The sequence below is a fragment of the Chelmon rostratus genome, chromosome 15 (genome assembly GCF_017976325.1).
Source record: "Chelmon rostratus isolate fCheRos1 chromosome 15, fCheRos1.pri, whole genome shotgun sequence".
In the NCBI taxonomy this organism is placed as follows: Eukaryota; Metazoa; Chordata; class Actinopteri; order Chaetodontiformes; family Chaetodontidae; genus Chelmon; species Chelmon rostratus.
The window spans coordinates 24,690,874-24,807,065 of record NC_055672.1 but is presented as its reverse complement, the minus strand read 5'-3'; the positions used below and the strand labels follow the sequence as shown (position 1 = coordinate 24,807,065).

Sequence of the window (116,192 nt, the reverse complement as noted above, 5' to 3'; positions counted from 1 at the left end):
GAAAATCAGAGAAAGCCAGTCCGTGATCATTTTAAACCTTCCTCAGTCATTGGTTGAGTCCTGATTAACATACACGTCTAAGACATTCCAACAATCCCACAGGTTTAAAAACACAGATACGCAAATGAAGCACTTCATTCCTCTGTGGATGAGCTTGTAAGTCTGTGATTTTAAAAAAACTGATCATAATAATTCACAACATGATGGCAATTAAAGTTGCACAAGGTGGAGTGCCTTGGTAGTGGAATGGTTACAGCACATGCGACGTGGTTGCAACCGTCGCTCATTCGATTCTAGCTGGCAGCCTTTGCTGCATGTCAGACCCCTTTCTTTTGTCCTGTTTCCTGTCTGCCTCTTCATCCAACATTATCAAATAAAGTAAAAAATGTCCCCCAAAAATTATTTTTTTAAAGTTGCACAAGGCAACAGGTTTCAGTCCCCCAGAAAAACCCATCTTACCTCATCAATCTCAATTAAGAAATATGGCCATAGCATCCCCACAATATATTCATACTCTATATTCTAGTACCATCACCTTCACTATCAACACACACACACACACACACACACACACACATACACACACACACACACACACATTTAGTTGTCAAAATTCAGTTACCTCTCACTGACCAATTTTAAATTCAAGTGCAAATGGAAAATAGCGCAACTAATTCTGCTCAGGAAATGATTCCCCTGTCAGGCCATGACTTAACTACCTCATATTGTAGCAAGAAATATTATTGTGTAACTGACAATAATTGGTTAACCTGCCACGTTCCGTTTGTCATATTTGACAGCACTGTGCTCTCATTTAAAGGTGCTGCATGTATCATTTTTGACATCAGTAAATGATTACCACATTCATTTTGAGACATTTGTATAACTATTCAACATCGAGACCACTGCTCCGATGACTGGCAGCTCTACCAGCCTCCACACCACATTTTACTTTGTGTGCAACCGGATTTGGAGGGAAATCTTCTGGATTGCTTTGCTTTCAGTGCAAACAGAGCTAAATCTGTCAAATTTTCTCATTGTGACAAACAGTGGTCTCCAACATGTCTTCCTCAGTAAAGCCAAAGATGCCATGGAGACGAAAAGAGACAGGATGCAAAGGAGATTTGGGGAGATGAAGTCTCACTAGCACTAAAATTAAACTTGGTGTGAGACAAAGGCTATCAATCATCTCAGCTATGGTCTCATTGTTTATATAATTGTACCAAGCTACCTGATGATAACTTGATGTTTAAAAATCTTACACATAGAACCTCTAAATGAGTGCAAGACAGCGTTTACAATTAATATTTGGTTATATAGATAAAATCAAACTCAGCTGTTATTATATACATCACTCAGGCAACATTTTCCATATATGAAACATACAATATAGCATGAATCTGTAAGCATATTGCTCAATTATTACATTCACAATTTCCAATCTAATTGATAAATAAAACATTTAAATTAAATAATATTACTAAATCCTTCCATTATTTGTTCATGTTTGCACATTCATCACACTTCATTTATTTCACTTCATAATTATCTTAATGTTCAAAATATATTATTGACACAATGTTAAATACACTATAAAGTTGGATGTGATTATAAAATACATTGTACACTGTAAAGTTTGACCTCAGTTTTTAAAAGTAATTTTTTATAGTACATATATGAAGTAGTAAGGGTAGGTGTTAAATTGAGGCATTATATGGAGAAGGAAGTGTAATTTGATAAAAGGCCTGAGACACATTTACATTGTTAGATCTGTATAAGCCATAATACAATGTTGGAGTCCGACAGAAAATCCTCTAACTCCAATCATTTTTCTGTGTGATTGTAATTGAAATCCAACATTGTTATTATGTTCAAATACAAGCAACCAAGCCAAATTATTGAAGAAATCTGCTATGTGAATTCTGTTTTAGGAAGTATTTTCCTTGTAGGTGTATATGTCCAGTACAGTACATTCAATAGAAAAAAAACACAGGATTATCCACATGTAATATTTGAAAAAGAATAATGTGAGTGTGTAACTTAGAAATGAATCCTGTGTTTCAAAATTTGACTGTTGATAGAAACCCATCAGGAATGACATCCAAGTGCTCTTTTAGTGGCTGTTTTTCCACATAATCTCGACCTGAAGATTTCTGTTTAGCCTGAGTCTCACACTGTCTCATGTTTTAACTGATCATATACGATACCGTGTTGACTATTCTAAGAGAATGCAAGAATTAACTAGTCTTTTATGCAGTTTCTACAAGGTCATAAGAAGGCAATGGCAGCAGCTTGATGCAAGATTTAAAATTTATAGACAAAAAGCTGTAGTTGTTCCAGCCATCAGTTTCACAATCAGAATCGAGAATAATAATCGAAAATCTTTTCTACCTTTCTGAAACCAACCTGGTTTCAGGCAATGAAAGCTCCTCCCGAATTCTCAAACAAAACCCATTTCCTTTACAAATCAGCCAGAAGAGGATGACGATGGTGATGATGATGAAGATGACGAAGATGAAGGGGAGGGTCTATGGGTCTCGCCTCCTCCCAGTTCTGTGAACCTTACCGATGATGATGATGTTACTTCCCTCTCTTTCTCCTTTCTGCTTCCTGTGCAGACTGACCTCTGGGCTGGTTTAAACTGCCATGTCACCTTCTTTGTTGCTGACGACTGCTCTCCTGTTGTCATTAGCTTCATTGGCGTAGTAATAGGCTGAGTTGCCATGGGAATGGCTTGTGTTGCTGCCATGCTTGTGGTAACCTTCTTTGCTTTGCCATTGTTGTTCCGGTCCTGTTCCCTGAAGAGCTCGCTCAGCACTTCAGGTTCGGTGGTTTCTCCAAACAAGTCCCAGCCCAGTTCAGCAGGCACCCGCTTGGGCTGTGCTATGCCAGCAGATTTGTGACCAGCAGCAGAGATTCTGGTGGAGCGACTGGGATCTGAGTCAGACAGGTCTGAGTCCCAATCACTGTCCCCTGCCACCGAGCCACAAACCAGTACAGACAGATCAACAGGGCCAGATCCTGAACTCTCCGAGTCTGACTCCCTAGAAAAAAACAACAGACAAAATATTAAATACTGTACTACAGTAAAATTGAATTGCAGTGACCAGTTATTGGCATCTACACTCTATCAGTAATATTCATTTAAAACAAATTGAAAGCATTTCACAGGTATCTTCATTTTTATGTGTATTTTAAGTTTCAAAAATTCTGCAGAAATCTGAATTCTGTGGCAAGCAACTCTGTGCAGATGCCTCCACAATGGATGTGCCACTTGGATTGTGTCTAACCTTTCCTGAGACGCGGATGCAGAAATCTGTGCAGAAAGGTGCCCCCAATTGGATAGCATAGGATGAGACCCTCAAGAAGGTGTCATTTGTTTGGATAGTATGTGAGCATATGTAGACCCCCTACTGGACTGTCATGGTAATGTCAGAGATGACCCTGAAGGCAATATTCAAATCCTCACTTAAGTTCATGAGCTTTGGGTAGTAACCATACGAAACAAATGACCAGACTGTCAAAGGGTGGAGGGGGTCACCCTTAGAGATAGCTAGAGAAAGAGAGAAAACCTAAGACACCTGGAAGGAATTGAACTGCTGTTCCATTGCGTCAAAAAGAAACCAGTTGAGGTGATATGAGCATCTGATAAGGATGTCTCCTGGATGCTTCCCTCTGAACTTCCCTACTGAAAGTATTCCAGGCACACCCAACTTAGGGGAGACCCTGATATTGGAAGGCCCAGAACACACTGGATAGATCACATCTGGGCTGGAACCTTCTTGGTATCCATCAGGGAGAGCTGGAAGGTATGGCTATGGAGAAAGATGCCTGATCTATCGTACTATGCCACTGCAACCCAGTCCAGGTTAAGCGGAACAGAAAACAGATGGATGGTTGGATGGATGGATCTATAGCTAAAGTAACAAAATAAATGCTGTTAAAAGTTATTTCTCTGAACCCACACTGAATTATACACAATGAAATTCACTAAAGCTACAATGAATACTCATAAATGCACATACCTGCCGCTATAGGGTGTGGTTCCTGCAGGGCCAAGTAAGAGGCATGCTGGAGCAGCCAGGTAGACAAAGCTATCAGTGCACAGAAAGTCTCCTTCCTCTGGTTTTTGTGGGGCAAGGTGAGTTGGCTTGCCATCCCGTTCTGTATTTGAGTGCTGGTCCAAGTGCATTTTCTTGCTCTCCAGATGTACACTGTCTTGTTTTACCCCATGGGTGGGAACCTCCGTTGCTGTGGTGACTTCACCCCGGGAGGCAGGTCTTGCAGACACAGCAAGGTAAACAAAGCTGTCTGACTGGACAAAAGGATCTAAGTCACCACAGTCCAGCCCTGAGCTTCTGATTGGCTTCTGATTAAGATCTAGAAGGTGTTTGATTGGTTGTTTTGAGGGAGACAGAGGAAGTGGCGAGTCACTTCCCATGAGGGCCACCTTTTTTCTGGGTGGTATTTCTTCATTTTGTCGTGCATTTAGAGTCATGGAGTCCTCAATGTCTGTATGGTCAAGTGGGGTCTTAATTGCTGAAACCATTCCTATCATACCAGCTCTCCTTCCATTCTCATCTTTCCCTCTCTCTTCATCTCCCCCTTCCTCTATTTTGCCACCTCCCATGTCTTCATGAAAGGAAGTGTTGAGGAGAGATGGGTAACACCACTGTAGCTCTGCACTCTCCTCCCTCCCCCATTCCTTTAACCCTCCATCGTCCCCGTCTTTCTCCAATGATGTGCTGCTGCTGTCTAGGTCAGAGCCACTGATTGGCTGGTCACTGTCAGAGCCGGCCTCCTCCGGGCTCTGATTGGATAAGGAGAGGAATACGCCACTGGAGTCTGACTCCAATGTAAGGTTGGAGTCTGGAGAGCTGTCCTCCTTAGTGGAGCTAGAAAAAAAGTCACAGCAGTCAAATAACTTCTACATCCCCATGTGTCTGCTGAACTCCTCTGACTCCTCTAATACTCCTCTAATGCTCTATCTCTACTATTTGTTACCACAGTTACCATCAAATTTGTCATGACCTACTTTTTCATATCAAGGCCATTGATTTGTTTTTGTCTCTCACAGAGCACTTTGATTTTTAAATGCCTCTAATGTGAATGTTTACACAGTTGTCTCGGGTGATGGACACCTCATTATGAATATATTAACTCTCGAACTTGGCTGAGGCCATGGCATGGCTTCTTCATTTATTAGCCAGGAACAACAGAAATATTCATGGCAAGCTGATCGTTAAAATGATCTGCAAAAGCCAGATTCATTAAAGGCCAACTTGATAATGTTGCTTTCACATAGACTTAATTTGATGGAAATCAAGCTATCTTACCTCTACACTTCATTCTGATATGTGATGTGCTTCATATGAACAATTGATGTAATGGTCCAGAGTTTTGCAATGGTCCAGACATCAAATGTTACCTAGAACTATTGCAACAACTGTGGAATGCAAAAAACTGTACATAGAAGAAAAGAATACAACGCTCAATGCTATGATTGACAGTTAATTGGGTAAAATGATACTTAGGTTATTAAACCCATATATACTGCATTATATGTCCTACCAGTAAAAGCCCTCAAATCACTAATGTTGAACAGCACCATTTCAACCTTTCATGGTCTACATCTAAAACCAGCCAAGGTTGTAGAGTGAACACAGTCTCTATTTGAATGTAGACCATATACATATATTTGGGCAGAAATGTTGCTGTACACCAATATCTGTTTGGAGCATTCATAAATATGATTGATTATTATATCGGAATTACAATGGCAGCCAGCCTTTCCTGGCTTTTAGTGACTTTTATGGCCAATACACAGAAGAAAACATTCCAGCTGTCCTGAAAAAACACAATTTCAATTGTTGCCTCTCTTCTCTGGCAGCTCATCAACACTGTATTGCTCACATGCACTGAATGTGCCTGTCCTCATTCCATGAGCAGACACTCTGTTGTTCTACCAGTATGAAATGTTCATAATAATGACAGATGAAAAGCAATGGAATTGCAACACAATGCATGTTCTAGTCCATCATAACAAATGTTTGAATGCGCAATCAAAATTCCCACGGAATCACACATGTGTGCACACAAATCACTTAATAAACAAATTGCAGCATTTTAATTCTTGCGGTAGGAAATCAGATGGATGGAACTAAAACAATAGCATGACATTTAATAAAAAATACATGCTGAGGCAGCAAATTCATAATGTGTGAAATCTTTAGGAACGTGATTAATTGATCGCATGTGGTGTGCCTTTGAATTCAAAGATACAAAGGCATTGTCTGATCAGATCCTCATTATAAATTGGCTGATTTGAAACCGATTTTGTTTTTGTCCTTGTGATAAACCTACAGTCTTCAAGATGTACAGTCACTCAACCTCTGGTGGTTCAGAGTCAGTGCTAACAATAACCAAACAATAAAATTACCTTGTGCTGACAGTGGAAGTCCCAGCAGATTTTGTTGACCAGTCAACAGGAGGTCTTTCTGTATCTGTACATGGTGCGGCCATAGAGTTGAGTTCCAAACTGACCTGGGATCGACTCCCCACTCCTGAAAAATGAAGCAGATTCATTCATCACAACTAAACACTAGAAAAATTACAAATAATCATTACTTTACAACATTCCTCTGGTCAAGACTTTGGATATTTTATGACAGTCAGTGGATTAGTGTTTGCCATTGTTAAGTTATGTTGTAGATGATGTGTTGAAAAACACATCATTTTTCTAGCTGAGGCCTTTCTGCTAGATTAGAAAAATTACACCTCAACAAACCTCAATCCAAACTTCTCTTCAAGCCTTGATAATCCGTTGTAGGTGGTACAATGATTCTGTCACTCTTGGTACTATTCATAAAGCATTTCAAAATCCCCACCTTCACCATCCACCTATTGGCTCTGAGCCTACTTTCCTTAGGGGTGTCACTCAAAATAGTGTCACTCCCATCCCCACTCCCTGCTGTGCTGACCTCTGTGTTTCCTTTTGTGGATTGACAAGGTCAGAGCCTGTATGCTAACCATCAACGTTCTGCATTCTGCATTCACATAACAACCCACACCACTTGAGCCGGTTGGTGTTCTAATTACTCATATTTGGTACCGTTCAACCTTGGCACATCTCAGTTGTGTATTTATTCCGTATTTTGGACTTTTTTTGACTTGGGCCTCAAATACTGAAAAGTATCTCAAGTCGAAGATGCTATGAACTGTCAGAGAAAGCAAAGGTGTTGGTATTGAAAAGTATTCTAATGTAACCGCTTAATATTATGTCATATATACATCATAGATATTGTGTATTTATTAGACTTAGATTTTCCTTTTATGATCTATGTATAAAATTATCTACAGATTGAGACTGAACTGTCTGTCCAGAGAGGCAGCAACACTAAAATATAAAATTATATTTAGAAAGACTTGGCTTCTGAGGGAACCAGGAAAGGGAAGACAAAACACGAATTGGATGGCAATAATGAGAAACAATGAGGTGAGGTTTGACCTGTTCTAAAGTCAAGATCACCTGCCTTGTTCTCAGTGTATATTTTTAAATGGACAGTAATAGAATAGTATGTTTATTAAGTTTCAGAGATTCAGCTTCCTGTGATCTTGTAAGAGGTTTTCCCTCACCTGTTTCTTTGATCCTGTCTCAAGTCATATTAAAGCACTTTCCTGAAGAAAATACTGAAAAACAGTCTATGCCTGGCAACTGATTAATATATCAGTTCAGAACAACAAACAGTTGTACTTTGTTGGCACTAATTCACCACATGTTATTTTGGTACATGAACAAGTGAAATAATTCACAGTCAAAATCCCAGCCAAACTCTCTGACAGCCACAAACAATACAGAGCAACTGCTGAAATCAGGGAAGTGTTTAGTATGATAACACTGCTGTTTTAACTGGTCATATAAATATAATAAACATAGACAATAAATGCTAAATTATTAATTAATGGTTGTAACTGCAAAACCTCACATCCATTTTAAAAAGACAGCATCATCTAAAAGGTACAAGATGGCTGCAAGAGTGGCAGCTTGTTACAGCAGCTCCCACTGTTTTTCTTCTTCTTTGCAGTGTGTTTTCCTTGTCTTTCTTTCATTACTCGTCTCTGTCGATCATGCGCATGGATGGATGTACAACTGGTGAGACTACTGATTTGCGTTTTACGATTTCTTGGACTCCTTGCAACAACATCGGAAGATCCATTCAGCCACGGCTCAATTGCTTTCACTCTGTAACAGCTGTTAGCACTGTGCAACACGAAAGTACTCCCAGTGGAAAGACCGGAGATCCTCTCAGAAATAAAGAAAAGAAGGGGATGCAGAGCTGGAGAGAAGTGCTGGGACAAGAAAAGATGGTATAAACCAGTGGTCCCCAACCCCTGATTTGTCGCGACAGGTGATTCCCACACACCAAGCCTACTCTGCATAATATGGGGCGACCGGCTCTCGAATGAGGTAATGAAGCCTTCAAAACTCCTTCACCACTTGCAGACCAAGCACCCTGCATTGAAAGACAATGTTATGAGGAAGCTGCTAATAAAGTTCCATACGAGTACACAGTGGATTTCTGTTATTATTTTATTTACAATATAAACAATCTTGTACACCCCCTCCCCTCCCCTCCCGGGCCGCGGCAAAATTGTCAAGCGTTGACCGGTCTGCGTTGACAAAAAGGGGACAACTGGTATAAACCATCCATATCATCTCTTATTATGACGAACGTGAGATATCTCCCTAATAAGATGAAAGAGCTAACAGCGCTACTGCAGAGGGAGTACCTGGAGAGTAGCATGTGCTTCATGGAGACGTGGCCAAATGAACTCACGCTGGACGCTTATGTTACTTTGGAAAGACACAGAGCTTTCAGCCATGTTATCTCTGAGGCAGTTCACCTACTGTATGTCATCGCGACAATGGTGTACATGCCCTCTCGGACGATGCTGCAGCATCATGCAAGCTCCTACACACTGTAGTTTCACAGCTGCAGACACTGCACGCACAGGTCCTCCTCCTCATCTCTGGAGACTTCAATCATGCAAATGCCACATCAGAGACAGTAGAACACTGGACTCACTGTATGCAATCACTAAGAATGCTTACAGTCCTTCACTCCTCCCCCTGCTGGGCCGCTCTGATCACAACCTGGTTCATCTGCTCCCTGCTGACATACCTTTGGTGAACAAACAACAGCCAACCATAAGGCATGTGAGGAGATGGTCAGAGGAGTCCAGCATGGCACTGAGGGTCTGCTTTGACACCACTGACTGGGAAGTGTTGTGCTGTCCACACTGGGGGGACATTGACAGTTTGACAACCCGCATCATGGCCTACAACATTGTGCCTACCAGAAAGGTGCAGTGTTTCCCAAATAACAAACCCTGGGTGTCCTCAGAAAGCCCTACTGAATGAGAAGAAGAGGAGTTTTTTGATCTGGGCACAACACCAAGCTGAGAAGGGTGCAGAAGGAGCTGAAAAGGCAGATAAGGAGAGGTAAAGGCAGCAGCAGGAGGAAGCTGGAGGAGCACCTTCAGGGGAACAATTCCAGAGAGGTCTGGAGAGGTCTGAAAACCCTGTTTTTCAGCAGGTTTGATTCTACCCTCCGTTACCTCCACCACCCACCAGAGTCCAGACCAAATGGCATTACTTCTCTGCACTACCTCCCTCTCCCCTGGAATATCCCTGACACAAGCACCAACCTCCTCACAACACTTCACCCCCCTCCATTTCACATCACAGACCACATACTCCTCTCCACACCTCACTCAACAGGAGCCATCTCAGAAGAACAGAAGTTCTCTGATGATACAGCCATCATTGGACATGAAGAGGAAGGAAGAGGAATGAACTGAAATACAGGGAAGTAATAACCAACTTTGTCAGCTGGTGTTGACTGAACCACCTGCACATTAACACCAGCAAGACAAAGGGGATGGTGATAGACTGCCACAGGAAGGTGCCATAGACTACACCGGTGAACATCCAGGGTTTGGACATTGAGATTGTGGACGAGTACAAATATCTGGGTGTTCACCTCAGCGTGAAATAACTGTGCATACATTTGTGGTTAAAGATGGATTACCGATCAAGCAAAGTGAACATCCTCCAGTGGCCCCCACAGTCCAAATTCATTGTTTGTCAGTTGGTTTGATTAATTCCAAATTTGTTAAAATTTGCAGGGATTTTTTACCACTGAAGTACAATATCAGTTAATGTGGGTGATGCATTGTTACCTGATTTTGAACTGAACAACAGTGGGAACCCAACAGGTTGATCTATCCGTGATTGGGAGGCTCAAACAAACCCTTTATCGTAATTTTGTAAAGTGCAGCCAAATGCATCTTTTCTCAGGCCATGCCCTCAGTCTGGAAGGCTAGCTTTCTGAGATAAACTTGAAGTCTCAAAGAAAACCCTAATGACATCACTATGATATAATCAGGAGGGATTTTTTTTTTCAAACATGAGATTATACAACCGTTCGGGTAGTAGTCTCCATACCAACAAAACTAACCTTTCTAAGTAATACCAATAGAGAAAAAACAATATACACCTTTAACCCCTTGACGCCTGAATTTATTTAGAATTATATTTAAAAATTAGTTCTTTGTGTTTTTGCTTTCAAATTGATCCTAAATTAAGAGGAGTTTGTTATTTTTTCTGTAGCACATACAATAGATACAAATTTAGGTATGATGCAAATTAGTGACAACAGGCGTTGATGCTTAAATGCAATTAAAATCCTTTTTTTCAAAATTCATAAATGTGCGTCATAAAAGCCATTCAAAATTCATTTATTTCATCAAAACAGCCACAAAATTGGCTTACAACCATTACATTGTAACAACAACACAACGGATGTAGTTTTCACTTTGACCGGTCCAACGAGAAACCAGTGCTTGCAAAAGGTTCATAGGTGTGTGTTGAATATGCACAAACCGGCATTAGAGGAATGCATGCACAATTCGGCTGCAATGTGGATTAAAGCGGTATGATGTGAATTCTCGACAATCGGCGTTAAGGGGTTAACATAATAAGATGTTAATGATGTTAATGGAATTTCCCCAATCCAGTATATTATTGTAGGCATGTGAAAGAAATAATATTGGAAGAATAAAAACAAAAACAAGAAAACACAGAAAATCCAACAAATATCTACCTGTCAAGAAAGCAGCTTTCTCTCTCTGTGGCCCAGGGTGTGTTTGGTACATGTCAGCCCGTTCCCTCTGGGGCTCAAGCAGTGTTTGGTATAAATCCTGTGTGTCCCTATGGGGCTGAGACAGGTCTAGGTGCTCCAGGTCAGAGTCAAGCTCCCTGGCTCTCCTTTCTAGCTCTGTCAGGCTGAGCTCCGAAGCTGCAGAGGAGGGGGGGTGCGAGCCCCCAAAGCCAATCGGGGGGCGGAGAAGCGGCCAACGTTGCAAGGAGCCTGAGAAGGAATCAGTATCACCTCCTCCTCCTTCAGCTCCCCCTTTATCCCAGCCGTCATCCCACAAAGTGGTGACCATCTCAAGGACAGCATCCCAACTCTCCATCCCCCCTTCCTCTCCAAATGTCCCTCGTTCTCCTCCCTCCATCTCACCTTCTTCTGTCTTTAATTTAACCACCACCTCCTCCAACTCTTGTCCATGTCGTTCTTGTAGTCCATCCTTAATCTTCATTCCTCTATCCTCTACCTTTTCACACTTCATTTCTATATCCTTTTCCTTTTTCATATCTTCCTTTTTGTTTCCATTCTCTTGCACTTTTTCTTCATATGTTCTCTCTGACTTTTCTTGTTTGGTTTCTTCCATCAGTCCTTCACTAACAGTTATCCTCTCATTCTCTTTACCCACTTTCTCTTCCCTTTTGTCCTTCTCTTCTCTCCTCTCCTTTTCCCTCTTCTCTTCCCTCCCCATCCGCTTCTCCCTCTCAGTCTTCTCCTTACTCTGCTCTCCTAGTTTCTCCTTGCTTCTAGATTTCATGGGGTCGTCCTGCTCTCTGCAGCCCCTCCAGTGTTCCAAGTTCTGCTCCTTCAGGGAAGCTCTACCAACCAAACTTGCCCCTTGTCCTGGTTCTGGATGGGAGGACTCTTTGAGGGAGCATCGTCCCACGATACTTGTAGTATTCATTACATTTGTTAGCAGGTTTTCTGAGAAGTGGCCTGGACAGGGGTGGAGGTGGGTATGCGGGCGCCTCTTCTCCAATGCTGAGAGGACAGAGGGGAGTGGGGGAAGAATAGGGAGGTTGTGGAGTGCCCCACCCTGCCGAACAGTCCTTTTTCTGACAATAATTCGGCGAGGCCAGGTGGACTCGATGCCCTCAGCAGGGCCTGTTGACTCAAGGTCCCTAAGCCCTCTGCTTAGTCGAGGGCTGACCACGCCTGGTCGGAGCCCTGTGGCTGTGCCAGGTCGAGTCCTGGAGCTGGTCTTGGATGATTTGGACTTCTGGGATCTGACACTTTTCTCTACATGGCTAGATTCAATTCTATTGATGTCCAAAGTCTTTTTCTCAACCTGATCAGCAGGTGCAGTATCAGTTTTATCCCCTGCCACAGTTCTTATCTGAACTTTATCTGTTGTCTGGTTGCTGTTCTGGCTTTCACTGACAGCTTCAGTTTGAGAGTTACTCTTACCTATTGTCTTACTAACCCCAGCTTCTAGTACTGCCTTGGGCTCAGATGTAGGAGCAATCTTAACTTCTGTCTCAACTTTAGCTTCTACACTGGAGTCTGCTCCTGAACCAACCTTGTTATTAACTTTATCTGCACCTCCAGCTTCTGTTCCAGTCATGTTCTCCTTCTGCCTTGAACTAGCTTTAGTTTCAACCTGTGCCTCAATCTCTGGTTTCATCTCCAGACCGGATCCAGTTCCAGTTTCAACTTTATCTCCATGCACAACCTTGTTCTCAGTGTCAGTTACAGCTGAAGCCTCAGCAATATGTTCTGCTTTAGGCACAACCCTTCCTGTTTGTTCTTCACTCTTTGTCCCTCCCTTGTGTCCCTCCCTGCTAACAACTGGAGCCATATTTTCTAACTCCACCCCAGATTGCACTTTTCCCTCCAAATCTCGTCCTCCTGGTCTTGTTTTCACCTGGGAGCCCATTCTTGTTTCAGACCCATTTTTAATGATAGCTCTGTCATATTTGTTCCAACTTTCAGTTCTTTGGTGTTCCTGTATTCCAGCCCGGATTTCAACCTCTGAAAGGTTTCCAGCTCCAACTTCACTTACAGACCTCGGCCCACACCCAGATTTGCTATCGACTAACACCAAACCTCCACTCACTTTGTCAAACTTAGAAACCATTCCCCCACTTTCAGGGCCAACCTTTGACCCGGCTCTATTCCTACCCACAGCACCAGTACCCATTCTGGGGGCAACACTGGGGGAGGGTGAAGGTGAGGGCTGGGGTAGCAACAAGGGCGTTGTGTCTAGAACCTGGTCAGCCTCCAAAAATACAGAGTCTCTGTCTGAACGCAGAGGAACTGGTCGACCATACCCGAAAGTACCAAAAGTTGTTTCTCTCCTCTCCCTTTCTCTTGCCCTCTCCCTCTCCAGCCTCCCCCTTTCCCTCTCTCTTTCCCACTCTCGCTGGGCCCACCCTCTCTCCATCTCCCTTTCTCTCTCCCTCTCCCACTCTCTTTCTCGCTCACTCCGGCCCCATCCGCCGCCTCGATCCCTCAGGTCCTGTTCGAGGTCGTGAGCTGACAGTTGGACAAGTGGGGCACGGTAGGGGGACCGTCTAAGCTCGTGGGGTGGTGACAGCCTGAGGCTCTGGGTTTGCGAGTAATGCCGTGGCTGGATGACATGGGGAGGGGAACAGCGCAAACTCTGAGTTTGACTGGGACGAGGTTTAGCAGGGGAAAAAAAGACTGGAGTATGGTAACCCGAAGAGAGAGGTGAGCCAGAGAAAGGGGAAATCAGGGGGGAGGTAAGAGAGGAGGACTGGCCCCCAGGGGGAGGGTAGTGCCCTGGGTTCAGATATCCGCCTCCTCTGTCCATCATTTCAGTTGTAGTAAGCTCCAGACACTCCAGGTGTTTTGGAGGTGTCAAGACTTTCCAGGAATGCCGACCATCTCTGCTCTTTGTGCTGTCTCCATGGTGATGGTGGTGGTGATGCTTCTTAGATGAGGAAGAAGACACTCCTGGCACTGAAAACGAGGACACAGAGGGAGAAACTGATCGAGTGAAACATCTTGGAGAATGGCAGCCTTCACCATCAGCATCCTGACCTCCAAGCTTCAATGAATCATAGATGGCTCTTTCATCCAGTCTCCGCACAAATGAGGGGTTTGGCGTTAAGGAGCGAGGCTGTGAATCAAACATGTCAGCCACAGGTCTGCTAACCCTCAGGGAGCCACTTGCAGAGTAGCTAAAACTCCCCTCACCTCCACAGTCTCGTCGTATGGACCCTCCAGGGTGATGGTGATGGCTGTCAATCTGTTGATTGATGCACATGGTATCATAGATGGAACGCTGTGGTACATAGCCATCTCCATATCCCCCTTCCACTCCTCCAGTTCGCCCTCCCACTCCCCCATCCCCAGCACCATGTTTCTCCAGGCAGCAAGAGCTCTTCCTGAAGCACCCAGGACGGCTAAGTGGCTTGCCCATGATTGGTCGAATGGCTGATGGTGGGAGGGGTTGGTGGGAGGCACGTTTGAAGTTTGAAGAGTGAATTGTGAACTTCTTAATTTCAATGATTAAGAAAAATTTGGTTTTCAGAATGTATAAGGTGCATGGCAGCTGACTTTGACAGGGCCATGGCAAAATAAAACAAATGGAGAAATGCCAAACTCAAAATGTTGGCCTTTTCTTTCCTAATGAAATATTGAAGCATATTCCTTCTGTTTCAACGACAAGTTAACACAATCTTTCAATCAAAGCATGTCATTGCTGCAAAAAGATCCATCTGTCAAAAGGTCTTTGACATAAAAACAATGCAAACAATATGATGTCCAACTGAAATTTGCAGATGGAATCCTAGTTTGAGAAATATTCCAACCAGATTTTGAAGAAAAACATGAAAATACAATAATGTCCAGTTTTTATGTCCACAGGATAACTGTTCTTTTTCATCTTCTCTCCAACTCTCTTCCCAGCATGACTGTATTTGTATTTATTCTGGTTGTTTATTTTTCTGGCTGCCTGTTCAGAGCCAATTAAGTCTTTATCCAGTGGAGCGTTAGTCAGTCAGACAGAGCGATAGAAAAACTGAGCACATTGGATGGAGGATTGAATCCAGTTAAAGCTTCTCCTTTCTTTCTGGTTGTTTGTTGATTACTGTCATCTGTCTGTGGAAAACAAAGCAAACAACAAAAGATTTTAATTTGGAAGACAGCTCGAAAAAGTCTCTTCATACATACAAAAGTGAGTGGATATTAAGGTACTCAGTATTAAGACATTAGTCAAATATCATTCATATTTATTTTTATTTATATCAACAAAAGATAAAAAACCTCAAACAACTCAGCAAAGCATTCTGAAGCTGGAAAGATGTTAATATGACAGCCTGTACCAAGCAGCTTTAAATTCCCATGCAAATTTGGTGCCTAAAATAAAGTCAGGATGATAAGATGATCAGTTCCTTCAAAGCTGCTCCCTTCATCAAATCTGAAGCTAAATTTTTCAAATTCTTCAACAGTATGAAATTGTCAAATTTTGGTTTGATGTTGATGTCCCTCTTTTTAATATACTAAAACTTGATCATCCACAGCAGCTAGCCTGCTAACTCCAGCTTTGTGGGAGAAAACAACAGGGCTTAGTATGATGACTAGCTCCAAACGTTAGCATACAGGAAGTCACCAACTTCAGCAAAAAAAGGCATTTAAAACAAATTTTGACCACAGAAGGCCACAGAAGTGGGACATTCACCACACATACTGAGAGATCTGGTTACCTCAAGACGACACTGACTTTCACCACATTTGAACCAGTTCAGAGGGGGGAAAAGTTTAAGGAGGAATTAATAATCATTTACTGTTTTGAAAACTCCATATAGACTTATATTTCTCACATAAAGACAAGAACAGATTAACATGCACATATCAAAAAACATCCTTAGAAAGCTTTCCACGGTAGTCCTGAAGTATCCATACAAATATCCATCTTGAATGTAACATTAGGGAGTCAGAACTGTCTAATTTGCATGTATCAGTGATGCCTTCCTCACAAATTAGTTAAGATCCATCAAAGGAGCCTATTGATAGTTGAGAACCATTTGTAGCCTCTATCTCTTTCTCTATCTTTTCTGTGTGCAGTCATTCTTAAACATCCTCTCTCCCTCCCTCTTTCATCACAGCTGCTGCCACCTGCTCTATTTTCTCCCAATCAATAGAAAAGCCAGAACCTTATCAACATGGTCGCAGTCATTAGCAGGCATCGTCCTCCAGTCCGTCGATCTCAATCCCATCCTGGTAATGTCTTGTCATCTGCTTCAAATCAGCATCCTCATTTGTTTTTCTTACCGACATCTCTGCCCCGTCGTTTCTCTCTCTCTCTTTATCTCTGCCGTTTTTCTTTTTCTGTTGCTTGTCTCCCTATCTCCCCCCCTTTCTCTCTCCCCTCTCCTTCTGCCGTGAATCATGCCTTCTGTCAGAGAAAGGTTTTTTTGACAAGTGCTCTCTCTGCCAACCAACACACCAACGCAAAACCTCCTCCTCCTCTCCCTTTCACTCTCTCTCCTTTCTAGCTTTTCTTCTCCTCAGTTCAGCCTCCCTCTACCTCCCGCTCTGTCCTTCTATCTCTCTCTCTTTCTCTCCCTCCCATTTACACTCCATGCAGCTTTGAGGCTTTAAGAGCTTTGGAGCTGCAAAGAGACCAACTTCTCTCCAGCTGCTTCTCTTTTCTCTCTTTCTCCATCTCATCTCTATATTTCTTTCTTATATCTCACTTGTAATCTCTCTGCACTGCTATCTTTCTATCTTACACTCTCCCCCTTCTCTCATGCCCTTCTAGATTTAGTTTGACCTGAGTGGGTTACCCCTTGGGAAATCATCACTGTCAGACATTTTAGAAATGAGGTAATGAGGGAAAAGACGAATGAAGGAAGAACATATCTATCTATCTATCTATCTATCTATCTATCTATCTATCTATCTATCTATCTATCTATCTATCTATCTATCTATGTTTCAGTCTCCCACACATTCTTTTCTTCTCTGGCTCTCTCTCCATCCCTCTTGTAGCCCTCTCAGTTTGCCCTCTACCTCCCACTCTTCACCTCAGTGTTAATGCAACACGCATCACTGTGGAGGCGGCAGGGAAAGTGAGAGGGACAGAGAAAGAAGCAGCAACAATGGATACTCACGCACCGTACAGTGCAATTTGAAAGCGTCGTCATCAGCAACACATTTGACCATTAACAGTTGTTATCGTTATCATTAAGCAAAGTCATGATCAGTAATATTATCATGTACCTTTTTTGCTCCTTCCTATGTGAGTGATTTAACACGTTTTTACATTTTCCTACCAAACACTTCTAGATTTAAATCCCCTGGTGTGCAGACACTGACGTCTTTTTTGTTATCATCATGTGTGGCAGCAACAGAAGCATCAGTCACCATGTTTGGACAAAAAGGGGTGCCACTTAGAGAACCGCAAAAACATCTAAATCAAGAAATCCAAGGAGGAAAATGTTACAGTGCTGTCCACAGTGTTTGATTGACACATTGAGAGATTGATCTTTTGGGAATCCACTGAGCACAGCAGCAAATACCACATAAAAGACTGCATACTCCTACCAAGGCTCAACAATACATTTATTTAATTTTATAATAGTAGACAATATTTAGAAATTTCTAATCATCGTCCACATTTGAAACTGTTCAACCATTACTAGATTGATGAGTCAGATACAAGTATCAATATTTGAGGGTTTAGAAAAATCAGATTATGATACTGAACATCCACATTTCCATGACAACTGGGACAATCCATCTGCTGAGTATGATCGTGTAATAAGAGCTCCAGAACAGTGGCATATCTTTCCTGCAATTTCTTGTCACATATTGGCTGACAGATAATCTGATACCAATATGTCTGTGATTTGCAAGAGGACTGGTTTTGTAAATTTCTAAAACGAAAAAGAACATTTGTTTAGACCAGAATTTGTTTCCATGTTTCTTGGTTTAAGATCCTGCAGCCAAAACAGAAAATGGCCACATGGTGGCTGTCAAAGGATGCAAATTAAAAGAAGCACCACTCCCGGGTGATGTTTCCACATGAAAAATTATTTTACAAAGCACGATGTACACCAGATCTGCCCAACACCTTCCTCCACCACACACAGACCGACTCTTCATATAAGGTGTCTGCTCAAATAATTGTCTGCCATATACCATTTACAGAGTCCAACACAGATATCCACACATAAACACGCACACATACAATAAATACTTACTTAAACCCATTACAGAAAACTTCAAGAATCTTGTTAAATGTTTTCACACCAACAAATCAACCTAATGAATACCAATAAATATCTTACACAAAATAAAAATAATTGAGCAATGCAACCAAACTCCCCTCGCATTTCCCAACCCACGTTCCACTTGTTGTTACCTTCCCCGGATGAATAATAAGTGTCCGAGCCCCCACAGAATTCTTTTGCCTGAACACCCTGGGAGAAGGAGAATGGGAACAGGTAGGTTTGTGCATGACTCAGACAGATTTTAGTTTACCATCCCAATATATTAACATGAGCTTCACTCCTCAATTAAGAAATATTTTGCTGCTGTTCATAACGATTCATAGATCAATGTGCATTATTTGCTTGTTCATAAGCGAATGACAATTTGTTCAATTAACCCATGAACAAATACCTGGGTGTCTACCTCAACAATGAACTGACTGGACTGGACCACTAACACAGGTGCCCTGTACATCTGCTGAGAAGACTGAGGTCCTTTGTAGTGTGCAGGACACCGTTAAAAACTTTTTATGACTCTGTGCTTGCATCTACAATCTTTTACGCAGGGGTCTCTGAGAGGGACAGAAAGAGATTGAACAAACTGGTCAGGAGAGCTGGCTCTGTCCTGGACTTCCCTCTGGACTCCACTGAGGACGTAGCCAGGAGGAGGATGTTAGCCAAGCTAACATCTACTGTTGACAACCCCTCTCACCCCCTGCATGACACTGTGTCGGCCCTCAGCAGCTCCTTCAGCAACAGACTGCTGCATTCACTCTGTAAGAAGGAACGCTACCGCAGGTCCTTCATTCCATCAGCTGTCAGAGCGTTCAACTCAAGCATTGCTCAATGTAGCACTGGGTCCGTTTTTGCACTAATGCATGATTTATGTTTAATTCAGCCTACAATCATGTACATGAAATATCTGTGCAATATTATGTTTTCACTCTGTTTAAGTACTCAACCTATGCATATACACTTTTATCTACTGTGACACATATATATTTATTAACTATCTTCACTACTTATAATATCTATAATTAACTAGAGATCTAGTAAGTAAGTAGTAAGTAGCCTATCTTCTTTATTTATAGGATAGTTGAGAGCATTACAGTGTTGCTTTTCCTTGCAGTTACAGATAGGATCAAATATACAAAATATTCACAGCGTGATTTGATATCTTTCCCTTCTCATTATGCTTTTTTTAAACAATATGCATCCTATAGAATTTTTATAATTTTACTTAATTTTAAAGATTCAATATACATACTTCATTAACCATATCCTTCCATTCCTCTATTGTATATTGTGGGGGAGTCAGGAAGCGGCCAGCGCCTAGAGATGTTTTTTTTTTTTTCAAACAGATATCAGAACACCAAATAAATATTAATTGAGGTGCCCTCTGTGAAATTCAGCTTTCCCTTAAATAAACAATGCAGAACTGGAAAGCTATTTTCACATTAAATATGCCTTCCAATGTTTTGTGTATCTCTAACCAGAAATGTCTTATTACTGAACATTCCCAGAATATATGCCAGTGATTTGCATCCTGGCTCCCACACAGTCTCCAGCACCTTGAATCCTCTCCTGCAAAGTGTGCTTTCTGCTTTGGGGTAATAAAAAATCTAATTAGACACTTGCATCCAAATTCTCTCAATGTATGCGAGTTGGTGCACTTGAGCTGAGCTTGAGCTGAGCAGAAGTAAACTTTGTTGTGTCTTTGTGGTACAGCCATACCTCCTTCCTGGTTTGGTAGTTGTAAAATTTTAAACCTAACTCTGGGTTGTTTCCCTTGCCAAATAAGCCTGGAAATCATTTTATCCCACACAGAGAATTGTTTTGTGGAGATTTCTACAGGGAGAGCCTGAAACAAAAAAGGGGTCATGGGAGAATGTTCATTTTTACTGCTTCTATTCTTTGGGTTGGGCATGAAAGGGTTGGAGTTCCATCTCTGCATATCTGATTTTATTCTGCTCAAAAGGGGATCATAATTAACATTTGCCAATGTGAAAACGTCTTTGGGAATCAGTACACCTAAATATTTCAGTGTGGTCTGGTCTCATTTCACATTAAATTTATCTTTCAGTTGTTTTAGCGGAATATAGCTTAATGTCAAAATCTGGGTTTTCTGTAGCTTATATCCTGCATATTTACCAAAACTATCCAAAACTTTAAACAGTTTAGAAAGTGAGCTTGAGGGTTCACTTAAATATACCAAAACATCGTCTGCGTATAATGCAGTCTTGTGTTGTTCTCCATTCATGATGGTGCCTTTAATGCCCTCTAGAAACATCCAACTCACAGAGTCGAAGGCCTTCTCCCCATCCAGACAGACCAATAAGGCTTGTAATTTATGTTCTCGGATATGACTCAATATGTGTAAGGAATGTCTAACATTATCATGGGTCTGTCTCTGTGAAATGAACCTAGTCTGGTCAGTGTGAATAAGCTGGGGAAGGACCCCCTTGACCCACCTGGCAAGAATTTAGGTGAATAGTTGGTAATAAGCGTTCTGTGGCCCGGATGGCTGGGGTCCGTGGCCTCTTCCTGACCCGGCCTTCATATATAGAGTCTAGGGGGCAGCCCACGATGCCCTGTGCAGTTTTAACCACCCGTGCCAGTTGTTTCCTCTCCTGTGCCGTGCAACTGCCATACCACACTGTCACACTGAGGCAGAGGATGCTTTCAATTGTGGCCCTGTAGAAGTTGACAGGCAACCGAGAGGAGAGTCCAGCCCGTTTCACTGTTCCTGAGAAAGTTTCCTGAGAAAGAAGAGCCTTTGTTGTGACTTCTTCACCAGGCGGGAGGTGTTCATGGACCAGGAGAGATCAGATGTGATGTGGAGGCCCAGGAACATGATGTTGTCCACATGCTCCACCACTTCTCCAGGGGTCCTTCGCCATTTGCTCCATTTGTTTGTTGTTTGTTGTTGTTTGTTTTACTGGTGTTCAAGTAAAACTCATTCCCCTCTGACACACAGCCCACGATAGCAGAGTCATCAGAGAACTTCTGAAGATGGCAGCTGTCCGTGTTGTAGGTGAAGTCCGAGGTGTAGATGGTGAAGAGGAAAGGTGAGAGGACGGTGCCCTGAGGTGCACCCGTGCTACAGACTACCACCTCTGACTCACAGCCACACAGTCGCACGTACTGTGGATGGTCAGTGAGGTAGTTGATGGTTCAGGCAGGAAGATGTCCATCCACTCAAGCGTCCTCCAGCTTCCTCCTCAGCAGTGCTAGTCTTATGGTGTTGAGAGCGCCGGAGAAGTCAAAGAACGTAATCCTCACAGCGCAGCCTGCAGTCTTCAGATGGGTGAGCGCCCGTTGCAGCAGGTAGATGATGGCGTCCTCTACCCCGATGTTGGGCCTGTAGGCAAACTGCAGGGTCCAGGGTGGAGCTCACCACGGAGTGGAGGTAGCTGAGGAGGAGACTCTCCATGATCTTCATGAGGTGGGAGGTCAGGGCAACAGGTCTGTAGTGGGCCAGTTCCTTGGCGTGTGTTGTTTTAGGAACCAGGATCAAACAGGAGGTCCTCCGCAGGACAGGCACCTTCTCCAGCCTGAGGCTCAGGTTAAACAGGTGGCCAAGGACCTCACAGAGTTGGTCCACACAGGTCCTCAGAGGGGGTGGGGAGAGAAACAAATCTGTTGAAGAAGCAGTTTAATTCATCTGCTCAGCACTGGTCTCCATCAGCTGTCCCTCTGCACTGAGTTAAAAGCACTTTTCTTCTGGTTCAGAAGGGCTTTGAGCTCAGGGGTGACCAAGGGGTGGTTGTTTTCGGTCGCAGACATTGTTTTTCTACTTCCTGTAGCAACCCTGTTTTTCATCATGTACAAAAACACACACTTTGAAACTATCTGAAATGTCTTCAGGGTTATTTTACTAAACCATTGGCGAGCACAAAAATCAAGCTGCCATCTTAAGCGTGACCCAGAAGTCAGCCCCAAGGGCTCTTATCTCTATCCTGCTGAAAAGGCTGGAGATGGGACACATCCACTCCAGCTCTGAGATGCTGAGGGGGGACAACTGCTCTCTCTCTTCCTTCCCATCAAGGGTAAGAATGAGGAGCTGTGTGGGTGTGGGGGGGCACTTTTTTGAAAGTGTAATCAAATGTTGCATATGTATTATTGCTCATTTGACCATGGAATGAGAATGGTGTTGTTTTCAGGCAACACAAAATGTGACACAGACAAGGAGGACCAGGGGACAGGTCAGTGTTTTACACGCTTTGGCATCATAGTGGGTTGGCAAGAAACATGAGGCTCACTTGATGTTAAACAGTGGACAGATTTATGTGACAACAAAGATGATAAATGTGATTTATAGTAGCCCCAAAAAAAAAATCGATATACACACAGGCAAATACCATGAAAATTGTATGGGATTTCTAAAACTCTAGGGATTCAATTGCAAGCTGTATCATTCACCACTGTCGTGTTAAATTGGGCCAGTCGTTTCCATGATGTTTGTGTGATTGACAGAGACAAAGACTGACTCACTCTCCCCTTTATTTTTCTTGCTCTCTGTGTGAGCTCAAGTGGTTTTGATTCTGACTGTGTGTGTGTGCGTGCGTGCGTGCGTGGGTTTGTGTGTGTGTGTGTGTGTGTGTGTGTGTTGGAGAGAAATACAGACGAGAGAGAGAGGCAGGCAGAGTCAGGGAGAAAAATCTCAGTCAACACAGGAAGCAAATACATTGTGAAACAGTGACTTTGCTTGAAAGTCTGTGGCTTTTTTTTTTTTTGGCTTCACAACCTTTTGTGGCGACACCGGACAGATGAGCATGTTGTGTTTGAAAAGACTAACATCTTAGAACATGAAACTTGACAATTAACTTAAAGCTTATGTTTATGTTTCGTCCTGTTTCCTGAGGTCTTATTTGCTGATGAGAGTAAAAGTTTGACATTAGTATGAGGCCACAAGCTTTGGATTCTGATCCAAAGATGCAAGCACTGCAAATTTAAGGTACTTGTACTTCACTGAGTATTTCCAGTTTGGCCTACTTTATAATTGTACTTCACAACAGTTCAGAAGGAAATATTGTACTATTTACTCTAAGCTATTTACTTACTGAATTTATTATTGCTTTAACTCATACATACAACTCATACATGCATCTCCCTGCAGCTCTTAACTTGTCATCAGTGTAATCAGTGTAAGTCAAACAGTTTTTTTCCGGTTGACATAGTTTAAAAAGTGCCTTGGTGTTCTTCATATTTTAAGATCTGAGTGCCTGATTAGATACAAAGCTTTTGGATTATTGAACAACAGTAAGGGGAAGGACATTTGCTTTCAGAATTTGTCCTTCAGATGGTGCATCTCCACATGCTTGTGTCATTTTACTGGGGTACCTATATTGTCTGAAAGGAGGCACTGCTTTAAAGTCTTTAAAGTAACACAGATTACATGACTGCCTGCAGTCTTGCTTTGCAAGATGGCACTGATACATGTGTTATTTTTAGGCAGAAATAAAATAAGTTGCCGACTTAGAGGTGTATATAGTCGTATACATGCATACATGCACTACTGCACCTCTGGTTTTATGATTTAATAAGACCTTGGTGCTGAGCTGCAGCACTTTCACCTCAAGCTGTGAATGCTGTGAATCATTGTGAATGATTGCTTTTATTCTTTTAGACTTTAAGACTGCAACTTCAAAGAAACAAAGATTCTCCTGGATGATCCAGAGACCTCAGTATGTTCCTGCAGATATTGTTCCTATGATAGATTACTATGACATCATAGCCTTAGAGTGTTGTGCGAGTTTCTCCAGGGGGACATGATTCGTGGAAACAGATTTCTGCATTTCTGATTGCACTCTAATTAATCCTGTGTGGACTCATGTGTTTCCATGATAAAGTAAGTACAGAACAATTATTCCATTTTCATAGTTTGGTTGATGAAGTGTACTGTTGAAATGCAATTTTGTATTCATGCCCTATGTATGCTGTTTTACCACTTATGCTATTGCTTACCCATGTGGTCTGGGAATATTCTATCTTGTATAATTGTAGAAACTGATGTATGTACATTTCTTAGTATCAACCATTGTTAGTTTGCTAACGTACATGAGATCCATTGTTTAATTAGTGATGGGGCAATTTAGCGTCTGCCTTGGAAAATAGCAGCACTGTAAAACCATGCAGAGGTATGGTAGGTTTCACCAATAGAGGACGCTCTTTACCATTGTAACAGGGTTGTAGGTTGTGGGAATTTGATCCATCTCACTGTGCAGAATCATCAGTGGTACTTTCTCAGACTTAAAATTTTTAAAAATTATATTGGTGTTTTTGTTTGATGGTATATGGTAAATGGACTGTATTTATATAGCGCTTTTCTAGTCTGCTGACCACTCAAACCGATGTTTGATAATGGCTTGTAAATGCATATTAAGTGAAACTGAGTGATTCAGTTGATTTGTTCAGGTCAGTTACATTTTAATCTAGGTGATATATATATATATATATATATCAATGCTTTATATGCCCTATATTCCGTTTGATTTTATATTTACAGAATCACAGGTTCACAAATCAAGTCTAACTGAGTTATATATATATATTATAACACTGGGGTCCTGTCAAATGCATTCTGACTGATGCAGCAGGCGAATGTCCATGTTAGAAGATCTTTCCTTTTCTTCATCTTTCCCTCACTTCCAGTTGTTGATGTGTACTCCCAACCAGCCACCCCTACCTCCACCCACCCTCATAACATCACACTTCTTTCAGTTTTGCTTTTCATTCACAAAAGTCATGAAAAATGTCTAAAGTTGTCAGCAGTTGTGTCAGCAGTGGAGACCCTAAAATATGAACAGATGAATCTGAAACTACCTACAATGATTTGACTGGTCTGTACAAAGTAGCTCCATACAAGTTTCTGGTTACTGCAGTTTTTTTTTGTTTTTTTTTTTACCGTGTTTCATGCAGTAGGTATTAAGCTGTATTTCCACTGTGTGGAAATCGGCTCAACTCACTTGCAAACATTTCTTTTTTTGGTTTTACATTGGCAAATGTTGTGGATTGTACCTGGTACTCTTTGTACCATGTATTACTTTGATTGAGTTTCTGAGCAAGTTAAGCCAATACTTAACGGTGGAGTGAAAACACTGCAGACCACTGATTAGTCAGAGAGAATTGTCATCTACATGACATGGACACCCTGCACCCTGATGGCAATATTTTTATTCAGTTGGCCCAGATTCTCAAAAATGGCATCACGCAAAACCATGCCACGTTCAGATGACAGATTTTTTTATTTCAGCCAATTAATCTTTTTTACATTTTGATCTCCCTCCTGTCTCTAAAAAGTAGAGGAGCAACCTCCTCTGCTTCTATGGACCACCCCCTCTGATTTAGAAATATCACAGTAGGTTTCTGGCACAGCATATGGTGACCTGCAACACAAATCACATTTTCATAATGAATGCAGTGGGCTCGCCAACTAGAGTGGAGACCCAATTGAAATGTCTGGTGAAATATAGAACTAACTATACAGTATATGGGAATGAAAATAAATTAGATTAGATTTGTAGGACTTCTCTTTTTGCCTGTTATTTTGCTGTGACCAGCATGGATCAACAAACCTGCTGAATGTGCTCATAAAATGTAGTCATGCTGTCCTATGTAGAGGATCTGATAGTAACCCATGCGTGGAGGAGCCTCTCTACACACCCTGAGACTCTGCATTGTGATTTGGTAACACTTTATTTGCTGACAATTACATCTGCCTGCTGCTCGTCATTATGAAGTGGGAAATCTAAACTAAGAAAAAGATGGCATCCCACACATAACAAGCTTCAGAACTACAGTGTCCGGGACAAACAGCCATGATTGCTAAATTCTCAGGGGAATATACAGTGCAATAGTGACGCCTGGCTATTTAGGCTACTGCTTTACATCAACAATGGATCGAATGACTGTGTCTAATGTGCTTTAATGTGTTGCTCATAATGATGAACCCAAGCTAATTATCACTCAACTCTGCAGTTCCCCACAAGCCATTTAAGTGTCTTTTAGCTTATTGTTTTGGTTTTACAAACTGCAAACTCTCACCAAATAGCAACAAACAAAGTCAGAGACTAGCTGATCAACATAGTGGAGCATTAAGCAGCTGTAGTGACAGCTATATCCGTCACGAGTTGGTGGAGACAAAGGTCCCATTTCTTCATACAAGTTATCCAGGTTAGAATGTTGATGATTTGACACGAGTCTGCATCTTTTTCTTCGTCAAAGCTGGTTTGCAGCTAAAGCTGCTTTTTAAGAGATTTTGGTAAGGTATCATTTTCATAGCAGGTTCATCATTATCACTTAAGAGTCTCTTGCACATTCATCTAGAACCCCCACCAACCATGCACCCAACATTGCCCCAGTAAATGCTGGGAGGGTTCCCAATGCACCAACCTCATGCATCTACCATCACATGATCAGCACTCAGCCAATCATATGAATGATCATGGTTTCAACTCTACCATTTTGCCTTCATTATTTTGACATAATTGCTAAACAAGTTAAGTTATTCAAGGTAAATTCATCCAGGATTAACAAATCAATTCTCAAACCGCTCTCAAGAATCAAATTAGCAGGATGAAAACAGGGTTAGCCTGATAACAGCATGTTAACCTGAATTAGTTGTGTCACATTTCAAGAACAGGGCCCAAGTCAGAGCTAAAAGGAAACACAACTCCAAATGAATGTTAACGTTGCTGCATGTCTGCCGGGTGTGTAAATGGACAACTATTTGCTAACATGCTCAATATAAGAAATATATATATATGTATATAATGTGAAAATGTGTCAGTATTGTGACAATGCAGTGTTGTGTTTACAGGCTGTTCTGCTGCCCCAAGTGGCTTTATAGCTGCACTGGTAAATATTTTCATTTTCAATAGCGGTCAGTGTTTGTGTTTTCAGTCCTTGGGTCAGATTTGTTTTGGCATCACCATTATAACCTACACTTGTTATAGTCTACATGAGATTTTCTTTGCACAGTTGCAACCAAAGTGATATTTTTTGATGTATGAAAGTCAACCACCATGGCTACCACTACTGTAACTATGGTGGGTAATGCTCTGTACCGTAGCTCCCTCCAGTGGCTTTTCACGGCTGGTGATAACTTGAAAGCATGAAAGCAACTTCACACCTAATTGTCACGTTCTGCTGAGCAGAGAGACAGGGAGAGGCTGTACAATCAAATCACATATGACCACCTATGTTTGCACAGGAAGCAGGTGCACAGTCAGCACGCTTGGCTGCATTGTGACTTCATCTATGTGTGTTTTCGACCACATATGCACATCCATGCACCTTACCATCCGCAGGTACAGATGAAGAGAATTTCATTTAACTAGTGAGCTTTAGCTTCCAAATAAAATGCAAAAAGTGTGGCGAACTGATGAAACAGAAATGTAAATTAGCCAAAGGGAGGCAATGACCTGTAGACCATACTTTTGTATACTGTATTAGGATTTCACTGATGTGAGTGTGAATAACATCAATATTTTGAGCTAATATTCAGATTTTGTATTTGGGGGTTTTCATGCCCCCAAACTTCAGCCAAGCATTCAGTCTTTACACCTGATTCTAAAATCCACCAAGACACTAAAACTTTACACTGAAACATTACAGTACTTTACAGAGGATAGTCCTGACCTGGTCCATACACACACACACACACACACACACACAAATGAGCGGAGGTCGGACGACAAGACAGCAGCAGCATTAGAGATCTGATCGTGACCATAGAAGGGGGAGGGGTGAGGAGAGGAGGGAGGGAGAGAGGAGGAAATAGGAATGATGCTTGAGGGAGACATGAAGTTGGTCATTCCACAGTTGGAATGGGGGGGGGGGCAGCTGGAAATCTTTAAAGAAGAGGGGAGGGCAAAGGGAAGGAGAGGCGGAGGCTGAAAGAGAATCTGCTGAATATTTAGTCCCATAAACGGAGTGTGAGAAGAGCTACAGAGGGCTGGTTTAAGATTTTCATGCTGGGGGGTGAAATGCTGTTTTAAGATCCAAAAAGGAGCAGTGAAGAGAAGATTGATCCTCTAAGAACTAAGAACAATCTGGAAGGTTTGTTACCTTCACTGCCCAAAAGTGAGCAACGTTTAGGCTGAAGTGTCAGCAGCAGGAGGCAGACAGAGCTACAGAGACAGCAGGGGAAGTCTGACCCAAGTGTCGGCCTCTTCCTGCCTGACGATCAGCTCAGGAAGTCGAAGCAGAAACATTGGGGAGGGGTGACAGAGAAACATATTTTCCCTTTGCCTTTTAGTTTTTTTTATTCAGTCTTGCTCCGACCAACAGGAGGGACAAAAAGGGGGGGCAGAGAGAAGGCGGAGTTTTTAATGGAGCCGAGAGAGAGTCACTAACAGAAAGCAGTCGGACACTCTGTGGAAATATGATGGAGGTCAGCATTGTTTCCAAGGACACGGGGTGAGTTTATGAGGCCTATATGATAACGTGGCTGCGTGAGGATCCAGTGAAGGCGCTCCGCTGCGAGCGGCGCGGGGGTGTTGAAACTGTTGATGCGGGGGAGGGGGAGCCGGGGCTCGACAGTCAGGCAGCCAGAGCAGGAAAAACAGATGCGATGACTCACTGACTAATAAATAGGTCAATAGCTTCTTAACATTGTTTGAGATACCAGATGTTTGATGGTGTCTCACGAAATCATGTTTTTTAATAAACCAATTGCACCAAAATAGTGATTATAACCATTTTGTGAGGGAAATGCTGTTATTAGGAGTGGATGGGAGAATGTGAGTGGTTGAAAGTTGCTGGACTTTGAGTCAGTTACCACGTTGAAGCTGGCAGCACTGACTCTAGAGAGCTACCTTCTTTCAGATTGTATAGATTTGGATTGTTTTGGTTTTAGTGCTGCATTTGTTAGCCTTACATCTTCTCTTTAGAGATTAAGGTTAAAGAGTCAAAAAAGCAAGTTATAAGTTATGATGACGTTTTTATTTTGTCCATTTATTATGTGAAGAACTAGTAACTAGTTTGTGAAGAACAAAACAAAGCTTGGCACCCCCCTGTCAGCATTTATTATGTGAAGACTTCCCTCTAGTGATATCTATCCATGCACATAGTTTCAGAAATAGTGTCCATGTTACCAATAATCTACAGACCTCAGTTTTCAAAGGGAGTGCTTCAGCAGAAAGTGTTTCTGATTTTCCATGATTTTCCAGTGGTCAACAATGAGGAACATCACCATTTAAGAGGGAAATAAACAGACTTTCCAACAATAAAAGGTTTATTGACAAGAAGGATTGTTACAACAAAGAAATAATCTATCAAACACAGAATTTCTTGCTTTTTGTACTTAGTTTATATACGTATATTGTCAGAGCTGGTGGAGAACAAAACAAAGCTTAAAGGAGAGTTACTATTGGCCTTACATTCCATGGGTGGGCAGAAACACCACTCCAATTAAATTATAATGTTGCCCCAAGGATGTGTAAATAGGCAACGGCTTGCTAATATGCTCACCAAAACAACTTCTATTAGGCGACAGCATGTCAGTGTTTATCCTACTGCTATCAAGTGGCAAACAGATCCATTAATGCAGCTCTAGAGTTACATCTTCAGAAGTAACTATTGGCTTGGGGCTGAGTGCCACAGTCAGGGTAGGGGCAGTGGGAAGTATTAGGAGACGGGCTAACATGTTGGTTTTCCTCTTTTCATGGAAACAGATGACAGTCAGAAAAAATATAGAATAATATTAGCTTTATCCTTTCAAGAGCCAATGTTTAGGATTTAGTGGCATCTAGTGATGAAGTTGTAGTTTGCAACCAACTGAATACCCGTCACCCCAACCGTACCATTCCAATCTTGTAGGAGAACCTACAATGGTTGCAAAACATGCAAATGACCTGCTTTAGAAACATGGCATTGCAACATTGCGGACTCTGTGAAAGAGGACCTGCGCCCTCTTTAGACCAATAGATTCCCCTAAATCTTACACACTGTTCCTCCAGCCTTATATTGAAACTGTGCAACACACATCGTTTTTCAGTTCTTTACCATAAACCGACCTCTGGCAAAAACAATCCAACAGATTTCTAAAAGCAGACTTTACCCCTTGCGGTACAGAGGGCAAACTATCACTCCAGTCAGTGTTTCTGCAGTCACAGAAAATGAGTCAAGCCCTGGTGACCAGATGCTTGTTTCTGGAAGTAAACTGAAGTAGAGACAAGATATAAACAAATCCTCTGCATGTTATTTCTGTCCATGACCCTCACTCTTTTTTTCTTTCCAGTCACACGAGCCCTCTGACAGGATCACCTGACGCTTCAGCAGTCCCCTCTATCGCCTCTATCCCTACTTCTCTTCTCTCTCCACCTTCCCTGCCCTCTTCCCTCCCTCCAGCTCGGCCATGTCGACCCAAACCACCACCACCTCCTACAGCAAAGACCTGCCAACTTCAGTCTTGTCCTCCCCTACCTCCATCCACTCCACCATTCCTCCCTCCTCCTCTCCCTCCCGTCACCAAACCTCCCTCCCCTCTCTCCACTGATCCTCCCTTGGTTCTCCCTCTCTCTTCTAACCCACGTCCCCCATCTCTTCCTCCTGCTCAATCTCCTACACCGGTCTGTCCTTCTCCCCTGCTTCCTCTCCAGCCAACTGTCTCCTCTGATCTTAGCCCCTCTTTTACTCCTCTTCCTCTTGCCCCTCCATTATCTACAATGATGTCATACCCCCCTGTCATCCCACCATCCTCTCCATCTCCTGCATTGCTCAGTCCTATAGATCGGTTGGTTGGGAGTGCCTCTGTATGGCAGCCCAAAGGATTCAGCCAAGACCAAACCACAACTATAATGGAAAAAGAGACACCTGGGGTAAGACACACACACACACACACACATATTTACACATTATTAAGGGACAAATCTTTGAATAAGAGTGACGCTTTTTGGAAAAAATACAATTAAGTTTTGGATGTCTCATGATAATCAACTGGAAGGTATTTCAAATATTTGTACCATTTTTGCCTTGACAATAGTCCATCAAATGAAACTTAGTGCATATCACTTTTACCGTTCTATAATTTCCTAAATGATGTATGAGGGAGTTTCCTGGAAATAACTGTGATTTGGTAGAAATAACAGGGGAAATTCAAATACAGTTCTTAAACATCTATTTAAGTTTAGTTAGCAGTTATGGACCTCCAGAGGTGTTTGACTTCAACATTTTCAATATAACATTCTGGGGAGTCAATTATTTGCTTAGAGTTAGGCAAGAAGATTAGTACCAAACTCCTGTCTGTGTGTCAAGTGTCACACAATATCTACTGCCCACGCAGTGTGAGCAGCATTTGAGCTGAGCAGCAACAGCAGCTTAAGCACTTTTTCCTCTATGGCAGTGTTCAAAGCCCAACACACAAACACTGTAGTTACGCACTAAATACACTGTCTGTATTGCGACTAAAGCGCAAGCTGTTACAGGGTCTGTGTAGATAGCTGGATCGATTAAAATAAAAGTGTATCTGTATCTGATTTGTCACAAGCATGTGAGACAGACGACTGCAAAACACAGCTGCAACACCTTCTATAATTTACATTTGTGTTAAGACAAGACTTAAGTATGTAGAATAAAGACATATTCAGTTTAGTTTAGCACAAAGACTGGAAGCAGGGAGAAACAGCCAGCCTTCCTCTCTCCAAAGTTTAATAATACTAATCGCCTCCCAGCTGTACTTTAGTTCCATGCTTAATGCACAGGCATGCACAGATTTCTGTTAGTCCTCTCATCTCACCCTTGGAAAGAAAGCAATAATCTTATATCTTGTCATATATCCAAAAATGTCTAACAATGTAGTATCTGAACCTGTTTTAGCAAATTATAGCAAAATAATGGATTTATGTTTGTGTTGTTTGTGTGTACATACTGTATGCCCATGACCTGATTTTACTGACTGTGTTCTTCACTCTGTTCTTTAAGTTTTGACCTCTCATGTTGACCTTTGCAGACATTCCTGGTTCACAGCAAAGAGGACCAGGGCATGACACTGTCAGTACGCCTACCTGATGAACAGGGGGCACCACTCGTGCACAACCTAATGGTCAAACAACACAAAACATGTATGTGATACACGCTAGTTCAGCTTCTGCTTCTGAGAGCCACATTTAAAGCCTCATATAGTGGAAATACAAAATACAAAACCTGCATGGCTGATAACACGGCAGAGCAGTTAGTGATTCATTCTTGAATTGTTTTCTGTCTTAGTTGTACACTTAGACAGTTCCTGTCTCCTTTTTGATGACATCTTCAAACTGATCTCCTTCTACTGTGCCAGCAGGTAACATACATACGTATATGTGCACATAACCATGAATGTGTACATATATACAATATAGATAGCACAAAAAACCAGAAGAAATCATGTTATACCATATGGACACAAACAAACTCAACATTCATGAACACACATATATGTACAATGAAAAAACATTCATACATGTGCGCACACATTCACACCATGGAAATAACACACACGACAGAGCCACAAACACAGCATAATTGTATGAAAAGATATTTTTTAAATTCCCTGCTTACACTTATGCTGCTTTTTATAAACAAATCCACCAAACAGGGACATCCTGGCCATCCCACTGAGGTTACCCCAGGCCATTACCACAGCAACTAAGAGAGAGGAGCTGGAGGTCATCTGTGCTATGGGTGCAGGTAGATAAATCTACGTCATTAATAGCAATGCATGAAACAGGAATGTAAGGTAACAACTTAACAAGAAAGAAAACAGCATGAACACATGCATGTACTGTATATATGATGTGTAATGTAGGTCCAGGTCCCAAACATTAAAAAAGGTGCCTAGGTAAGCAGTAAAGTAATAAATATATATACTCTCCTAGACTGTATTATATTATATTACATATCCTTAAAAGAACAGCCTGTCCACTGGGAAATATCTTTATTCATGTTCAAGAGAATTAGAGTTCTACCTTTCTCATATCTTTCTGTTAGATATGAAGCTGCAGCCATGAGATGGTCAGCTTAGAATGGTAATGGTAAATGTACTATATTTATACAGCATTCTTCTCGTCTGACGGCCACTCAAAGCACTTTTACAACACAAGTCTGCATTCAGCTGCACAATGGTAGCTAGGCCACCTGCTCATTACGAGCATTAGCAGACACACACAGCATCAGTATCAGTATCTTGCCCAAGGCCAGGGATCGAACCACCGATCAACTGATAAGAAGTGGACGACTACTTTACCTCCTGAGCTTTTCTAGTCTGATGACCACTTAAAGCACTTTTTTGGAGCGACTACTCAAATCGCTTTTACAACACAAGTGTAAAAGGCTCACCCTTTCACACACAATCATACAAGCTTTTAATCATTCACACACAGATGAACAGCTAGCCTGCCACCTACCAGCACCTCTAAACAGTCAGTAACCTGTGCAACAGGTGCGGTGACCTCCACTGGCAGCCTGACAACTTCACAAGGACTGTAATTTGGAACTTGGGCATAGTGGCTGCATGGGGTATTGCAACTTCCATGTTCATTGCCTGACACACCAACTCAGCAGCTATAAAAGGGTGAATACATTTTTTGGAGCATCACAACCCCTTCAAAACAACTCTTTTTAGGCTGAACTTTACCTTTAATCGTTCTAAAGTTGTACCCATTTTGTCATTTCGGCATAAAAAATTCATCAGCAGATGAAGGGCGCCAGTTGCCATGAAGATGTACCCTATGCTAAGAGCTTTTCTGTTAAACAGCTATTGTCAAGGTTATTAATAAGCTGTCAAGCTCAGTTGAACATAAGGCGTAGGGGAGAGAGAAGAGTTATAATTGAATAGACAGATGACAGATGATCACAGGCAAACAAAAAATACATATTAAAATAAGGGAAGTTAAAGAGTGATAAATCTGATATATGAGTACCAAGAAACTTTTTTAACACAGACTGTACGTGTTGCAGATTTCTGGATGTCTGACCTGAACCAGCAGGCAAAGAACCAGGACCGCAGCAGCCTCTACCTGTATGTCAACCCAGTCACAGTAGAGGAGAGCCCCAACAAAGAACCAAACTACTCCTTTACCTCTAAACCTGATATCATCACCAATGAAAACATCACCTCCTCCCAGCAGAATGGAGAAACCCCACAGCAAGTCAGCCCAGAGGTCAAAAGTCTGACTGAAACCACATCCAACCAGAAAGTTAAATACAAGCGCCCCCCACCCCGACCCCCCAGCCCGGGCTCAGGGTCTGGGATGGGCCTCCTCTTCTCCTCTCCCTGCTTACTTCACACTTCATCTTCTGTAACTCCAACAGCTGAGAGAAAAGAGGAAGGAAAGGGTGGAGTAGGGGAGAGAGAAGAGAGGAAGTCAGTGTCAACATCACCTCCTCCATTGAGGCCTCCTGTGCCCCTGCAGAGCCGAGCTGCTCCTCCTCTGCCTCCTGCTCCTCTCCGTCACACCTCCTCCAGGAAAAGCACTGACCGAGATGTAGAAGAGGGGAGGGAGAAAGACAAGGGATGGAATCCTGCAAAGAAGAGAGATGGGGGAGGAGAGAGAGGAGAAAAGAATACAGGAGGTAAATCAGGTCTGCTGGGCGAGGAGGCCAACAGTAGCCAGCATCAAAAGGAAGAGGTAAAAAAGGACAGAGAAAAGAGAGAGGAAGAGGATGAAAAGCAGGAAAAAGAGAGGAAAATGGATAAAAAGGATGACAAGCAAAAATCCAGCTCCCAGTGTCCGCCATTACTGAAGAAACCATTCCGTCCAGTCCCTCCACCGAGAAGGAAATCATGCTCCCCGAATGCCTCTACATGCTCTAACCAGACTGGAGGAGGATCAGCCAATCAGGGTGCTGGGATGAGAGTGCTTCCTCCCTGTCCGGCACGGCGGCCGGATGTGTCACTGTACTCACCACAAGGGGGTGCTGTGCTAGGAACCGACCCTGACTCCAGCTCTAACAGCAGCGCAGAGGAAGAAGGAGAGCTGGACCAGGACCAAGAGCAAAACCACAAGTAGGTGTGGACTGGCTAGTGTAGAGAGGCAGTTGTGGTTCAATTGCCTGATTGCCTTCCTCCCTAAGTTAATAACAGGCAGGTGTCATCTCAGTGTAGTGCAAAGGTCTTGAATTCAGACATCATTTCTAGTCAGCAGGCGTGGATTTTACCAGCTGAAGTGTCAACTATCACTGCTATATTTTGATAGTTGTTGCTGACTAGCTAACGTTTGTTGATGTTAGCTTCATGAGTTAGTTGAAAAATGCTGTCCCCAGCTGAATTTTTTTATATTTCAGGCCTACTAATTTTAGAACAACAATGTTTAAATGGATTAAATATGCACTTGATAGCTTTATCCATGATACCGTGCTGAAGGACTGATGCTAAAGCTGCATGTTAAGTCAGCCTCTCACCAGTTAATGATGTATGTAGAAGACACAAAGCAATCAAAAATGAAGAAACAGCGTTGTTACTGTGTATGTTACTGTATTACTGTGTATTGCTAGTAATCCAAGTATTATAAGTATGATAAACAAAAATGTTAGATCAGAGCCATTAACTTCGCCCACACTGTGGTAGCACCGTCATTAAAAGGAAGAAGGCTTCCAGAATAGACACTTGTGGTATATACCAAATCTCACTAGAGCAGAGGATGATACAGAGTTACACAGAAAAACATCACTTAGGTGTGAGTCACTCATGAGCAGTCATCACTGCTTAAGGTTTTTGATTAACTGATCAAAAAACTAGCATCAAGACCTCCTTTATGCCTTTGGCAACATACACTTTAAGTGGTCGGTAAGACTAGAAAAGCGATATATAAATCCAGTCCATTATCATTTCAAATTTTAAAGGAGGTCAACAAGATTAAAAGTGAAACACACAAACAACCCTATAAAGGTCTGATTGTCATTATGTATTGAAAAAACACATTGAAATGAAGGGAAATGGAGAGAAAAGGCTTTGCTAGTGTATCCCTATATTCTTACCACTTGTGAGGTAAAAAATATAAGTGGAAAGTGTTCAGCTGGTGACCATGACTGGGAGATTTGCATGTCAGTCTAACAGCAGAGAAAAGCTTGGAAACTGGGAATAATACTTGAAAAATATGGTTGGATTCCATTCAGCTAAGTGAAACTGTTTCACCAAGCTGGGTTTATCAGGATGTTTTAAAGTTTTGTTGCTTTATAAGATTACTCCTCGGATTTAGCAATGTAAACCTATAAAAGTGTCGACTCTTGGCGATCATCATAGAATCAGGAGCAGAACCAGAGACATTGTCTTTTTCCCATGCGTTCTACTTCCTTGTCAAAACCTGGCACCTGCATTACCCACAATGTAACTGATCAGCTGGTCAGCATCAGGAGTAACGTCAACCTTTTTGCAACATGTACAACATGTAGGAGAGATGTAAGATATGAAGACAAACACTTATTGTGTATTTCATTTCAGTTGCCCTGCAGAGAGCCGCAGCCCCAAGGTGGCGGTAAGAAGAACCCCCACCACCATTATGTTGGACCGAGCCCGCTATCGCCTGTCCACCGTCCTCACCGGCCTCATCAGCCATGACCGACGCCTCACTCAGCGCATCGTAGAGCTGGCCAGGGACCCTCTGAGTTACTTTGGAAACCTGGTGAGTACACTGAGGGAGAAAGACCGACATCTTTTGAATTCAGAATTCAACTGATAAATTGAATGGAATTTCTCTGGTTAACATGAAACATGTCTGAATACAAATGGAATCAAGTTTAGTTTTAATATTTTGTATTTAGGTAAAAGAGCACCGTGCATTCACCTTGGAGACCATGTCGAACCACTCCTCCTCCACTGAGCTATTACAGGAGATCAGACAGATGGTGACTCAACTGAAGAGTTACCTTTTACAGAGTACAGAACTGCAAGCCATGCTGGAACCACAACATCAGTATGCTCAAGACAAACTAGGTAACTTAAAAACTATTTTATGTTTCACCTACAATGTTTTTTCAACTGAATACTTGAAGTGTTTTGTGGGACTTGCTGTATGGGGAAATTTGCAAAACTGTTTATTAAATATACAAAGGGAATGTGCCCATGCAGAGAGCATAATAGAAGCTGTTCTGTTCTGTATTCTGGAGCAACTGTAGCCAATATTCTATTCAATTCAATTCAATTTTATTCATATAGTGCCAAATCACAACCAAGGTTGTCTCAGGACAGTTTCCATATGGAGCAGGAACAGACCAAACTCTTTATCTACAGAGACCCAACAATTCCCTCATGAGTAAGCACTTGGCGACAGTGGTGAGGAAAAACTTCCTTTTAGGAGGCAGAAACCTCGAGCAGAACCAGGCTCTGGGTGGGCGGCCATCTGCCTTGACCGGTTGGGTGAGAGAGAGAAAGACAGAGAGAGAGAGAGAAAGACAGAGAGGGAGAGGTTCAGGGTTGGACAGAAATCACAGTATTGACAGCTCTAATAGATTTATAGGTATGTGAAGTACATATGGTCTAGTATATGTGATATGTAATATATACATATCACATATATTTATGTATGTGATGTAGTAACATATTAATAGCAGATAGTATATGAACATAGTATGGCACTAATGATCTAATAAGCAACAAATTAGCATAGCTAATAACAATAAAAGTTGCAGTAGATGCCCGGCAGGTGAACTCAGTAGTCCAGGCTCAGCCGCTCTCCCTTCAGACCTGCCTTGATAGGACAGGAACGCATACAGATGGAGAGGGAGAGAAGGACAGAGGTTTGGGTGTCATTGGAAGTCCCTCGGCAGCCTAATCCTATGGCAGCATAGCTAGGGGCTGGTCCAAGGCAAGCCTGAGCCAGCCCTAAATGTAGGCTTTATCAAAGAGGAAAGTTTTAAGCCTGCTCGTAAATGTAGAGAGGGTGTCTGCCTCCCAGACAATAGCTGGAAGATGGTTCCACAGGTGAGGAGCTTGATAACTGAAGGCTCTGGCTCCCATTCTGGTTTTAGAGACTTTAGGAACCACCAGTAAGCCTGCATTCTGGGATCACAATGTTCTACTGGGGTAATTGGGTACTATAAGTTCTTTAAGATAAGATGGTGCCTGACCATTTAATGCTTTGTAGGTAAGGAGAAGGATTTTAAACTCTATTCTGGATTTTACAGGCAGCCAGTGTAGCGCGGCTAATATCGGAGAAATATGATCTCTTTTCCTGGTTTTTGTCAGAACATGTGCTGCAGCATTCTGGATTAGTTGGAGAGTATTTAGCAACGAATTGGGACGTCCTGATAGTAAGGAATTGCAGTAATCCAGCCTGGAAGTAACAAATGCGTGGACTAGTTTTTCTGTGTCATTTTGAGACACGAATGCCAGATTTTTACAATGTTATGTAGGTGGAAACAGTCCTTGAAATTAGTTTTATGTGGGAGTTAAATGACATATCTTGATCAAAGATGACTCCCAGATTCCTTATGGTGGTACTCTGAGCCAGCGCTATGCCATCCATAGTTACTATCTCATCGGATAGTGAGTTTCTAAGGTGTTTAGGCCCAAATACGATAACTTTAGTTTTGTCTGAATTCAACAGTAAATTGCAGGTCTTTCAGGTCTTTATTTCCTTAATACACACTTAAGCGACTGTGCGGTTGTCCATCTATCAGAAGGTTGGTGGTTCGATCCCTGGCCTCGGCAGTCTACATGTCGAAGTATTATTGATACTGAACCCCAAGTTGTTCCTGATGCTGTGGGTCAGTGTGTGAATGAGTTAATGCTCGTAATGAGCAGGTGGCCTAGCTACCATGTCTGAATGAGTGAATGCAGGCTTGTGTTGTCAAGCACTTTGAGTGGTCAGAAGATTAGAAAAGCGCCATGTAAATACAGTCCATTTACCACTACACTAAGAGTTTAGTCAACTGATTTCTGACTGACTGGTTTCCTCTGGCTTCATTGATAAATATATCCTATAGAGTATCATCTGCATAACAATGAAAATTTATGGAATGTTTCCTGATTATGTTGCCTAGAGGAAGTGTATATCGAGTGAATTGGTCCAAGCACAAGCGACAGGAGAAAAGCTGTCTAAAAATAAGTGAGGTTTAACAGCTACTGCTATGGTTTCTGTATATGAAGATAAATCAGTACCCGTTGAAGTTAGTAGTTTCTGAATTCTGTCTCTAATAGTGAGAATTCTGTCATTAAAGAAACTCATGAAGTCGTTACTACTGATGCTTAAGGGAATACATGGTTCAATGGAATTATGACTGTCAGCCTGGCTACAGTGCTGAAGAGAAACCTCGGATTGTTTTTATTTTCCTCTATTAGTGAAGAGTAATAGGCCATTTCCTTTCAAGTTGTTGTGACGTTTGCTTCAATTTGCGGGTTTGGGGGGTATACCAAGGAGCTAACCTCTTCTGTTTTGTTATCTTCTTTTTTAAGGGGGCAATAGAGTCACGGGTCATACACAATGAACCTGAGTATACAGCTACTAACGCAGCAGCCAGAAACAGGAAATGGGACAATATGCTTACCTCAGCACTCAATATTGTGCTGCTTGGTCTGTGAAACCACTTGTATCATAACTTCTGTGGGTGTGAAGGAGCTTTGTCAAGTCTGAGAAAACCACCCTGATAATGTCATAAGGATAATTTCATTTGGGTTTGGAAACTACAAATTTCTGACAGAAAGCCTGCAGAACCAACTCTGGACATGGAGTTTGAAATGTGGGGGCATTTATCAGCCAGGTGCAATCTAATGAAAAGATACTGTTCCATTGCATTTTGGGAAATGTAGGGCCCTGCATTTTTTGGAGCTTGGGCCATACTATGGATCAAAACAACAGCCATGGCATAGCATTTTGGTCCATACTTTCCACTCATGATGCAAATACAAATTATTTCCACATTTCTTTTTCAAATCCTGAAAATGAATCATATCAGGATGTGGTCTCAAAAGTACTTAGTTCAGTTTATTTTAATCTCTACAGCCTAATAGAATCCAATAGATCAGCCTTGCAGTAGTTTCAGGTTGTATGAAGCCCATACAACAGTGTTTAGGTTTTGTTGACAGTGTCACAGAGGTGTTAATTCAACTATATGGCAATTTTCAAAGGTGTAGTTAGTGGTGTCATTGTCCATGTTGTTCATTTTGCAAAATAGAAAATAAGAAACATATTGAATCCTTTACGAATGTGTGTGCCCCTATAGAGAGCATAGTAGAAGCTGCCCTGTGTAAGAGTGTACTGAAGCCACTGAGGGAGCCAATTTACCAGAGTCTGCAGAAACTGCACACTAATGACAACAGCCTGAAACAGCTGGCACAGAACCAGGTAGGACTGGACATTAGCACTTTTGTAATGCCAAAACTAATAGAAGGGAAGAACAAGCGGAAGTAGTAATCTGTCAATTATTACCAACATTTAAAGTGCACTAAAGCTGCAAGAGACAACACACAGAGCTGTACAGTACATTTATATTCACAATCGTAGCAACAGCGGTAGCACCTGTGATGTTGATGTTGTTGTGTCAGTCTGTCGTCCTCGGCAGCACCACCACAGCATTAGGAATAACCACTGCAGTCCCTGAGGCCTCTGCTATGGAGAAGATCAGCATCAAACTGAACAACCTCCATCTGGAGTATTCTCCCCAGAAAAAGATCGAGCTGCTGCTGAAGGCCTGCAAGATCATCTATGAGTCCATGTCTGTCAGCAGTCCAGGTCAGAGCCTTCAACAACCCTTTAACTTCTGACCCCTAATGCTATTTCAATATCACTATATATATATATATATATATATTTTTTTTTTTTTTCTAGTAAAGTAAAACAAGAAGCGAATACATTGTAGTTTGTTTGTTGTTTCCTAATTATGTTCCAAGAGTGTATTAAGAGAACTGAATAGTGTTTTTTAAGAAGGCACATTTTGCTAACTGGGCATATACGTCGAGTCAGTTTTGTCAGGTTTCCTCAGGTGTCTGCGTTTTTAGTCCCATAGCGAGCATAACTATTAGAATCCTCTGGCTAACAGGATAACTTCCTGCTGACTGCCCACACACAATAATAACACAACACAATAATAAGAAAATTATACAGCTCTTTAAGTTTTACTGGAACTAATGATTCACTTTGTTATAAAACAATACAGTTAGGATAGTTAGACTTATTTCAGAAAAATGTATTCATTGTTCAACAGTGGTTTCTTTCATAGTGATCATGTAAACTGCTATTCGTATGTTTTATTATTGTGTTTTTGGGCATGTTTGATCATGACGGATGACAAGGCAGACAGGAAACAGGGAACAAGAGAGTGGTGTGACAAGCAGCAAAGCTCACCAGCTTGAATCAAACCTGTGACAGTTGCAGCCATTCGGCCATGCTCTCTAAACTGCAATACCCACTATTCCAAAGTCACCTCACAAGTGCTGTTCCAGGGGCCTTGTGGTGGTCCCTTTCCACTCATTCTCAGTCAGGTTGCCTAATGATGATAACACGTCTCTTAAGCAACTGACTAAGAGAATCCTGGGAAATGAACCTGTAATTGCCAACTGTGACCACTTGGTGCTGTTTTAGAGGCTTGTCCACCCTGAAAACAATCAAATTCTGAGAATGGCCATCTAGTCTTAACATTTCTAAAGTGGTCATATTTAAAACATTACACATTGGATCACAACAAAACGGACTGCTGTTTTTACACCCCCTGCCCAGGTGTGAGTGTGTGTATAGACTAGTGCAGTCCATTTACCATTTGCAGTCCACCTAACAATATATCATATAAAGTACAAACTCAATTAAATAGGTTACATGCCAGGTTACATGCAATAGTTGTACTGCATTCACTTGTCCAACTCAAATCAAAATATGTTTCCTCTGCAGTCCCTGTCATTATATATGTGTGTGTGTGTGCGTGTGTGTGTGTGCGTGCGCGTGCGTGTGTGTGTCTGTTTAGGGCGAGCCCATGGCGCTGATGACTTCCTGCCCGTAATGATGTACGTCCTGGCTAGATCCAATCTGTCCAACCTGCAGCTCGATGTTGAATATATGATGGAGTTGATGGATCCCTCATTGGCATTAGGAGAAGGTACACACACACATACACACTTACATATACATACAGTATACTTTATGTATACAGTATATATATACACACACATGTAGTTTTAACCCATAAACACTGAAACAGTTTTACCTGTTGATGTATCCATGTGTTTAGTACATATATTTTTGGTTTGGCTTGTTTGTTGTTTTGCAGAAGTTTTTTACAGTAAAACTACTAGTCAGATTTTCATAAAACCTGGTGGAATGGGCCAAGTAAGAACCACAATTTTTGAGGTGGATGCACAAATTATTTTTCGCTTTTTCTACAATGGCGAGATTGTGAGGGCATCTGTCCTGGCAGAATAAGTGTAATACATTCAGGAGATGATAAAGTTGAATAGCGACAAAACATAGCCAGTTGTAAAATATGATGACTCCATGTCACAATCCACATTCTCAGGTACCAGTAAGCCTCTGGGTAGCCTACACATGCAGTTGCTCAAACTTCATACAGAAAGCAGTCATTATGGAGCACTTGAGGGCAATGATTTCATGGGAGAATCAGTACAAATGTAACATTGCCACAATTGTAAATATACCCAGACATACAGACATTTACAGTATAGTTGTTGCAATTGCAGATTTGCATATCATAGAAGAGTGGACTATTGGACTTGGCAGAGAACTGAGCTCTCCGAATCCCTTGTAGTTGATCATACCCCCGTGTGTATAGGTTCTTATTATTTGACCACCACCTACGGGGCTCTGGAGCACATTAAGACTTTTGACCAGCAGAGGTCAGCAACACGGCAGCTCAGCAGAGAGGTTCAGGACTCCATCCACCGCTGGGAGAGACGACGCACACTCAACCGGGAGCGTATGGCCCAAGGATCTGTTCAGGTACACACACACACACACACACACACACACACACAGACTCACATAAAAGGCTTTATCAACAATGTCACACTGCGTCTGGAGAGGTCAAGAGTGACTCACATGATGACAGACACATTGAGGTTATGTATTCAATCCTGCCATTCTTAGTATGTACTATGGCTTAAAGCACAATATGATTAAAAGGCAATATTCATTAACAAATATTTACAAATGAACAAATAGGAAAACACACTGGATAGTGTACAATGTATAGTGCTCATATTTGGAAAAAAAAGGAAAACTAAAAACAGAACTGTTAAAGTGACTGTGAACACTTACACAGACTGCACAGCGAAACAAGCTGAGGTGTGTCCATGCAGTCATTATTGTGGAGCTTTTTTGTGTATGTGTGTTGTATAGGACTTTCTAACAGTTTGCTGTCCTGAGATCGGAATCAACCCAAAAACTCTGGGTGTCCTCCCCACCACGACAATCCAACAACTAGCTGAACAGTGTGCTGCGCGCTTTGAACAAGGTAAATGTCTGTTACATGTTCCTTTCTGCACTGGATTTCACCAATAATATTACTCTCAAATTTTAAAAAGCTATTTAATAATGCACTTCCATAAAGTTGGGGGACTTGTAAGACACCGATTTAAAAAATATTCAACACAGATCCAATAGAGGATGTGATATCCTGACTTTTAGTCCCTAGTATGTCTAGTATGGCCAGCCCTATGACTGGATTACAAACTTCCCATAATGCAACTTGATACATTACATCATCGGGGTCACATCACAGAGGACATTAGTTTCACAGGCTGAGTAACACTTTCCAAATTCAGATAATTGGTGCAGTGCCCCTTTAATTATTTAAGCAAAATTGACTACAAAACAATGAATAGAAGAATAATAAAAGCAAGGTTAGAAAATATAAATACAGTACCATAGCCTAGAACAGAATAAAGCAGTCTAGATAAAAACTAAAATGACGGATTCATAAATTCATCAATTGGACAGGTTGAAACTAACAACAACTTTAAAATATTGTGGCATAAGAATGCTGCTAAGTATGGGGCTAAGTAATGTGTAAGTAAGTAAGGTGGCATGGTTAGCCTAGCTTAGCATAAAGACGGGAAGCATGTGGAAACAGCTAGCCTGGCCCTGTTTAAAATTTAAGAAAACGCCTAGAGCCCAGAGTTTCAGAGGGAGTTACGCGATGGAACTATTTCTTGATAAGGAACAGTCAGCTACAGTGACTGTGCACAGATTTCTGGAGTCTAATCGTCATAGCAAGGTTGCTATGTTTGTTATCATTGTATTTGTACAGCGACCTATAATAACCAGAGTCAAATTCCTTGTATGTGCACACGTACTTGGCCGATAACACAGATTATGATTCTGATAATGAAACCTGTGCCACAGCCACAAATGCTGCACATGATGATGATGAACAAGAAATTGTTATACCACAGAGCTTCTTCTAAAGTGACATGTACAAATAAAACAACACAAAATGTAAATTAATGAGCTTTAGGTGCTGATAGATATATTTTTAAACTTTGCCCCTGCTTCCAGTCTTTGTGCCAAGATAGGCTAACCACATCCAGACTTCAGTAGATTAATGTAGCACATAACGGTGGCACTAATATTATACCATCATGACATTCTTATTATTGTCAGGGTAATGCCATACCTTCCTGTTCCTTCCCCCAGACTCCTACATGCTTAGTGTGTATATGGATGGTGTTCACCGGCCTCTGGCCCCTGCAGAGCTGGCTCTCAGTGTTAAGAACAGCTGTCAGCCTGGAGCCTACTGCTTTGTCTATCACCTTATCGACCAACCTACCAACCAGCCCAGCCGCAGCTGCCCCACTGACCCGCCCCCAGCTCCACCTGCAGAGTGCTTTGTTCCAGCTGACACATCAGCTATCAACACTGTGGAGCCAGAGGCAGAAGAGGAGAGTTTGATTAGCCTGTAACTGTTTCAGCAGCTACACTATCGCTACGGTAACGACATCACTATTGCGACTACATCAACAAAGTGCTGAATCAAAAGAAGGGGGGATCAAAATTTAGGAAAGTGTTTAAATCTCAGGTCCCACTTCAAATATTGATCTAACAGAAAGTGATGTGGATTCGTGCATGCAGGATTTCACAACATACTCTATGTGATGAAACATGTATAGTGTGACTCCCCTGTTCTGAATTAGTTTGAGTTTAAATCCTTAGTCTGATGCCATGTAAGGGAGCAGTGATCAATTAAAATGAGACAACAAAAAGGTGAAAGACAGATTTTGTATTGCAACATGGGGTCTGGAACCTCAGGGACAGGAGGAGGATATGGTTTTATACAATGTAAAAATACATGTAGTTCCAACATGCGCATATGATGGTGTTTATAATATTTATACTCTATGATACTTGATGTTACTACGAGACTTTTGTTTCAAACAGGTGTTGACTGTAAATGACCGATTACCGGATTCAGGATTATAGTAACAGGATGAATGTGTAATTCCTATATTTTATGTATAAATAATACAAAAGTCCACAGCATTAAGATCAATGCTACTTTTCTAAAACACTTGTTTAAAGGAGTCGAAAGTTGTATGTGGCAATTGTTATTCAAAGCTCAAGTACAGTAGCAGCTGTATGGACCAAAACTTTCATTTTCATTCCAAAACCTGATTCTGATTGTACTGTAAATAAACTGGCTTTTTGGTATTGCTATTTGGTATTGATGTTTCTTGTTTGAGTTGGCATTTCAAAACTAAGAGGTACATTGCTTAACAATGTTTGGACAGTATATAGGTATCTCAAAAAAGTGACATCATCAAACAATAATTAATGGTTAATGGCTTTATGCATCAGTTATAAGCCATTAATACGAACACCTTTTGGGTTGCCAGGTTGTGAAAATTCCCCATGACTGGACTGTATGACTACTAACTGTGCCTTTTGAAAAAGGCATCTGGACAAAGACTCATTTGTTAAACTTATTAAGTATTTTACTGTATTACGAACTTTTAGAACGACATTATTGCTTTGCAGAAAGGATAAATATGTTTTTTTACAACCTGACAACCTCAAATTCATGTTTGAAAATTGCTAGCAACTGATTTATAAAATTAGTACAGGATTTATTTACCGTTAATAAGCCAGTAGTTATAACCCGTCCACGATTTATAAAGAGTGCCTTATTGGAAACCAAACAAAGATTGTGATTAAGATTGAGACGAAAGGAGTGAAGAAAAGCCACAGTTTGTCTGGACTTCAAGCTGTTGGACATGTTGAGTATGTTGTTTACAGTGTGTTGACAGTGGCTAAGGAGAAAGTCATGAGGCTTTTTTCTTGATCATTTTCATGACAACATACTGTATACTAATGTAATAATTACCAAGGTCCTGCTTTTATTGCAATCTTATCCAGTTGGATGGGAACTGAATACTAGATGGACATGTCACAATCTCAGAAACAATCTGCTATCCTCAGACAGCGTTTTAGCCTCTTGGTGCAATGGCTAATGTTTTGGGGCTTTCAGCGTGGCCAACATATAGCCAGGACTCAGGACTCAGGACTTCCTCATCCATCATCGTTTACACAAACACATTTCTGCTATGTTGGAGAGACACAGACTGTTTACCTGCACACAACCAAAGCCCGCTCAAATGTGGTTGGTCAACACTACTCAGACTACAAACAGAAGCCAGAACGCTTCCGATACCAAAATCTTGTCACTTGCCTACAGATTCTTCTTTCATGTCTGATGTCTGTTTGTAGGGATGAGGTATATCCAAACAAGAATGTGTATTAATGAATTTAGCTCTGTTAAAGTCAAATGGATGTCAAGGACACATGCATCAGGTGACATACTGACATCATATGGGAAAGTGATTTTACATATCCCTGACATGCATGAGACTTGACAGACCAATCAGCTGGACAGCAACCAGCAATTAACACCTACAGCAGGCATCTCAAACCGGTTCCATAAAGGGCCGTGTGGCTGCAGGTTTTCATTCCAACCCAGGAGGAGCACATCAGGCCAACCAATAAACATCAAGGGATCACTTAGTTATCAGCTGAAGACTGAGATCAGCTGATTAATTGATTCCAGCCTGGTGTGTTCCTCCTGGGTTGGAATGAAAACTTGCAGCCACACGGCCCTTTATGGAACCGGTTTGAGATGCCTGACCTACAGTAACCAGGAGGTGTAGAATCCATTTTAATTACTGTTCATGGACATACTGTATGAAAGTGTGCTTTTGTTTTCCATCCATCACATACGTCCTCATATGTACAGTATGTGTACCACAAGTAAGCTCACATTAAACTGTCAAGCAAATAAAGTCCAGATCGACAAACAGCGTCTGAAACTATGTGACATATCAGTGGAAATGGGGCCTTTTTTTATAGCTTTTCTACAGCCAACAGTTATGTCCCCTTCATGCAGCAATTGTGATTTGAACTTCTTCCTGTTACGTGTGAACAAGGAGAGCCGGGACCCAGTTGCAGAGTCGTAAGAAAAAAATGTTTATTGAAAGAACAAAAAATCGCCTTTGCAGGTAAAAAACTCACTCTTAGTTAAACAAAACTATAATCTGGAACAGGAACTGGTGATGGTTTAAGAAACTGGGCTGATTAACTGATGAGGCTCGCTCAACCCCACCTCCCTCCCACCTTTACCTGCTGACAGAGAGGGAGGAAGAAAAACTGTTAGACCGGGAAGAGAGGAAACACAAAAGCAGAATCATGACAATACCTCTCCAGGGTAAGCTGCCGGAGGGGGACGGTAGGTAAGGGTGAAGTGGAAACGGGCGTCAGCCGTGCGGAGATAAGACACGTTTTTGTGGTCAGTCCAAACGATGAAGGGTTGTGCAGCCCCCTGTGCAGCCCCCCGTGCAGCCCCCTGTGCAGCCAGTGCCACCACTCCTGCAGAGCCAGAACCATCATAATTGGGTTCCGTGGGAGAGAGAAGGCGCAGGGAGGCGCTGGGAGAGGACGGCCTCGACCCCGGAATCCGAGGCATCAACCTCGACCACAAACTGCTGCTCGGGAGCTGGGTGGATGAGAACAGGGGCATTAATAAACAACAACTTCTTAATATGAGTTTTACAAAAGCAGAATCTGCAGTTGACGACCAAACAAAACTGACCTTTGGGGAGGCGAGTTGAGTGAGTGGGGCTATAATTTCGAATAAATCTATAGAACTTAGCAAACCCGAGAAAACGCTGCAGTTGCTTCCAGGTGGCAGGGACTCCTTAACCGCCTCCACCTTAGAGGGGTCGGCCCGGAGTTGTCCCTTCTCCACCACATAACCCAAGAAACTGACAGAGGAAACATGAAACTCACATTTCATTCTCAAGCTCTCCTTATTCATTCTTTCATTTGCTCTCTACGTTACCTCTATCAGATCATATCTATATCACACAGCAATGGACAGTACGTGTGGTTCAAAAACTACCAAACACCAAGATCCACTCACATTTCTAGAGAATTTATTTTTTAGAATTTGTCACTGGTTTGTCATTTCCAACTGGTGAACACATATACAGTGGCACAGATGGGGGCTGACAGTATTTCTGATGAAAACATAGGTAGTGTGAGGTGGTGCAGGCTTTGAGTGTAAAGCTTGTTATTCTCTGTAAAATCAGTGTGTTGCAGAGCCCTTGTTAAGAGCAGCTGCTTCCTGTGCACAGGTCATTATTTCCAACAAGAGCCATAATGAGATCCTTAAATGATAACAAGCTTTTTGTATGCGAACACACTCAGAATCTCAACCATTTCACCTTTGTCTTCCATTTCAGTTGGAATCCACACATATAAATTATTTCATGTCCCAGGGGCAAATATGTGCCTGCAAATGGACACATCCATTTTTTTTTACCACTTCCTTTAAAGCGGATGTTTGGAGATAGTGGACATAGTGGAGCATCTTGCAACTGATGAGCTAGCTATTTCCCTCAGGAACTGGTGATGACTAAAACACAGCAAGGAGAGTGACTATCGGACAAACATGACTCCAAATGAATGTTGAAAATATGCATTTAGACTATCAGCATTGTGTTTGCAGCTTGTTTCCGCTGTCCCCAAGTCAGTCAAGTCAGTTGTTGCAGAGCCACATAAATATGCATTTTTTTCTGTGTAGAAAAAGTAAGACAGTAATGCCTTAGTTTTGGGGAGAAACATCCAGTGTTTGGTTAATCTGTCACAACTTGCACATACACACACACAAGCACTACGACTTTCAGTAATAAGATGGTGGGCTCTCCACAACAGCACCATGACGAAGAGTCTTTGAAATGGGACACTAACAAGCTAACAGCACTTCCACCAGGGCTGTCTTCCTGCACACTAAAGTCAAAGTTGGTTTGATCTGGAGAAGGGTGTGCATGTTTGTGTATATGTGTGGGTGGGTTAGGGGGATGGTGGTTAAAACAGTCGAGTCCAGGGTATATAAGTAAGTACGACAAGGAACTGATAGTTTTCAACCACAGTAGACCTGCATGCAGTCACTTACAGAAGCAACCAGCAGTCCAAGTGCAAAAAAAAAACAGAACGAGTGGAGTCCAAACTTGTTTCTATTTACAGAAGACTGAAGTAGAAATAAGTTGTAGATCCTAAGCAGTAACCAACAGAAAGTACTGACTGCACTCAGTCATTTATGACGCTGTGGTTTGCCCTGGAACATTTCGCTGCTGATCTCTGATGCCTGACCTATAACCTCTGAAGTCCGACCTTGAGAAGTTGATTTTAACGGACAGAGAGACCAACACGTCTACCTGAGAAGCAGGTAAGAAATCAACTAACTACCAGCCTAAAAAATTTTGACAGTCACATTTGCATTAAGGTAATTTTACTTTAAGCTGTGCTGCAAGTTAATGCTAGTATATTTCCAAGTGTGTTAATGCATTTGCATGAATTTAATTTGTTTTTGAAGAAGCAGAAAAAAGATGTCTTGCTGATTGTGATCATGATTGGCTGCATTTAGTTTCAGCTGAGAACATACTAAACCTCAAAAACAGAAGAGGATTTTCCAAGCTTGTTGAGTTTTGTTACTCACTCAGTTTTTAAGAAAAAAAAAACACTCTTGAGCTGTGTGGAACATACATACACAGCCTTAAAATGGTTCTTTACTGCAGCATGCAGAGGCAATGTCAGGGTGCCTCAAACATTTCTGGCTCATTTTAGTTCCCAGATATTCACATGAACCCAGCAGCTTCCAAGTTGTCAGGTGGCAACCGATCTTGGAGAGAGCTCCCTGTGGAATACACAGAAAGTCTGAAATACTCTAAGCCTATTTTATCTTATTTCAATTATACTATATGAGTGTCAAAAATACACAGACACCAACGCCAAAGAAACCGCTTTTTTCAAGCATTATACAGAACCTTGTGGAACAAGCCTTAGAAAATTGTTTTATTAACATTAAGAATCCTGTTTGTATATGCTGGTATGAAAAATATGAAAGGTAGAAACAAGCCTTGAGGTATATTTTGTCTATTTTTTCATTGTGTTTATTTATATTGATGATTTATTTTGGTTACTTTATTGTTGATTATTTTGAAGATTATACACAGTTCAGTTAACGTACTTGAATTATTGAAATGGAAGCATCTTTTTTTGATTTTTTTAGGATGTCAGAACTGCCTGCTTTTCCTCGAATGTCCATTCTGTTGCTTTGCACTCTGGGTATGACCTGGGGCTTCCCTCAGCCTGGACTACCTCTCAGGTTGTACTCATTAAATCTCATAAAGGCAGCAGCAAACTCTCACTGTTAATGGAAAATTGGTTTTATATGAATAACAACCAAAATAACAGACCAGTGAACCAACAAGTACCTTAGATACCTTTATATATAACTTTTTATTTTCTTTATAATAGGCTAGACTTATTTTGATATTTTGATAATACAATTATCTACAATCATATGTTTTCCAAGGAATCAAGTTTAATTTTATCTGATTCCAGAACTCCTGATGATTCAGTGGAACCTAAACAAGATGACTATGTCCTCTTCCCCTCCATCTCTCTCCATGATTGGAGCATTCAAATGATGTCAGCCCCCAGCCTCAGAGCAGCAGCAGATAGCAAGGCAGGACTGATGAGGGAAGCGTGGCTGTTTGCACCAGAAAGGGCAGAGGCGAGGTAACTGAAGCAACACGAAGAACAATACGGATGTTAAAATGCAGCCACAACACTTGATTTGACTGACATTCAGTGACACTGATATAACATGTCCCTCGCTAACATTTGCAATATCAAAGGTAAGATATGGTTTGTATAGATTTCATATTTACACAAACAAAAGAGAATATCTCTGGTTCTGCTCATCATTAAAAGTCCTTCGTTAGTCTGACAGTGTTACAGGAATACAATGCTGAATCCAAAAAAAACCCCTTTCTCCCTATTCATTCATTTCTTTGCTGATATTGTTTCATGTAAATTATTTTTATGTAAAACTATTAAGTATTTCCCAACCTAACAGTAAGGATTTCAGTGTAGAAAAATGAATGAAAGTTGGTATCCACCACACTATGTGTCAATGACAAAATATGTATTTTTGTGATTTGGATGAGCTGACCCTTCAAATATAGTTAGATCAGAAGATTGATAGCACGAAGCTAGACCCCGGCCACAGTTATCTTAGCACAAAGGCTAGAAACAAGGTATTAAAAACACTTAACCTAGCTCTGTCCAGAGGTCACAAATTCCACTATTACGTTTGGCAGTTAATACATTATATTGTGTGTTATTTAAAATTCAAAACGTCAAACTATTCCTTTACCTCACATGCAATTTGGGACTTCAGGCTGCTATCAGCAGCAACATCAAAATCAAGCAGTGCACCTTAGAGAACAGACTATACTTTCAAGTGTTGTAAATTTTGTCAAATCAGATTCAGTTCACATGGTAAAAAAAAGAAAAAAGAAAACTGGTATACCTATTAGTATTGGAGCCTCTGGTACCCTGATTTTTTTGATCTGTGAATCTCTAGCATGGAGACGGCGTGGCCTGATGAATGGTCGCCTCAGGGTGCTGGCACGGTGAAGAGGAACATGGTAGTGGCTGATGACGCTGCCTTCAGAGAAAAGAGTAAACTCCTCACCTCCATGGAGAGACAGAAGTGGCTGAACTCCTACATGCAGAAACTACTGGTGGTTAACTCTTCATGATCCTGCAAAAAAAGCTGAAAGGGATGCCAAGTCTCTGCAACTGCTCAGCCCGAGACTCGAACTTAATGTTGACATTAACGTGTACTGTTGTATTTCCAATCCTGCACAAAGCTGTAATTAAGTTTTTCATTTCCCACAAGATGGTTAAATGAGTGATGTAGAAATAGTTTGTTTGGTTGCTGAACAATACATAAATGTAAAGTGAATGTGTTGGTCCTGCTGAAACTAATTTGGTGTTATTGAATTTGATACATAAAGATGTTTTTGAAAACTGCAGCTTTTGACTTCATAAATATCATACAGATGTAACGACAGCTGAATTTAATAGTACTGTTAACATAGTAATCTATCTGTATTTCCTACACAATTTAACTTCTGCCAAAAGCAGAGTGAATGTAAGTGTTTGTATTGGTTATATAAAGGTCTGTTAAGGTCCACTAACACATATTAGAGACATATTTAACACATTTAGACATATTTATCTGAAAATAAATGTGCAAAACACTAAGTTAGTAGTACTATATATTGTGAAATACTCTTGTTTGCTTTCTGAGTGTCAGATGTGTCAGACTTGTACAATACAGTTCTTAAACACCCATACAAACTGTGAGGACACAGGGATACTAATTCCATATCTCATTAATCTACAATACTAAAATCTGCTCACCTTGTTAATATAATGTTTGTGATGTGATGGTTATTGTTCCATTCATGTCTACACATGTCTAAAACATTTATCTTCCATTTTGCTCATAAATACTGAGGACAGCTTGCATATATTAGGAATTATTTATTTGCCTTACGATGACTGCTTTTTGATTTTTCTGGTGTCTTTTATCTCTTCTGTTTGTGGAGCACTTACTTCTATTAAAAATGACATATGAAGGTTAATATCATTTTCAGCTACAACAAAATGAAGTTAATGAAGGCTTATTTTCTCATCAAAGTAAACACTGCAAGAAAGTATCCGGTTTCCATCAAAACTCAAGTACATTTTTGGTAAGCTCATCCATCCATCAATGATGGATGTTTGTTTATGAAGTAACACATCAGCTTCCTGAATATCAGAACACTTCCATCAGACAAATAATAGTCATGTTCCCGCTGATGCCATGATAAAAAAAAGTCTATGGTGGTATCAACAACAGTTCATCCAGCCTGCAGACCATCTCCTGCAGCTGCATCCTGTTGGCCAGTCGCTGCCTGTCCCTCCTCTCCAGCAGCAGAGCCTCTGTCTGAAGAAGCACCTGCACAGCCTGAGACGATGGGAGCTTGTCTGGAGCCTCAGCCCCACTGTGGAGCCCCTCTGCTGCGTTGCTGCTGTATTTGACAGGCCTCTCAGTCTGGAGCCTGGCTCGGGAGACTTGGGGGTGGGAAGGCAGGGATGGGAGAGAGGAGAGAAGAGGAGGGAGGGAGGTGTTGTCTGGTTCTCCCTGCAACGTATTACAAAATGTTAATATGAAACTTTCTCTTTTCATACTGCCATATTTTCCTATTTTTCAATACTTTTTGGGTACTGACCAAAAGGTGTCTGCAACATTTAATACTGGTAAAGTACTAAAGCTAAGCCAGACCAAATATGTATGTTTATTCAGGTAAAATTCATGCATGGCTGTGGTAACATAATGTTACTCTATGCTAGAAATTATAGCTAATTGCACACCTAGTGCCACCAAACATCAAGCAAATAATCAGTTGCTTATATCTTCAGTAGGGTATTGTTATCTATCACACTGTGCACTTAAACAATCTGAAAAAAGTATGGAAAGTGTTTAATGTAGTAACTCTATTGCAACATTTTGGGTATTAACAGCATTAATTGCACTTTCCTTAATATATTTTGGTCTAGAATTTACAGTAAATAATTGAAAAGAACATGATTTTCAGTACTCATGGTCAAATATGTATGAATTATTTTCCAACTAACATTTGAGTAAAATGAAAATGAGACGTTTTTATTCTGTTCATACCGAAAAGTCACCATCAAGTTGGTGCACACAAATGCTTCATGACTGACACCCAATATGAGCAAGTTTGTCACCAAATAAAGGAATAAAGGACTTGCTGCACATTTTGGTAAGCACATTTAAGATTTTGCTTTCTTTGCAAAAGTGAGATGAGAGAATTGATACCAATCTCATGTCTATGTGTTATGTACGGAGCTGGAGTCAGGATGTGGTTAGCCTAGCTTAGTGCAAAGACAGGAGACCGAGGGAAACAGCTAGCCTGGTTCTACACCATCACCTCTATGGCTCAGGATCTGGAAAGATGAGATCTGGAGCACATGGTTATAGTAAGATATCCTCAGCAGAGTAATCGGAGGTAGTGGTGGTAGAAGAAGTTCCAGATGTTAACAGCCGTCTCTCATAGGGTGGGCAGGATCTGGGTGTTGCTTACATCAGCCAATACGACAGAAAATATAAATATATATGATAAAAATAGAATAGAAACAATCAAACATTTTGGGAAACATCTTAGACCGATCATAAAACACAAAATGGATTTATTTGTCAAGAGGCCGATCCACAATGTACATTCCCATAACGACATGCCATTGCTTATTCAAGCTTCAATACCAGCCTTCTGTGCTGGAATCATCAGTCTTAGAGTTTGTTTAGTTTGGCCAAAATACAGCAGACCGCAGGGACATTTCAGCATGTAGATCATGTGAGTGCTACTGCAATTTATCTATTCATTTTTCCACGTGCACGGGAGCACAGACTCCTTTGCATCAGTGGATTTGGAGCAGTGAGCACAGTGACCCACAGATAAACGCTAGGACGGGGAGACGGTATCGAAATGGACAGCAGAGCTTGAGTGGACAAGACAGTCTACATGCTTGTCTGAATTAAGTTAATGGGGGTTCAGAAAAGATATCCCTCAAAGAAGGATCACTTCGTAGGACATGCCAGTATGTAAGTACTGGTTGTTGTATTTATACAGATGCTGAATTAAACCCATTTGATAAAGCAAACTCTTTATATGGTAAAGGATATCCCCTGGTGTTCCTCTGAAGTGTTCCTTTTGCTCAGTGGCTTTTGAATGGAAATCATCAGTGCTGTTTACACTTTCGAGATAGCCTGAAAACATATCCCATAGAGCCGTTATAAGGTTTCTTGAGTGATTACTGTCTGCTCTGAGGAGTGTGTTTTTGCTGATTTTTTGGGCACAGAAGTGCTGAGTGAACAGCTAAACTGCTGTTAACTTCCCCTAAAATCACCTACTGTGGGCTTGACATTTCTCTTTGTGTACAAATCAAACAAACATGATCAAACGTATTAATTAGTGAGCTTTAGAGGTGGATTTTTGAACTGCAGACAGACCCATACTAGCTGTTTCCCCCTGCTTTAAGTAGTTATGCTAAGCTAGGCGAAACACATCCTGACTCCAACTCAGTACTGCACGCACAGAGCTGAAGAAATACATTCATCTTTTCTTCTCACCCTGGGCAAGAAAGCAGGCACATGTATTCCCAAAAATGCTGAATTTTTTTTTTTAAATATACTGAGTAACTTTTTTTCACAGGTTTCATTTACTTAAGACTGATTATGAATATTGTTGGCACTTTTTCCATTCACTTTCATTTTCAACAACTGCAACAGTTTCATCAACTTTAATGATCCTCAAGGATCATTCAAATCTGATCAAAACCATGTGGCAATGACCTCTGCAGGTCAAATACCTCTGTGCTGCACACCTGTCCTGTAGGCAGTCTTAACAGCATCTCCTCCAATTTCTTTAGCCCCTGGTTTCCATGGTGACACAGTCTTGCACTCCGATTGGGTACACGTGTAGGCGTCTCGACAACAGGATCTGTCAGGTGGCAGTCCACCACACTGTCCTACACATACACACATGCTTTGTGTCACATTTCCTGGTACACGTGGCTGCTGCCATCTTGAAGGAAACTGAGAGGACAATTTAGCAAGTCTGTGGGCTGGAAGCAATACTTGTATAACTGGTGAAAAAAAAATGCATTGGTGTTCAAATCATACATATACTTATTATTTGGTGAGAATTTTCATTTTTTAAATTTTACAATTACATTTTCCCATGGTAGTAAACTATACGCCACTTCAAGGAACGTGCGCCTAATAAATTTATAAGGAATCACGAACCACAGTGTTGGAAATGAGTTATGTGTTGCATTGTGCTGTTGTGTGGGAAATATTTAATCCATGTCCAAACTGCATCTATTCGTGCATAGTCAAAAAATATTGCTGATCATATTTACTATACATTTACGATCACTAGAATTACATATTTTTGCATACTCTTGTTAATATGCATTTTAGTTTTTGTAACCTGGAGTGAACTGTAGAAAATAATGCTAACAGGCTGAAAAAAAGAAAAAATTAGTTTGGTCTGTACCTGCTCTGTATGTAAAGTGTCCTGAGATAACTTTGGTTGTGATTTGGCGCTATATAGATAAAATGGAATTGAATTGAATTGAAAGCTGTTTGATATTGTGAGTGAGTCCTTGAATACAATGGTGTCTTACACCTAGGACAGGGGTCGGCAACCCGCGGCTCTTCATCCCTCTGATGCAGCTCCCTGTGGCTTTTGAGACGAATTAATAAGTATTTAATTAAAATGTATTTTATTTTAGTTTGTTCATCGCGCACGCCTCACAAATGGCAGCTGATGATCCTGTGTGAAGATGAAGGTGACGGCATACAGCCCTGATGTGCAGACAATGTGCAGAAATGGTTCTTTGAGTGGCAAAGGTTGCCGACCCCTGGCCTAGGAGGAGTGTGTTTGATGTCAACTTCCGTGAAGATATCACTTGTTGGTAAGGACAGACACCAGTACATTTCAGAGGGCGGAGGAAAGCACAGAAAATGGAACAATAGTGTCTTGACAGGCCAAAAGAGAATATCAATGGAAATGACCTTAAACAGAAGCGCCACATTAAGTATGCATAAATGAGTGTGATTTCTGTTTATAATTCAGCTGCTCCCTGGGACCAGCTCAGTTTTGTTGTACCTGCTTTAAGGCAATAAAACATATTTTACATTGAACTCTGAAGACTGTTAGTGGTTATTGCATTTAATGTCATTTCGTGTATACTCACCATCCATGTCCAGAAGACTTTTTCAACCTTTTTCCAATTCAGATATGCTTCTAGGAGGTCACAGAGCTGCTGCATACACAAACAGTCCTATAACACACGCCCACACGCACAGAGAGAGAGAGAGAGACAGAGAGAGAGAGAGACAGAGAGACAGAGAGAGAGAGACAGAGAGAGAGAGAGACAGAGACAGAGAGAGAGAGAGACAGAGAGAGAGAGACAGAGAGAGAGAGAGACAGAGACAGAGACAGAGAGAGACAGAGAGAGAGACAGAGAGAGAGACAGAGAGAGACAAAGAGCGTTATCACTAATCTGTGTTAATTGTGAAAGGTTAGGGGACAAGCTTGCATTGATGAAAAAGGCAAATTTCAAACATCATTACAGCTTGAAACGTGTTAAACTGGACGGACAAACAGGCTTGTATGAAGTTAATGCTCTTCAGTGCAGTTTGGGCGCCCAACAAGCACCTTTCACAAGAATGCATTCTGGCAGAGACAATGCTATGCAGCCAGGTTTTGTGGTGAGCAAGCCAATACTGAATAAGCTCAAAACTTCTTTCAGGAAAATTTGTGAGGACATGCCTCGTTTCCACCGCAGAGCTCCCAGCACTGGACAGAGTAAAATTATTCCAAAGTGTCAGTTTGTCTTGAAGAATTAATAGAGAAGAAGGAAAAGCTGTCATAGAACACACTGATAGTAAGTAGCTGTGTTATTGGGCCTTCACAGACATGGTGAACGTCAAGCTCCAACCAGCTTCTCAACTCTCTGGTTTTAAATGTGGAGTCGTTTGAAGCCAAAATAAAGCTGTGGCAAGAACAAAAGCCTGCTCTGACATCTGAATATGCTGGTGAGTGTGAAAACTCCTTCAGGCATTTGGTGAGAGGTTTTCATAACATAAAAAGTAAACAAAAAGACCTCAGAATCCTGGCCTTAGCACATTATAGTCAGGAGGTAAGTCTAGGTCTCCTTCGTGGATGCCAATCTGCAGAAGAATTTTGCCCCCTTTGTTTTGTTTTGTCCTATTCTCAGACTCACCAAAGTTCTTGGTTTGTGCTACTGCTGCTCTGTGCAGCTCAATACTGGAGAAATTTAGAAATTTAGAATTTAGAGCTGAGAGTAATGTGGTGAATGAACTGATCCAGCCACACCTGTGCAGCTCTGATGCACCAGCTCAACAGGAGGCGAGTCCTTCAGCCTTGTGCTCCTCCAGTTATTTTAGGGTTTAGGTTTTACTATTGGTTCTAACATGCCTGAAATTAGCCAAATCCCCAGGAACATGGTTAGCCAAATGGTAACATAGATAGTTACAAATCATAAAGCTGCTATTTTCATCTTGCCTCCAGACTATGGGGCTTGTCTGACTTCCTCATGGACCTGTAGAATAATGTCCTCACTCACTTCATCTGTCTGGGAGACTGAGGAAGATGAGAGAAGACATTCTAACTGAAGACCTGCCTTGATGAGAAGACTGACAGATTACATTTTCATTTGAATTTTGTCTACTTCAGAGCATGTTGATATGTAGATGAAAATGCAATAGATTGGGGATGTGGTTTCCCTTATTGCATTTGAATATTATCCACTCTATAGACGGTTAAGTCTTTGAAAATGAAATGTCCAACAATTTTTCCATTTTCATTTTAATATGGTCAGCGAATACCCATATGAAAAGTCTAATTAGATTACTGCATTTTCATTTTTACCAAAACAAAATATAAATAAATGGAAAATTATAATGCCATTGTGGAATTACATTTTGATTTTCAAGTCTGCATCATCATTTTAATATAGCCCTCCATTGGCTTCCATAGTCAGGAAATTGTTTTGTTATCTAACTATAACTCTAACAAATGGTTTTAGTAAATTATTTTGATAAGAGCACACGCACACACGGGCACAGATACACTTACCTCCTGGAGCAATGTTGAGCTTTGATCAGAGCACACAGCGGAGGACACGGCAGCAAACAAAACCTGAGAAAAAAAATCTTGGTTGGTTTTATAACTTAATCCAATAAATATTTCATTCGCTTAACTGACACTTGACATTTGACAGTAACAAAGCTCTAAATGTGCATTAATGTACCCATTCTGTCCTATGGGAAGCTCACATTGTTGACGGTTAGGGTTATGTGCATTTTGGCGACTGTTTGGAATGAAGGCCTCTGTGGTTTGCAATCATCTTACAGTTATGCTCCAAAACTAATTTCAAATTTGTTGAATTTACATTGCAGCAACTGACAAATACAGAATTGTAGCCAATGGAAAAGAAGAGGGGATTTTCTCACAGCATGGAGCAAACGAGTTCGCTCTTCTTGCATGGACAGCAGGGTCTGCCCCTGGCATCTCAGACAGCCAATGAGCCACTGAAGTTTCCTCATAGATGAGGAGTCTAACTGGAGCTTACTGGAAAGCTGTGCATTCACCTGACATAGACAGAGATTAGAGATAGTATAAAAGCACACAAATACAAATAAAGTAGGTTTAATGTATATTGCGTTGTACTGGTGGTACTTACAGGTGTAGGTGTGAGCAGTGTTTTGTCCAATTGCTGCACCTGCTGTGTCAGCAATTTCTCCAGTGTTCCTGTAGCGAGGAGCCATCCCAGCGCCAGAAGGAGGTCTCTGCTGGTAAATCTCTCTCCTTCACCTCCTTCTCCTCCCTCCCTCCCACACATCCAGTTAGCATGGTAGCCAGTCAGCCAGAGGCCTGCAGCTACCAGCTTCCTGTGCTCTGAAGCTATACACAGACAGAGAAAGTACGTTCAGTCACTCAGAAAGGCCACTTCACATCATAAAAGATCATAAAAAGAGTATATTTTTAGAAAATGCTGTTGTCCAAAATGTTACTGTGATTCCAAGCAATCTGTAATTTACAAATAATAAAATGAGCTGTTAGCTGTCGGGTATTTACAATGTGTTTTGTCAGATTGAGTGTCACCGACCTCCTCTTGGCTGTGCTGGAGCTTCACAGGAAACAATGCCAGCTGCCTGAAGGATGTTGGCAAGGAGGTGCCAAAACTGATCCTCCTGGAAATCAACAGTAAGTAGAAAGATGGGTCTGAGACTGAGTCTATTAGAAATTGCTCTGAAATAAAATGTTATATATAGTTTGCTGTACCCTCATGTATAGAACATTTAATTAAGCCATCATATCTACTGTATGTAACGTTAAACTCAATCGGCTAGTAACTAAAGCCAAATCAATGCAGCTAGTAGAGTGAAATGGAAATAGCGGAACTCGAGGATAAGTACAGACCTTGAAAATGAGAAAATACTGTAGCATTCTATCCTTAACAGTGAAAACAAACATCTTCAACAAAAGATCAACGTACCACCAAGCGTCCACCACCAAATTTAGCCCGCCTGAAGGTCTCCGGTAAGGGGACAACTTCCAGGCCGGTGGCCACTAGCAGTTCACACAGAGCTCCTATCACCTGCTTTACTTGCACACTCACAGCGGCTTTACTACGCTGCATTGCAGTCTGCCACCGCACATTACACGGATATAAGTCAAATTTTCGATCCACTCAGCTATCACACTTAGTCCAGTAGAGACACTTTCCATTTTTTAGAGGCATCTGCAATGACATTTTTACCACTTAGTAGTTTAGTTGTTGAGGTTTCGCAGCGAAGACAATTTCCGGGTACGAGGTAGTTGCTGCTGCTGCGCCACCTCCTCCTCCTTCTTCGTCTCTTTCGTCCCCCTCTTCTTCTTCTTCTGCTGCTGCTGCTGCTGCTGCTGCTGCTCCTGCTCCACCTCCACCTCCTCCTTCTTCGTCTCTTTCGTCCCCCTCTTCTTCTTCTTCTTCTTCTTCTTCTTCTTCTTCATTGAAGTTTTACGGCAGCCGGCATCTATTATGTCGCATTACTGCCACCTTCAGGTTTTAGTCTCCCTTTTAAGTCATTTTCTTGTGATGAATGTCGATGTTGGCGAATTATGAATGTGATTCTAAAAGATATGGGCCGGACTTAAGTTTCACTGGTGCGTTATGAGGTTATTCAATTAATTTAACAAATTTAATTCATTTAACTTCGAAGCACCTCTATATGCGTTTTATATATTCATGCACTCTGTAGGGAAAGATTACTTCTTAAACCTTTAGTTTAGCAGGGGCAACTCTCAATGACAAAATATACCTATCACATAAGCCTAAGTAACCTCTTAGCAGTGATGGAGAAGTATTCAGATCCTTCACTTAAAAAGAATAGCAGTAGTACTGTTATAATTATCCACTACATGTATGTCCTACAAAACCGTACTTTATGTCAGTATTATCAGTAATAGTTACTTTAAGTGTCAAAAGTAAAAGTACTTAATCTGCAGAAAAAAAAATGTCAGTGATATTCTATAATACCCATAAAGGAACACCTTAGGAAGACTGAATCCTTCAATATATCAGATAAACTGACATCTAAAATGACCAAATTTAGTATTTGGAGATGCTTTTCACTGGACAGGAAGGGTATGACAAATTAATAATCTGAAAAGTAACTAGTAACTTTTATTATCAGAAAAATGTAGTGGAGTAAAAAGTACAATATTTACCTCAGAAATGTAGTGTAGAAGAAGTATAAACTTGCACAAAATTGAAACACTCAACAAAGTACAATTATCTCAAATTTGTAGTAAATTTGTAAAGTGCATGGATAAATCTACTTAGTTACACTCCACTACTGCCTCTTGGTTTGAATTACAAAAACAGGTAATCCTGTTTGTATATATTAGTCCTATTACTAAATTTTTCTATACAACATGATCATATATTACCAAGATTGCCATTATATTTAAAGTGACAAGGTTCAACCGGAGTACTTCAATAGCATTTACTTCAAGTATCAAAATTATTTAAAAACATCTCACAATTACATGTACAAACATACCTAAAATAATTCAAAACATGAAAATAATTTTACACAGACACAATTAATGATGATATACTACATTTATTAACCTTGGTATGACATCATAAAGAACAGGAACAATGTGCAAACTATGGATCCAAAATTAAGTTAAAGTGACAATAAAATACAGTAGACTAGTTTGTGCCCTTCAAAAAAAATAAACATTAGACCTTATTACAATGCATATTCATGTTAAATCTGAATATGATCAAGTGGAGAAATCCTACATGACCTCTCTATAGTCAGGAAGATCTCAGATAACAGAGTAACAAACAGAGCAGTGGATGCAAGTTTTCACTGTTGATATCATGTTGGCTTTACAGTCCAGCCCAAAGGCTGCTGCAACAGAGCTGGAGATGGTACCTTCATGTCTCATGAGAGGGTCAGTACATACTAATTCAACCTCCTATTTTAATGCTACTACTGCTTATTACCTGAGAAGTCAGAGGGCTGGTAATAGACCACGATTTCAGCAAATTCCTGAATTTTGATAACTGGGAAAAACAGTACGCCATGGCAGGATGCAAGTATTTGCTAGATTTTCTAGATCTGTGGTTGACACTCCAAGTCACTTTTTAACCATCAGTTATTCCACTACTTACACAATGTGATGAAATTGTAGCATAATCCCGCTAATCTTTGGCTTTGGCCATCTCTCCATGATGATGTTATGGAGAGAGGACTGTGTTAGATATTTAAAGCCAACTCCTATTAGGCGAGAGAAGGTCCAGCAGCATGGATCTTATAGTGTTATCTAATCAACATCTGGTCCAACACAAACGTCTCTGCTCACTAGTGTGTGTGCTAAACTGTGCTTTAGTTCTTGCTCGAGGAACATAAAGAGGCAGATGCATCAAGGACAGCGGTTTTGGCCTATAAATGACACTGTACTGCTAATTCTCACAACACATTTTCAGTTAACAAGAATAATTAGTATTAGCTTTGATACCATCATAGTTTGAAAGTTAAAAAAATGGCATTAGGAAATGTGGAATGTGAAATTATCATGTACTTCCACTTAAAAGGTTTCATCAAATCCTCTTTCTGGTCCCAAATCCACAAGGCCTGAAGGACTGTTAGTTTAACATACCTTTTTTAACTCTAAAAAATACACATTCTGTGTATTTGTTGGTTATTTTGTGCTTGTTGATCTTCAATAAAGTCTATACTGTTCAAAATAATTTTACAAAGAAAAGCACCTTGACAAATGGGACCTTGACAAAATGTACAAAAACTTCAAACAGAGAAGACTCTCAGGAAAGGGGGTTGTAGTTTTGCACATAGTCATGCTTCTCAGTTCTCTCCATCTCCTTCATCCTCTTCTTGTTTGATGACTGGAGTTCCTGAAAACAACAGGAAAAGAGATCATCGATCAATTAATCAAAGCAATGACTTATTGAGTGCCTTGTTCTGTAACTGACAATGTTTTTTTATGGTTTCTCCTTTTCAAGTCACCGACCCTGAAAAGCCATTTACATGCGTCTAATTCTTCTAACTGCTTTCTAGGAAGTTTCCTGGGCAGAAATATAATATAATGAGGAAAATAGGAATTTCCTTGAAGAAACTGATCCATGTAAACTCTAATAAACTAAATATCAATTCATTATTCATAAAGTTTAGATTAGTTTATTACAATTATTTGTCAGGGACCATGTATAAAAAACAATCTCATACAAAAAGAAGAGACGTGTCGCACCACACTTAGCTACTAGCAAACCTGCAGCCCCTTTTTTATATATATTTGCTGAACTGTTGCCTTAAGGCAGATTTTCCATTTTTGTCATGTTCAGCTGACCTGATCTCAGCTGACTTACCAAAAGACTCTGGAGGTTATGCAGGCAATTCATCTGAATCAATTAATTTGAAATTTTCGGAAATTATTCTGAAATTACGGACCAATGAAGTATTACTGCAATATTTTTAACATACCCTGGAATCATATGGAATAGTTAGTAATTGGTTTAGTTATTTATTCAGCATACTTACCATCTAGTTTCTTCAGATTAGGTAGTCTATTAGAGGCTTCATCCATCCAGGTTCCTTCAGTTGAATGCTTCTCCTCCAGAGGATTTCCAACAAACACCAGGTCTGCGAGGCATGGCAGGTCAGCTAGCCTCATAAACTCTCCTATACAACATAAAGAGTCCCACATCAGCACATAACTTAAAAAATAACAACAAATAACCTAAACCAAAGAAATCATTGTTAAGAAGCTAGAAACTTTTACTGACCCCTATTAGATACAGATACAGATTTGATAACAATTGACATACTATGTTGACATACTTTATTAATCCTCGCCAATAAAACAAAAGATGTTAGGCAAAAAGAGAAGGCTTAATTTTCTGAAACAGGTCACTTTAGCCTCTACATGTTCCATGAATCTATATTAAACACAACACAGTAATTGTGCAACCTAATTAGCTATGTCTATTTCACCACATGTGTTGACTAAATTCATGAATGTAGCTTACCCCATTCTTTGACTAGGTTGTTGGACATGTAGAGGACTCTGAGGTTCTTCAGGTATTTGATTCCCTTCAGTCTCTCTATCAAATTATAGGAGATCCACAACTCTTCTAATGTGTCCCCTACTGCCTCCTGCACACACACACACACACACACACGTAATAAAAACTGTGTCAAGTAAAACGGAAAAAGACAGAAAGCAGTAAAAGAAGGAAAAGTGAGAAATAATAAAACACTTCATTCAAACTAATAAGTTTTCACTCTGTTTCATACTGTATGTAACTTACCAGCCCAGAGAGGATCTTTATATTATTTCTTCCTAATGACAATATCCTCAAGTTCTCTGGAAGCACAGAATACAACATCATATTATGACACCACATTTCCGTCTGTGAACAGAGTGTGTTTGTGTGTGGTCATACTGTATACATTTAGTTCATACTCACTCAGGCCATTGAGATTGGTTATTTTGTCGATGCAGTTTGTTGACAGAGACAGCTGCCTGTTGAGGATAAGGTAAAATGGTAAATGGACTGTATTTATATAGCGCTTTTCTAGACTGCTGACCACTCAAAGGCTTGACCACACAAGCCTGCATTCACCCATTCACATATGGCAGCTAGGCCACCTGCTCATTATGAGCATTAACACACTCACACACCGATGTAATGCATCGGGAGCAACTTGGGGTTCAGTATCTTGCCCAAGGATACTTCGACATTTAGATGACATGAGCCACAGTCGTCCCATACAGTGCAGTAACATAACAGTTTTTTGAAGGATGATATATATAATATATATACTTGCTCTTAAATGGTCAGCAACTAAAAATTCTGTCTGTGACCTGAGAAGTCAGTGAACTGTTTAGGGTTGTCTCTTATCAGCAGTTTTGTAGTTTTCATGGGAAACATCAACATACTTGATCTAATTAAGTATCAGCCAATCATTCATGTACTTCACTGGTGTTAATGCACATTAGAGACAGCATGTTAAATGTCGTATAATTTGATTTGACCGTTATCTGATTTCTGTCGAGTTATTTTTGTTCATCTGGTTTCACACATTAAATGACTGATTTCTGTAAAACAAAACACTGAAGAGTTGTCACTTAGAAAATAAGAATACAGTATATGTGTTCAGAGATAGGGTGAGGAGCTCTGTCACTCGGGAGGAGCTCAGAGTAGAGCCGCTGCTCCTCCATGTCGAGAGGAGCCAGCTGAGGTGGCTCGGGCATCTTTATCAGATGCCTCCTGGACGCCTTCCTGGGAGGGTGTTCCAGGCATGCCCCACCACGAAGAGGCCCTGGGGAAGACCCAGACACGCTGGGGGACTATGTCGCTCGGCTGGCCTGGGAACGCCTCAGGGGAAGAGCTGGAGGAAGTGTCCGGGAGAGGGAAATCTGGGCATCCCTGCTTAGACTGCTGCCCCCGCGACCCGGCCCCGGATAAGCGGAAGAAAATGGATGGATGGATATATGTTCATGTATATGTCTATGATTTGTGTTAAAGAGGAAGTTTCTGGGTAGTTTTGGAATTTACTAAGAGTGAGAAAACATGATGTGTAGGCAAATTGAGGGTAAACTACACGGTCATCTATCTATCTATATCTGTCTACCTTAGATATTTGTGGGATCAAATCATAGCTCCTCTCAGAGGTAGAAAAACACAGCCTATTCTCTAAGGCTAAAAGATTAGAACTTTGTGCACTGCCTTTTCTTTACAAACACCTTCACAAATTTGACCCAATTCCTAACAATTACAATATAGTTCGAAATCAATATGCACATTTGTATTTATCACAGGCAGTGCCTCCTACACTTACCTAATTCTAAACTCGAGAATGTGACTCCCCAGCGTGTTAGGGACTGTACACAGCCTGACAGGAAACTTTGCTTGCCATTTCGGGGCATTAGGTAGCTCCACTGCCATGGTGCACGAAAACAGAAACTTCAAAAATAATAACATAAAAGCTGAATCAACCAGTTGTTTAATCTAAATAAGTGGCACAAAGACTGGTATAGTCCTAGATATAATACATTCTCTTTAATTGACCTTATACCTCTGTAAGTTACTAAATGCAAATAAATTGTGCAAAAAAGGACAGATGACAGACATGACAAACACTCAACTTGTGAAATTGTGCGAAAAAAGCATTTTGCACCAGATTGACAAAATATAGTGAACTGTAGTGTATAGTACTACCATACCTACTGAGGATTCCAAGATTTTGTTTAGGCTGAGTTGGTCCAAATTTGTTGCTCGACTGGAAAATACTTCATACCTTAACAGTGGATCAAATGGTATGAGTACATTCTTCAGTCATGTCTGTCATGAAAAAAGTATTTTTCATTTGAAAAGCATGTACCTTTGAACAGGGTAGCTACTTGATCCCATCCAATAAATGAGCTAAACTAGGCTAATCTGTGGTTTAACGTGCCTTCAAACTGCATGCATTAACATAAACAATGCATCCATTATTTTATCTATCCTAGGTAGATATGGAAAATATTGCAAACTTGCCATAGAACATAGTAAACATATAAACCAGGGTACAACTTGTTAAAATGACCAGTTGTATCACTACAGGACTCACTCGCAGTTTGTGAGTGTGGAGAGGGAGGCATCCATCTTCTCTATCGGAGGGACCTGACCATACAGTTTTATGGCTTTGGCCTCACTCACTTTCTCCCCTGACTTCTCCTCCTGCACACACACACACACACACACACACACAGATCCAAATGTGCAATTACAACTGTACAACAATTATGCAACTTCACAAGGACATTTCAGTCACAAATTCTACATACCAGTATGAACACACATTTATATACGTGCGTGTGTGTGTGTTTAATATATTCATATATAAATGGTTCTATTACACTGCACTGCATGGTATTCTGTATGTGATCTACTGCTGTGTTTTTCTATATGCCACTCACCCATTTGGCCAGTGCTTCCCTCACAGTCGTTGCTTTGGCCTGGAGAAACATCATCATCACAGTCAATTGAAAGGAAGAGGCTAGATTATGTTAGCAGAAAATAGCAGAGAGGTACTGTAGACAAGGTAGCAATGGTGACATGGTTTTTACTATGCTAACTTATAGGCTTTGAATAAAGACATTTTTATTTTGCTAAACATCTGAGTGAGCAGCCACTCGAACTAGTCGTCTTCTTCTCAATACAAGACATGGCTGCGGGAATCATACACAGACATCCATACACGTTGATGTTAGCCAGCTATTTAACGGTAGGTTACATTTAGGGCTAGCTAAGGAACATAGCTAATGAAAGTTAGCCCATGTTAGCTCACAGCGACAACAATGTCAACTATAGCTAACTATAGTTAAGTAACTGAGCGAAGTCACTGCATGTTCGGATAGGTGACTACAATTAGGACCGTATAAACTACCTAAAAACACAAAATAACACCGAAAAAAGATTCGACAACACACACCCCTTACCATGTTGATGGTTGATATCTACTCTGGTTGCTATGGCATTGAAAGGCAGTAGACAAGCTGCGCCTGCGCAGTATCACTGCGACTAGTCGACCTAGTTGACAAAACATTGAACGGCAGATTACAAAGATAACAATATGCTACTTTTGTGATTCCTACTCTGAATAGTATAAGTGGCTGTATCTGCTTAAAGATTCCTCACCCATTATAACAAAATATCTGACAGGTGAAGTGGATTAAAGTTAGATCACTTATGTTATCACACTGCACACAGGTGCAGGTGGGCAACAAATGTGGAGCGCACCGACGGTACTAGTCTGTCTGATACACAAGCTGACTTGGCAATACATACAACAAAATTAGGATATTATGCAAGGAAAAGGGGATGAAATGGGTAAAATATACAACATGCCATTGTCCCATTCGGATGTCCCTTCAGATGCTAGCAGTAAGAGTCCGATGTAACTGATATCCACCGATCATTTGCCTGCATCTTACTTTGTAGAAGATATATATGTATCAATATGTAACACTATTCTCTTTGAGGTATCTTTTATTTCTTTATTTATTTATTTATTTATTTAGTCTAACACAAGATTCCATTACATCCAAAAAATGAGGTCAGTTCTTTGTGCATGGATTACACTATATTGTATGTTAGATAAATTAATCAAAAATGCTGCAATGTGCATCAACAGGCTTTCCTTTTTTGCAGAGTGCATGGTGCACCATATGAATCTAAAGTAATTCCAGTAATGCAATACAATCGTATACATATTAACGATGCATTTGTATTGGATATTGACAGATATAGAAATACAACAGCTAGTCAACCCTGGCTTCTGCATTTGACCACAAGCTCTCATTGACATCACACCTTATGCCTTCTGTTGCAGTATGGGTAAGAAAGAACCTTAATGCATGTCCGATCCATCCCTGAATAATATATTTGATTATCTTAGTAAGTTCGCAATAGAGTGAAAAAGATTGAGAAGGAAAAAAGAAAAGGAAAGAAAGAGCTGGAAAATGACAAATTAGGAAATTGACGACTTGGTCGGCTTTGGTTTCCAGCTGTGTTCTTTTTTTGAGTTTAGGTAAGTTAAGAAAGTATTCTGAGACTAATATATTGCTTTTTTTATAGGCTGTCATTCCCTCTATTGAGATGTGTTCTGTAAAGAGGTAGATCCAAAAAGTGATATAACAAGATTTTTTAGATTCCCATTTTAAAAGATTATTTTTTGAGCGATAGATGAGGAGATAAGTAATGAGTTTCTTTATTTAGTTGGAAGGGCAACTTGTGTCATATCTCCCAGCGATCAAAGTGATAGGGACAATGGGATCTGCCCCTCAAGACAGAGACTTTCTCAGTTTCTGCTATCTAAAGGGAGTGAACTGGTTGGCAGGCCCAGGTGTCATGAAAGTAATTGTCTGTGCTGCCCAGAGTGCATTGTGAACAAATGTCTGAGTCAGCCAGTCCTGTTTGAAATGTTTTACTTTGTGTGATGTAGGCTCTATGGATAGTTGTATAAGATGCAAATTTGAATCAGTCATCATAGAAAAGATGTTTTTATTGATTTGATTTCAAAAATCAGGGTTGGAAGACAGAGTCAAGTCAATGTCCCACTTTGTAGTTGGAAGTTTATATAGTTTTGAGATTATGTTTTTTGAGTTTGTTTCATGATCTTGTCTTGAGAAGATTGTGTTGCATTATTATCATTATTGTTGTTATTGGATTTGTATGTGATTTATCCAAATATTTCTTTTATGTTTTGTATCTTGCAACATTAGTGTATGGAAATCATGTTTTTGTTGTGGGATGAAAGATTTTCAGATATCATATAAGAAGATATATGAATATACAAGAATTTGGTCAGTTTCTGATAAAACGGTACAAGTACACACTCTGCTGGTGATCCACTAGACCTGTTTTGAGTTGTGTTACAGGAGTGATGTCAACCTCTCAAGAGTTTTTTTTTTTTTTATGTGTGTTCCTTTTAAGTAGGTATCACTTTAGCCATCATCTGTTCAGCTTGGTGACACAAGCGCTCAGGCACGAGGAACTCGTGGCTCAAGGCTGGTTTAATAACAAAAAAGGTTCTCAATACAAAAATGATGAACAAAAGGTGCACGGTTATCACAAAAAAACAGGAAGTGCAAGACAAAACTTCACACTAGTGAAACAAACAGCTTAACAGACACGGCGAGTACTAGCAATCATATTTCTCTGTGGAAATGGACACAAGAAAGGGGTTTACCAACAACAAAAGCTCACCAATATCAATATTCAGTATGAATCGGCCGTTGCATTAAGAAGTCCAGAAAAAAATTACTTTCACTGTCAGAGCGCTCCCACAAAACCAGCTGCTTGGCCAGTTACCTACCCCTGGTGTCTCATGTGATCTAATTTAATGATAAGCTAGTCTACAACAACTATCAATAAAGTTTGGTTAGGTTCAAGCACAAAAAGCGCTTGGTAAAGGGTAGGAAATCTGAAGGAGAAAGTATACCTATTCTAGTGAGGTGCGAGCTTGTAGGTTGACGTCACAAAAAGGAGGCAAAAGCTGCACACTCATAGGTCTGATGCAATTTTCTCATTTCAGTTTCTAGATGTCGACATTTTAGACAATTGTTTTCTTTGGGGTAACAGCTATCAGTTGTCTGATTAAATAAATGACAAGTGTCTCATATCAGAGTTTGAAATAATTTGGGAATAATAAACAAATGCTTTCAGAGCACTCTTGTTTGCTGGCAGGCTCTAGCTGGCAATCAAGATTCATGTTAGCAAGATTTATTCAGAAAGAAAAACAACAGGTAAAGTAGCTACAAGATGGGGAATTTCTTGACAGGGAGGAACAGAAAATAGCTGAGCAGCTTTGTCAGTATTGTCATCTAAGAAGAACATGGAAATTCCGAATACTTGCTAGCTGTGATGAACTAACTTGAATTGAACTGCTCTGCCTCTGCCAACACACAAAAAACGTCTTTTCCCCCAAAATCCAGTACCTTGAAGAATTGTGACACTTGTACTGATGCCTTCCCACCACCATTGCTGTCGGAAAGTCTGTTGATTACATTTACCAGTTTCCCCAATATTGTTACCGGTTGATTAAGATGCACTCAGTTGCTAACAAGAGGATAATCAAAGCAAAACACACAGTTCAAAAAAGATCCACTGCAAATCAGAGCCGCTTCCTGTTCAGACATTATTGTTACAGCGTCAACATGCCTAGTAATGTACATGTCCAAACAAACCGAAGGGAGAGATATTATCTGAATTGATGGGCACTCATTTCAGGTGAACAGATTTTGTCAGAACATTTAAGATTGCTCATTAAGATTGGTAGAGTCTGTCCAAATTGGAGACTGATACTGAGATTAAAATTTATCTTATCTTAATGTGATTTTTTTTTCATGTATTCAATTGAGTTGATGATATAATGTGTGCAGTGTCTGGGACAGCTGTTAAATAATCTTCTCCTCCCTTTCCCCATTTAAACAGAACTTTAATTAAATGACCAGGAAGTGGGTTTACATAGAGTCTTAGCAGAAAACATGACTAGAAATTGAAACCTCAGGTTTTGGCTTGCAGTACACAAGAGTCAGTTTCTGATATTTGAGTGAAAAGTGAGATGAGGCAAAGAAATTAACACTTCAGGCTTATTAGCTAGTAAGTTTATCCTAGCACCAAACCAAATGCACAGATCAGTAAGGTAACTGAACCCACTGAAGGGCTGTTCGGTGGGGTGCATTATCAGAGGTCACAGGGTAGGCACCTGGACATAGGCAGTTAGAAGCTAGGTGTGTCTCCTCGCCACCAGCTTAAACAGGTCTCAGTTATGACCTATGAGGGAAGACTCTATTGGCCTAAAGATCAATAGAAACTTTAAACTGAGAGCTGCAGTCCCTCCAATACAAGGATGACTTGGCATCTTAACACACGCTCTTAACACACACACAGGCAAAATAGCAGTGGGTATGACCATTCTAAAATGACAAAAAATAGAAAAGCTGTTAGTACAGTTTAGTACAACGCTTACTAAATAACTTACAGTTTCCATGATTTAACTCAAACAGCACAGTCTCTGGCAAGCCAGATCTGGCTCCACAGAAAATGCTGCCTCAAGCAACCACAGGATGTTCAAAGGAACTGCAGTATAATGTAAACCAGTGTTATACATCATACGGAATATATGCACACCCATACAAAAAACTAAATGACTAAACTCCAGGGTAACTTTTACATCAGTGGGGTATCATCTCCCAGTGCTGTCTCTGTGGTGAGCTACAGTCAAAACAGATTATCCAGCCTACAGGGCCTGAGCAAAAGGTTGTCAATCATCCTGAAATTGTGCACATGTGCAGGAGCCTTCTGATAATTCACCCCAAGGTGGTTTGGTTTGGTTTGGTTAGGGGAAGCATCTAAGAAGCATTTGCAGAAGACAAAACAAGAACAATAAAAACATTTTACCAACTATAAACCTGAAATATCGGTTGGTCAAACTGACTGAAGAAAACACACAGTATTTGCAAGTCTAAGCTCTGACATTGCCAAAAAAAATAAACAGGCTGAATGGCAGAAAATAAGCGAGGCAGTGAAGGCTGTTAGTTTTAAGCCACAGACCCTGGAGGAGATTTAAAAAAGGTGTGATTCCAGTTTTCTTATTATGGTACAACTGGGCGGCACAGCCTGCATATTATGTTTTATTTTCAATAAATGATTCTCTTCATTGGACTGAAATGGAATCTCACGGTCTAAATGGTCTACATAGTCTTCATCTACTCACACAGTAAAAAACTACGGAAACAAATTAGGAATCCAATTGTAAAGCACACAATGAAGATTTTTTATGATGTGAAAAAGTATTAAAAAGAATCACATTCATTATCACAATTTAGCCCAACCTTGGGGAATTAGTTGTTTGTATTGGGAAGAGCAGATGCAACATTTAAGTTATTGGACTCTAATGCTGGGCTCAGACCACACAATATTTTTGTCTTTGGCCATGATCAGCGTGTCAGATCTAATGATCACAGTGACATAAACTTGTGTCTTGGTCGGGTGACTGGTAAGGCTACACGTATGACCCCAACCAATCACAGCATGTCTTATTTTAAAGCACAAGTTCATGTCATTGGAAAGGCGGGTGGAACAAGAGTCAGTCACAGCGACAGAAGCATTGTGTGTGATGCTGGCAGTCTCGTGTTCAAAAAGAAAAAAAAAGAAAAGAAAGAAAAAAACAGCTGTGAATGTGCTATAAAATTAAGAGGTGGCATAAACCCATTCGGTCATTATTTATACATCGACTGGGTATCATCCAAATAACAATTAGGACAGATGCAAGTTTCACATATAGTCATTTAATTTCCATAGTATTTTTTTCTATGAGGAGCAGGCTTGGCTGTGTTGAGTGTTCGCTGGGCCCTGTAGAGAAGACCTCACTGGAGGTCTGAAGTAGGTTGGCCATCCTACAGCAATCACCCTTGGGCAGACTCGCACAGCTCTCAGCAGGCAGGACATGCAGGTGGATAGGAGCAGACACAGAGGCAGGGCTTCAACCACTGTTTGGAATTAGAGGGACTGGGGTGCCACCTCCTCCAGCACCTTTTCTGGCTGAAGAACCCCGTCCACAGCCCCGCATTTTATTTTTCAGTGGAAGATTTTTTAGTGCCAGTACTTATTTCGGTGCTAGAAGAATTTTGTCCCATACAAGTGTTTCAATGATGGTGTTTCCTTTTTTTAAATAGCAAATTTTATTTTTGATTTTAGCCCCATACAGAATAGTACAAGAAAAAAAAGGATGGCTAACCCAGGAGATGCCAGGTCGTTTCAGTTTATATAGTGCTGTCATATGACAAACAACCCATTACCAGACGAATTTGCTATTAATTAAATCTCACCAAGCACGGAATAAACCAATGGTCCTGCTTTCTTGCAACTTTGCATGGTTGATCATCCAAATCCGGCATGTGTGAATATGTCTGTGCGGTCTTATTATACCTTAGAAATTGCCAAATGTCCTTTTAAAGACACAAAGTAGGCAACCGCTTCCTGACTGCCATTTGTGTGTGTGTGTGTGTTTGCCTGACATATATTGTCATATATTAGTTGAAGTACATGTACACTAACCGACACGCGCGTCCACACATATATAGAGTCGTTCTCCAGAGGTGCAGCAGCACACCCCTACGCTCTTTCTATGTATGTGCCGGCGCAGTGCAGACAGAGGTTGTAAACATGGCGGCGGACGGGATGGCGCTCACCAACCACGACCATCAGACCCGAGTGGGGATTCTGACGGGTAAGACTGCTTGGTAAAATGCGGAAAATGCCTCTCAATAATGCACGTCTGTGTCGTTTTGCCGTGGGTCGCCTGTATACATCGGTGTCACGCCACGAGCTGTCTGAGCCAGATATGCTTAGCCAATATGCTAAGCTAACCGGTGCTGTTGCCTGTCATTGCTTTAACGCTACCTTCCTGTAGTTTGACAGGTTGGACAGATGTGGATTTTGCTTTGAAATTACGTTATCTGAAATTGTGTACTGAAGATTGGAACGTATATATATGCACGTGTAAACTGACTGCCATATTATGTATTGTACTATATAGCTACACGACAATATAGCAAGATATTTTTATCAGCGTCAAGTGAGACAGTAGCAAAGCGAACACCCAGCAAAGACTTAAAAAATTAGGGGGCTGCTCTTTGGCGAACATGTGTTGCAATGCCTTTTTAACAATAATTGGCGCTTTTATTTTGAAAGCATAACCACCATTCTTCCGATCTCGCTGTGCGGTGTGTTGCAACCTTCACGCAAGAGAACGTTATATTTTCCAGCAATTTAACGTTACAGAGCCGTCATCAGCTGCATTATTCATATCCCTTTGCAGATCCGATATGTTTGCCTATAATGAGAATGCATTTAATTAACATTTCTTCTATGGTTCTTTTGACAGCCATTTCAGTTGGTCTTAATCTTCACAGGAACATAATTTATTAATACTAAATCGTGCGATTGGTACACTAACGGTAGCTATTAACAGCTACTTAGAAGGCAATGCGCATCGTTAAAGCGAAATGAATCCTGTCTTCCCTATTAGCTCTGCTGATGTTGGCCTCTGAGTCGTGCAGAGGAGGATTTGGGACCAGTAACGTTGTACAGTCGTGTGTCAGCTACCAGTCACTCGTAGACCTGCTTCCTCCTTCCCGAGGCAGAGGGAGGCATGAGAATAATGCTAAGAGGATGCGGGACAGCAGCTGCCTGGAAGTCTGTCGCGGTTTTGATGAGCTAGCATCTCGGCTAACAGCAGCTAACTCAGCTGACAGCCACAACCTCCTGTCACGTGAAGACACGTTAAAAAATCATGCGTGTGTGTGTGAGAGAGAGAGCGTGTGTGTGTATGCTTCGCAGTGTTGTATACATTTAATGCGGATGAGTTTGGTCAAGTTTTGGGTATAAATGATGATGAATGGTGTTAAAAAATTTGGCTTAGGGTTAAAAACAAACAAACAAACAAAAGAAGAACATGTGTTTGTCTGTGATTACCAGGTAGAAGGAGTTGGGTTTACGCTGCACACTGTACAATCCTGTTCATCCTGTTTCCCACCAACAGAAATTCACATCACTATAGCAAATTCTAACTGTTTTCATTTTAGTTCATGTTGTACAAACTGAGTAAGGACGTTTGTCGCTTGTGACTACCATCTCTGGTTGGTGTATGAAATAAGAGTCACAATTTGGTTAATGGGTTCCAAAATATTTGGAAAATAAATCTTTTTTTAATCGAGATGGTCAGAAGTGGATTCTGAACTCTGAATTCTGTAATTTCGGATTTTTCTGAAAAACTACATGAGGCAAAGTCTAGGGCTGGGCTTTCCATTGAGAGCTGCCTGAAAGGATATTCAATTACTATAACAAATAACATTATTTTGCCAAGAGGTATTAGCAGATTGACATTCACTTCCAGCTGTCAGAAATAGTCAGTATTTATATTGAATAACAGAATTTAACTTGCATTGAATTCACCTTGGGGCACCACAGTTTAAATGGGAAAAATTGATAGCCAATTAATTCATGTAGGGTCAGTCTGAATGTTGCTATGGAGTTCTTGACTCATGTACAGTGACCACAATACTTCAGACACACAAACACAGGTAACCAGGTTCTTCATAAATGGAAACTTGCTACTAATACGACACGATAACTACCAAGTACAATGACTACTAACTACACAGTAAACACACAATTACTGACACACACACAAAACTAATAGCTGCTGTACATACAAATAAATGAACAAATGAATATGAATTAATAGGCTAAATGCAGGCTCAGTGGCCAGCTCACATCTTTTTCTCTCCTCTGGAGCTTCCTAGTATTTTCTGGCATTACATGCTACATTACGTGTTACACACACACACACACACACACATACATATACAGTACTGTGCAAAAGTTTTAGGCAGGTGTGAAAAAGGCTGTAAACCAAGAATGCTTTCACAAATATAAATAATAATTGTTTATATTTATCAATTTACATTTTTACAAAATTACGACCAAAAGAAAAATCTAAATCAAATCAATATGGTGTTATTACCCTTTGCCTTTGAACCAGCATCAATTCTTATTAGGTATAATAATTAGGTATACTTGCACACAGCGATATTAGTAGGATTATAGTCAAGTGTATGATCAACCAGTTATACCAGCATTAGCATGTGGCTAATGATCATCAATTTCACATGTAGGGTGAAACAGACACTAACTGAAACAGAAACAGCTGTTTAGGAGGCTTAAAACTGGGTGAGGAACAGCCAAACTCTGCTACCAAGGTGAGGTTGTGGAAAACAGTTTCACGTCACAGGTCATACACCATGGTAAGACTGAGCACAGCAACAAGATACAAGGTAGTTATACTGCATCAGCAAGGTCTCTCCCAAAGATGTCAAAGCAGAGTGGGGTTTCAAGATGTGCTGTTCAAGCTCTTTTGAAGAAGTACAAAGAAATGGGCAACATAGTGCAGCAGATAAAACCCCATCAAGCTTATTTCCCTTTGAAATCGGAAGATGTGCAGCTGTGCCATCAGCTCAGAACTGGTAGAAACCAGTGGGACCAAGGTACACCCATCTACTGTATCTTGGTTGCAAAGGCTCAGAGACAGGGTATCTAGTCTTGGTTTGGTAAGGATATCTTGGCTCAGAGGGGTCCGGGTACCTTGGTTCAGCCCTCTCAGGGTTGGTGTAAGCTGCTGTGACAGTATCAAATTCAGGATATTCTGGCTTAAACTGGTCAGGTTCCTCTTGGCCTGGTTCTTCGGTTTCTGGTTCACCATACCCTGGCGTGATGGTCTGAGATTCTGGGTAACTGGGTTGGTAGAAGTCTGGCCGAAGCGGTCAAAGCCAACATGGAAACAAAGCCAAGCAACTCAACTATGCACAAGAACATATGAACTGGGGTGCAGAAAAATGGCAGCAGGTGTGGTGAACTGATGAGTCAAAATCTGAAATATTTGGCTGTGGCAGAAGGTAGATGGTTCACCGAAGGGCTGGAGAGTGGTACAATAATAAGTGTCTGCAGGCAACAGGAAGCATGGTGACGTTTCCTTGCAAGCTGGGGGCTGCATTTCTGCAAATGGAGTTGGAGATTTGGTCATAATTAATGATGTCCTCAATGCTGGGAAATACAGGCACATACTTATCCATCATGTAATACCATCAGGGAGGTGTATGATTGGCCCCAAATTTATTCTGCAGCAGGACAACGACCCCAAACATACAGCCAATGTCATTAAGTGTAAAGAACAAGATTTCCTGGAAGGGATGGTATGGCCCCCACAGAGCCCTGATCTCAACATTATTGAGTCTGTCTGGGATCACATGAAGGATTTGAGGAAGCCTACATCCACAGAAGATCTGTAATTTGTTCTCCAAGATGTTTGGAACAACCTACCAGCCGAGTTCCTTCAAAAACTGTGTGCAAGTATACCTAGAAGAATTGATGCTGTTTTGAATGCGGTCACACCAAATGTTGAATTGATTTAGATTTCTCTTCTGTTCATTCACTGCATTTTGTTAATCGATGAAAATAAACTATAAACACTTCCATTTTTGAAAGCATTCTTAGTTTACAGCATTTTTTCACACTTGCCTAAAACCTTTACAGCAGGCATCTCAAAACGGTTCCATAAAGGGCCGCGTGGCTGCAAGTTTTCATTCCAACCAAGGAGGAACACACCAGGCTGGAATCAATTAATCAGCTGATCTCAGTCTTCAGCTGATAACTAAGTGTTCCCTTGATGTTGATTGGTTGGCCTGATGTGCTCCTCCTGGGTTGGAATGAAAACCTGCAGCCACGCGGCCCTTTATGGAACGGGTTTGAGATGCCTGCTTTACACAGTACTTTATATAACAAACAGACACAAAGAATAGCCAGTCTGGATTCCACAAGTTAAAGTAGGTTTAGCAAGAAATCAACACGGATGCTGAACATTTGGTATCTGTTATTGATTAATTGGCTGTTGTTTTTTTTCTTTCAAAGGGCGATACCCCAAGGTAAATTTAATGCAGGTTAAATTCTGTTAAATACTATTTCTGATAGCTGGAAGCAAGCATGAATCTGTCAGTTCCATTTAGCAAGGTAAAGTTCTTAGCTATAATATAAACTGCATGATTCATATGCACCAATGTATGGTGACCAAGCAATAAAAGCGATTTTAGTAGGCGGCTGTGTTGGATGTTGAACAGAGGGTAACTGAGTGTGAGCTGCTGCTGTGATTACCAAGCCAAGTCTGCTGTAGTAGCGGCAGAACTATTGAGAGCAATAATGTCACCAGCAAGCCACTTCTGTGAATGTTCCTGTTGTGAGTTTGTGCATATTGGTACATATGGTTTTTTTGAGGCCTCTGTGGCATTGTTCACCTGAAGGCTATCATCCAGCTTCCTGCTGTAGCTGTCCTTGCCTCTCCTTGTCTCCCTTTTCAGCTCCCTCTGCACCCTCTGCAGCTCATTTTTGTCTCCAGATCTAAAAACCTGCTTCTTCTCACTCAGTAGGGCTTTTAGTTCTGGGGAAACCCAGGCTTTTATTTTGTAATTTCCTGGTCCTCGCAGTGTTTTTCATATAGAAGTTTATGTAGTCAATGATGGAAGTTCGTAAACTGCTGATGTCCTCGCCGTGTGGACTGCACAACACTTCCCAGTCAGTGGTGTCAAAGCAGTCCCTCAATGCCATACTGGTCTCCTCTGGTCATCAACTTATGGTTAGTGGTTGTTTATTCACTAAAGGTATGTAGACAGGGAGCAGATGAACCAGGTTTTTATCAGCACGGCCCAGTGGGGGAAGTGGTGATGAACTGTGTCTTTCTAAGTGCTTCCAAAAGGCAGTTGGACTTGCTTTTAGTTCTAGATGATGCTTCGCCTCTCATCCAAGAGGCTTCTTCAGTTCTAACTAACTGGTGGGAAGTCTCAGGTATTTATCCTCTTGCACAATCACTACAGCGTGTAGGAGCTTGCAGGCTGCTGCAGCATCGGCTGACGAGGGGATGTACACTGTTATCACGATGACATGCAAGAACTCCCCAGGAGATACTATGGCCGAATGCTAACAGCTAGCAGCTCTATGTCTCTAATGCAGCACTGCTCCTTTACACTGATGTGTCCTGGGTTATACCATCTGTTGTTCACAAACATCACTATGCTGCCACCTTTCCTCTTACCACTCTCCATTGCTCTCCTGTCTGCTCTAGCAGTTGAAAGCCATCCAAAGTAACATGCGCTTCCGGAGTGTGTTTATTCAGCCACGTCTCCGTGAAGCACATCATGCTACGCTCCCGGTACTCCCGCTGCAGTCTGGTTAGTGCTGTCAGCTCTTCCATCTTATTAGGCAAAGACCTCATGTTCCCCATAATAAGAGATGGTATGACTGGTTCATACCAGCCATGCCCAAAGTATTCGATAAAGGGCCATGTGGCTGAAGGTTTTTGTTCCCACCAAACAAAAGGTTACCTAACTATCAGCTGAAGACTGAGATCAGCTGATTAAATGAGTCCAGCCTGGTGTGCTCCTCCTTTGGTTGGAATGAAAACCTGCAGCCACACGGCCCTGTATGGAAAAGAACAATGGAGACGTGGCTGAATGGAGCTCCTGATGTGGTTTTAAATAGTCCAGAAGATGGTTATAAGCATATCACTAGTCTCAACAGTTGTACACCCGTAGGTGGACACATTCGACAAAGACTAGTGACGATCACTAGTATCAACTTAGGTTCCACAATTTTGTTGACAGGCAGTGTATTTGTGCTCAGTTTTATTTAAAATATGTAATCAGTAAAACTGTATAATATTCATCCTGTCATCCTTCTGTTGTGTAACCTGAACTCTCATCTTCAGTCAGTGACAGCTGTTTCCGGAACTTGGCTGAGGACAGGAGTGGAGTCAACCTGAAGGACCTGGTCCATGATCCTTCACTGTGAGTCTGCACACTATCTATTGTCTGCACACACACAGGTTGACATACAGCACACACATGAACTTAAACTGACATTACACTTACTGTATCTATGTCACCTCCTGCAGGCTAGGAGGAGTCATAGCAGCTTACAAGATTGTTCCAGATGAGATCAATGAAATCAAGGTATGGGTCTTTGCTTTGAGTTCACTAACAGTCACATCACTCACAGTCTATGAGCCACAATATGGTGTGAAAAAAAGTCTTATACACTTTCTCACTGACACCAAAAATGTTTTAAGCTGTCATAGAAGAAGACACACTTGATAACTGAAATACAAATTTTGGTGCCACAACAATGAATGAAAACAGTGGCAAATTCCTCCTTACATACCTCCTCGTATTAGCAGTTGGCAATGGCCATCTGTCTATCATTCAACACTTAGTCTGTTGTGATTCCTCAATTCAGTGAGAATATGAGGCCTAAAGGGTTCAACACGCCTGTGTTGAACCCTGTAGAGAAGTTCTCTCTTGAGGTACTGAGCAGCACCTTACAGCTGGTAGGGATTTCCTTTCTCAAGGACACTTGAACAGGGCAGTTTGTCAGCACTACATTTGAACCCAGGTAGGTCTTGGAAGGAAAGTGTCTTATCCATTCCAGCCACCAGCTGGGCCCCTGATATTTCAGGTAAAGAGGATGTATGAAGTACTGTTCACTTTGTGTGTGTGTTTGCATGTGGACAGGAAACTCTTTTGGAGTGGTGTGATGAACTAGAGCTGAACCTTATTCTCACGACTGGAGGAACTGGCTTTGCACCACGAGATGTTACACCTGAGGTACATGTAAAGCCACTTATCGCAAAACAAAAGTTAGAGAGAATAAATAACTAATAATTTTATCTATGATAAAAACAAGACATTTGGAGACCAAACTAGCAAACTCTGTGTGAAAATTAACAGAAAAAAATGCTTTATATTTTCGAAATCAAAGCATAGATTCTTTGGGACAAACAAGTGCTTTAAATGTTGTAAATGAATCCTAGTGTTTGCTTTGTAGGCCACCAGAGAGGTGATAGAGCGTGAGGCTCCGGGTATGGCTCTGGCCATGCTGATGGGATCACTGAACGTTACACCTCTAGGCATGCTGTCCAGGTGAAGACTTGATATATTCACTACTCTGTTCACTGTCTGTCAGTTTGGCTTCATTCAGACTCCAGAAAAATCAGATTTGTTTCTTAAATCAGATCTTTAGGACAGGCCGTCTGCACTGTTGTTTGCAAGGGATCAGATTGGATTTGTGTCTCCAGATATCACCAACCTAGCTACATGGGTTACTGTGGTAACAGCATTGTAGAGCACAACAGCGCATATTGTAACCATGTGTGCTGTTGATGTGGCTGTGAGAAATTGAGATCCATCACCTCACCCTCCAAACAATCATGCTGTCAAGTCATGATGCAGAACTCCTCCGTCGCATCAGACAAACTGGACAGATGCTGGTCAACATTTAACCTCATTGTTGTGTGTCGCATTGCGAGTGACGCAAAAGACACCTTGAAATCCAATTAGAGCAACCAGCGTCTGAATTGAGATTCTGTAGACAATTGGAATCCATTTGGAATCGCATTTCAAACCAGTTCATAATGTGGCTTTGATCTGATGCAGTCTGGATATTCCAAAAAATACATTTTGGCTGGCAGTCTGAACAAGGCCTTTAGACATGCTGTCTCCACCAGGAGTCGCAATGCCAATCTGATAATCTGTTTCATTGTAACCAGATTAGTGTGTGTGGTATCCTCTCCTGCTCTAATTTCCTTTCCACTGCATTGTCTCCAGGCCAGTGTGTGGTATTCGTGGTAAAACTCTAATCATTAACCTGCCAGGAAGCAAGAAGGGCTCGCAGGTAGGATTCTTTGACTCAACTATGCTTTATCTGATATATCTTGACTTGGAAACTTGGAAAAAAGGAGATTTGGGAATTATTATTTATTTCTATAACATCAACTATAAAATGCAATAGGATTTGAAATATATAATTTGGTGAAGAACGCATAATGACTTGTTAAGGACTTCAGGGATTGTACATGACTTGAGACTTACTATGGACTTTTGCTTTGTCCCATCTCTAAAATACATTTTTGCTCTTTTATTCTATGTATCAATTTTAGGGAATCAAAACTTATTACACAAAAAAAATATTTTTATAATTATTTTTCATTCTTTCTTTTCACATATCAAACTCAGTATCTCAGTGTTAGGCTGCCCAAGCGGTCAAGGAGGCAAATGAGGAGATAAGTGATGCTTTTGTATGAAACTTTTATTTTTCCATTCACGCCAGGTACACCAGTTCTACCCAACCCCTTCACCACACACAGACTGCTCCTTGCATAAGGGTGTCTACTCACATAGTTGGCTAGCACATACCCATTACTGTCCAACACAGGTAGCCACACACATAAATATACAATAAATATTAACATAAAGCCATCACCGAAAATATTGCATATATCTTAATAAATATTTACACACCCACATGTAGACCTAATAAATACTAATATCTTACATAAATATATACATTTAAACAATACTGTAATAGCCATGAATGACTATGAAGGGATTTTTCTGGGTGTGTTGGTTGAAATATTGGTGTTTGTTATTGTTTATGTTTGTGTGATTCTGAGAGAATATGTGGGTCAAGTTGATATGGGCGGAGATGTCAAGTTAATATAAGCGCCTGCTCACCTTTTTTTGTAGCGTGTGGCTAGAGAGGGTAGGGTTTTTGTTGACCGCTATTTCCTTTGATCACTGGGATCACCCTGATTATGAGTTTGTGCACGGTATCATAAGTTGATTATTCTTTTTCGTAAATAAAAAGGTAAAATATATTTTCGTATTCCAATGATTTTTTCCGTTAACCGCGTCAAACAAAGTGGAAGGCCCGGCCTCAGCCTCTCAGCGACTCTTTGTTCTTTGGAGTTGCTACATTTTTGACAACAAAAAAGGCGTTACAAGAAAACAACATCGTACAGCGTAACGGGTCAATGGATCAAGAGGACGGAAAGAGGAAGAGGATTAATGCAAATATCCATCGAAGAAAAACTACAGAAGTAGGCGCTGACTGTTATACAGATTTGGAGACGCTGACGAAGCAAACTACAGCCAGGTAAGCTCACCTGTGGATGCGCGCACAAAGCTGTGTATGGAGGGGGGAGGGGATGCGGCTTGTGTATTGACTGCTGTTTGTTCATTGGAAACGATCGCTTGATTGAATGAGGATTGAATCGAAAGGCGCATCGGCCTCATCATTATTGCGTTACATCCTGGTGCGCAGTTTGTCTCCATGCTGTAAATGTGTGAACCTCTGCTCTGTCGCTCTGAAGTTGCTGCTGCTCTTTTGCTTTGTGGGTTGATGATAATTGGTTGAATATCTGCAAAATTAATGGTTCACCAGCATCATGAAGTAACACAAGAGGATGTTAAAGGGTGGCTAACTGAATCTGAGGTACCACAACAACAAAATAACAGCCTTGGTCAATCAAATCTTGCTGCAGTGACTGAAGGAGTGCTTTATTGTCCAACAGAGGATGAACATCAAGTACCAACTGAGGCCATAATCATGATGGAGGATATGCAAGATAACATAAAACCCAGTGACAATGTATCAAATGTGGGAAGCAAAAACTCTGCTACTGGACTAACTTGGACTGGAAGAACAGGAGGAATAGCTGAGGAGAAAGTAGGAGCAGCTAAAATTGGATGAAGACATTGCAGCACACATGGCTAAATTAAACGTGTTACGGTCTCAGAGCCTCCTAAATGGAAAGGGTTCTATATCCAAGCATTGTGATGGAATGAACTCTTACCTGGGAAAAGGAAAATCAAATCAAAAGGCTCTCAATGTTAATGCAAATTAATTTATTCCACAAATGTCACTGAAACAAAAGGAAACTAAATATGATTGTATGGATCCAGGATACATATGGAAACTAGGCTCTGGATCAAATAATGGGGATCAAAATAATATGCTGGGAATTATGAGAAAGCAAAATGAAATAACTACGCTTTTGATGCAACAGCAATGCCTCTCATCGTTGCCAAACAGAGACATCCAAATTTTTGATGGCGATCCATTTAAATATTATGCATTTATTAAAGCTTTTGAGAATGGTGTGGAAAGAAACACTGAGAGCTGCAGTGACAGACTCTATTCCGGGAGCAGTACACTAGAGGTCATCCTAAGGAACATGTCAGAAGCTGCCAGCATTTTAACCCAGAGAGGGGCTACCTTAAGGCTAAAGCTCTACTAAGGGAGCGCTTTGGTAATGAAGAGAAAATAGCCTCTGCATATATGGAGAAGGCTCTTCCATGGCCTCCTATCAAGACAGAGGATGTAAAGGCTCTCCAGGATTACAGTCTGTTCCTCAGAGGCTGTTCTAATGCCATGGAAGGAGTGGAATATTTGCATGAGCTAGATCTGCCTGCCAGTATGCTTGCCATTATAAGAAAGTTGCTCTTTAAATTAAGAGACAAGTGGAGAATCATAGCCTGTGAGCTGCAGGAGAGGCACAACAAGAGACCTACATTCAGTGACATCAACAATTTTATTGAGAGGCAAGTGAAAATCTTAACTGATCCAGTATTTGGAAACATACTGGATGCTCCCCCAGCGACAACAAATAAAGGTGTGACCAAATACAGCCTTACAGAGTGTCAAAATGTTCAACAGCTGCTCCTCATCCCGCTTCAGTCTCCTTTCTTATTGGATGATCCAGGCAACTGCTCTTTGTCTTAATCCACACCTGACGCACCAATCCTCTTGTGTCTGGAAAGATTTGAAGGACTTTTCCCATAACCCAGGAATTTCACGGTGCTGTGTTGTCCGTGATAAGCACTTTATCTCCAGGTTCAGTATTGCCTCTTCCGACCTGTCCCCTTAGCAGAGAAACAACCCCAAGGCATGATGCTTCCACCTCCATGCTTGACGGTGGGGATGGTGTTCTTGGGGTCATAGTCAGAATTCCTCTTCCTCCTAACATGCTGCCTTGATTTGATACCATAGAGCTTGATTTGGTTTCATCGGACCACATCACCTTCTCCCAAGCGTTCTTTGAATCGTCCAGGTGTTCATTGGCAAACTTCAGATGGGCCTGTACATGTGCCTTCTTGAGCAGGGGGACCTTACAGGTGCTGGAGGATTTTAATCCATTATAGTAGTGTGTTACCAATGGTTTTCTTGTTGACTGTGGTTCCAGTTGCCTTGAGATCATTAACAAGCTTCTTACGTGTAGTTCTGGTCTGATTGCTCACTTTTCTCAAGATCAGTGATACCCCAGGTGAGATCTTGTGTGGAGCCTCAGACCGAGGAAGACTGACAGTCATTTTGTACTTTTTGTTGTGACCTTCTGACACAGCTTCTTGCCAGTGGTCTTGTAGCCCATTCCAGCCTTGTGCAAATCAATCTTGTCCCTGATCTCCTTAGACAGCTCTTTGGTCTTGCCCATGATGCAGAGGTTGGAGTCTGATTGATTGCTTATGTGGACAGGTGTCATTTATACAGGTAGCGAGTTGAGATTAGGAGTACTTTCTTAAAGCCAAAGGATTAATCTGGGAGCCAGAATCCTTTATGTTTGGTAGGGTATCGGATACTTATTTCACTCAATGAAATGCAAATCAATTAATATATGTTTTTAAACGTGATTTTCTGGATTTTCTTTTCAATATTCTGTCTCTCACTGTTAAAATAAATGTACCGTTAAAATTACAGACCTTTAATTTCTTTGTCAGTGGGCAAACTTACAAAATCAGTGACGGATCAAATAATTATTTCCTCCACTGTATGTTTTGGCTGAAGATCATTCACAGCTGTCCTATCCCCAGACGAATGTGGTTTTAATGTGCCTTATTTCCTTATCGTTGACATTCTTGTCATGGCGATAGTAAATGCTGGAGTGTTCTTGCTGCTCGGTTCACACATTACCACCACCATACTGCACCGTTTGGTTGGTATTGTGCTGGTGATGAATGGTGCCTGGTTTCCTTTAGACTTCATCCATTTAAATATTATGGAGGCCACTGTGCTCTAGGGAACCTAAAATGCAGCAGGCTGTGTTTTGTCTCTTTCTGAGCTCCATGCTCTGATATGCATTTTCAGCTTTGACACCTTATGTAGACAGTTGTGTACCTTTCCAAATCATGGATGATCAATTGAATTTGCTACAGGTGAAGGTGAATTTGAACCCTTACAGCATAAGGATGCAACATTAAAATAATGAAAAAAGCAAAGTGATCTGGAAACTTTGATTACTTACTGTTGATTTAATGTTTTTGGTTGCTGTTTGAAAGCGCTCTAAAGTTTAATTTGTGTTTTGTTTTCTCCAGGAGTGTTTTCAGTTCATTCTGCCCGCTCTGCCCCATGCCATCGATCTGCTGCGTGAAGCCACAGTCGGGATTAAAGCCACACATGCTGCGCTGGAACAGCTGCCCTCCCCTTCCCCTCTGCTTGCTAACACACATATCAACACACACAATAACACACACACCATGGAGCGCGGCACCCAATGTGAGGAAGAGGAGGATGAGGAGGAGGACAGGAGGAGAGGTCGACACACACACAACCACCACCATCACCAGCATGGCTCCTCCCACATCACTGCAGCAGCTATTGCTGCCAAGGTAACCAGTCGACAGGACACACGTACGAGCAGCGTGCCTGCTGTCACTCGCAACTTGATAGATGAAACTTTAATGATCCCTGTGGGGTAATTAGGTCATTTCAGCAGCAGACTACTAGACTGTAGGCAACTCCAAACAAAAGCCACATGTTAGTAGAAAACATTCCTGTCCTTTTTCACTTTCTTTTCCCAATTAAAATGTTTCTACTCTGGGTCATTTCTTCAGAAAATGTGTGGGAAAGTGATCCACTTAAATCAGGCATGTCCAAACTATTCCATAAAGGGCCGTGTGGCTGCAGGTTTTCGTTCCAACCAAGGAGGAGCGCACCAGGCCAACCAATCAACATCAAGGGATCCCTTTGTTATCAGCTAAACACTGAGATCAGCTGATTAATTGATTCCAGCCTGGTGAGCTCCTCCTTGGTTGGAACGAAAACCTGCAGCCACACGGCCCTTTATGGAATAGTTTGGACATGCCTGACTTAAATCATAGACTGTCATTTTTAAACCCAATCATGAGACATTGAGACCCCATTTACAGCTGTAATTTACATTTGCATCTGGATATCGTTTCTGAATAAGGAAAAAAGATGTTAATGCATGCAGAACACTTTGTGTAATACATATACTATATTTATTAGACCTCAAAGATGCACACAGTTTTGGTGAGACACTGAGTGCAAACACAACTTTTGTTTATTTACCAGAACACTCCACTCCACACAGCACCCTTTAAGACAGGCATCTCAAACCGGTTCCATAAAGGGCCGCGTGGCTGCAAGTTTTCATTCCAACCAAGGAGGAGCACACCAGGCTGGAATCAATTAATCAGCTGATCTCAGTCTTCAGCTGATAACTAAGTGATCCCTTGATGTGGATTGGTTGGCCTGATGTGCTCCTCCTGGGTTGGAATGAAAACCTGCAGCCACGCGGCCCTTTATGGAACCGGTTTGAGATGCCTGCTTTAAGATATAGCTTCAAATTTAGTCCTCCCCTGAACACGTGTAACATATTCTTCATGAACTGTTGTCATGGCCAACAGTTAGAAAGATGGGAGAGACTAGGGAGAGCTAGAGGAACATTTCTTCAATATTTACCTCAGTAATACACTGCCTGTGACTACGTCCACTTACATTCATGATACTGACACTTCGTAGCTGTCCACTGTACACAATTGGGACACAATTGTGATTTGTTGCTCCATTCATTATTTCAATTTATACAGCCTTCTTTACCTCAGTAAAGTAAAGTACAACAGAAGTGCTGGGTAGGTGATAGTTGATTATTGAGGTAATAGACAAATGTGTATTGTATCATAAAGTAGATTAGCTCATTCACACATTCACACAGGATAGTATAAATTACAATTTACTTTTATGTTTTCAGTGTTTAAAAGGACCCAAAAATGCCACACTCAGACAGAAAAGACAAGAGGCAAGTGACAGTTAACAGTTTTAACAAATGTTCAGGGAATGCGCAAACAGATGAATCCAGATGAGTCAGACAATCCAGAGCAGAGTCCGGGGAAGTTTCGAATCCAATTCCTTCAGAGGAAACAGATGGGCAGGGGAGGGTTAGGCACCTTAGCACACCCAAAAAAATGAGAGTCAGGAAGGCAGATAAGAGCAAGACATGAAAAAAGAGGTGCTTGGCAATCTTCAGGATCTCAATCATTACCACGCAGGTAGACAGAAGATTCGACAAATACTGGATGAAACACTGGTCCTTATACACTGTGACAGCAGAAGAGTCTTGATTACTTGATTGAGCGCAGCTGTGCTCAGAAGGAGAGGAGGCAGGACCCAACCTGCCGGCCACGCCCTGCAGTAACACAGACCCATACGTGACAGGCAGGGGGGAGACAGACAGGGGACAAAGGGACAGGAAAACACAGGGACACAATGGGGAAAAGGAGGGGAGCCTCTCACTTTCTGACACAATCTATATTTTACTTTTTTACAGTTTTTCCCAAATGTAGCACTAGATGAGACTCTCTGCAACAAGGATTTTGATCATGATTGGCTCTGTACTAACAAGTGACATGTAGCAGTGAGTGTTGACACTCAAACTTATGATCAAGCCTACTTTCAGTTGGTACAACAGGCTTCATGTGCAAATGCAAAGGCCCACATTTCAATGTCATCATCACCCACTGTACAGATGGCATGTTAATTCAGGTATGATTGTGGTCTTACTTACAAGCAAATTGTCAAGCCAAATATTTCCAGATTTTGGTTAATATTTAGAAGTGGTCAATGGAGCAGCTATTACATTAACATTTCATGACTTAACCAGACTGAACCACTCCATTTCATCTCACCACCTATCTGTGTGTGGGGGCATGTGTATGTGTGTGTTTGTGCGCGCCTGCATGCATGTGTGTATGCCCATCAGACGAGCCATGCTGTGGTCATGGCTAAGGGAGGTCCCTACCTGCCCAGGAACACACCCACCCCTCCCACTCATTTCACTTGTTCCTGTACCCATGACCAGCAGGTGAGACTCACAGTCTTGTTTTCTTTCTAGGCTGACTAATGGAGGCTACAGTTAAATCTGTTAATGAGAGCCATGATAGTATTTTGAGTACCATTGAAAGAAAGAGTAAGATCAAATCCAGAGATTATTCTTTGGTCGGTAAATCTGAGTGAAACACAGACTGTGTTTACTCCATGTCCGTTTGCCACATGTGATGAGGGGGTGAATTCCTAAATCACATGAAGTCCCCTGTCCCTAGTCTGCTGACTTTATGCTAAGGAAAGCCAACAGTGGAAAAATATGCACACCACTATCCCTCCACAACTACAGTAATATATATTTATAGTTAATTGATAGTAACTTGAACTCAAATAGTTGCTTGCACTGCATTTGAATCAAATCAGCTAGTCATTTTATTAGTATAGGTTTATACTCTGTTAAAGGCAAGTGTATCCATAATGATGCTTCTAAGTTTTCTTCTAACTGTGTTTTGTGTGGTCTTCTAAGTACTAAGTACTGTGCTGAAGTATGTAATGAAGCATCAGGCTAGCGACCCCCTAAGGAAACATGGATGATTTTGCTCTTGTCTTAAGGAGAAAGTTCACCATGAAAGGTGAATGCCACAAAAGGATCAAATCTAATGTATGTGAAAAGGCAGTATGTCACTTATTTCACTTCACCCTGTTTGGTTTAGTTATATGTTGAAGTAATAAGAGTTTGTTGGTCCACCAGATTAGAGGTCAAACTTTAGTAATCATGTAGACACAGGTTTAATCAACAGTAAAAAGAATGAAGTAAATTATTTGACTAACTGTGTGTGTGCGTGCGTGTGTGTGTGTGTGTGTGTGTGTGTAGATCCCGGACTCTATCATTTCTCGGGGTGTTCAGGTGCTTCCTCGAGATTCAGCCTCTTTAAGCTCCACCCCTTCTGAGTCACCACGGGCAACACAGGCGACCTCCCGCCTTTCCACCGCCTCATGCCCAACACCCAAGGTACTCACAAACTTTAATACATACACAAACACACACAGAGGTGTGCACTAAGAAATAAGTATAGCTGAAAATTAAAATCACTGCCAACCATCAATATAAAACCGACCTTTGCATGAAATGTAAAGTTTCTTATATATGCTTTGTAAGATAAAAGAAATCAGTAATCAGTTTTTGCATACTTCCTGGATTCCCCAGCCTTTTTTGCAGCTGTGTGGTATTTTTGGTTGTTTATATCAATTGCTAAAATAATTATTAAGAGATTTTTTTGGTCTCATTGTAGTCTCTGAAGTCACTTACTAAAAGATAGTGTCATGGGTGAGTCTATTAAATGAGACTCCCAATCCTGTCTCAGATGGTTATAATGATATGAGTTCAAATCTGAAAGTTTGTAGTGGGATGTTAGCATCCTGATTCAACCTTGTGAAATGTGACTGTTCCATCACTATGATAGTGTTAACCTAACTACGGACAAACAGCACATAGAGTTTATAGGTTGCTGTGAGATCTGACTTGTGGAAGATTTATGGGAAAATATTTAAACCCGAGGATACCAAGAGAGAAATGTAAAATAGAGGAAAATCCTGAGAAGAACTGGAGGGTTAACAGGTCTGGTTATTGGGTCGATGAATGGTTTATGAAGTCTAATAATGTGGTGTGTATTGATTACTGATGATGGCTGATCAGGCTAATTATCAGCTAGTTGTACTTAAACAACTCTCCTAAACATAGAAGAACACAGAACACAGAAAACTAATATTTCTCTGTATATCTCTTTCTGTCAACTGCTTTGTCTGCATTGTATCAAGTTACGAGAAGAGACTAGTAGTTTAGAAGTTTCAACAGTGTGTTTAAGAGTGTTTTAGTCATTTTTGTGACTGCTCTTATGATCCCAGACTGAAATTAATGCTGCAGTTGAAACTTTAATCTTGATTATGCTTAGCCTATGTCTTGACTTTATCATGAAAATGTGATTAATATGATTTGTCCACATTCTAAAAAATCGATCAGACAGCATTTTGTGGAAAATTCAGACATTCAGGTCACAGTTTTATAAAATTCAGTACTGGTTTACAGTACACTGACTCCCAATTGTTGAATGTGTACTGTTTTGTCTTCATAACATGTAATTATCACTTATTGTTATTGCACCATTGGTTTTGGCCATGATGCCCCAATAAATTTGTTTTTGTCAAAGGCCAAAGTGGCCTTTCCGTAAAAATTACTTAATTCCAGGTCTGAATTTTACAAATAATATGTGTTTTTCAGAAGGAATAATTGAACATTTTGGACAATTGTGACAGTGCTGTTATGTGTCTACATAACATGGACGTGGATTAGCTGTTGGAAGGTCACACATTAGGATACCATTAATTCCATAATTAATTTCTGCATAGATGTTCCACAGTCAGAGCTTTCCAGCAGCTCAAAGGGCACACTCTTTCCCTTTCCTCATTGACTTTAAATTAGAAGAAGAAAGGTGATATTGTGCATGCTTAAAACAAGTTGTTTAGAAAAAGTTGGGAAGGCAGAGTGAAAAAACAGTTTTGTTAAAGCTGTGTTAGGAGAGGAACTTCCAAAGCAGAAAAGTACAACACACTGGCAGATATCTTGATATGTGAATAAAGAGCAGAATTGGACTAATCTATCAGTCAACCCCCACAATTATTCTTGTTTTAGTTTCTAATAATCTTGTGTTGCTCTGTGTGATCAAAGTTGCTGGTTTTTTCAACGTTACAGCTAGGATTCCTGTAATCTATTTCCCTTAGGGGATCAGTAAAGTGCTCTGTCTCTCTGTCTGTCTGTCCATTTGGCCATCCATCCATCTATGAGACATTATTAAAAGATAAATCAACATGAAAGCCTTTGCTAGACCATCCTGTTACGAAGGAGAGGTATTTAAATCATTCCTTCCATACATTTGCATCAAACTATGGCCAAATATAGAATATCTGTCTGTCTCTCTGCAGGTTCAGTCACGATGTGGCAGTAATGAGAATATTTTGAGAGCCAGTAAGTACTGTGTGTGTGTGTATTTGTGTAAATGTGTGTGTCTGAGAGAGATATACATTTGTTTGCATGCTCCCATTGTGTGGACTCGCCCTCCTAATGGGGATAAAAAGAAAAAAGTCCCCATAATGTAAAGTTTGCAGTAAGGTTAGGGTTTGGCAAGTAATGGTTATCTTCATGGTTAGGGTATGTCTCCAGGAAAAATAATCTAAGTCCCCAAAAGTGATTGAAACACAACTGTGTGTGTGTGTGTGTGTGTGTCTGTGCTTGTGCATGCGTGTGATGAACATTACAGCCTTGCCACATTAACTCACATCACTGTGGAAAATGTATGAACTTTATCTCCTGTTTATGGTTGCATATTCACTGCTTGCTTGCACCCGTTTTCTTTAATTGTGTGTTTGTGTGTGTGTGTGTAGGCCACAGTGCAGTGGACATCAGCAAAGTGGCACGTCGCCATCGCATGTCTCCGTTCCCACTGACATCAATGGATAAAGCCTTCATCACTGTTCTAGAGATGACACCAATTCTGGGAATTGAAGTCATTAACTACAGAGGTGAGTCTTCAGAAGTGTGTGTGTGTGCGTGTGTGTGCTCAGGCTCACATACGTGTACTCAAATAGTGAACTATACAATCACATATTGTGATTACATATCGTGTGTAAATGGTACAATTGAAAAGTATGTTTTGCACTAAAGCCTGGCCTAATTTCTTCAGACGGTTTGGGTCGAGTGCTTGCTCAGGACATCTATGCCAAAGACAACCTTCCACCATTCCCCGCCTCCGTTAAAGATGGCTATGCTGTGCGAGGTGAGACATGCCATTCAGTTTGACTTAACTGGCAGCATTCACTTACATATATATATATACGTTTATTTAGTTGTTGGCTATGAATGAATTACATAGCAGATTCTTCACACTTTATTCTGTATTTAAACTGTTCTCTTGGCTACCTCTTGCATCTTAAAACTCAATTACCATAGTCTAATTTCCATAACTGACTTGATTAACATCATTATCATTGACCTGTAGCTGCTGATGGTCCAGGAGATCGCTTCATCATGGGAGAATCACAGGCTGGACAACAGGTCAGCTCTAATTAACACTACGGTAATGTTAGTCCTTAGTGACACAATCTGGTTGGTGCCATTAGTATTACTTTTAGTAGTACAGCTACTAACAGTGCTAGTAACACAACTTTTAATAATTCTACTAATGCAAACAGTTATTCTAGTCCTAACACAACATCAAGCACTGTCAGCACATAAATATACTACCTTCAGAAGTATTAATAAATGGTGTGTTTTACAGTTGAATTTATGACTGTGGAGATATTGAATGGATTTTTGAATGTTGCCAGTTGTCTTTGACTTCCAACATTCTGCTGCTTATTATTTTCACATCATCAGTGTCAATGTAGTTGTACTTCTGAAGTGTATGCACAGTTACTAAAATGTCCCGAGAACAACCTGACAGCATTGAGACCCGGTAAGCTTTCTGTGTGTGCGTGCAGCCCACCCATACAGTGATGCCAGGTCAGGTGATGAGGGTGACAACCGGGGCTCCAATTCCTTGTGGAGCGGATGCTGTGGTCCAAGTGGAAGATACAGAGCTTCTGCGGGAATCTGAGGATGTAAGTACACAAGAAAAGATTACCTCTAGTCTAAATTTTTGTGTTTGCTAATGGGTGCAGTGATGGCATTACCTCTCCACTGTGTGTGGACAGCTTAAGTTTTATTAGCAGGTCTGGTGATATTGACAGTCTGGCTTATTTTAGGGCACAGAGGAGCTGGAGGTGAGGATTATGGTCCAGGCCCGGCCTGGACAGGACATCAGGTAAATCCAAACAACCGTAATGTGCTAAATGAACTAAGTGTAAATAGTTGCTGTCAAAGATGGTTTAGAATGACACTAATTCTGATTATAACATGTTTGTGTCGGCACAGGCCAATAGGTCACGACATCAGACGAGGGGAGTGTGTGTTGGCTAAAGGAACACATATGGGCCCGTCAGAAATCGGCCTGCTGGCTACAGTGGGAGTGACTGAGGTCAGCGTACACAAGTTTCCTGTGGTGGCTGTCATGTCCACTGGAAATGAGGTACATAAACACATGCACAGATGAAATACTCACATACTTTTCTTTTAATCTTTGCGTTTATAGTTCTGGGTTTTGATGAAAAAAGCTTTTACTACTTTCATACTTTTGGTCAACCTGAACTTAGATGAATAGAAGGCTAAAACACTCTCAGTCCTTCCAGCTTGAAAACTCAAACCTTTAGTATAGACAGCACGGCCATACTTCTCTCTTCTCCATCACCTTCTCTCTTTCTTTTTCTCTCAGACTCCTTACCTTGTCCCATACCTTGTCCACTTCCCTTCCCGAAGCTGAGCTTTGATTTATGAGTCTTTTACAGGGTCAATTAATATACAGTATATATGTAAATTTTACCTGCCTCCACTAAAATAATTTTATAAGATAGTCTTGCAATCTTGCAAACTAAAAACATATAGGTGTACCTAATGAATTTCAACCCTTGACACAATCCAAATGGATGGCTCTGTGGCTGTGGGCAAAGGCAAAAGACAGGCTCGGGTGAATCGACCAACAGACAAAGGCACTCTGGCACAAGACAAGGGAGATGCAGACTATTTAAGCACATGGAGGGTAACAGGTGGAGACAACAGGTAATCAGGATGGACACAACGGTAACACATGAGAAAGGGCAAGTGCTCTGAAACGAGAGGAGAGTTAGACTTTCAAAATAAAACAAGAAATGACAAGACAGAAAACCCAAGACGAGACAAACCTCACCACGGTGTGACAGCTAGCTCGCTATTTAATTCACTCTAGTGAAAATAACTTGCTGGCATCATGATGGATTGTCATTGTTTAAAGTAGCACAGGACCCATACACCAGATGATGCCTGGGGATAAATTACAAGCAGTCCACTAGTAAAATTCACTAACATTTCAGCTGCCTCTCCGGTTTCCTCAAGTTATTGACATAATTGTGTTGCGTAACGTTTTTGTTGTAACAAGATCATCCACTTCACCACCCATCCACCCATACTCAGGCAATGACTGTCGTAATCTTGGTGTTGTACAACATCTTTGCCACACCACAGTAAACTAATTTTTAGGCAGTTATTTTACAACTTCCATTATATACACCTTGGCAATAATCTGAACCTCAGTGGTGGGTATGAAGTGCTCGCATGGGTACGGTCTTCACCAAAAACTTAAAGAGTCCTTATTATACACTATATTGCTAAAAGTACTCACCCATCCAAATAATTGAAAACAGGTGTTCCAATCACTTCCATGGCCACAGGTATTTAAGACTCAAGCACCAAGGCATGCCACCTCAAAGTCAAAGTCAAAGTCAGCTTTATTGTCGATTCTGCAGCATGTACAGGACAGACAGAGAACCTGTGCAACAAGTCCAGTCGTGAGTTTGTTTTGTAAATTTCCAGCATTGTTACCAGCTCCTAAATATTCCACTGCCAACTGTCAGTGGTATTATAACAAAGTGGAATGACAGCAACTCAGCCACAAAGTGGTAAGCCATGTAAAATGACAGAGCGGAGCAGAGGCGCATAGTGCGCATAGGTCGCTAACTTTCTGCAGAGTCAATCGCTACAGACCTCCAAACGTCATGTGGCCTTCAGATTAGCTCAAGAACAGTGCGTAGAGAGCTTCATGGAATGTGTTTCCATGGCTGAGCAGCTGCATCCAAGCGATACATCACCAAGTGCAATGCAAAGCATCGGATGCAGTGGTGTAAAGTGGGCTGCCACTGGACTCTAGAGCAGTGGATTGACGAATTGCGCTTCACCATCTGCCCATCTGATGGACGAGTCTGGGTTTGGTGGTTGCCAGGGGAATGGCACTGCATGGTGCCAAGTGTTAAGTTTGGTGGAGGGGGGATTATGGTAAGGGGTTGTTTTTCAGGAGCTGGGCTTGGCCCGTTAGTTCTACTGAAAGGAACTCTGGTTTCTTCAGCATACCAAGAGATTTTGGACAATTCCATGCTCCCAACTTTGTCGGAGCAGTTTGGGGATGGCCCCTTCCTTTTCCAACATGATTGTGAACCAGTGCACAAGGCAAGGTCCATACTTGCTGGCCTGCACAGAGTCTCGATCTCAGTCCAACAGAACACTTTTGGGAAGAATTAGAGCGGAGACTGAGAGCCAGGCCTTCTCGTCCAACATCAGTGTGTGACCTCACAAATGTACTTCTGGAAGAATGGTCAAACAGTTATTCACACGTGTCGTATAAGGCGCCCTTTTCAAGGTCCCTCTAAACTCAACTACAGTAAAACCTGCATCTCTCACACAAAGTTGCCTTAATGTGAAAGTACTTGAGGCCCCTCGGGGTTACCTAAAAACCATTTATTTTCTTCATATATGATTTACATACACTCATATCTTATCAATTTTTCTGCCATAAATTCCTACTGAATCAAGATACCAGTTGAATAATTCTATATTTGTTTGTGTTTGTGTAGTTGTTGAATCCAGAGGATGACCTCCACCCAGGAAAAATCAGAGATTCCAACCGCTCTACTCTGCTGTCCACCATCCAGGAACATGGATATCCCACCATCAACCTGGGCATTGTTGGAGACAAGTAGGAGCATTTTAGCTTTATCCAAAAAGAAACTTTTTTGTTTTTATTTAGTTTAGTGACACAATTATTGCACTGACTTGCACTGACTTCATTTGATTGGGAGTCATGCTGTCTGACTTTTCTTTTTGACAAAAAATGTTAAAAATTCAGGAAGTATATACATGCTAGTAACAAATTTGAAGACATGAATTATAGCTTGCAGAAGTACCCTCTGCCTGTAGAGTTTTGGGCTATAATGTGTCAGTGACAAAAATATTTTATAGTCTACGATATTCATTCATCATTTAATTCATCTTTTCGTTATAGTGATACATTTTGAATGTGTTCGCATTTCATTCAACTGAAGTCTTACCAGTTCCTACCAATACGTCTAGCCTAAAATGACTGCAGTGCTGCCAGTAAACTATTGCTCATTGGCAACACTAATCTGGCATTTAGCCAAACTGTGCTTTTGTCATATGCTTCCAGTCACAGCTACTGTAATTGTAAGAAGACTAACTGAAGCAGAGCAATGAAGGTCCCTACTTGGCTAAAACACTTCCACATCTCCACATCTCCACCAAGCTTTCCATTAATATTATGCAACTTTCAAGCCCTATTCAACATAAAAAGACTGTGGAGCGGCTGTGGCTCAGGAGGTAGAGCGGGTCGTGCACTTATCTGGAGGTCAGTGGATTAATCCCTGGCCCTCCCAGTCTACATGTTGAAGTATCCTTGGGCAACTGAACCTGTGCGATGTGTGAGTGTGTGTGTGTATGCTCATAATGATGGTGGCCTAGCTACCATCGTGTGAATGGGTGGATGCAGGCTTGTGTTGCAAAGTGCCTTGAGTAGTCGGCAGACTAGAAAAACGCTATGTAACGCTAACGCTAATATAGTCCATTTACCATTTACATCATTGTGACATCAACAGACTTGACAAAGCTCCTCCACAGGCACAGAAGATGTTGTACCGCTGTTTCCATAGGGTGAGGAGCACTTCCGATCAGTAGTAAACTGAGTTTGAGTGTCATGCTTGTGTTTGCAGCCCTGATGATTTACTGTCAGCTCTCCATGAAGGAATCAGTCGTGCTGATGTCATCATCACCTCAGGGGGTGTGTCCATGGGAGAGAAGGTAACCTCTCACCTATGACCCATCTCTGCAAACGAACTAAATAATTCACTGACTTGCTGAGTAGATATTCTGGTCTGCAATAAAGCAGCAAGCAGCTATATTTTTAGCAACCTTTTTTCTCAATGCATTTGTTAGCCCACTGTTTATCCTCCAGGTTGGTTTTCTGATCAAACAACATATGAAAGCAGTACTGTTTCACAGTTGATTCAGTTCATACTGTTCTCTGTCTGTGTGTCTCTTTAGGACTACCTAAAGCAGGTGCTGGATATTGACCTTCATGCTCAGATCCACTTTGGACGTGTCTTTATGAAGCCAGGGTGAGATTGGGGAGGGGAGCTTGGTTGTGGGTATTAAAATGACCCCTGGTGAGAAATAAGATGAACTTATTCACTGCTCATATTATGTATACTGCTGCTTTCCCAGCTTCCTCTGCTACTATTCCTCTTTCCAATGCTCCTATTTGTCCACTACTGCTACTAGTACTGCTGCTGCTACTTCTGCTGCTGTTGCCTGTACTGTTTCTACTACTACAGCTGTCAATGTATTTATTACTGTCACTGCTAAAGTACTTATTCTGCTATTGCTACTTGTACTTATACAACTTCTGTTACCACTGTTAAAATTGTTTTTACTGCTTCTACAGCTTCAGCTATGACAATGCTTACTTTTAGTACTTCCACTACTAGTACAGCGGTTGCTGCTATTCCTTCAGTTTCTATTATTAGTACAGAGATTATGGTCACTATTCCTCATGGCTAGACTTGTATTAGTGCTGCTACTACTGCTTTTTCTACTACTGCTACTACTACTAGTACACATATTGGTGCTAGTACTACTTATGCTACCACCATTACAACTGTCAAGATTACTGTAACTACTACTGCTGTTACTACTTTTATTTTTACTGCTATTACTACTGATACTGCTGTTTTATTGCTACTGATGTTGATAATATTATTACTGCTTATTGTAGTTCCATGCTGCTGATGCTACTCCTGCCTCTGATACTATTGTGACATGCAGAGAATTTGTGCCTTTTTGCTTCTATTCTTCAGTCTTCCTACTACCTTTGCCACAGTTGACATTGATGGAGCACGGAAACTCATCTTTGCTCTGCCAGGTAGTATATTTATGCCTGCCAGTAACTGTGCATCTTCTTGCTGTCTAGTCCTCTGGACCATCTCTAATGCCCCATTGCTTTACTCTAATGGTCTAATTAGTGCTTCTTTGGCATAACATCCACTGAGATTGTGTAGCATCAGCCCTGTCTTGTGTGTCTGTACTCTGGCTGTCCTCGTCATTGGTGTGTGTGGTTTGTTTATGGTACTGTCCGATTGAGAAATTGCTGATAGGCTAATAGTTATTAAATCAGGTCAATCAGTCAGCAGCTTTCACATCCAATCAAAAGAAGGTTCTTATTTTATTCAAGCAGTCTCAGGCCTGGCCTATTTAAAAACCTGTCTGACTCTGTCTTTAAGACGATGCTTCCCATTTTGCCTTGGACCCTGTATCTCTTTATCAATTGTGAGCGCACAAATTTATACCTAATCCTGTCAGTTGATATATTTTAGACGGTTTACAGCCCACAGAACATCTTGTGTAATCTTTTCAAGGTATTATGACTTGGGGGAACATACACCAATCTCAAATTGCAGCTTTTCTGGGATGTTGTTGCGTTCTGATGCAGATATCACAGTATCGCAGTTAATATCACAGTGGTGTAACCTGACTTAGGAAACAATTGGTGCAGCTGTTTTGATTGCATACATTGCCAGTGTATGTTACTCTTTTCTCTATTTGGGAGACATGCAGCATTGTGAGTGAAACTCTGTTAGCTCTGTAGCAGGGCTTTTCAAGGTCTGACACACAGAAACACACACATATAATAATATTACACTGTTCCCATTTTTGTTATATCTTTAACCTTCCCTTCCCTGAATGTCTATATGTATGTTTCCCTAGTGGAATGGGCCTTCACTACCTTCATAATGCACAGTGCAGCTTGGTTTGAGGCCTCCTTGCCTTCAGATTCACCCTGCTGAATTTTTCCACTCTCCTCTCTCAGCACCCCATTCAGCACACATCTGTTGATTTACATGCTAGCTCAAAATGCTAAATTTCTAAGTGATGCCCAAGTTTTGTGGGTCGCATGCTGTTGATTGCTAGTGCTTGTTTACAGATCACACAGTGAGGCTGTGGTGAGTAGACTAAGTAAAACTGAGCTTAGGTAAAGTTCATCATGTTTCATTAGTATTTCCTTATATTTTAGTTCAGCTCCTGTAGTTTCAGGCTGCAGTTCTTTCGGTATCAAAATTTTCCTCCATGGGTTGTGAGTAACAGTCACTGCTGCGGTTGTAGCTGTTGATTATATTGGTTAGCCGAGCTAAACTTTGGGCCAAACTACAGCAGCTGTCAGTAATGTTGTTATGGTAATGGAATGAAATCCAACAGTAGTGTGTCCCTTGTTATTTCAAGTGTTGGTCTCAGCTTCAGAGCACATACTGCCAATGTGCAAGATATGGCCAGAATTTATTGTTTTAAAACATTCAAAAAATGAAGTAACATTATCAACAAATGTGAGGAAGTTACAGTTCTGACGTTATTTCAAAGACGTCTATGTGTGTGTTTTAGTTAGTTGCACTTGTTACATGGCCAACTGAGCTAATGGCAGCTAGTAGCTACAGCAAAGAGTACAGCGAGCAGTAGCTGCCGGTTACTCTGTGCTGTATGCTGCTCCCTGTTTGTTTGGAACAACATTCGATAACTGGCCAGTTCTTACACATTGTACCTTTGGAAAAAAGAGAGGCTGAGCCCCCCCTGCTGGAGGTCGTAGCCCTGAGAGAGGGGCCAGTCTACCATTAACCCCTGCACCTCGCGATAGTAGGTCCTGAACTCAGCCCAAAATGACCCGTAAATGACCTCTGACTGAAAGATCTCCTTTTATCATGATGGGAAGAAAGATGTCCTGATTTCTTTCTAAATGACCTTTTACCCCAAACAATGTTAGATATTAGGGCTAATTTATAGTGCATTGTAATCCATATATGTATAAAACCCTGATCTACATGTAGATAGATAATATCTTAAATCCTATAACTAACTAACTAATACTACATATGCCTCCTGAAATGAGTTGTGCAGATGACATTGCTGTGCTCATACAAACCTGAAACTTTCCCTAACTGTCTGCTAAGACTTGTCAATCTGATAATTGACACTGTGTGTTACTGTCCTGAAGACACTTTTAAAATTCAGTTAATCAAAATAATGCAAATGTCTCCACAGTCCTATTGGACACAGACTGTGATGGCTTCATTTGTAGTCAGAATCAGAACGATACAAATAGCAGCAAAGCCTAATGCGGATGTGTTGGAGTGTGACAGATAGTGTTGTTGACAGCGAGTTTTGTTGTCTTAGTACAAGGGCTCCTGTGTTGGTTAGAACTACAGCATCAACATAAATGCATAGTAAATACATCACATTGGTGTGAAGAGAAGCTGACACACAGACAAGTGCAGGAAGAAGTTAAATGCAAATGGAGAAAACAAGTGTAAATCATAGGCAAGATGTCAGTGCATACATTAAAAAGACACGTTGTATGCAGTATTATAGATTGTCTCAATTATCAGTAAAGTATCTAACTGTGCAGTTAGTGTTGGCAGGTTTTCCTCTGTGGTTACCCCAGTAACCAAGTGTTGTTTCTTAGGTAACCCAGTGTCTGCGGTGGTGACATGTAACCTGTTTGTGATTCCTGCTCTGAGGAAGATGCAAGGCATCCTGGACCCTAGACCTACAATTATTAAAGCTAGGGTAAACACACACACACATACACACAAAGAGAATATCACTAGTCCTCTGGGCTAAATTGATAAGCTACTAAGTAATATAATATACTGTATATATATGATAAGGAGCAGTAGTGGTTTGCTAAGTGTAGAGGCAGTCCTTCAACTCAGGTTCTGGGTCAATCAACACCTTGCTGGCATGCCTTTGAGCAAGACACTGAATTCCTACGAGCTCCAAGAGACCTCACTGGGGAGAGGCCACGATAAAGGAGAACATCCCTAATGAGAACGTAACACAAAACTTTCCCAAATGAAAAATCCACTGTTTGAAAAAGTGCATCACAGAACCAGCCAGCTAGCCATAGCTTTCACCAGTAACTTGGTGCCTGAAACATGTACAGATGTCTGTGTGTGAATGAATGCAGTCCTCTGACAATATATATAGATCGCTGGATCCAGCTGTCAATGAGCTTATCTTAGAATAATGAATGGAACGGGGGAAACAGCTGGCCATCTACCAGCACCTCTAAAGCTCACAAGTTAACACGTTATATCTCATTTGTTTAACTGCTTCATATTTATTGTACAGACCTGAGAATGGTATTGATCTTTTCATCTAATTCTCTGTAAGAAAGAATAAGTGTGTTTCCTGGAATATTTAGACTTCTTTTCTATGTAAAGCAATACAGCAATGTTTTCTTGCAATTAAAAACCTTAAATTTATGGTTTTGGACAACATAAAAGTCATATTTAATATGTGAATGCATTTTAGCTTTCCTGTGATGTGAAGCTGGATCCCAGACCAGAATACCACCGCTGTATTCTTACTTGGCATCACCAGGAGCCACTGCCCTGGGCACAAAGCACAGGTAAACACACATATACACACCAGTGTTTCCCCTACATGGAACCATCTGTGTCACACCACCACAGTTTCACCACACCCACCACAGAAAAATAAATGGAAATGCATCATGAAATGTAAATGAATAGTGTGTGCAGATGATGAAATTTGACATGTCAAATGTATAAAGCAATGTGTAGATACTCAAAACCCACCTTCAAATAGGTGGTGTTTTGAAAAAAATGTCTGTTTCCACCTTAATTACTGGTGGAGCAACCGAAGAGTTAGTGGGTGCTGTAATTAATAGGAGGGGAAATTACACATGTGTGCAACAAATGAAGCAATTACTTACAAGCTTCTTAGCATTTGTAATGTTAAGATCACCATTGCTTCTGTAGTAAGTCCCTTAATTCTAAAATGTTCTATTTATTATAGTGTATATTCATTTGTAAACTAGGGTAAACACTGCACACACATCCAACACACTCACAGGTTCACACATAAACACTCTCTGTCCCTCCATTTCCAGGCAACCAGGTATCCAGCAGACTAATGTCAATGCGTAGCGCCAATGGTCTGCTGATGTTACCTCCTAAAACAGAGCAGTATGTGGAACTGCATAAGGGAGAGGTTGTGGATGTCATGGTCATCGGACGGCTATGATGCAGGCATGTTATATTCTCATCTATTTTATATAGGTTCACAGGAGGCCAATGCATGCATTTATACCAGGCATCTCAAACCGGTTTCATAAAGGGCCGCGTGGCTGCAGGTTTTCATTCCAACCGAGGAGGAGCACATCAGGCCAACCAATAAACATCAAGGGATCACTTAGTTATCAGCTGAAGACTGAGATCAGCTGATTAATTGATTCCAGCCTGCTGTGTTCCTCCTTGGTTGGAATGAAAACTTGCAGCCACACGGCCCTTTATGGAACCGGTTTGAGATGCCTGATTTATACCATGGTCTGGGTGAATACTTGATACTGATTGGCAGCGGGGTATCCATTAATTCTTTATAATTCCTGATAATAATACAGCATTGTGTGCCTTAGGAGTCTGAGGGCCGATATTAACCATCATTTCACTGAATTCAGTGTCTGACACCAGATTCAAGACTAACCAGCCGCTAACCGCTGAAAATACCAGCCTCCACCAATCAGCCCTAACACTGAGTGTAGTCATTCAGTTCCTTGTCCTTTGAACACCAGAGGATGGTGACTGTACACACAAGCTACAGAAATACACTGCCCCTCTGAACTTAATGATACTTTGTATCACATAAGTGATCATCTCACATCCCATTAGCTATTCAACTCAGGCTGCGGCTGACAAACATGGTCAAATTATATTTGCTGTTTGTTAGCCATATGCAGTGTTATTGACTTTGAATCTCACTAGCATTGCATTAGCGTTCTGGCTCATAGCTGAGCAAAAGGGTTCTATGAGCTGAGCGAACTTTAAATCCCAATGCCAAGATGTATCTGAAGTTCATTCCATTGAACAATGTTTCCATTGCATAAGAACCTTGGTAATGGTAATGACTGTTCAAGCTTTTAATCAAACTCTGGGGTGTTAGCATGGAAACTGAGTTATGGCTTTTGAAAAATGTCATATTTTGATTGCAAAATGCATAAAAATTTAAATTAATAATCTTTCTTTGGCAAATGACCAAGTGGCATTGGTATAAGTGGGATAATGCCCTTCAACGTGTCCATAATCAGGAGTTAATTGACATCATGGAGGCCAAATTGTTAGGCATTATCCCTTATATATTTTACATATTTGGTTTTAAGGACCAAAACTAAATATAGCAATACATAAGTAATTATCTAATTAAATGTATAACTAAATTAATAAATAAAATGCTTAAATATATAAATAAATATGTAATTTAATGCTGTTAATTGTCACCATAAATTAATGACAAATTTTATGCAAAATGTTGCAACCCCCCCCCCCCCCCCCCCAATATGCAGTTGCAAACCATAGTCTAGCTTTTTTATGGTGGTTTTTGAGACATGGCTTCCTCCTTGGTGAGTAACCTTTTAGGTTATGTTGATACAGGACTTGTTTTACTGTGGATATACACTTCTGCACCCAATTTCTCCAGCATCTTCACAAGGTCTTTCACTGTTGTTGGGATAAAGCTGTGGACCAAGTGTACCAAACAGGCTTGCAACCTTCATAGCTGCTGTGCATACACCACTGTACTTTTCTGTGTCAACAAGGCACCAAAAGTTTGGTGCAGCCTGATATGCTTTGAGGTGGATGTCATTTTGCAATGTTACAATTTCAAACTCCGGCTGATCCAGGTCACAAAACCTGTTCTCAAACTCTTGCACAAGTCTTTTTATGACCTGAGCCTCAGATGCAGAAGCATTGTCTTTCAGCACCATCTGCACAGAGGGAAAGTGCAGCAGCTTTTTTTCTCTGTAAATGCACAGAGAAAATGTTCATCTTGGCTTTAAATGCATTTAAAGCACTTATCATATCAGCAACAGTCATACCTTTGCCTTGCAGCTCACAGTTCAAACTGTTCAGTTTCCTAGTAATGTCCATTAAAAATGCAAGGTCAAGTCAGTGTCAGTCAGTGTCTTCCAGCAGCGAGGCGTCTTCCCCTCTGGACTGAATGAACTCTTTGATTTCACCCAAAAGTGACAAGAAACGAAGCAGAATTGGTCCCCTGCTGAGCCATCGGATTTCTGTGTGTAGTAGCTGGTCACCATATTCAGTTGACAGCTCCTCCAACAGTATCTGGAATGTTCTGTGTTGTTTCGCTCTGGAACGGATGCTGTTTATGATCTTCACGATGGGAGTCATCACATGCTCAAAGCTGATCACTTTTGCACATAAGGCCTGCTGGTGAATGATGCAGTGGTAATGCAGAAAGTTTGGGAACTCTGAGTCACCTCTACAGTGAGCAATGAATCCTGTGTGTCGGCCGATCATAGCAGGAGCCCTGTCTGTAGTCACTGATACCAGCTTTTCCAGTGGCACCTTTTTCTCCACCAAAAACTCGTTGACTGCGTTATAAATGTCAACTCCCCTCGAACGTGTCTTTAGGGGCAGTAGTGTCAGAAGTTCTTCTTTTGTGGAGAAATCATCAAACACCATTCTGATCAAGACCATCAGCTGCGCCGTACTGCTGCTGTCCACCGAATCATCACACTGGATGCTAAACCACCTGCACCTCGCCAGATCACAGCCCAGCTGTTCAGCCAAGTTCCCAGACATCGCCGACACTCTTTTTGCCATTGTAGTTGCCCCCAGTTGAACAACAGAGAGAGTGGTGATTACATCGGTTCCATATTTCTCGTCTTCAAATACAGTTTTAGAAATTAGCATCATTGCTTCTTTGACAACCTCCCCGTCTGAGAAGGCCTTATTTCTCTTAATCAGGAATGGAACAGCTCTAAATGAGGCTTTGGTTGCTTTTTCGTGAATAAAGACTGCCGTTTGCGCAAAGCTGCCTTTAACTCGCAGGCTTTTTCTGCTCGTAGTGTGCTGCCCTGTGGGTAGTTAGCATGGTAGCTTGTATGACAAGTTGTGAAATGTCTCTCCACATTGTGCCGCTTTGCCGTCACCACAGTTGCCCTGCAAATGAGACATGTAGGCTCCTTTCACAGTGGTGAAAAAAAAACTCTACCTCCCATTCCTCGTGAAAATGTTATGTTGTCTTCTTGGGGGTTAGTCATCTCCTCATTTTATGATCTCCATCAAACGCTGTGTTTTGCTCATGCACACAATACTGACCTTTGAACTATACTAGATCAGAGTTCATTTATATTTAACATTTTTAGAGTCCATCCATCCATCCATTGTCTTCCGCTTATCCGGGGCTGGTCGCGGGGACAGCAGTCTAAGCAGGGATGCCCAGACTTCCCTCTCCCCAGACACTTCCTCCAGCTCTTCTGGGAGAACTCTGAGGCTTTCCCAGGCCATCCGAGTGACATAGTCCCTCTAGCGTGTCCTGGGTCTTCCCCGGGGCCTCTTCCCAGTGGGGCATGCCCGGAACACCCTCCCAAGAAGGCGTCCCGGAGGCCGATAAAGATCCCCGAGCAACCTCAGCTGGCTGCTCTCGTGGAGGAGCAGCAGCTCTACTCTGAGCTCCTCCCGAGTGACAGAGCTCCTCACCCTATATCTAAGGGAGCGCCCCGCCACCCTGCGGAGGAAACTCATTTCAGCCACTTGCATCCGAGAGTTTTCTTCTTTCGGTCATGACCCAAAGTTAAAGACCATAGGTGAGGGTAGGAACGTAGATTGACTGGTAAATTGAGAGCTTGCCTTTCGGCTCAGCTCCTTCTTCACCACCATTACTGCAGCCACCGCACCGATCCGCCTGTCAATCTCACGTTCCATCCTTCCCCCACTGAACAAGACCCCAAGATACCTGAACTCCTCCACTTGAGGCAGGAGCTCTCCTCCAACCCAGAGAGGGCAAGCCACCCTTTTCCGGCCGAGAACTATGGCCTCGGACTTGGAGGTGCTGATTCTCATCCCAGCCGCTTCGCACTCGGCTGCAAACCGCCCCAACACATGCTGGAGATCCTGGTTCGAGGAAGCCAACAGGACAACATCATCCGAGTTTTTGCTTCCACAACCGCTCGGGCCGCAGCACGCTTGGCCTGCTGGTACCCGTCAGCTGCCTCAGGAGTCCCACGAACCAACCACGCTCGATAGGACTCCTTCTTTAGCTTGACGGCATCTCTTACTTCCGTCTGTTGGGAACTTCCAGACGTTCCCAACAGACCCTCACTACCCGTTTGGGCCTGCCAAGTCTGTACAGCTTTCTCCTTCGCCAGCAGGTCCAACTCACCACCAGGTGGTGATCAGTTGACAGCTCGGCCCCTCTCTTCACCTGAGTGTCCAAGACATACAGCCGAAGGCCAGATGACACGACCACAAAGTCGATCATTGACCTCTGGCCTAGGGTGTCCTGGTGCCACGTGCACTGATGGACACCCTTATGCTTGAAAATGGTGTTCGTTATGGACAAACCGTAACTAGCACAGAAGTCCAATAACAGAACACCGCTTCAGATCAGGGAGGCTGTTCGTCCCAATAACGCCTCTCCAGGTAACACTGTCGCTGCCCACGTGAGCGTTGAAGTCCCCCAGTAGAACAATGGAGTCCCCAGTTGGAGTACTTTCCAGCGCCCCTGCCATGGACTCCAAAAAGGGCGGGTACTCTACACTGTTGTTCGGCCCATAGGCCGAAACAACAGTGAGGCACCTGTCCCCAACCAGAAGGCGTAGGGCAGCGACCCTCTCGTTCACATTTTTAAAGTGTTTATTTTTTTTTAATATATTGTCATTTCCAGTTTACATGTAAGGGTGATTTAAACAAGAATAGCAACTAAAAAAAAATTAACTGGTATGTGGCGCTATTTGAGCTATTTTTAGAACAGGCCGGCGGGCGACTCATGTGGTCCTTAGGGGCGACCTGGTGCCCGCACGCACCGTGTTGGTGATCCCTGCTGTACACTATGGATGAATAAAAGTTTATTTAAAGAAATAAATAAAAGTAAAAGTAAAATAAGGAATAGCTTAATAATTTTGTGAATAAATACATATTAATAAATTAATATTCAGATTAATTAACATATTTCCAAATGTGTGTGTATATGTATATACATGTATATATGAATATGTGTGTGTATATATTTTCTATATATGTATTTAATGTCTCATTTATTTGTGATTTATTTATTTATGGTGACAACTAAGGATTAAATTACATAAGTATTTTATTATTCATTCATTTAAGCATTTGGTTATATAATTATACATTTATTAACCATTCAATTGTAACATCAAAACATTTTCTCCACAGACTTCAATGTCACTCGTTACCGATTATCATGGCAGTGCCAGGACTTCCTGTCTGGACAGGAAACGGGCGGGGACAGGAAGTGATGCATGTCAACCTGGTCGCCATTAGCTGTGATGTCATATGCAACAGCCAATCGGAGCCAGCAGAGGCTGAATCCTCATTGGTCTGCTCTGAGGAGATCACTGTATTTCAATGGAGAAAAAAAGTTTAAAAAAAAGAGAGATTTATTCTGTAATTTTATTATTATTATTATCCTGATGATACTGATTATTAATATTCTTAATTAATATTCTATTATTATTATCATGGTTCTGATTGAATATTATTATCTTAGTGGTAATCATGCCTTCTTCTCTCCTGTTTATTTGCTTTGTGCATTCAACATTTTTCCCTGATAGATGCAGACATATAGAGACCTGCCCCTCCTTCCTTCACCCCCCCAACCCTTTGTCCCCTTTTCCCTGCCCCGTCTTTTTTCTTCTTCTTTTTTCCTGCTCTGCCATCCTCTATCCAGACATAGAAACACCTTGATAAGCCCTCCCTGCAGTATCACTACATCTCCTGGAACACAGACCCTAACATCCGTATTGACAGAAACAACTAAACTAAAACTGAAGAGTTAGAAACACATATTTTGACTGAAGTTGCTGATATAGTTTGTGCAAATACAGTAAATAATGACTTTTTTGGCCAAAAAAGAAAAGAAAATTATTTCTTCTGTTTTTGTTTTTGTTTTTTTGGTTTTTTTTTAGCACCTTTGAACCATACAAAAATACTAAGACTCATCATGACTTTCACTGAAAGCCACTAAACTCTCTAGGTAAGGTTCAGCTTGAAGGAAGGGCAAACAGGGAGTCGCCATACTGTAATGATTCCTCTGTTGAATACAAGCATAATGGTTATAATAAAATACATACATGACTTCTATGATCTATAGTCAAGAACTCCCCCCACATCAGAGGGGGGCCTCACTGATAGTACTAGCATAACCCTAACCCTGAATTCCAGTGATATTACATGAGTTTATAGTTTACATCAAAAAAGTGCAGAATAAAATTGAAATACAGAGACAGTCTTTAATAAATGTGGTATGTATTTGCATTGCATTACACAACTATTGGAGGATAATGCTTGTGATATTCTATATTTTTATTATCAATAAATCCCATAAAATGACCAAAACCGTCAACTGTCATAGCAGCATGTTACTCAAACACGAGGTCCTTCTAATTTTGTTGGAGGCATCATGGCACATTTCCAGCAGTACGACAGCGTACAATGGCATGCAAAAGTTTGGGTACCCTTGGCCCAAATTTCTGTGACTGTGATTAGCTAAGGGAGTAAAAGATGTCCCAATTCCCAAACAGTATAACATTAAAGGTGATACATTTCTTTAATAATTTAAGCAACGTTCCATCTTTTACAATTTCAAAATAACTTTGAAGACCATGGCAAACCCTTCAGCTTGGTCCTCTTGAGGTAGTCCATTATAGATTTTGAGGTGTGTTTAAGATCTTTATCCTCTTATAGAAGCCATCCTCTTTTCATCTTCAGCTTTTTTTTTTTTTTACAGACGCTGTGATGTTTTCTTCCAGAGTTTGTTGTTATGTAATTGAATCAACTCTTCTCTCTATCAGTGAAATGTTCCTGAAGCCATTAGCTGCAACCCAAGTCCAAAGCATGATTGATCCACCCCCATGCTGAACAATTGAAATTCATCTCCCTTTTTTCTCCAAACATACCTTTGTTTTTTGCAGCCAAAATGTTCTACTTTAACTTGTTTCCAAAATGCATCAGGCATGTTTAGATGTTCCTTTGAAAACTTCTGATGCTGAATTTAGTAGTGAGGACAAAGGAAAGGTTTTCTTCTAATGACTCTTCCATGAAAGTCGTATTTGTACAGGTGTTGCTGCACAGTAGAACAATGCATCACCACTCCAAAGTCCACTTCAATTTCTTAGTTACATTCCAAACTGAGGAAATCGCTGCCTGAAAATGTTCTATTTTTCTCTCAAACACAGAATTATATTTTCTATTTTGATGTTTTGTTTGGATATTTTTTAGAGGATTTCAGATTTGGTGACAACAAGGAGGTTATAGCCCTCCGCTGCGTTGTGGGCATCAATTATTTGATTTTTCAGAATTCTAGGCAGCTGCTTGGAGGAGCACATGGCTGTTGATTGTTGGGACAAGGTTTTAGCAGTCACAGTATTTATAAAACTGTGAAAGAAATTTGTATCACATGGCCTTTCCTCACACTGATCGTGAACAAGCCATGGCACCACAAGCTAATTAAGGTCAGAGACCATGGTAAAAGTTATCTGAGAGCTCAAATCTCTTGGGGTGCCCAAGCATTTGCCTGCCACTCTTGTGTGCAACAAAACACATCAGACTTTGATACACAAACAGTGCTCATTTGCAATTCATTTATAGTTTTGGTCCCTAAATGGGATGTGTTGATAGGAAGGAAAAAGTAGAATATTATCAGCATTGTCAGTAGTCAAAGATGAATGACTATACCTAGTTGACAGCTAATCTCAAAGGCTAGCTTTTGTTTGGCCAATCATGCGCCTCAATCTTTGATCAAACTGACAAATGAGAGAGTTGCTTGTGTTAGTTGTGACATACTGTTTAACCAACTCAGAAAAGATCCGACATCACTTAAATGCAGGGTGTCGTGTTCAGGTGCTCGTAAACTACGCCACTGGTGTATTTCTACAATGACAGTGTAAAGGTGCTTGTTAAAGTAAAAAGAATTGACACAGTTCAAGGCTGTAAAACAAACTACTCCAATTGATGGCTTTTCTCTCAGTGTACTGTATGTACTCTGAGCAACACTGAGAAGTATAGAAAACCTTGTTTGATGTGAAGCCCGCTATAAAAGGTTAGTTTACTATTAGCTTCAACAAGTTAGGGCAGTTGGCTGCTACATCCTGCTGATTGAAGACTGAACTTAAATTGTTAATTAATTAACTAATTGACAGGACAATTCAAATGCATTATATGCAGTCTGTGCATTCACCAATGCACCATACCTTAACTCCTCGAGTTCCTCTGATAGTGGTCCCAGTGTGATCTGTGCCAAACAAACCCACATGGTCAAAGGTGTAACGTTGCATTCAGGTCATACTGGAATAATTGGCACAAGGCTCTGGTACTTACTTAAATTTAATTTATGTAATTGAATTAAAATTTTATTTTAATTCAATGGTATGTACAGACCACCAAGATGATATACTTTATTTTGGATGTTGGATGCTTCTGATCCTCATGCTTCAGTTACCGCCAAAGATGGCTGCTTCGAGGGGCCCTCTCTTACACCCATTAATTAAGAGACTAAATACAACCCTGCCTTTCTTTGTGCCCAGATTATGGTCTGTTTATCTCGCAAAAGTGGAGCTGGACACAAATTAAATAGGGCAGCAGATCAGAATTTGTGTCTACTACCCTACCTTTTCTCTATGACCTGACCCCCCCCCCCCCCCCCCCCACCCCCCCACCCCCGTATTTGCATGCCCATAAAGGGGGCCATGTATTCCCCTCGGCAGGTTTCATTCCAGACGTAAGACCAGGGTGCAGCACCTTGGCAGGGCTTCTGTTCTGATTAAAGCTACATTTTGGGCAGTTGTTGATGCCATTGGTGCATAAGAAATTTCAAGGTCCGGGCTCTGGTATTGGCACTGTCCTCTCATTTATTCCTCTAACTCAGAAACGTCCCAGTAACCTCAAAAGCACCATATACTGTATTTATCAGTTGCTAATGCTGGGTTCATGTGTAAGAAAAAGTGGAAGAACAGGGTGACATTTCTTGCAACAGTTTAAAAGGTGGTCATTTCATTCAGTGGAAGGACCATATCCAAATGAAATTTTGAAAAAGTATTGAAACAGTTACAACATTGATCTTTTTGGCAGCTCATATTTGCAGTAAACCCATTTTGACACGAATGCAGCATCAGAGGACATCGTGGCACCTGCCCTGAGGAGGAGCAATCCAACCCAGATATATTCATTTGAGTAAGAAGAAGCAGGTTATTGTTAAACTGCCTTTGTAAAGAGTGATGCGTAACACTGGACTGAACTCAGTGTCACACTGCACACACTATAAACTATGACCAGCACTTGTAATGAAGCAATTACACAACATTCTACAACTACTGTATAAATATAATGAAGAGGATGTTTTTTCTGTAATGATATCATTGAAACTGAAGATGAATTAATAAAAATAATCCTGGTTATTCTCTACTTCTGTTTGGGTAAGTTGCTTTATTGTAATTATCTGATCAGTGGTGGAATGTAACATTTACTCAAGTAATGTACTCAAACACAATTCTGAGGTATTTGTACCTGAATATTTAGTTATGCAACTTTTTACATCTACTCCACTACATCCCTGAGGCAGATATTGTACTTTTTACTCCACTACATTTGTTTGACAGTTTTAGTTAATAGTTTTCAGATTACAATCTGTCATACTCATACACACATGCAACATACACATGAATGCAGCAATAATAGTAATCCAAAAGCATCATATATGATAGCAAAACAGGAAACATTTTACTGCACAAAGAGTACTTTTACTGTTCATTCTTTGCGCAATTTTTAATAATAATAAGAATAATAATAATACATTTTATTTGGAAGCGCCTTTCAGAACACTCAAGGACACTTTACAGAGCGGGTAAAACACAAATAACACAAGCTAAATACAAGCAGAATAATTAAAACCCATCAAGTAAAAACAAGCTACAAGGAGAAGTGAAGTTATAGAGAGAAGGCAGTCTGGAACAGATGAGTTTTCAGTTTGGATTTGAAAATGGGGAGAGAATCAATGTTTCTGATGTCGGGCGGTAGTGAATTCCAGAGTTGGGGAGCAGAGCGACTGAAAGCTCTGCTCCCCATGGTGCTGAGACGGGCAGAGGGCACAGAGAGGTGGAGAGAGGAGGATGATCTGAGGGAACGAGAGGGGGTGGCTATGGAGAGGAGGTCAGAGATATGGGGGGGCGAGGTTGTGGATATCCTTAAATGTATACAGTAGGATTTTGAAAGTGATTCTGTATTTAACCGGGAGCCAATGGAGCTGCTGAAGGACAGGGGTAATATGGTGAGAGGAGGGGGTCTTGGTGATGATGCGGGCTGCAGAGTTTTGAACCAGTTGAAGTTTATGGAGGAACTTGTGAGGGATACCGAAAAGGAGTGAATTACAATAATCAAGACGGGAAGTGATGAGGCTGTGGACCAGGATAGCAGTGGTGTGAGGGGTGAGAGAGGGATGGAGACGATTGATGTTGCGTAAATGGAAATAGGCAGACCGGGTAATGTTATTGATGTGAGAATGGAAAGATAGTGAGCTATCGAGGATGACACCCAGACTCTTAAACTGAGGGGAGGGGGACACTGTGGAGCTGTCAAAATCGAGGAAGAAATTGTCAGTTTTGGATAGTGATGCTTTGGTACCAACCAGAAGTTCTGTTTTGTTACTGTTAAGTTTGAGGAAGTTAGAGGTGAACCAAGCTTTTATCACAGAGAGGCAGAGGGTGAGGGACGAGGGTGGGAGAGCAGTGGCTGGTTTACAGGAAATAAAGAGCTGGGTGTCATCCGTGAAGCAGTGGAAATGGATATTAAATTTGCGGAAGATATTGCAGAGAGGGAAAAGGTAAATGATGAAGAGGAGGGGCCCCAGGACAGAGCCTGGGGCACACCAGAAGAGACAAGGGAGGGCTGGGAAGTGAAGGATTTGAGTTGGATGAACTGAGTGCGGTCTGCGAGGTAGGAGTGAAACCAGTGCAGGGGGGTGTCGGTGATGCCTATAGAGGAGAGTCTGTTGAGGAGAGGGGGGTGAGAGACGGTGTCAAAGGCCGCACTCAGATCAAGGAGGATGAGAATGGAAATTAAACCAGAGTCAGATGCCATGAGGAGGTCATTGGTGATTTTTATGAGGGCTGTTTCTTTGCTGTGACGGGATCGGAAACCAGACTGGAATTGCTCATACAGACTATTGTTGGTGAGATGGGTGTGGAGTTGAGAAGCAACAGTTTTGTCTAAAATTTTGTAGATGAAAGGAAGGTGAGAAATGGGGCAGAGGTTATTGAAGTTGTTGGGGTCTGATCCAGGTTTCTTGAGAATGGGACTCACAGCTGCAGATTTGAACAGAGTGGGGACAATTCCAGAGGAGAGTGAGGAGTGAATAATGACAGAAATGAGGGGAAGTAGAGAGGGGAGGCAAGATTTGACCAGAGCTGTGGGGATGGGATCGAGCACACATGATGATGGTTTAGACTTGGTGATGAGGGCAGAGATTTCAGAGGGATGAGGGAGGACAAAAGTGGAGAATGGTTGACAGGGAGGGAGAGGTTCAAAGGAAGGAGCGGGTGAGGTGGAGGAGCCCAGATGCTTCTGGATGTTGATGATCTTATCGTTGAAGAACAAGAGGAGAGAATTACAGAAGTCAGTGGAGTAAAAGTGGGGGGGGGGGGGGGTCAGGGGGTTGAATGATGCTGTTGAATACAGAAAAGAGAGACTTGTGGTTGCCTGCTTTAGAGCAGATGAGTCCAGAGTAATAATCAGATTTAGCGCTAGAGATGGAGTCCTTATAAAGAGAAAGTTTTTACATTTCATTCATGCGGTAAAGCTGTGATATAAGGTGTGCCAAGCTAGAGCCACTATAGTTGTATATGCAGTATTTTCAGATACATGCCATAGGCATTTTTATATAAATAATTACAGGAAAGTAGGATACAACACCTCTAAATGACAAAGGTGACATTAGAATTATTCTGAAAATGCCTACATTTTAAATATTTAAGCGTCCATTCAATCATACAAACTCAAGTAATTTTCATCATATATCTATGTTTAGCTCAGTATTCCAGGTTGGCTCGATCTTGTGATCTGTTCCCAGTGTGGACATGCGATCCAGTAAAGTAAGTAAGTAAATGTATTAATGTCAGTATGAATGGGACATTTTTGTTTGTTATAAATGCAGTAACATGGTCGTGTTGTTGCACACATGCTTGCATGAGAACTGAACAGTAGGATAATAAATATCTCTTTAAATGATCAAAAATACTTGTTAT

General features: G+C 41.1%; 5 protein-coding genes across 9 annotated transcripts; 3 read left to right on the top strand and 2 right to left on the bottom strand.

The window, feature by feature from the left end:
- The first annotated feature begins 28,688 nt into the window (after nucleotides 1-28,688).
- Nucleotides 28,689-45,966, top strand: rin3 (Ras and Rab interactor 3). Its single transcript, XM_041954625.1, has 14 exons — nucleotides 28,689-28,813; nucleotides 30,636-31,215; nucleotides 32,346-32,457; nucleotides 32,603-32,675; nucleotides 32,970-33,061; nucleotides 34,331-35,378; nucleotides 36,813-36,993; nucleotides 37,133-37,304; nucleotides 40,532-40,653; nucleotides 40,854-41,040; nucleotides 42,266-42,397; nucleotides 43,088-43,254; nucleotides 43,654-43,768; nucleotides 44,950-45,966. The coding sequence occupies exons 1-14, from the start codon at nucleotides 28,779-28,781 to the stop codon at nucleotides 45,213-45,215; spliced, it is 3,282 nt and encodes a 1,093-aa protein (XP_041810559.1). The 5' UTR covers nucleotides 28,689-28,778; the 3' UTR covers nucleotides 45,216-45,966.
- Nucleotides 45,967-50,873: 4,907 nt separating this feature from the next.
- pth2 (parathyroid hormone 2) lies at nucleotides 50,874-52,412 on the top strand. The gene is made up of 3 exons (XM_041954559.1): nucleotides 50,874-50,968; nucleotides 51,208-51,384; nucleotides 52,235-52,412. The coding sequence occupies exons 1-3, from the start codon at nucleotides 50,874-50,876 to the stop codon at nucleotides 52,410-52,412; spliced, it is 450 nt and encodes a 149-aa protein (XP_041810493.1).
- Nucleotides 52,413-52,778: 366 nt separating this feature from the next.
- On the bottom strand, nucleotides 52,779-61,242 carry tedc1 (tubulin epsilon and delta complex 1). 4 transcript variants are annotated; one of them, XM_041953807.1, is made up of 8 exons: nucleotides 60,817-61,242; nucleotides 60,427-60,511; nucleotides 60,001-60,221; nucleotides 59,771-59,908; nucleotides 59,394-59,456; nucleotides 57,487-57,573; nucleotides 56,095-56,253; nucleotides 52,779-53,845 (listed from the first exon to the last, which is right to left on the bottom strand). In XM_041953807.1, exons 1-8 carry the CDS (start codon nucleotides 60,958-60,960, stop codon nucleotides 53,540-53,542), a joined length of 1,203 nt encoding a protein of 400 aa, XP_041809741.1. In that variant the 5' UTR covers nucleotides 60,961-61,242; the 3' UTR covers nucleotides 52,779-53,539. The 4 variants fall into 4 exon arrangements, with proteins under 4 accessions (XP_041809741.1, XP_041809743.1, XP_041809744.1 ...); XM_041953809.1 differs by having other exon boundaries at nucleotides 52,784-53,845; nucleotides 56,110-56,253; XM_041953810.1 differs by having other exon boundaries at nucleotides 53,607-53,845; nucleotides 56,095-56,320.
- Nucleotides 61,243-62,445: 1,203 nt separating this feature from the next.
- dnal1 (dynein, axonemal, light chain 1) lies at nucleotides 62,446-68,353 on the bottom strand. The gene is made up of 8 exons (XM_041954071.1): nucleotides 68,319-68,353; nucleotides 67,797-67,835; nucleotides 67,448-67,557; nucleotides 65,302-65,357; nucleotides 65,143-65,198; nucleotides 64,861-64,987; nucleotides 64,373-64,513; nucleotides 62,446-63,729 (listed from the first exon to the last, which is right to left on the bottom strand). The coding sequence occupies exons 1-8, from the start codon at nucleotides 68,319-68,321 to the stop codon at nucleotides 63,680-63,682; spliced, it is 582 nt and encodes a 193-aa protein (XP_041810005.1). The 5' UTR covers nucleotides 68,322-68,353; the 3' UTR covers nucleotides 62,446-63,679.
- A 6,161-nt stretch (nucleotides 68,354-74,514) lies between these two features.
- gphna (gephyrin a) lies at nucleotides 74,515-113,358 on the top strand. Of its 2 annotated transcripts, XM_041953209.1 has the most exons (24): nucleotides 74,515-74,614; nucleotides 80,699-80,777; nucleotides 80,885-80,942; nucleotides 81,501-81,593; nucleotides 81,814-81,908; nucleotides 82,593-82,659; nucleotides 87,135-87,428; nucleotides 89,822-89,923; nucleotides 90,758-90,895; nucleotides 92,863-92,905; nucleotides 93,322-93,459; nucleotides 93,621-93,713; nucleotides 93,936-93,991; nucleotides 94,417-94,536; nucleotides 94,681-94,739; nucleotides 94,850-95,003; nucleotides 97,414-97,535; nucleotides 98,563-98,650; nucleotides 98,894-98,967; nucleotides 99,706-99,770; nucleotides 102,357-102,460; nucleotides 103,208-103,304; nucleotides 103,809-103,947; nucleotides 109,114-113,358. In XM_041953209.1, exons 1-23 carry the CDS (start codon nucleotides 74,551-74,553, stop codon nucleotides 103,940-103,942), a joined length of 2,337 nt encoding a protein of 778 aa, XP_041809143.1. In that variant the 5' UTR covers nucleotides 74,515-74,550; the 3' UTR covers nucleotides 103,943-103,947; nucleotides 109,114-113,358. The 2 variants fall into 2 exon arrangements, 1 of the variants encoding a protein (XP_041809143.1); XR_006007426.1 differs by lacking the exons at nucleotides 99,706-99,770; nucleotides 103,809-103,947; nucleotides 109,114-113,358 and having other exon boundaries at nucleotides 74,548-74,614; nucleotides 103,208-103,236.
- Nucleotides 113,359-116,192: the final 2,834 nt, after the last annotated feature.

Coding starts and splice junctions, on each gene's coding strand:
- rin3 (XM_041954625.1), top strand. CDS start 28,779: ATGATGGAGGTCAGCATTGTTTCCAAGGACACGGG. Junction 31,216..32,345: donor TGGAAAAAGAGACACCTGGG/GTAAGACACACA, acceptor TGACCTTTGCAG/ACATTCCTGGTTCACAGCAA. Junction 32,676..32,969: donor TCCTTCTACTGTGCCAGCAG/GTAACATACATA, acceptor TCCACCAAACAG/GGACATCCTGGCCATCCCAC.
- pth2 (XM_041954559.1), top strand. CDS start 50,874: ATGTCAGAACTGCCTGCTTTTCCTCGAATGTCCATTCTGTTGCTTTGC. Junction 50,969..51,207: donor CAGCCTGGACTACCTCTCAG/GTTGTACTCATT, acceptor ATCTGATTCCAG/AACTCCTGATGATTCAGTGG. Junction 51,385..52,234: donor CCAGAAAGGGCAGAGGCGAG/GTAACTGAAGCA, acceptor GTGAATCTCTAG/CATGGAGACGGCGTGGCCTG.
- tedc1 (XM_041953807.1), bottom strand. CDS start 60,960: ATGCAGCGTAGTAAAGCCGCTGTGAGTGTGCAAGTAAAGCAGGTGATA. Junction 60,222..60,426: donor TCCAGCACAGCCAAGAGGAG/GTCGGTGACACT, acceptor GTCTGTGTATAG/CTTCAGAGCACAGGAAGCTG. Junction 59,457..59,770: donor GAACTCGTTTGCTCCATGCT/GTGAGAAAATCC, acceptor TTTTTTTCTCAG/GTTTTGTTTGCTGCCGTGTC.
- dnal1 (XM_041954071.1), bottom strand. Junction 65,199..65,301: donor AACCAATCTCAATGGCCTGA/GTGAGTATGAAC, acceptor CTGTGCTTCCAG/AGAACTTGAGGATATTGTCA. Junction 63,730..64,372: donor TAATCTGAAGAAACTAGATG/GTAAGTATGCTG, acceptor TGTTGTTTTCAG/GAACTCCAGTCATCAAACAA.
- gphna (XM_041953209.1), top strand. CDS start 74,551: ATGGCGGCGGACGGGATGGCGCTCACCAACCACGACCATCAGACCCGA. Junction 74,615..80,698: donor CCGAGTGGGGATTCTGACGG/GTAAGACTGCTT, acceptor TCTCATCTTCAG/TCAGTGACAGCTGTTTCCGG. Junction 93,992..94,416: donor AATCACAGGCTGGACAACAG/GTCAGCTCTAAT, acceptor GTGTGCGTGCAG/CCCACCCATACAGTGATGCC.